General features: G+C 54.5%; 11 protein-coding genes across 23 annotated transcripts; 4 read left to right on the top strand and 7 right to left on the bottom strand.

Annotated features, from left to right (window-relative positions):
• Positions 1–9,492: 9,492 nt before the first annotated feature.
• Positions 9,493–10,136, bottom strand: HBQ1 (hemoglobin subunit theta 1). 2 transcript variants are annotated; one of them, XM_059896787.1, is made up of 3 exons: positions 10,035–10,136; positions 9,740–9,944; positions 9,493–9,639 (listed from the first exon to the last, which is right to left on the bottom strand). In XM_059896787.1, the coding sequence occupies exons 1-3, from the start codon at positions 10,127–10,129 to the stop codon at positions 9,511–9,513; spliced, it is 429 nt and encodes a 142-aa protein (XP_059752770.1). In that variant the 5' UTR covers positions 10,130–10,136; the 3' UTR covers positions 9,493–9,510. The 2 variants fall into 2 exon arrangements, with proteins under 2 accessions (XP_059752770.1, XP_059752769.1); XM_059896786.1 differs by having other exon boundaries at positions 9,740–10,136.
• A 1,917-nt stretch (positions 10,137–12,053) lies between these two features.
• Positions 12,054–12,847, bottom strand: LOC132348687 (hemoglobin subunit alpha). Its single transcript, XM_059896470.1, has 3 exons — positions 12,715–12,847; positions 12,404–12,608; positions 12,054–12,278 (listed from the first exon to the last, which is right to left on the bottom strand). Exons 1-3 carry the CDS (start codon positions 12,807–12,809, stop codon positions 12,150–12,152), a joined length of 429 nt encoding a protein of 142 aa, XP_059752453.1. The 5' UTR covers positions 12,810–12,847; the 3' UTR covers positions 12,054–12,149.
• A 2,112-nt stretch (positions 12,848–14,959) lies between these two features.
• Positions 14,960–15,753, bottom strand: LOC132348575 (hemoglobin subunit alpha-like). Its single transcript, XM_059896203.1, has 3 exons — positions 15,621–15,753; positions 15,310–15,514; positions 14,960–15,184 (listed from the first exon to the last, which is right to left on the bottom strand). The coding sequence occupies exons 1-3, from the start codon at positions 15,713–15,715 to the stop codon at positions 15,056–15,058; spliced, it is 429 nt and encodes a 142-aa protein (XP_059752186.1). The 5' UTR covers positions 15,716–15,753; the 3' UTR covers positions 14,960–15,055.
• A 1,680-nt stretch (positions 15,754–17,433) lies between these two features.
• HBM (hemoglobin subunit mu) lies at positions 17,434–18,201 on the bottom strand. The gene is made up of 3 exons (XM_059896204.1): positions 18,096–18,201; positions 17,736–17,940; positions 17,434–17,625 (listed from the first exon to the last, which is right to left on the bottom strand). The coding sequence occupies exons 1-3, from the start codon at positions 18,185–18,187 to the stop codon at positions 17,497–17,499; spliced, it is 426 nt and encodes a 141-aa protein (XP_059752187.1). The 5' UTR covers positions 18,188–18,201; the 3' UTR covers positions 17,434–17,496.
• Positions 18,202–18,879: 678 nt separating this feature from the next.
• HBZ (hemoglobin subunit zeta) lies at positions 18,880–20,228 on the bottom strand. The gene is made up of 3 exons (XM_059896987.1): positions 20,134–20,228; positions 19,151–19,355; positions 18,880–19,050 (listed from the first exon to the last, which is right to left on the bottom strand). Exons 1-3 carry the CDS (start codon positions 20,226–20,228, stop codon positions 18,922–18,924), a joined length of 429 nt encoding a protein of 142 aa, XP_059752970.1. The 3' UTR covers positions 18,880–18,921.
• A 10,932-nt stretch (positions 20,229–31,160) lies between these two features.
• NPRL3 (NPR3 like, GATOR1 complex subunit) lies at positions 31,161–65,811 on the top strand. 6 transcript variants are annotated; one of them, XM_059897251.1, is made up of 13 exons: positions 31,162–31,538; positions 35,546–35,615; positions 42,356–42,485; positions 43,375–43,449; positions 48,060–48,213; positions 49,390–49,471; positions 56,599–56,736; positions 57,659–57,815; positions 60,748–60,854; positions 61,291–61,420; positions 63,337–63,526; positions 64,219–64,411; positions 64,961–65,811. In XM_059897251.1, exons 1-13 carry the CDS (start codon positions 31,421–31,423, stop codon positions 65,124–65,126), a joined length of 1,710 nt encoding a protein of 569 aa, XP_059753234.1. In that variant the 5' UTR covers positions 31,162–31,420; the 3' UTR covers positions 65,127–65,811. The 6 variants fall into 6 exon arrangements, with proteins under 6 accessions (XP_059753236.1, XP_059753240.1, XP_059753234.1 ...); XM_059897253.1 differs by lacking the exon at positions 61,291–61,420 and having other exon boundaries at positions 31,161–31,538; positions 60,748–60,808; positions 63,320–63,526; XM_059897257.1 differs by lacking the exon at positions 64,961–65,811 and having other exon boundaries at positions 31,161–31,538; positions 63,337–63,474; positions 64,219–64,319.
• On the bottom strand, positions 65,754–78,768 carry MPG (N-methylpurine DNA glycosylase). 3 transcript variants are annotated; one of them, XM_059897259.1, is made up of 4 exons: positions 78,635–78,768; positions 71,461–71,694; positions 68,598–68,802; positions 65,754–66,198 (listed from the first exon to the last, which is right to left on the bottom strand). In XM_059897259.1, exons 2-4 carry the CDS (start codon positions 71,680–71,682, stop codon positions 65,792–65,794), a joined length of 834 nt encoding a protein of 277 aa, XP_059753242.1. In that variant the 5' UTR covers positions 71,683–71,694; positions 78,635–78,768; the 3' UTR covers positions 65,754–65,791. The 3 variants fall into 3 exon arrangements, with proteins under 3 accessions (XP_059753242.1, XP_059753241.1, XP_059753243.1); XM_059897258.1 differs by lacking the exon at positions 78,635–78,768 and adding an exon at positions 73,707–73,868; XM_059897260.1 differs by lacking the exon at positions 78,635–78,768 and adding an exon at positions 72,942–73,037.
• Positions 78,769–78,838: 70 nt separating this feature from the next.
• Positions 78,839–95,018, top strand: RHBDF1 (rhomboid 5 homolog 1). Of its 5 annotated transcripts, none has more exons than XM_059897248.1 (19): positions 78,839–78,973; positions 87,540–87,680; positions 87,750–87,880; positions 88,149–88,253; positions 88,830–89,043; positions 89,484–89,693; positions 89,767–89,889; positions 89,962–90,119; positions 90,630–90,887; positions 90,988–91,099; positions 91,220–91,294; positions 91,375–91,536; positions 92,621–92,721; positions 92,882–92,945; positions 93,332–93,426; positions 93,642–93,717; positions 93,790–93,890; positions 93,998–94,151; positions 94,356–95,018. In XM_059897248.1, the coding sequence occupies exons 2-19, from the start codon at positions 87,564–87,566 to the stop codon at positions 94,773–94,775; spliced, it is 2,676 nt and encodes an 891-aa protein (XP_059753231.1). In that variant the 5' UTR covers positions 78,839–78,973; positions 87,540–87,563; the 3' UTR covers positions 94,776–95,018. The 5 variants fall into 5 exon arrangements, with proteins under 5 accessions (XP_059753231.1, XP_059753230.1, XP_059753229.1 ...); XM_059897247.1 differs by adding an exon at positions 85,825–85,896 and having other exon boundaries at positions 87,540–87,880; XM_059897246.1 differs by having other exon boundaries at positions 87,540–87,880.
• Positions 95,019–95,630: 612 nt separating this feature from the next.
• On the bottom strand, positions 95,631–98,470 carry SNRNP25 (small nuclear ribonucleoprotein U11/U12 subunit 25). The gene is made up of 5 exons (XM_059896285.1): positions 98,227–98,470; positions 97,356–97,446; positions 97,025–97,130; positions 96,335–96,409; positions 95,631–95,902 (listed from the first exon to the last, which is right to left on the bottom strand). Exons 1-5 carry the CDS (start codon positions 98,266–98,268, stop codon positions 95,845–95,847), a joined length of 372 nt encoding a protein of 123 aa, XP_059752268.1. The 5' UTR covers positions 98,269–98,470; the 3' UTR covers positions 95,631–95,844.
• Positions 98,471–98,644: 174 nt separating this feature from the next.
• POLR3K (RNA polymerase III subunit K) lies at positions 98,645–102,111 on the top strand. The gene is made up of 3 exons (XM_059896856.1): positions 98,645–98,802; positions 99,868–99,955; positions 101,155–102,111. Exons 1-3 carry the CDS (start codon positions 98,692–98,694, stop codon positions 101,280–101,282), a joined length of 327 nt encoding a protein of 108 aa, XP_059752839.1. The 5' UTR covers positions 98,645–98,691; the 3' UTR covers positions 101,283–102,111.
• Positions 102,112–108,894: 6,783 nt separating this feature from the next.
• Positions 108,895–118,224, top strand: LOC132349417 (interleukin-9 receptor-like). The gene is given in 11 exon segments (XM_059897783.1): positions 108,895–108,937; positions 111,039–111,180; positions 111,182–111,257; positions 111,259–111,390; positions 111,392–111,579; positions 111,660–111,838; positions 112,130–112,455; positions 112,786–112,987; positions 113,280–113,574; positions 114,934–115,018; positions 117,724–118,224. Coding segments are annotated over 11 exon segments (2,169 nt in total).
• The last annotated feature ends 16,136 nt before the right edge of the window (positions 118,225–134,360 follow it).

Genomic DNA, 134,360 nt, shown 5'->3' with positions numbered 1-134,360 from the left:
GCATTCACCTTCACAAGTAACGAGCTGAATGAGGGCTGCGGGGTGGGGGGTGCAGGCTTCCGCCTCTTGCTCACGAAACTCAGGAGGGCAGTTTTGGAAATTTTATCAAAAAGCCATAGCAATGGGCATACCAGAAATTTCACTTCTATAAAAATCCCCCAAGGAAATAATTATGTTTGTGCATAGAATTTTTGCTACAAATGCTCAGGGCAAGGTTTTCTGCAAATTAATTGTGAAAGGGTGAAACACATATACATAAATGAATAATCACTCATACCCCCACCACTTTCCTTTTCTGAGATTAGATCAGGTATACTGACTTCTCTGCCTCCCTAGTCCCACGCCCATAAACTGCTGCCATCACTTAGTGTGTGTTGTTTTCAGTTTTGTTGTGATTATGTCAATATGAACCTGGATTTATTCTCTGCAGTGACCTGCTGCGTATTTTTTTTTTTTTTTTTCTGCTGCGTATTTTGTTCCATGAACGTCTTGGCATTGTTCACTGTCTGTGCCCAGAGGCTGACCTCCCTGTGTGCCTCTACCATAATTTTTTTAAAAATTTACTTGATTGAAGTATAGTTGACTTACGTGTTAATTTCTACTGTACGACAAAGTGACTTAGTTATGTGTACGTATACATTTTTTTCATATTCTTTTCCATTATGGTTTAACAGGATATTGAATGTAATTCCTTGTGCTATGCAGTAGGTCCTTATTGTTTATCCATTCTATATATAATAGTTTGCATTTACTAACCCCAAACTCCCAATCCATCCCTCCCCCATCCCTGCTTTCCCCTTTGGTAACTATAAGTTTGTTTTCTATGTCTGTGAGTCTGTTTTTCTTTCACATATAAGTTATTTGTGTCATATTTTTGAATCCACATAGAAGTGATATTATATGGTATTTGTCTTTCTCTTTCTGATTTACTTAGTATAATAATCTCTAGGTCCATCCAGGTTGCTGCAAATGGCATTATTTCATTCTTTTTTATAGTTGAGTAATATTCCATTGTATATATGTACCACATCTTCTTTATCCATTCCTCTGTTGATGGACATTTAGGTTGTTTCCGTGTCTCGCCTGTTGTAAATAGTGCTGCTATGAACATTGGGGTGCATTTATCTTTTTGAATTATAGTATTGTCCACATATATGCCCAGGAGCGGGATTGCTGGTTCATATGGAAACTCTATTTTTAGTTTTTTTAGGAACCTCTAGACTGTTTTCCACAGTGGCTGCACCAATTTACATTCCCACCAACAGTGTGAGAGGGTTTCCTTTTCTCCACATCCTCTCCAGCATTTGTTATTTATAGGCTTTTTTTTTTTTTCTCCTCACCGCGTGGCTCTTGGGATGATCCCCGACCAGGGATTGAACCCGGGCCACAGCAGTGAAAGCACCGAGTACTAACCACCTCACCGCCAGGGAATTCCCATGTTATTTGTAGACTTTTTTATGGTGGCCATTCTAACTGGTGTGAGGTGATACCTCATTGTAGTTTTGATTTGCATTTCTCTAATTAGAGATTTTGAGTATCTTTTCATGTGCCTGTTGGCCATCTGTATGTCTTCTTTGGAGAAATGTCTTTTTAGGTCTTTTGCCTATTTTTTGATTGGGTTGTTAGTTTTTTAGTTATTGAGTTGTATGAGCTGTTTGTACATTTTGGAAATTAAGCTGTTGTTAGTCACATCATTTGCAAATATTTTCTTCTGGTCCCTAGGTTGTCTTTTCGTTTTGTTTATGGTTTCCTTTGCGGTACAAAAGCTTGTAAGTTTGATTAGGTCCCATTTGTTTATTTTTCCCTTTATTTCTATTGCCTTGGGAGACTGACCTAAGAAAACATTGGCATGATTTATGTCAGAGAATGTTTTGCCTTTGTTCTTTTCTAGGAGTTTTATGGTGTCATCTACTTCTAGGAGTTTTATGGTGTCATCTACCCTAATTTTTAAACTTTTCTCCTATTGATGAATGTGTTGGTTGTATTTTTTTCTTATTTTCTTTTTATTTCTCTGCTCTGATAAACAGATCTGCAAAGAACGTCACTGTGCATACATCTTCGTGTGTGTGCCTGTTTTCTGCAGGATAAATCCCAGAATCAGGACTGTAGGCCTAGAGAATTTGCACTTTTTGGATTTAAAGGATACAACCATCATTTGCAGATATTTTCTCTCATTCCGTGGGTTGTCTTTTCGTTTTGTTTATGGTTTTCTTTGCTTTGTGAAAGCTTTTGAGTTTAATTAGGTCCCATTTGTTTATTTTTGTTTTTATTTCCATTACTCTGGGAGATGGATTGAAAAAGATATTGCTGCAATTTATGTCAGTGTTCTGCCTATGTTTTTCTCTAATAGTTTTATAGTATCTAGCCTTACGTTTAGGTCTTTAATCCATTTTGAGTTCATTTTTGCATATAGTGTTAGAGAGTGTTCTAACTTCATTCTTTGACATGTAGCTGTCCAGTTTTCCCAGCACCACTTACTGAAGAGACTGTCTTTTCTCCATTTTATATTCTTGCCTCCTTTGTCATAGATTAGGTGCCCCTAGGTGGGTGGGTTTCTCTTGGGCTTTCTGTCCTGTTCCATTGATCTATATTTCTTTTTGTGCTGGTACCATACTGTTTTGATGACTGTAGCTTTGTAGGATAGTCTGAAGTCAGGGAACCTGATTCCTCCAGCTCTGTTTTTCTTTCTCAAGATTGCTTTGGCTATTTGGGGTCTTTAGTGTCTCCATACAAATTTTAAGATTTCTTTCTTCTAGTTCTGTAAAAAATGCCATTGGTAATTTGATAGTAGATTGCCTTGGGTAGTATATTTATTTTGACAATATTGATTCTTCCAGTCCAGGAACATGGTATATCTTTCCATCTGTTTGCGTCATCTTCGATTTCTTTCATCAGTGTCTTATAGTTTCCAGAGTACAGGTCTTGTCTCCTTAGGTATGGTTTATTCCTGGGTATTTTATTCTTTTTGATGTGATGGTAAATGGATTGTTTCTTTAACTCTCTTTCTGATCTTTTGTTGTTAGTGTATAGGAATGCAACAGATTTCTGTGTATTGATTTTGTATGCTGCCACTTTACCGAATTCATCGATGAGCTCTAGTAGTTTTCTGGTGGCATCTTTAGAATTTTCTGTGTATAGTATCATGTCTCCTGCAAACAATAACAATTTTACTTCTTCTCTTCCAGTTGGGATTCCTTTTATTTCTTTTTCTTCTCTGGTTGCTGTGGCTAGGACTTGCAAAACTATGTTGAATAAAAGTGGTGAGAGTGGACATCCTGCTTGTCTTGTTCCTGATCTTAGAGGAAATGCTTTCAGTTTTTCACTGTTGAGTATGATGTTAGCTGTGGGTTTGTCATAAATGGCCTTTATTATGTTGAGGTGTGTTCCTTCTTTGCCCACTTTCTGGAGAGTTTTTATCATAAATGGGTGTTGAATTTTATCAAAAGCTTCTTCTGCATCTAGTGAGATGATCATATGATTTTTATTCTTCAGTTTGTTGATGTGGTGTATTATACTGATTGATTTGTGGATACTGAAAAATCCTTGTATCCCTGGGATAAACCCCACTTGATCATGGTGTATGATCCTTTCAATGTATTGTTGGATTTGGGTTGCGAATATTTTGTTGAGGATTTTTGCGTCTATGTTCATCAGTGATATTGGCCTGTAATTTTCTTTTTTCGTGGTATCTTTGTCTGATTTTCGTATTAGGATGATGGTGGCCTCATAGAATGAGTTTGGGAGTAATTAGACCGACAAAGGATTAGTCTTCTAATTTACAAACAGCTCATGTGGTTCAATACCATAAAAACAAACAACCCAATCAAAAAATGGACAGAAGACTTAAATAGACATTGCTCTTGGCCATACAGATGGCCAAGAGGCACATGAAAAGGTGTTCAAAATCGCTAATTATTGTAGAAATGCAAATGAAAACTACAATGAGATATCCCTTCACACCAGTCAGAATGGCCATCACCAAAAAATCTACAAACAATAAATCCCAGAGAGGGTGTGGAGAGAAGGGAACTTTACACTGTTGGTGGGAATGTAAGATGGTGCAGCCGCTATGGAGATTCCTTAAAAAACTAAAAATAGAGCTACCATATGATCCAGCAGTCCCACTCCTGGCCATATATCTGGAGAAAAACTTGGTTCGAAAGTGTACATGCACCCTAGTGTTCATAGCAGCACAATTCACAATAGCCAAGACATGGAAGCAACCTAAATGTCCATCAACAGATGAATGGTTAAAGAAGATGTGGTACCTGTATACAATGGAATATTACTCAGCCATTAAAAAGAATGAAATAATGCCATTAGCAACAACATGGATGGACCTGGAGATTATCGTACTAAGTGAAGTAAATCAGAGAAAGACAAATGTCATACGATATTGCTTATGTGTGGAATCTTAAAAAAAAAAATGATACAAATAAACTTACAAAACAGAAGCAGACTCACAGACTTAGAGAACATGGTTACCAGTGGTAAGGTTGGTGGTGGGGGGGATAGATTGGGAGTTTTGGATTGACATGTACACAGTGCTATATTTAAAATAGATAACCGGGACTTCCCTGGTGGCGCAGTGGTTAAGCATCTGCCTGCCGGGACTTCCCTGGTGGTGCAGTGGTTAAGACTTTGCCTTCCAATGCAGAGGACACGGGTTCAATCCTTGGTCTGGGAAGATCCCACATGCCATGGAGCAACTAATCCCGTGTGCCACAACTACTGAGCCTGCACTCCAGAGCCTGAGTGCCACAACTACTGAAGCCTGCACACCTAGAGCCCGTGCTCCACAACAGGAGAAGCCACCACAATGAGAAGCCTGCGCACCGCAGCGAAGAGTAGCCCCTGCTCGCCACAACTAGAGAAATCCTGTGCACAGCAGCAAAAACCCAACACAGCCAAAAATAAATAAATAAATATAGATAGATAACCAAGAAGGGCCTACCAAAAAAAAAATATATATGTAGTTGTGAGGCAAATTTGGTTATATTAATGAGTTCTGTAGATGAACAAGGTGAACATGAGGTTGATTTGGTCATTGGAACATCCTGATGATGGGTGAATTTTGAGATTGTTTTTCCCTCTTATTCCAGAATAACTTTTTGTGATAATGATAAATTATATACTGATTTTTTTTTTTTTCTGTCAGGTCTTAGTTGCGGCACACGGGATCTTCATTGAGGCATGCGGGATCTTTCGTTGTAGCATGTGGGATCTTTCGTTGTAGCGTGCAGGCTTCTCTCTAGTGGTGTGAGGGTTTTCTCTTCTCTAATTGAGGCACGTGTGAGCTCGGTAGTTGCAGCGTGTGGGCTTAGTTGCCCCATGGCATGTGGGATCTTAGTTCCCCGCCCAGGGATCAAACCCGCGTCCCCTGCATTGGAAGGTGGATTCTTTACCACTGAACCACCAGGGAAGTCCCTATATACTGATATTTGATGTAGAATTATTCCTGGGTAAAGAAATAAAAGAAATTTAATATATATATATATTTTTTATAAATTTATTTATTTATTTATGGCTGTGTTCGGTCTTTGTTGTTGTGCGTGGGCTTTCTCTAGTTGTGGTGAGTCGGGGCTACTCTCTGTTGCAGTGTGCGGGCTTCTCATTGCGGTGGCTTCTCTTTTTGTGGGGCATGAACTCTAGGCGCATGGCCTTCAGTAGTTGCGGCACATGGGCTCACAGTTATGGCTCACAGGCTCTAGAGCGCAGGCTCAGTAGTTGTGGCGCACGGGCTTAGTTGCTCTGCGGCATGTGCGATCTTCCCGGACCAGGGCTTGAACCCGTGTCCCCTGCATTGGCAGGTGGATTCTTAACCACTGCGCCACCAGGGAAGTCCAAAAGAAATTTACTATTTTTTAAAAAATAAAGGATACAGCCAGCGGTGTGCTGGAGCCTGCACAGGTTAAGTTGGCTCAGGTTAAGCTGTAGGAATTTTGAGAGCTTGTTGTTAAACACAACCACTATTAAAAATTAAGTTATAGTAATTTACAACTAAATAGGTCATGTGAAAAACAGGTAATAAATACTGAAAGCCAATTACTTCCTAATTATGTTACTACAGTTTACTGTCATCTATGCTTACGTCTCTTGTATCTGGACAGTGGAAATACTACACAATGGCAGCTACTATACGTCTCTTCCTTTTTTTTTTTTTTTTTTTTAAAAAAGGTGAAACCGAATCACTATCACTCTTTTTTTTTTTTTTTGCCGAGCCATGCAGCATGCGGGATCTTAGTTCCCCGACCAGGGATTGAACCGGCACCCCGCTGCAGTGGAAGCACAGAGTCTTAACCACTGGTCCGCCAGGGAAGTCCCTATATATCTCTTCCTAATTTTCCATTCAGTGATAACCTGTTTGATAGCCTGAATCAACCATGATGGCATGATGGCAGTAGTTATACCACGGAAATTGGCTACAAATCAGTTCCCATTCCGTTCTTCCTGAGTGCCAGTTATTTAAATGTTTACCAGCCCACAACTGTATACATCTGAATTACCTCCCAAAAGGTTATACTAAAACTTCCACCAGGAGTGTATCGGATCTTGCCTTTTTAAATATTTCCATGACAGGTGTCTTGTTAATGAGCATTTTAATTTGCATGTCTTTATGCATCTTTGCAAATGTCTCTTGGTCGTTGGTACACTATGAGTTGCCTGTTTGTCCTTTGGCTTATTTTTCTATTGGGTTGACTGGTGTTTTAAAAAAAAAAAAAAAAAATGTAGAGGGGGTGGGAAAGAAGAATTTGGATCTTGTAAAGAAAAAGATAATAACCCTTTGCTATTTGTGGCAAATATTTTTCTCCCAGTTCCTCTTTTAACTTTGTTTATGGTGTCTTTTCCTCCCATACCAAGTTTTTGCTCTTTATATCATCCAGTGTGTCCATTTTTTCCAGTGACACTTTGAGGATACCATTTCTTAAGAAAATCTCTCCAAGGAACTTCCCTGGTGGTCCAGTGGTTAAGACTCTGTTCTTCCACGGCAGGAAGCATGAGTTCGATCCCTGGTTGGGGAACTAAGATCCCACCTGCTGCACTGCATGGCCAAAAGAAAAAAAAGAAAATCTCTGCACATGTGCCTAGAAGGACCTGGAAGGCTTACATTACATGCTACCTTGTCACATGTCTCTGTGGGGCTGTTCTGCCTGTGGGTGTTTGCACCTGTGTGTGTGTGTGTGTGTGTGTGTGTGTGTGGTATGTCTATTCCCTTTTTATTTTTTTTAAATTAATTAATTTTTTGCTGTGTTGGGTCTTCGTTGCTGCACACGGGCTTTCTCTAGTTGCAGTGAGCAGGGGCTACTCTTTGTTGCAGTGCGAGGGCTTCTCATTATGGCGGCTTCTCGTTGCGGAGCACGGGCTCTAGGTGTGCGGACTTCAGTAGTTGTGGCACGTGGGCTCAGTAGTTGTGGTTTGCGGGCTCTAGAGCGCAGGCTCAGTAGTTGTGGTGCACGGGCTTAGTTGCTCCGAGGCATGTGGGATCTTCCCAGACCAGGGCTCGAACCCGTGTCCCCTGCATTGGCAGGCGGATTCTTAACCACTGTGCTGCCAGGGAAGCCCTCTATTCCCTTCTTATCCACTGTTTCACTTTCCATGCTTTCAGTTATCCACAGTCCACCCAAGTCCAGAAATGTTAAATGGAAAATTCCAGAAATAATTCGTAAGTTTTAAAATGTGCATTCTAGTATTGTGATGAAATCTCCAGTGTCGCACTGCATCTCGCCTGGGATGTGAACCATCCCTTTGTCCGGTGTGTACCACCCATTTGTCACTGAATAGCCCTCTCTGTTATCAGATAGACTGTCCCAGCATCTCAGTGCTTGTGTTCAAAGTGATCCTTATTTTACTTAATAATGGCCTCAAAGCACAAGAGGAGTGATGTGCCAAAGAGAAGACCTCACGTGCTTCCTTTAAATGAAAAGCTAGGGCTTCCCTGGTGGTGCAGTGGTTAAGAATCTGCCTGCCAATGCAGGGGACACGGGTTCTAGCTCTGGGCGGGGAAGATCCCACATGCTGCAGAGCAACTAAGCCTGTGCATGCTACAGCTACTGAGCCTGCGCTCTAGAGCCGGTGAGCCACAACTACTGAAGCCCGCATGCCTAGAGCCTGTGCTCCGCAACAAGAGAAGCCACCGCAATGAGAAGCTTGCGCAACGCAACGAAGAGTAGCCCCCGCTCTCTGCAACTAGAGAAAGCCCTCACACAGGAACGAAGAGCCAACACAGCCAAAAATAAATTAATAAAGCTAAAAGTTCCAGACTTAATAAGGAAAGAAAAAAATCGTATGCTGAGGTTGCTAAGATCTATGGTAAGAACGAATCTTCTATCTGTGAAATTGTGAAGAAGGAAAAAAATTCATGCTGTTTTGCTGTCTCACTTCAAACTGCAAAAGTTACAGCCACAGTGCGTGGTAACTGCTCTGGTATTGAGATGGAAAAGGTATCAAATTTGCACAGCAAGATATTTTGAAAGAGAGAGACCACATTCACATAGCTTTTATTACAGTACATTGTTATCGTCTTATTAGTTATTGCTGTTACTCTCTTACTGTACCTAATTATAAATTAAATTTATTATAGGTGTGTACATATGGGAAAAAACATAGCACGCTTCAGGTTCGGTACTGAGGTTTCAGGCATCCACTGGGGGTCTTGGAATATATCCCTCAGGATAAGAGGGGACTCCTGTCTGTGCATGTCACACGTATTCTTGGATGGGACTCCCATGCCCTCCATTTGTTCACACAGTTTCCCCATGTGTCAAGTGGGGAGTGAAGGAATAATGGATGTGCTGGGCCCACTGGGATACACAGGCAGGTGCAGCAAGTGGAGTAGTTCTCCGAATTTTTTAAAGGAAGGCGCTCTGAGGTCTGCCTCCTGAGAAGTGTGGCATGTGGGCAGGGCTCTCTGACGGCTCCCTGGTCCGCCCTGTCCGCTGCAGGAGCCACCTCCTTCCACCAGGTCCAGAGTCTGGCAAAGGCGCCTTTGACCCCAAGCCTACCGGTTACCCAAAGTCCCCAGCACGTTCCGGAGGCGGAGTTCCGGTGCGCGCCGGCAGGGGCGCCGGTCCCTAATTTTCTTGCAGGCTGTGCCGCGCGGTTCTAGGTGGATCTGAGGTGTCCGAAGTGGGCAGCCCGGAGGAGGGTCTGGCCTCGCCAGCTTGTGCCTATGACCGCCACCTGCCACCCCTTCCCGAGCGGCCGAAGCCCCGGGTCTGCACCGCTAAGTGGCCGCGCCCAAGGGCATGGCGAGTCGGGGTTTACCACTTGGGATTTGGGACCCGCTGTCCAGACTTGCCTCAGGCTGCCGGGGTTCGGGGGGCGTCCGCGCTGGGATCTGACAATTGGGAGTGAGACTCGGCCTTCCTCAGACCCCTACTTCCTTTGGGAGGGGCGCCCCCGCCCCTTGTCAGGCCCAGGGCGCGCTCCCCTAGAGAGAACACGCGCGCACGTGAGGCTTTGTCCGCGGACTTTACTCAAATACGAGCCCCACGCGACCACCCTCCCACTTTAGTGACAGTTGGGGACCAGCGCCGAGATCACGTGGCTCAGAAACTTGTCCAGCGAGGCCTGCAGGAAGGGGCTGAAGTCTCCGGGGTAGTGCCGGGCGAGGGTCACCAGCAGGCAGTGGACCAGCAGCTGCGGAAAGAGGGAGTCGTTCCCACGCGGGTGCACACCCCTTCCCTGACGGGAGCCCCCTCCCCCGGCGACAGGGGTCAGGCCCCGCCGGCGAGCTCACCTTGAACTTGACGGGGTCCACGCGCAGCTTGTTCGCGTGCAGCTCGCGCAGAGCCGACAGGGCGCCGGGCAGGTCGTCCAGGTGGTCCACGGCGAGAGTCAGCGCGTCGGCCACTTTCTGGCCGTGCGCTCTGACCTGGGCGGAGCCGGGGCTCAGGTCCAGGTGGAGGAAGTAGGTCTTGGTGGAAGGGAAGGCCAGGAAGGTCCTGCGGGAGGAACGGCGAGTCAGGCTGGGGAGGAAGGAGGACGCTTTCCCGAGCGGGCTGAAGGCAGGGGAGGTCGGGGCCTGTGCGCACCTCTCCAGGGCCTCGGTCGTGTAGACGCCGACGTTGCTACCCAGCTTCAGCCACAGCGCGCGCACCGCAGCCTGGTCCGCCGCCTCCAGCACCATCGTGGAGCCCGGCCGGCCGCGCGCTCGGCGCCTTGATGAAGCCCGGGTTGCGCCTGCGCGTATCTGCCCGCGGTCCCCTTGGCCTCCGGGGTTCGCCGTGCCTCTGGTCGCAGAATCTGGCCCCAGGGGCCCGGACCGCTCCACGGAGCGTCTGCTCCGACCTGGGGCCTTCCTAATCGCCCTGGACTCTGAGGCCCCTATTTTTGAAGGTTTACTCTATGGAAACTAATATTTAGTATGTATCATTAATATTAGGTAGCCCTGAATTTTAGCATGGATTTTGGCATTGAACGTCAGCTTATTCTACCTCCCTCCCGAGTCTATTATGACACCTTTCTGAGTCTATTTTCTCATTTATGGTATATAAGGAAGGTAATAACAATTTCTTCTTTCCAAGGCTGTGCCTGGTTCATAACAGACGCCCCTTTCTGACAATGAGCATTTATATTGGGTGCCTGGGATATATCCCCAAATAATAGCTAATACCTATGCAGCACTCATGCTGTGCCAGGCATCACTATACATCCTTTTTTTTTTTTAATTGCGTTGAAATTCATATAACATAAATTTTACTGTCTTAGCTATTTTAAGGTGTACAATTCAGTGTCTTTAATTACATTCACAGTGTGTGCAACTATCACCACTGTCCAGTTCCAGAACGTTTTCGTGGTCCCAAATAGAAACTCTGTCCCCATTAGCAGTCAGTCCATAACCCCTGCCCTCCAGCCCCTGGCCATTACCAGTCTTTCTGTCTCTGTGCATTTGCCTATTCTGGACATTTCATGTGAATAGAATCATGCAATATATGGTCTTTTGTGTCTGGCTTCTTTCACTTAGCATGTTTCCGAGGTTTATCCATGTTGTAGCGTGTATTGACACTTCGTTGCTTTTTATGGATGGATAACATTCCATTTTATGGAAAGATAGATCACATTTTGTTTGTCCACTCATCTGCTGATGGACATCTGGGTTGTTTCCACTTTTAGCCCAGGCCCTCATTTTTCCTAATAATAAAATAAGGAAGACTGCCTCTTACAGAGCTCATACTGTGCCACCAGCTGTGCTAAAAGCATGACACACTGAGTCAGGGAACCCGCCATCGCATTTTCTGAGGATGACACTTGGGCCCAGGGAAGAAAGGACACTGCTCTCAGTCGGGGGCTCAGGGCTGGACGACTACCAGGACTGGACACTAGGGGCACTAGGGGCATTCTCCATGGGAAGGAAGCACATCGGAGTGCAGGCGCCCCACCCCCACCCCCACCCCGGGCTCTCTTCTCCACTGCTGCACTGGGGGGAGTCAGTGGGCCTCAGGGTGATGCAGTGGATCCTGAGCTGGGCCCCCCAAATCAGGCCTTTAGACCCTGTGAGTGTCCTGGGGGGTGTACCAGGTGAAAGGGGCATATCCAGGAAATTGCCTGGCTCTGCAATGGCACTGCTCACCCCAATTTCCTCTAGACTGTGCATGTACTTGGGAGGCACTTGATGGGGAGGGGGCACTCAGTGAGCCTCTGAAGAAGTGTGATCTCTGTGTTCTCCCCACCACCCAACTCTGGGAAGAGCCCTGGGAAAGCTCCAAGGTCCTAGGCTGGAGGTCCACCAACTCTCAGCACAAGTGTGTGTGCCATAAAATGTAAAGACAGGAAACAAACCCATTATTTGAGCAAACCCGCGATGAATATGCAAGTCTCTAGAATTAATTCGGTAAAGGGCGGATGTACTCAGCAAGTCACTCCAGGGTGAGGGTGAGGGCTGCCCAGGGAATCCCGGGCAGTGGCAGTGGGACTGGCTCCAACCCACTCTTCTGTACTGTTTTCCCCTTCCCTCTCTTCACCTGCCTCGGAGAGTTGCTTGGTCCAAGGCAAAGAGAACCACTCCGACCCCGGTACGGTTCGTGGACACAGAGAACCAAGGCTACAGAGGCTGCAGCCCACTCAGACTTTATTCAAAGATTGGGAAGTGAGGGTGCCCAGAGCTCCAGAGGGCCCCAGGCCAGGGTAGGGATCGCAGAGGCTCCAGCTTAACGGTATTTGGAGGTCAGCACGGTGCTCACACTGGCCAAGAACTTGTCCAGGGAGGCATGGACCGAGGGGGTGAACTCGGCGGGGAGGTGGAGAGCCAGGGTCACCAGCAGGCAGTGGCTCAGGAGCTGCGGAGAGAGGGGGTGTCAGGGGGCGTGGGGTTGGGGGGCACCGCCGTGCTCCACCTCTGGAGCCCCACCGCACTCTCTGCCTTCCTAGCTCAGATCTCTCCCGGCCCGGCCCGCGAGCTCACCTTGAAGTTGACCGGGTCCACACGCAGCTTGTGGGCGTGCAGGTCACTCAGATCAGACAAGGCATCGAGCAGGTTGTCCATGTGGCCAACGGCTTTGGTCAGCGCGTCGGCCACCTTCTTGCCGTGGCCCTTGACCTGGGCGGAGTCGTGTCCCAGGTCGAAGTGGGGGAAGTAGGTCTTGGTGCTGGGGAAGTTCATGAACATCCTGAGTGGAGAAGAGGCGGGAGAGCCGGGCTTAGGCCGGTCGGCCCAGGACCAGGACGCGATGGGGCGACCGGCCCCGGTCCCAGCCAGGCAGGTGGGCTGCTCACCTCTCCAAGGCCTCTGCGCCATACTCTGCACCGTGGTTGCCAATCTTAGCCCAGGTGGCCTTGACGTTGCTCTTGTCGGTGGGAGACAGCACCATGGTGGGTTCTCTCTGAGTCTGGGTCAGGACCAGAAGCGTGCAGGGCTCGGAGTGCGCGAGCCTTTATGCCTGGGGCGCGAGGGGCACGCCCGATCGCGCCGCGCTCATTGGCTGGCGCGGGGCCGGGATGCGCCTTTGGACCTGGACAGCAGGGGGCGCGCGGCGCAAGGTCTGCGCCTGGCTGAGCGGTGGGTGCTTCGCTCCCAGTTTGTGGAGGGACCTGGAGACTCTGGCCAGGGTGTTCTCCCTCCCACCGGCTGCTTCCCGCCCGCTGCGTCCACCTTCCCCGGAAGTGATATCCTGGTCCCAGCTGGCGGGGGCCGGTTTGTGGAGCGGGGTGGATGCCCGCTCTTCCACCCTTTAGAACCCCCGAGGGATGGAAGGGAGTAGGTCATCCCGTCCCACCCACCCTGGACCTAGGCTTGGCACACGCTAGGCATTTTAAATTTGGGCAGAATCAGTGAATGAATGGGCGATTCAGTGCGTCTAGTTCAGGCCAGAGACGGATGCACACAAGACGTGTGCGCATCGCTCACATGTCCTCAACAAATCTCTCCTGGAATCCCTCCGGCTGGGGGACTCCGGGTTCAAGTTTCTTCTTCCAGGGTGGTAGTTGCTGCACCCCAGCCTTTTCTTTTTTTGGGGGGGGGACGAGCCGCGGGGCATGCGGGATCTTAGTCCCTCGACCAGGGATCGAATCCGTGCACCCTGCAGTGGAAGTGCAGCGTCTTAACCACTGAACTGCCAGGGAGGTCCCCACCCCGGCCCTTTTAAGGCAAGATTTGAGGAACATTTCTCAGCTGATGTCTTACATTCATAATATGGGAAGACCTCCCACAAAGATATAAGGAAAAGACAAAAGACTTATGAGAACAGTTGACAGAGGATTTTAACAGGAAATTAATGGAAATATCAAAATGACCAACAAATATATGAAGTGAGACAGAGCTGAATGAATTGGCCAGAAGACAGGTAGAGGAGACACAGTTCAGTGAGAAGAGCAGGTTGAAGAAGAAAATGCCTAAGGTAGAATGGTATTTTTGACCAAAAAAAAGTACAGTTGTAGACGTAGCTGTGTCCCCTCAGCACAGGATAGGAGCCAGTGGGCTCAGTCCCAAACTGTGAGCCTTGGCTCTTTCTGCGGGGGTTAGGTGGACAGGACAGAGGGACTCTCTCCCTCCTTTGAATCACACAAAGAGGGTGTGCGCGTGTGTGTGAAAAAAACCATGGGTGGATTTTAATTTAATTCTTCAGTGTTTTTCTATATTTAAATGAAAGTGAATTGGACTGTGGGGCAGAGGAAGAGTGCGTGGTGGAGAGGGGGAAGCCACTCCCCAGCTGTTCAAAGAGGTCCTTGTCCAGAAAGAAAGTGGTGAGCAGGGGCCCCACCACCCTCCCCAAACTTTTATCCAGCGCTGGGTGTTGACCTGAAGATGAGGGCTGGGCTGGAGGTGCTGATAGGGTCCCTAAGAGCTACAGGGTGGGTAGGGTGTGCAAGGTTTCAGCGTGGAGTCCGGGGCACTGGCGCGTGGGATGGGGGCCTTTGTGAAGGTTGCTCACAGCACCAAGGCAGAACTGCCGGGAGACCCCAGGAGCCTGGGGCTAGAGGTTGGGGGTGGGGTGCATGACGAGCTGGGATCACAGGGCTGGGTGCACAGTCAGCTATTCAGGTGTATCTGGGACTACAGGGACAAGGGAGAGAGGAACTCTGCTCAAGGCTGCAGACAGCTCGAGGCCCCTCTTCTTCCCTGACTTCCCGCCTCCCTCCACACCACCGCAGGGAGTTACTGTGACCCCAGGAAGGGTGCCTGGGCCTTCGACCCCTATTCCAACTCACCTTCCCTCTGGTAGGAAGGAAGTGGAAATTCAGGGAGGTTGTCCAGCTCCTACATTTGCACCAGGAAAAGCCTATTTGTGTGGTTTGTTTGCTTGGATCTAACTATCTTTAAGGGGGATCAGAGAAACTGCAAAACAGGGTGGCCATTTTAGGAGAGCCCTTGCAAGTCAGAGCTTGGTTCACTTGGTTCAGCAGATTCTGGGAGGCCTCAGCCTTAGCTCCCGTCCCTCGTCCGCACTCCCACTCCTCGCTGCTGGGAACCACCCCGACCCCGGTACGGTTCGTGGACACAGAGAACCAAGGCTACAGAGGCTGCAGCCCACTCAGACTTTATTCAAAGATTGGGAAGTGAGGGTGCCCAGAGCTCCAGAGGGCCCCAGGCCAGGGTAGGGATCGCAGAGGCTCCAGCTTAACGGTATTTGGAGGTCAGCACGGTGCTCACACTGGCCAAGAACTTGTCCAGGGAGGCATGGACCGAGGGGGTGAACTCGGCGGGGAGGTGGAGAGCCAGGGTCACCAGCAGGCAGTGGCTCAGGAGCTGCGGAGAGAGGGGGTGTCAGGGGGCGTGGGGTTGGGGGGCACCGCCGTGCTCCACCTCTGGAGCCCCACCGCACTCTCTGCCTTCCTAGCTCAGATCTCTCCCGGCCCGGCCCGCGAGCTCACCTTGAAGTTGACCGGGTCCACACGCAGCTTGTGGGCGTGCAGGTCACTCAGATCAGACAAGGCATCGAGCAGGTTGTCCATGTGGCCAGCGGCTTTGGTCAGCGCGTCGGCCACCTTCTTGCCGTGGCCCTTGACCTGGGCGGAGTCGTGTCCCAGGTCGAAGTGGGGGAAGTAGGTCTTGGTGCTGGGGAAGTTCATGAACATCCTGAGTGGAGAAGAGGCGGGAGAGCCGGGCTTAGGCCGGTCGGCCCAGGACCAGGACGCGATGGGGCGACCGGCCCCGGTCCCAGCCAGGCAGGTGGGCTGCTCACCTCTCCAAGGCCTCTGCGCCATACTCTGCACCGTGGTTGCCAATCTTAGCCCAGGTGGCCTTGACGTTGCTCTTGTCGGTGGGAGACAGCACCATGGTGGGTTCTCTCTGAGTCTGGGTCAGGACCAGAAGCGTGCAGGGCTCGGAGTGCGCGAGCCTTTATGCCTGGGGTGCGAGGGACACACCCGATCGTGCTGTGCTCATTGGCTGGCACGGAGCCAGGAGGTGCCAGCCTGGAAAGCTTGGTCTCCAGAGAGTGCAGGAGTGCTGGAGTCCCAAGCGGGCCCCACCCAGTCCTGCCTAGAGCTGCCTAGATCCAGCTCTCTAGGGCCCTCTCTTTTCCCGCTCCTGTGGATCTGGGAGCTCACACATGTTTCCGAGCCACCCAAACCCACTGGCACCCGAGTTTGTCCCCAGCTGGGGTAGCCTCGAGGTGTCTATTTGCCAGTCTTGGAGAGGAGCACAATCTTTTCCGAAGTGAAACAAGCTGTTTTCATACTAAACTTTTCTCCAGGATGAAGAGCTGTAAACTGCCCATGTAAATAATGTGGGTGCAGGATGTAACAGGGGGGAAGTCCTTTAAGCAACGTACCCACAATGGTGGGCAGGCCCTGGGGCAGCGCGGGTTAGCAGGTGTTGTCATGGACGGCGGGGGCATTCCACCCAGCCAGGGTCAGGGCTTAGCATCCAGCAGCCCCTCCCCACCCCCTGCTTTGGACTTGGTCCCCCACTTCCCGGCCCTGCACAGATGTGAGATTGTCAGCCAGGGAACCATTCTCATTCAGAGTTTGGAGAGCTCCTAGGGTCAGGCTCCTGCATTCGCAGAGGCTCTATCTAAATGGAGCACTAAGATCCCTGCACCAGTGCTGCAGAGGGAAGACAGATTGACAGGGCACGTGTGTGTGTGTGTGTGTGTGTGTGTGTGTGTGTGTAAGGTGGGGCACCATGGCCCAGGGACCCCAGAGACTGAGCGGGGCGGCTGGAGCTGGGGTGGGGTTTGGGTGGCCATGGGCCTGCCAGGCACCCACCCTACATTAGGATCTTCTAAATTATTTCAAGACCCAGCGAGGTTGGGGATTTTCCATCGGATGCATTAGGCTCAGCTCGCTTAGGGACAAGCCTAGTATCGCACCTCATGTTGACGTGACACGGGTTGTGGCCGTAGAGGTCTTCCTTCCTACCCCCACTCCCTGCCCCAGGAGATTCAGAGGAAGGGACTAACTCGGACCAGGGCAAGGCAACTACAGAGTGAGCGCTGGAGGTAGGGGAGAAGATGGGAAAGGACAGAGATGAGGGTCCGTGGAGCCCTGGGCCACAAAGTCTGTTTGACCTCAGGCCAGAAACTTGCCCCCTAGGCCTCAGTGCCCTGCCTGTCTGTTAAAGAGGCGAAGATTGAGGCTTGCAGTTCCCGGAGCGAGGTAGGGACAGAGATGAATGAGTGTGTGACTGAGGACGTGCTTTGCGAATGGTACGGCACCGCACGGGTGTCAGATGCGAGATGAAGCTGAAGACCCTTCCCCCATCCGAGCACGCGCTCGGCCCCACCACATTCCCCTGCCCCGGGAGGGCAACTGTTCTGTGCAAGCCTCTGGGTGTACACACCCAGCCCAGACCCCCAGACTGTCAGACCGGGAACTGTCCTTGTTCAGGGTTTGTTGAGTGCCCAAGGTCCCGTTCCTGTGCCCCTGGTTCCATTGTCAGCAAAGGTTGGGGATCCTGCCCTAAGATTCCGCGAGGCTCCCCTCAGGACCCGGAGCTTCTCTGCCCGGCAACTGTGACGTCAGTCCGCCCGCTCCCCAAAGACCACACCTGCGCGGGGTCCAGCCTTTTGAGGCTTGTTTATTGACATGCGCAGACCTAGACCTGGGGCACAGAACTCAGCGGTACTTCTCTGTCAGCACTACCGCCAGGCCCGTCAGGAACTTATCCCACACCGCCTGCATCTCCACCGTGAACTCGCCCTGCAGGTGGGAGGCCAGCACCACCTGGAAACACTGGGTCAGCAGCTGCGGGAGAAAAGGCTGGTGAGAAGAGCTCTGTCCTCGCCAATTCCTTGCCGAATGCCTCCCCACCTCGGCTGCGCGCGCGAACCCTGCTGCGTCCCGGGGTGGCTCACTGGGAAGTTGGTGGGGTCCACGCGCAGCACATGTGCGTGCAGCTCGGCAAGCGGACTCAGGGCCGCGCGCAGGTTGTCCATGTGCCGGACGGCCACTCCCACCGCCTCGAGCACGCGTTGTCCGTGGCTCAGCAGCTGCACCTCGTCAGGGCGGTCGCCCAGATGCTTAAAGTAGGCTTTGGTGCTGGGGTACACCGTGAAGAGTCTGCGAGAGCAAGGGTGAGGAGGGAGGGCGGTCCCTCCAGCGTCTGCGCCGCCCAGACCCCGCGAAACCCCGGTCAGGCCCGCCCCACTCCCGACTCAGGCTCAACACCCCAGTCTCCGCCTCGCTGCGGTTCTGGAGACCCAGCCCCAACCCACCTGAGCAGAAGCTCCGCCCCGAAGGGCGCCTCATGGCCGGCGATCAGGTCCCAGACCTGTGCTACGTGGGCGCGCTCTTGGGCGCTGAGCATGGCGTTGGCGTGGCGTGCTCTGGGGGCCGCGCCCGCAGTCCCGGCCTCCTTATAGCGGCCCTGCCCCCGGCGCCCTGCCCGCCCTTATCTTCAGGAGCGCGGCGCGATCCTGGGGACCCTGGTTGCCAACCCAGGTCCCTGTCACCGCGGAGGAACTGAATCACGCCGTGTGTGTGTGCCTTGGCAGCAGACTTTAGGGGGATCTACAATTATTCCACAGGGAGCCGATGGAGGGATTGGGAGAAAGAGCTCGGAGGGCCAGGAGGTATCAAGGGTCCTCTCAGTGCGTGAGCTGTGACAACAAGCTTTGAGGAAAGGCCCCTGAGTCCCTACACATACCCTACATATACACACAATACGCTGACTGAAGCGACAGACTAGGTGATTTGGGAGGCGGGAAAGAGGCACAAACTCAGGTCTGACCCGAGAAAACGGCGTGGGCGGTCCTGGGCTGTTCTGCTCCCTCCGGTCGCGACTCTGGGGTCCTCAGGACCAAGGACCGCCCCCAAAGCACCCTTGGAGTGACCTCCAGGCCGGGGGTGACACTAGGGTCGGCCGTGTTCCTGCGAAGCCGCCATTCCCTCCCTTCATTCTCCTCCGCTTCCCCCAATACTGAGACGCACGACCAGGCTCCCTCCATCCTCATCCATTTATTGGGGGTCCCGGGTGGAATCGTAAGAGGGTGCAGGGGAAGGGGAGGGCTCGAAGCCTGCCCTGGGGGTCGGGAGGCATCCTCAGCGGTACTTCTCGGTCAGGACGCGGGACACAATGGACAGGAACTTGTCCCAGGCGGCGTGCGCGTCGGCCGTGAAGTCGGCAGGGAAGTGCGAGGCCACCGTGACCAGCAGGCAGTGGGACAGCAGCTGGGGCGACAGGGCGGCTCAGGGCGGGCGCGGTGCGAGCGGCGGGCACCCAGCCCCGCCCCCGGACCCCGCCCCGCCCCGGGCCCCGCCCCGCGCCCACCTTGAAGTTGACCGGGTCCACGCGCAGCACGTAGGCGTGCAGCTCGCTCAGCTTGGAGAGGGCGCCCGCCACGTTGTCGATGCTCTTGACCGCGTCGCCCACGGCGGCCACCACCTTGGAGCCGTGCGCGCGCAGCTGCGCGGAGCCCGCATGCAGGTCGAAGTGCGGGAAGTAGGTCTTGGTCTGGGGGTAGCTGGAGAAGAGCCTGCGGGCGGGGCGGGCCGGAACATGTCACGTATGCACGCGGGAGTTAAAACGTAAATATTAGGGCAAAAAATGCAACTTGACCCCAATATGAACATTTTAAAGACAGACAGGATCGGTATTGCGGACTTCAGCTGTTGCCCCGGCTCCAGTATGGCCCGGCCCACCTCACCCTCACCGCCCCTCCTCCAGTCATTCGTCCCTTCCTTCACTCACTCATTCAATCAGCAATGATTGTGGAGACCTGGGTGCTGGGCGCGGAGGGAGAGACACAATCGACCCTCATCACCCTCCCCATTCCCCTCCTCTTCCTGCCCGCTGACCACCGTGCACCCGCCTCACCGCTGCTCATGCTTACTGAACCTGCATATGTCCCCTCCTCACTGTCCCCTCCTCAGTGTCACCTCCTCACTGTCCCTCCTCACTGTCCCCTCCTCAGTGACCATCCTCAGTGTCACCTCCTCACGGTCCCCTCCTCACTGACCCCTCCTCACTGACCATCCTCAGTGTCACCTCCTCACGGTCCCCTCCTCACTGACCATCCTCAGTTTCCCCTCGTCACTGTCCCCTCCTCACTGACCCCTCCTCACTGACCATCCTCAGTGTCCCCTCCTCACTGACCCCTCCTCACCGACCCTTCCTCACTGACCCTCCTCACTGTCCCCTCCTCACTGACCCTCCTCGCTGACCCATCCTCCCTGACCCCTCCCTACTGACCCCTGTCCTCACTGACCCACACTGTCCCCTACCAGGCTCCATCCCTCCCACCTGGCGCTCACCTCTCCAGGGCCTCGGTGCCGATGATGTCTGCCTGTGTGGAGATCTTGCCCCACATGGACACGACGATGGTCCTCTCAGCCCTGGTCAGAGACATGGTGGCGGCTGAGTGGGAGCTGGGCGTGCTGAGAACTGGCGTCCGTGGTGCTCAGCCCCCAGGGTCCCCTTATATACGTGGAGCCAGGGTGGGGGCCAGGCCGTGGTCATCGCTGGGAGAGGGGAGGGGGCCATGGGGGTGGGTCTCTTATCAGATCCAGTGACAGTGGGCAGTCAGGGCCCGGTGGGCCTGGTGGGGTGAGGGGCTATCACTCCGGCTGCCCTTGCTGGGCCTTAGAGGGGGCGTTGGCTGCAACCTGACCAGACTCCAGGGGAGATAGGGGCCCAGGCAGCCCAGTGCCGCACTGCCCTTGTCCGTTTCAGAATCACAAAATGGGAGAAGCCAGAGGAGCAGTGCCCACACACCCTCTTCGGCTGGCCTGTGCCCATGCTGCCTGCGTTGCTCCTCGGTGGGTCCTGTGGCTGGACCCACGTGCCAGCACCGCCCCCCGCACCCCCCTCCCCCCCAGACACTGGCTCTAGGATCCCTGGGTTTCCTCCAAGAAAGCAATGGTTTTGCCAAGTGGGCCCTGAGGAGAGAGGTACTGACTGGTCCTGTTCCTGAAAAGCTGGAAGAGGTGGCCAGTCAGTAAGAGAATCCTAATGTCATGTGCTTTTGGGGACTGCTCTGTTGCTCACCATGTTATAATTTCAACATAATGAGGCAAATATGCCTTTTAATTTTATTTCAACATACAATACAGCTGATTTTTTTAATGTACTGCTCCGTGAATTTTGACACGTGTGTAGATTTGTGTAACCCCACCACAGTCAGGACACACAACAGCTCTATCAGCCCCAAAACTCCCACTGCCCCTTTGCAGTCTCACCCTCCTCTGTCCTCTAAACCCTGACAACCACTATAATTCTGTCTTTTTCAAGAATATCCTATAAATGGAACCATGCGGCATGTCATCTTGTAGGACTGGCTTCTTTTACTTAGAGTAATACCCTTGAGATCCGTGCATGTTATTGCCTGTATCAGTAGTTGGCTTCCTTTTATTGCAGAGTAGTACTCCACAGTACTAATATTCATTCATTCTCCCACTCAAACATGTGGGCATTTTCCAGTTTGGGGCTATTACAAATAAAGCTGCTATGAACATTCTTGTGTAGGTCTTTATGTGAACATAAGTTTTTATTTCTCTGGGATGATACCATATCTAGGAGTAGGATTGTTGGTTCATGCGCTAAGTGTATGTTTAACTTTGTAAGAAACCACTAAACTGTTTTCCAGAGTGGCTTTACCATTTTGCATTCCACTCAGCAATGAAGGGAAGTCCTAGTTTCCGTGCATCTTTGTCAGCATCTTTACATGTTAGTAGTTCTGACGGTTGTGAGACAATATATCATTGTGGCTTCAATTTGCGTTTCCCTGATGGCCAGTGATGTGGAGCGTCTTTTCACGTGCTTATTTGCCATCCATGTAGTCTCTTTTTAATTAATTAATTAATTAATTAATTAATTAATTTATTTTTGGCTGTGCTGGGTCTTCGCTGCTGTGTGCAGGCTTTCTCTTGTTGTGGTGAGCGGGGGCTACTCTTCATTGCAGTGCACGGGCTTCTCATTGTGGTGGCTTCTCTTGTTGTGGAGCACGGGCTCTAGGCACGCAGGCTTCAGTAGTTGTGGCTCGCAGGCTCTAGAGTGCAGGCTCAGTAGTTGTGGCACATGGGCTTAGTTGCTCCGCTGCATGTGGGATCTTCCCGGACCAGGGCTCGAACCTGTGTCCCCTGCATTGGCAGGCGGATTCTTAACCACTGCACCACCAGGGAAGTCCCATATATTCTCTTTGGTGAAATATCTCTTCTGGTCTTTTGACCATTTTTAAATTGGGTTGTTTGTTTTCTTATTGTTGAATTTTGAGAGTTCTGTATATGTTCTGGATGCAATCCTTTGTCAGATATGCAATTTGCAAATATTTTCTCCTAGTTTGTAGCTTGTCACTTCATCCTCTTAATAGTGTCATTTGCGGAGCCAAAGTTTTATTTTTGATGAAGTATAATTTATCAAGTTTTTCTCTTAAGATTCATATTTTTAGAGTCATGCCTGAGAATTCTTTGCCTAATCCCAGGTCACAAAGACTTTTATCTATGGTTTCTTCTAAATGTTTCATAGTTTATATTTTACACTTAGATCCATGATCCATTTTGAGATAATTTTTGTATGAAGTGTGAGGTTTATGTCTGGGTTTGTTTTTCTTTGCCTATGAGTGTTCAATTTTTCCAACACCTTTTGTTGAAAACACTATACTTTCTCTATTGAATTGCCTTCTCTAATTCATTTGTAAAAGATTAATTCGACATATTTCTGCAGGTCTATTTCTGTACTCTCTAATTTGTTCCATTGATCTATGTATCTATCCTTCACCAAAATCACACTGTGTTTATTACTGTAAACTTTATGTTCGGTCTTAAAATTAGATCCTGTCCCAAGAATGGGAGAAAACATTTGCAAATCATACATCTGTTAAGGGACTGATCCACAATGAAAAAAAATCTTACAACTCAAAAATAGAGACAAAAAACTAATTGAAAACTGGGCAAAGAACTTTAATAGACATTACTCTAAAGAAGACATACAGATGTCCAATAAGCCAATAAGCAATAAGAGATGCTCAGCATCGTTACTCATTAGGGAAATGCAAATCAAAACCAAAAAGAGCGCACTCACTAAGATGGCTATAATCAAAACCCCTAACCCTGAACTCTAGCCCTAACCTTACCTACACCTATTAGAATGGCTATATTTAAAAGACAAATGACAAGTGTTGGTGAGGAGGTGGTGAAATTGGAATCTTTAGACACTGCTGGTGGGAATGTAAAATGGTGCAGCTACTGTGGAAGACAGCCTGGCAGTTCCTCAAAAGGTTAAACATAGAGTCACCACATGACCCAGCAATTCCATTCCTTGGTATATACCCAATAAAATGAAAACATACATCCACTCAAAAACTTGTACTGTGTTCGTAGCACCACTATTTATAATAGTCAAAAAGTGCAAAAAACCCAAATGTCCTTCAACTGATGAATGGGTGAATCAAACATGGTATAATCTATGCAATGGAATAGTATTCTGTCATAAAAAGGAACAAAGTACTGATACATAAATGAACCTTGAAAAAATACATATTGTGGGACTTCCCTAGTGGCACAGTGGTTAAGAATCCACCTGCCAATGCAGGGGACACAGGTTTGATCCCTGGTCTGGGAAGAGCCCACATGCCGTGGAGCTAAGCCCATGTGCCACAACTCCTGAGCCTGTGCTCTAGAGCCCACGAGCCACAACTACTGAAGCCCACACACCCTAAAGCCCACATGCCGCAACTGCTGAGCCCACATGCCACAACTACTGAAGCCCACGTTCTCTAGGGCCCGTGTACTGCAACTACTGAGCCTGAGTGCTGCAACTACTGAAGCCCGCAGACCTAGAGCCTGTGCTCCACAACAAGAGAAGCCACCGCAATGAGAAGCCCGTGCACCACAACGAAGAGTAGCCTCCACTTGCTGCAACTAGAGAAAGCCCGAATGCAGCAATGAAGACCCACCACGGACAAAAAAAATTAAAAATACATATTGTTTGATTCCATTTATATAAATGTCAAGGACAGGCAAATCCTTAGAGACAGAAAGTAGATTAGGTTGTTGTCTGGGGCCGGGGTAGTTGGGGGGTGTGACTGCTAATGCGGATGGGGTTCCTTTTGGGGTGATGAAAACGTTCTAAAATTGTGCTGATGGCTGCATAACTCTCTGAATATACTAAAACCCATTGAATTGCACACTTTAAATGGGTGGAATATATGGTATGTGAATTTTATCTAAATAAAGGTGTTAAAAGACTGGGTGATGTCATTCCTCCCTCATTATTCTTTTCCAAAATGGTTTTAGTGATTCTGGTTCCTTTGCCTTTCCATATGAATTTTGGAGTTAGTCAAAGAGTTATCTGCACAAAAGCCTATTAGACTTTTTACAGAATGGGTAAACGTTTCCCGCGTGGCAAGTTCTGATCACAGATATGTTGCTGAACTATTCTTAGAGAAAATTGTGAGGCTCAGACAAGCCCTCTGATTGGAAAACGTGTACAAGAATAAGCAAGGATCGAGCACCTTCTGTATGCCAGACACTGTGCTTGGCACGTTATTGTGCCATGATGTTGGTCTCTTCTACGCCCAAGCCGGGCTTGATGGGAGTGTGGAGGTTTGAGTGCAGGAGCTGAGTCCAATGGATGCCTCCCCACTGCTGAGCAGACAGGGCGGGGATCTCACCCGGGCTGTTGGTGCCTGTCTGTGGCCTGGAGGTCGAGTCTGCTTTCATGGAAGCCCCTTCCAGGTCTCTCCCTACTTACATTTCACAGCTGTCCCCCTCTTCTACTGTGACAGGGTCGCCCTCTCCCAGGGAGGCGCTCACCCTCCACTGGCCTTAGGCTTGTTGCTACCTCTCCTGGCAGTGCTGACTCCAGGGCCCCAGGTGTTCACCGGGAGTGCGGTTTTGCCTCTCTGGGTTCGTTCCAGAATGGGATGAGCCCGGCCCTCCCCAGTCACCTCTGGCTGTTGCTTGGTTCAGAAGGAAACTCCAGGGCCACCGCCAGCATATGGGCCTTCCATAAGGGTATGTAAGGCTGATCCTGAGGCTTCAGCTCCTAGAAAGGAGAGGTGTCAGCAGGGAGACAGACAGAGACAGATGGACAGACTGGCAGAGAAAACAGACTGAGCGAGGGAGACAGAGGAGGCTGAGCGCCAGGTGGAAGGTCATGCAGAGGGAGGGAGTCTGGAGGTCCTGGGTGAGGCTGGAGCGGGCCTGCCAGGCGAAGGTATTAGGTCTGCCAGAGGGGGAGGCACAGTGGGGTCTCAGTGAAGGATGTGTCTGGGAGACGCCCCCCAGCTGCAGCGTCTGGGGTCTGTGGCCAGGAGCCAGTGCGGGAGGTAATGAGTATGGACTCTAGGCCTCCCACTATGGGGCCGGTCCTCCCCTCCTCTCCGGCCTCAGGGCCTCCTGTTACTCTCCTGGCAGCACTTCCCCCCATCCTTGGCCTCCATAGGAGAGGGAGCCACAGGAAGCCACTTTGTTTCTGAAACGACCAAGCCCTGCAAAGCATTGGTGTGGGCAGGGGTCCTTTTCTTTTTTTACTTTTTTCATTGTAAAATATAGCACAAGATTACATCATAGCCTAATGAATTATGTCATAGCCTAATTAATTATTATAAGGCACATCTCAGCACCCCAATCCTCCCCAAAGGTGACCCCTACCCTGACTTACCTTCTTGCTTTTCAATAACTTTTTAAAAATTTTATTTATTTATTTAGTTAGTTTTGGCTGTGTTGGGTCTTCGTTGCAGTGTGTGGGCTTCTCACTGTGGTGGCTTCTCTTGGTGAGGAGTACAGACTCTAGGCTCGCGAGCTTCAGTAGTTGTGACTCGCGGGCTCTAGAGCACAGGCTCAGTAGTTGTGGCTCTGCGGCACGTGAGATCTTCCCGGACCAGGGCTCGAACCTGTGTCCCCTGCATTGGCAGGTGGATTCTTAACCACTGCGCCACCAGGGAAGTCCTTCAATAACTTTTTACTACCCAGACGTGTGTCCTTAAGCACTTTAGTTGGTTTTGCCTGATTTTGGCCTTCAGGTACATGAAACAGTACAGTGTGTTCTGTCACCCGTGTTTGTGACGTGCCAGAGATGCTGTGGGTGTTCATTGTCATCTCTGTGTTGTATTTCCTTGTAGGAATATATCACAAAGTTACGCAGGGTACTGGGGAATGGACATTTGGGTTGTTTAGTTCTTGGTTGTTGTGAATGATGCTGCAGTGAACATTCTGTCAGATATATTCCTAGGAGTGGGGCTGCTGCGTCTAGGGCATGGGAATTCTCAGCTTCAATAATTAATGCCATACCGCTTTCTGGAGCAGCTGTACCACCTTGCATTCCCCTAGTGATGGTTGAGTTCCTCTTTCTCCACATCCTTACAAACGTTTGCTGTGGTAGGTCTCCTGGTCTCAAATTTTAGCTATTCTGGTGGGTGGGTATTAGTTTCTCATGTGGTCTTAATTTGCACTTACCTAACACTGATGAGCTTGGGCCCCTGTTCACATATTTGCTGTCCTTTGGATTTCCTCTTTCTTGAAGTTTCCAAGTCATGGCCATTTTTCTCTTGTGTTGCCAGTCTTATTGATTTACAGGAATTTAAAAAATATTCTGGATATAAGTTCTTTGTCAGTTTCATGTGTCTTATATCCCCCAGGTCTGTACCTTGCCTGCAGTCTCTTAGCACTGTTTTTGAACGGAAGTTTATAATTTTAATGCAATAAAATGTAGTGATTTTTAAAATTGGGTTTAAAAATGTTGTGCCTTTCTTTCTTTTTTTTTTTTTTTTAATAGCTACTTTATTTATTTATTTATTTATTTTTGGCTGTGTTGGGTCTTCGGTTCGTGCGAGGGCTTTCTCCAGTTGTGGCAAGCGGGGGCCACTCTTCATCGCGGTGCAGGGACTGCTCTTCATCGCGGTGCGCGGGCCTTTCACTATCGCGGCCCCTCCCGTTGCGGGGCACAGGCTCCAGATGCGCAGGCTCAGTAGTTGTGGCTCACGGGCCCAGCCACTCCGTGGCATGTGGGATCTTCCCAGACCAGGGCTCGAACCCGTGTCCCCTGCATTAGCAGGCAGATTCTCAACCACTGCGCCACCAGGGAAGCCCTGTTGTGCCTTTCTATACCCAACAGCCAAAAGGTGGAAACAACCCAAATGTCCATCAGTGGAGGAATGGATCAACAAATCATGATACTTCCATACAATGAGATATTATTCAGCCATAAAAATGAAGTACCAACACACCCTGACATGGATGAACCTTGAGAACATTATACTAAGTGAAAGAGGCCAGATGTGAAAGGCCACACATATTGTGTGATTCTACTTATATGAAGCATCCAGAACAGGCAAATCCAAAGAGACAGAAAGTGGATGAGTGGATGCCAGGGTCTGGGGGGAGGGCAATGGGGAGGATGGAGAATGATGAAAATATTCTGGAACTAGTTAGTGATGATGGTTGCATCCGTTACGAATATACGAAATGCCACTGAATTAACTGTTCACTTTCAAATGGTTAATTTTGCGTTGTGCAAATTTTACCTCAATTTTTTAAAAAAGTGGAATAAGCGTTGGACTGAAGGCTTCAGTGAAGTGAACCTTCTGTATTACTTTTCTAAGAACTTTACTGTTTGGTCCTTTGAGCCGGGCAACAGTCCACCTTGGACTGATTTTGTGTGGTGTGAGGTGAGGTCTGTTGTGTGGCCCTAGCTAACATTTACCAAGTGCTTTCTAAGTCCTGGGCATAGACCGATACTCTTCATGTTGGGTATTTGACCCTCACAGCTCTGTGAGAGAAGTTTTATCTTACTATCATGACATGTTTTAAGATAAGGAAACAGAGGCTCGGGAAGGTTACGAAACACGTTCAGTTTCAGTGGAGGGGGACCAGCCCCAGTGGGCAGAGGAGACCAAGGTTTGTTGTGGGCAAGGTCTTCTGTCTCTAGGCCTTGCATTCCCCGCCGAAAACAAGAGGGGCCCGAGCCTGTGCAGGACTTCAGGGTGCTGAAACCTTCTGGCCTCTGGGCCGAATTCCAAGCCCCAGGCTTGTTCTGAGCTTGTGTGGCTGGGGCTGAGTTCAGAGGGCCCTGGTCTCAGCAGAAGACCGAAGAGGGATCTGCATACCCTCACCAGAAAGCAGCCCCTGGGTGACCCTGGGCAGGGTCAGGTAACTTGTGAGCCCCAGTTTCCCTGGTTTAACCTCTGGTGGGGGTTAGAATAGCCTCCACCTCACTCTTAGGAGGGATGAGCTGTCACCATGTGACCTTGAGACAAGGCAGCATGAATTCAAGATTATCGTGGTTCCTATTGTAGGTGAATGATTCTTTCTGGGCAGAGATGGTGGAGATGTCAAGGTGGGTCTGAGATAGGGTCTGTGAGCCCCGCCTGGCCCTCTGGCAGTGGTGGCTCTATCAGGCCCAGACCAAGTGGCAGGACTGATAAGGCCTGGCCGTCCAAGGAGCCTCCTGGCCCTGCCCCGGGGAGTAGGGGGAGAACCCAGGCTGGGAGGAAAGGTCAAGAGTTTCAGTTTCCAAGAATCCACTTACCTTCCAAAAAGCAGGTTACTAAAGAGAGTTATCTAAATTTAAAATGAGGACTTAGAGGTGTGGGGTGCTGGCAGGGAAGAGTCTGAGGACATACCCTGCAGTGAGCAGAGGCTGGACCTGGGCATGTCATTGTTCAGGAGACCATTTGTTCCCACTGCTGTTACTGGTGGGGAACCTGAGGCCCAAAGTAGGGCCAGCCTACCCTCGGTCCCTCTGGCTGCCGGCACCAGGCTGGATTGGCCAGGGAGTGACCGTGAGCCCTGGCTTCCCTAAGAGCCCAGTGAGGCAGACAGACAGACAGACATGGACTGAGATGCTGCCAGTGAGGGTGATGTGGGATTCGGACCCTGCTTTCTCCAGTCCAGCCCTCGACAGCCCTGCACCTGGGCCTTGGGAAGGGTTGTATCCTGTATCCGGGACCTCCGGGAGCAGGGATCCTGGTGAGCTCCCATCACCATTCATTGATTCCAGTGCTTGTTACAATAAAAAGACATTAGCCACACAGCCAGAAAAATAAACAATGGATGCTTTTGTGAAGGTTGCTAGCAGGGAGCGGGCCCTAAGGGGGTAATTGAGGAATAGTGGTTTCTCCATGTCTGGGCCTTCCCCCAGCCTAAGGACAGCCAGGTTCTGGGGCCATAGGACCATCCAATGGGCAGCAGCATGTCCAGGGAAGTCGGAGGAAGGAGGCCTGAGTCGGAGTCCTGGTTCTTATGTCTGGGCACCCGCAGAGTCCCAGCACCCCTGTGGGGAGGCCCCCATTACCACAGCTAGCCCATCTACCCAGCTCTCCCAGCCTCACATCCTGCTCCTGTGCCCTTGTTTCCATTCTGGGGACATTCATGGGAACTGGGGGGAGAACTCAGAAAACTTTTGATGATACATAAAATCAATATATTCTAGAGTGGGAAAAAGGCTTGCAGAATCTGTAACAGAGGGTAACTAACCCTCATGAAATAAAAATACATCAAAGAAGGACAAACAACCCAAAAGGAAACATGAAGGCAATTCTTAGGCTCTGGCAAATAATCAAGTGATACAGTTAGTTCTGCTCCTCAGTAATAAAAAAAATGCAACGTAAGACACTATTTCCTTTTTTTTGAAATTTTGGGAAGAAATAAAGTCCATGCTATGTAGCCCTGGGCAGGGCAATATGTTGGTGGGCAACGTCTGAGACACTTCAAATGCATGTACCCGTTATCCTGGCAGATTCAACCCATGAATCTGCCCTGCAAAATACACGTTTGTGTCATCTCAGTGCAAGAGGTTACTTTGGCAATGAAAATCTCATTCCTTAGCCCATTAGTTACTTTCTCATGCATCTGATGTGCTTGAAAAGATTCGGAAACAGTTGCAGTAGACTCTTCACTACAGTAATCTCTGGGAGAAGACTGGGATGGGGTGGGTGGGGTGATTTTTTTTTTTACTTTTTAAAAACAGCTGTATTCTGAGATAGAATTCACATATCATACATTCCACCCATTTAAAGTGTGAAATTCAGCGGGTTTTAGTATATTCAGAGTTATGTGACCATCACCACAATTTTAGAACATTTTCATCACCCAAAAGAAACCCCATCCCCATTAGCAGCCACACCCCCCAACTACCCCGGCCCCAGACAACCTAATCTACTTTCTGTCTCTAAGGATTTGCCTATTCTGGACATTTATATAAATGGAATCATACAGTATCTATTTTTTCAAGGTTCACTCATGTATCGGTATTTTGTTCCTTTTTATGACTGAATACTATTCCATTGCATGGATTATACCTTATTGGATTCACCCATTCATCAGTTGGAGGACAGTTGGGTTATTTGCACTTTTGGGCTATTATGAATAGTGGTGCTATGAACACAGTACAAGTTTTTGAGTGGATGTATGTTTTAATTTTATTGGGTATATACTAAGGAATGGAATTGCTGGGTCATATCGGAACTCTATGTTTAAACTTTTGAGGAACTGCTAGGCTGTCTTCCACAGTAGCTGCACCATTTTACATTCCCACCAGCAGTGTCTCAAGATACCAATTTCACCAACACTTGTCATTTTTCTTTTGGATTATAGCCATCCTAGTGGGTGTGATGTGTTCTCTTTCTGGTTCTGATTTGCGTTTCTCTAACGAGGAATGACGTTTGAGCATCTTTTCACGTACTTCCAGGCTACTTGTCTATATTCCTTGGGGAAATATCTATTCACATCTTTTGCCCACTTCTCAGTTGGCTACTTGTCTTTTTCTTGTAGAGTTGTAAGAGTTTAATATATATATATTCTGGATACAATTCCCTCATCAGATATATGACTTGCAAACATTTTCTCACGGTTCGTGAGCGCTCTTTTAACTTTGTTGGTCTTGTCCTTTGAAGCACAAAATTTCGCAACTCTATTCAGGCCAATTAACTTCTTCTTTGGTCGCTCGTGCACTTGGTGTCGTATTTAAGAAACCTCTGCCTAGCCCCAGGTCACGAGGACTTACCCCCGTGTTTTCTCCTAAGAGTTTTACAGGTTCAGCTCTTACATTTAGGTCCGTGATCCACTGAAGTAATTTTTTTTTTTTACTTTTTTATTTTTAGTACTTTATGTTTCTAAAAAAGAACTTTCTGCCCAAAGCAAGTATTCCTTTTATAACGAAGAAAGCAACATTTAGAGAAAGATTCCTTGAACCGGACGGCTAAGCCGGCCGCACCCTCCCGCTAGCGTTCCCGCTGGTTCTTCTCCCCACTCCAGAAAAATGCCGCCCCCCGCATGCGCGCGAGCACAGCGCCCAGAGACTGCCTCGCGCCTGCGCACACGGCAGCCTACGCCTGCGCAAACTCCTTCGGTCTGCGCGCAGGCATTTTCTGCGCGTTTGCCCCGTGCTGTCGCGCGAGTCTCGTGAGCGTCGCCGGCCGCGTTAGGGGGCGCCTGGGTTGCGTCACTGTCGCGCGGGCGGCGTCGGCCTGGCTCCCCTCGCCCTCCGCCCCCAACCAGTCCTCAGAGCCCTCTGTCCCGCGTCCCCGGCCCGTCCTCCTCGGGGTCCCCACCTCCCCGTCCCGGCCTTGGCCCCGGCCCGACCCCTCCCCAGGCCCCCGGCGGGATGGGGGACAACACCAGCCCCATCAGCGTGATTCTGGTGAGCTCGGGGAGCCGGGGCAATAAGCTGCTGTTCAGGTACCCCTTCCAGAGGAGCCAGGAGCACCCGGCGTCCCAGACAAGTAAGTGGGCGCCGGGCGGAGGGCCTGGCGCCGCCTCCCTCGCCGTTAGCGGAGATGTCGTTTCCTTTTTCCTTCTCCTTATCGTACAGGCGGTGCCTTCTCATCACAAGAGTGTTGGGGAAGGATAGAAAAGTAAAAAGAAGCAGGGAAAAAAAAAAAAATCACTCATAGTTTTAGCATGCCAAAGCCACTCCTGCTAACGTTTCATCGGTGTCTCTGGCCTTTTAAAAGAGCTAAAGCACCGTATGAATGTATTCAGCTTGGATAAAGTAGGAAATACAGGTACATCGGAAGTTTTCTTTGACCGCTTCCCCCCAGTTCTGCTGCTCCTCCCCCGCTTGCAGGGATAACCACTTACCATGTTCATAATTGTTCCTCCTGTACATAGACACCAAATATACCTCCATAGAAAAATAGTTTATTGCTTTGGGTTTTTCTCCCTGTCACATAGATGTACTGTTCTCAGTCGCTCTTTTTTCCATTGGACCATCTGCCTTGGAGCATTTTCCAACCTAGTAAACAGATAACCTCCGTTTTTGGTTGTACACAGCTGCCTGGTAAGAACATGCCCTTTCCCTATGGATGGAAGTGTAGCTTACTTGCAGTTTTTCACTATCGTAAATGTTCAATTTGTAATTTATGTGATTTTAAAAATTACTTTTTAAAAAAAATAAATTTATTTATTTCATTTATTTTATTTTTGGCTGTGTTGGGTCTTCGTTGCTGCACGCTGGCTTTCTCTAGTCATGGCGAGCGGGGGCTGCTCTTCGTTGCGGCGCGCGGGCTTCTCATTGTGGTGGCTTCTCTTGTTGTGGAGCACGGTCTCTAGGCACGTGGACTTAAGTAGTTGTGGCACACGGGCCCAGTAGTTGTTGCTCGTGGGCTCTAGAGCGCAGGCTCAGTAGTTGCAGCGTGAGGGCTTAGTTGCTCCGTGGCATGTGGGATCTTCCTGGACCAGGGCTCGAACCCGTGTCCCTTGCAGTGGCAGGCAGATTCTTAACCACTGCACCACCAGGGAAGCCCTAAAAATTGCTTTTAAGTTTGTTACTATGGTACAAAGTTTTAAAGGTACAAACGGATTTAGATTATGAAATGAAAGTTCTTTCATCGATCCCAGCCACCCACATCCCCTTGTAGGGTCACGTGCTGTTACCATTTTCTTGTGCATCTTTCCGAAACCTTCTGTGTAAATACAAGTATATACATGCATTGTTTTATTTTCTAAACACAAGTGAGCACACGATTCACACTGTTCTGCCCTGTTTTCATTTTCACTTTACATTTTGGATTATAGATTCAGAATTATCAGAATCATGGGAGGAACTTGCTGTGATTTAGTCATCCAGTCTTCTGTTGATGGGCATTTAAGTTGTTTCCAATCTTTTGCTAATACAGTGTGAATGTCCTTTATGGATATATATTTTCATTCTGCAGAATATATGATCGATTCACAGAAATGGGGTGTTTGTATCCAAGGGATAATCCGCTATGTATTTCTTTTTAATTTATTTTATTTTTGGCTGCGTTGGGTCTTTTGTTGCTGCACGCGGGCTTTTCTCTAGCTGTGGCGAGCAGGGGCTACTCTTCGCTGCGGTGCATGGGCCTCTCATTGTGGTGGCTTCTCTTGTTGCGGAGCATGGGCTCTAGGCATGCAGGCTTCAGTAGTTGTGGCTCGTGGGCTCCAGAGCGCAGGCTCAGTAATTGTGGCGCACGGGCTTAGTTGCTCCGCGGCATGTGGGATCCTCCTGGGCCAGGGCTCGAACCCGTGTCCCCTGCACTGGCAGGCGGATTCCCACCCACTGTGCCACCAGGGAAGCCCCTCCGCTATGTATTTTTTTTTTTAATTTTTTTTAATTTTTATTTTTTTAATTTATTTATGGCTGTGTTGGGTCTTTGTTTCTGTGAGAGGGCTTTCTCTAGTTGTGGCAAGCGGGGACCACTCTTCATCGTGGTGCGCAGGCCTCTAACTATCGCGGCCTCTCTTGTTGCGGAGCACAGGCTCCAGATGCGCAGGCTCAGTAATTGTGGCTCACGGGCCCAGTTGCTCCGTGGCATGTGGGATCTTCCCAGACCACGGCTCGAACCTGTGTCCCCTGCATTGGCAGGCAGATTCTCAACCACTGCGCCACCAGGGAAGCCCTGTATTTTTAATAGATCGGATTTTTCTATGTTTGTTAATGAGACAGGTGAAAAAGTGTATCTGAAAGTAGTTTTTATGGGCATTTGCCTTCCAGCTGAGAGTGATCATGTTTTCTTGTTTTCAAAGCCATTTGGATTTCCTTTTTAGTGAACCACCTATTCATAACCTTTGCCTAATTTCCTCTTGGATTGCTTGATTGTTTTTCTTTACAGATTTGAAGGAGTTTTTTATATATTTAGGATAAAGATACACCTTTTTGACAAAGCTGTACATATTTAGCCAGTTAGCCTCTGAGTTTTGATTTTTATGGAGTCAAGTTTTCAGTCTGTTCTTTCGTGGTTTCTGAGTTTTGTTACACATAGAAAGGCCTTCTGCTCTCCAAGATTATTAACAAAAGGAGTCTCTCTTGTTTTCCCATGGAATGTTTATCTTCTTGTTTTTAAAATGTGTTTCTTTTGGTGTAAGGTGAAGGCTCCTCCCTGGAGCTGGTATTTTCTGGGCACTTGCTGAGAGTTGTGTGTGTGCCCCCATTTGCCTCCTGGAGCCCCGTGGAGCGGGGGCTGTGATGGATGAGGAAGGATGTGGGAACATGCGGCCCACACATGGCTGGAGAGGGGTTGGCTCAGAGTCAGTATAATTTTCTCTTCCATGTGTCTGCCTAGTCCCAGCATCATTTTATGGACTGATTCACGTTGCCCTCCTGATTAGTTTTGCTGCCTTCATGGCATACTAAAGTCCCATGTTTATTTGAGTTTGTTTTCTGACTTTTCTTACCTCTCCCAGTAATCTATCTATCTATGTGTGGGTTCCACACAGATGAATTATTGTAACTTTATATTGTGTTATACCATCAGGTAGGATTAGTCATTTACCATCACTTTTCTTCTTCAGCATCATCCTGGCGTTTCTGCTTGCTTTCCTGGTAAACATTAGTAGTGACTGTGTTAGGCCCCACTCCCAAGCCATTGCTGTTGTTTTGGGGATCACATTAAACATGGTGATTAAATGGGGAGAATGGGATCTTTATGTTGAATCTTCTCATTCAGGAACATAGTCTGTCCTCTTTTCATTCTCGTCACCCTTGTTAGCATATATGTTTTTTTCTTGGGCCTCTTGTACATGAAAAACTTGCCTGTGATAAATGTCCTTAAGTCTTTAAACTTTATTATTTGGGTAGGATATTGTTGTTTTTGTATATGAAGGATATTGCTGTATGGACATTTAAAAATTCTTTCTTTTGCCTTTGCTTTTTCCAACCTAGTTGCCAGCATACACTGAGAGTGTGTGTGTGCGCATGCACGCATATATATATAATCCCTTTTTTTTTTTTTTAACTTAACGTAGTAGCAAGAGCATTTCCCATGTTATCACAACTTATTGGAAACTATAATTTAAAACTTTTTTTTTGTGGCCGCGCCACGTGACATGCGGGATCTGAGTTCCCCGACCAGGGATTGAACCCACGCCCCCTGCAGTGGAAGCACAGAGTCTTAACCACTGGACCGCCAGGGAAGTCCCAGTACCACACTGTTTTGATTACTGTAGCTTTGTAGTATTGTCTGAAGTCTGGGAGTGTTATGCCTCCAGCTCCGTTCTTTTTTCTCAAGATTGCTTTGGCAATTCTGGGTCTTTTATGGTTCCATATAAATTTTAGGATTATATGTTCTAGTTCTGTGAAAAATATCATGGGTAATTTGATAGAGATTGCATTAAATCTGTAGATTGCTTTGAGTAGTATGGCCATTTTAACAATATTAATTTTTCCAATCCAAGAGCAGAATCCATCACTTTTAATGGTTCAACAACCTTACTGTATGTGGATGGATCCTGTTTTCTTAGCTATTCTCCCCTTTTTACCTTCACTCAGGTAAGCCTCGTAGCAGATACGCTGTCAACAGCACCAGAGAGCATGCCGAGGACCAGGACGGCGACTCCAGGTATGGGCTCTGCAGTCACTCCGTGGCAGGACTGGTCCTCCCGTTGACCCAGATGTTTTCTCCCCTGAGAAACCCCGTGTTCTCTTTTCCACTTGGTGGGTGTTTCAGGCAGACACAGGTGGGGATTGTGTTGCCAGTCCCTGGCTTTCTGCATAATTCAGTTTCATGGTCCTGCTGTGGGCTGTGTGGTTGGTAGGGCAGGTTGGAGAACAGATGAGGCCGTGTCGCTGCAGGACGTTTATCTCCCATGAGAGGAACGTGCAGGACGGCAGATCCCGGTGCTGTCCTCAGACCCTAGTCGTCAAGCACGTGTCCAGAGGTCAAATGTAGGTGCTTAGGTGCAGCACAGCCTGTCCAGGTGGTGAGGTGGCCTGAGAGCCAGGGCTGTTGTGACCCTTGCTTTTTAGGGCCCGGATGAAAGGCAGGTCCTGTTCTTTCCTGTGCATGCTACCCCTCTTCTCTCTGGGAAGTGCTTTCTGGGTGGCAACCTTGAGAAATGACCACTTCTGCCTTCTTATGTTCATTTTAAAGCTTAATGAATGGTAACTCAGGCCCAGATGAAGAAGAAAAGATTGTAAATTGCCAGTCCTGCGTGAGGTAATGTCTGTGGGAAAGTTGCTGAGGTCCCCACGCTGGGCCCTCGCCATGCAGTGTGTTAGTACGATTTCCCTCAGTTCTCTGACACGGCACCATGCCTGCCATAGTGCTGTGTACTTCCAAGAGTGGTTTGTATCCCTTTGTGTAAGGATGTCAGGGGTCTCTGGCATGACCAGTGACTATCTCTGAGGGGAGTGGGTTCTGGAAGAGGGACCAGTGGTGGGGGCTGCTGCTGGATATCCCGTGGGTCATCCTGCTTGACTTAGAGGCCTGTGGATGTCATGTCCTTTAAAGATGGCAACAGGGAACAAACTCTTGTTTGTGAGGCACATAGAAAGCTTTTGCCCCTGCACACCCCCTGAGTGCATTTTGTCCCCGACCTGTGTCATGGAGAGTTCAGAGCAGGGCTGGCCACCTGCCTGCTCCGTGACGTGAGGCTCGGGCTCCTGAAGGCTCAGAAAGAGTTCTTGGAACAGTCTGTAAGGAGGACCGGCAACACCTAATTGCTGCAGTTACTTTTCAGAGGCTTGTAATAAAATGACCATGAGGATGTTTTCTGGGGAATTCATTCTGTATTTAGCATAATGAAGAGAGGAAACCAGGGGAAGGGAATAAGACACTGTGGGTCTTTCGGGACCCCAGACATCCTTGTTCCCTAAGGAGAACAAGTTGGTCTCTTTAGACGTTCATTAAACTGAAGAATGCCTCTATTTGGTCATTTCAACACATTGTAGCACCTGGTGATCCCACTCCCCACCCCACACCTGCAGAGGTGCAGGTCAGTACCCCCAGGGGCCCGGCTGCATTTTGTCCTACAGACCTGCCAAGCTCCTCCTCTTGCCCTGGCACCGGGGGGGGGGGGGGCCCTGTCCCAGCCCAGACATCTTCCCGGAGCCACGCAGTGACGGTGCCTCACATCCATTCTCCATTTTCCTTAGTTGTCATTTTCAGAGGTGCTTTTTCTTCTGTAACCGGTGGAACGTTCCTGCTTGTCAGTTTGCCAGGTCAGAGGCACATTAATAGGACTGATGGGTCGCCTCTGCATGTGGTGATGGCCGGCCTCAGGGGAGGGAGGACGCAGAGCTGTGCTGCCCAGGGCTGTCCTCCCTGGCCCGGGTGGCCGTTTAAAATGAGGTGGACTGAAATTAAATAAAATTAGAAACTGGGACTTCCCTGGCAGTCCAGTGGTTAGGACTCTGCGCTCTCACTGCCGAGGGCGTGGGTTCGATCCCTGGTTGGGGAACTAAGATCCCGCAAGCCGTGCAGTGAGGCCAGAAAAGAAAGAAAGAAAGAAATTGAGTTCCTCAGTTGCACTGACCACATTTCAGGTGCTCAGTGGCCACACGTGACCAGCTGCCACTGTGTTGGAAGGCGCAGGTTTAGTGTCTTTCCATCGTGTAGAAAGCTCTGTTGGCTGCACTGCCTTAGAGCACGGGCTAATTTTATAAGATGAATTATCATCATGATGTGTTTCAGGGTACACGAATTGACCGTCACAATTTTTTTAACCCTTTTCTAGAATTCACTAGGGAGAGAAGAAAATGGTTATTGTCTGTTTTTTCTACAGCCTGAAGGTCAAGCTTAGAAAAGGTGTGGTCTTCCTGTCAGGGAGGTCAGCTCTGCAGGTGGCCACAGGACCTCGGGAATTGGGGCTGAGATGCTCATCAGCGCTCTGCGGTTTTCGTGAGGCTTCCACCTGTGGGACCTCATTTGATCTTGTTGAAACGGTTTGGTCAGAAGATTGAACACTTGTGCCCAGGCGTCTAGCTAGTGCGTGTGGTGCTGGGCTCTGACCGGGGTCCTCTGGCCTTGCTCTTGCTTCTGGGAACTGACTCATTCTTGCCTGGCCTGGGTTCACACGTGAGGATTGCAGCGTTGGTGGAAAGACTGTGCAGTACGTCTTCCACGTGGGGAGTGTCTGTTCTTGCTTGTGTGGCAAAGTGGCTTAACCTTGACCTCAGTAGTTAATGTAAGTGGTGGTACTTCTGCCATACCTTAGCACTGTGTTGATCACGACCTCGTAACTCTTAATGATTTTTAGAGTCAGTGTGTTCTTGTTTGGTGTCGATGGTCCTGTTCCCATCTCAGCAAGCCGTGTCCTTCAGGTGATGGGCGGTTGGCTGCAGGGTAAGGCCAAGGGTTCTCCACCGTCCTTCTGTCTCAGTTCCTGCCGCCTTCTTCTGTGGTTGTGCTGGACTCCTGATTTCCCTCAGTGTTGGAGAAGGACTGACGGGCACACAGGCTCACTGCCCTGTGCCCCATGAGTGCCCAGGCTTTCCACAGCCCCTGCCCTTTCTCCCCCTGGACTTAGTTAGCTGGTTCTCTGTACCTGAGTGCCAAGACAGGGTTGGCTGGCACCAGGGACTTCTGGGACTAGGCATGCACACAAATGCCCCCTCCTCCAGGCAGACACCGTGCCCTGGGAGGGTGGTTGGCAAGCAGGAGCAGGTTTGCTTGTCTCACCCGCCTGCTGCCCCCCAGAGAGACCCTTGATCATTGCTCCTTGCCTTCATTTATCAGAGGGGCTTAGTGGGGGTCTCTATCAAGGGCTGAGTGTTCCATGTGATGCTTGGGCTTGGATGCTGTTGTGTGTGCCCATTAGAGGCAAAAATGTTCCCATGGGGTTTATATGACACTTTACTGGAAGGCAAGGATACAGTGGGGCCCTCCCATCCCCGACAGGGTGTACCCCCTGGGTGTTGGAGGTGCACAGAGCATCTGGGAGCCCCCAGAATGGGAGGGGGCAGAGTCGAGCTCTCTTCCGTGCTGTCCCTTCTTTTTTTGGCCAGGTCAGAGAACAAGCCCTGTTCCCAAGTGTCTTAGCAGGAATGGAAGGTCTTGGCTTGTCTTCCAGCTGGGCTGATTCATCTTTCTCAATGTGTTTTCTTTCTTAATCTCTAAATTATTACAGGAATGTTAGTTTTTGTAGCAGCGATTTTATTGTGTTACAGTATATTTACCAGGCCTTTCACCATCAAAACAGGGAAAAGTATTTTTCTAAATTTTGGAAACAACAAACAAATATTGAGGGAATTCCCTGGCAGTCCAGTGGTTAGGACTTGGTGCTTTCACTACCAGGGCCCAGGCTCAATTCCCTGGTCAGGGAACTAAGATCCCGCAAGGCATGTGGCACGGCCAAAACAAACAAACACACAAACATTGACACTTGTTTTTGTTTCAGTTTGCTATTTATGGCAGTTATGTCATGAGGGACATAACTCTGTCTTTGTGCATGTTATGTCAGCAGATGCTGTATAAAGTATAAAGCCACTCAAGTGTTTTTTCTGTCATCAGTTGTAATATTAAGCTCTGGTGAGTGGATTTCTCTGTGAACCAGACTTGCTCAGACAAGCAGAGTGGCCAAACAGCAGAGGGACCTCCCTGAGTGGCCACGTAGGGCAGTGTGGCTTTTAACTTGAGCAGCACCTGGCTTTCTGGTTGGCTGCCTTCGCAGACCCCAGCCTCTCTGGGCCCAAGTGGGGAAAGCGCTTTCTGTTTGGCCTTTGGATTTGGACATTTATAGTTGTGAACTTGGCCACCACTTCTTGCCTCTGAATCTCAGGCCCCATCCCACAGCCCGGCTAACTTAGGTTCCTGGAATGGTGGCTGAGGGTCAGGGCTCAGGCCTATCTGAGGCTCTTCGTGGCAGAGCAGAGGTTTTCGGTAGAGATTTTTGGATATCACAGAAAAAGTGAAGTCTCTGGGGTGGCGGGAGGTTGTTTTTCTATCTGTTAATTGGTGTGTCCTGAGTCAGTGGGTGGCAGAGTAGAGGGAGGTGTTTGTTCAGATAGGGCAGGTAGTGTTGGCACTGGGTCAGGCGCTAGGGCAGCAGTGTTTGTTAGGTTCCACCACCCTGGGCCCTCCGTCACCCTAACCGGGCCCCCAGACGCAGCTTCCAGGGCAGAGTGAGCCATTGGGGGCTTTTGAAGAAAGCATGTAACGATTCCATTCTAAGACACTGGAATATTCCATCTCTGGTTTAATCACTCCAGAGAGCAGTATTCCAGGGCGAGACACCCACAGGGGAGGCCAAGAGCTCCGGCTGTGGGGGCCGCGTGTCCCAGAATGTCTTTGATGGTATTGGTGTCGGAAGGTCTGACCGCAGCCCAGACTGTGCAAGTGGAACGGCAGCCCATTCTGACAGACCCTCTGCATCTGGTTTGTTTTGGGGCCACATGGCGACTTAGGACGCCTAGAAGACCACGTCAGTCCTGGAGGAAGGCTGGACACCAGCGTGACCCCACCCCACGCTCCCCACCCGCTGGCGGGGAGAGGCTTGGGAAGTCCCGTGCTTTGTCTTGCTCGGTGCTGGTTGAGCGTAGCCAGGCCCTTGCTGCAGGTGGCTCCGAGTCACTCCTGCTTCGGTTGGTGAGCCCTGCAGTGTGCGAGGAGCTGGGAGCGAGTGGCCCCTCTCCTAGATCCGTTTATCCCGGAGGTGTTTGCTGTTTTGGAGTTGCAGCAGTGTGCAGCACCCTTCCCTTCTCTGAAGGCGAGGGTTGTGGTGTGAAGTGCTTCCCTTCCCCCAGAGCAAGGGCCTCCTGGAGAGAAGTATCTGGTGTGGTGCCCGTTCACCACAGTTCCTCTGGAAGGCCCAGGACTCAACGCTGAGTGTTTGTCCTTGATGGGCTCTTTAGGACAGAATGCGGCCCCAGGGAGGCTGGAGCCCCTCCCAGCACAACCTGTCCTCCGACCTGACCTGCGTGATGGAGATGCTTTCCCCAGGTGGAGAAATGAGCACAGGACTTGTCTGCCTTCTGGCTCCAGGTTAGACACGGTTTCCAGAGTGGAAGCCCCGAGCCTGCGCTCTGAGATAAGAGTCTGCACTGTCCTCTCCTCCCTGCAGTGACTCTCCCTTATCTGATCCGCCCCCCCCCCCCGCCCCCACCGGCCCGGGCAGGAAGGAGACCTAAAGGTGCAGAAGAGCCTGGAAAAGGGGCAGTTTTACAGGGATCATATCCAAATCTGCTCTTACCTGCACCCAGTCATTCCTCCTCCGTGGTGTCCAGCCCTGTCCATCCCTCCGTCCATGTCAGTCAGTGGGTGTGCACATCTAGTGCATCTGGAACCTTTCTTCCCTAATAAAAACTGGAAGGTTTAAGTGTTGAGGGTAAGGGAAGGGACGGGCAGCCGAGCTGTGAGGAGAGTGATCCATACGCTGCAATTCGTGCTTCCTCTCGGCCTTCGCACAGCACTGAGGGGTGGGGGTCCCGGGGGCTGAGGGGAGCAGCCCAGCACACCTGGGCCGGTGGGGGAGGCCCCCAGCCTGACAAGCCGCGCAGGCTCCCGCAGCTTCCTCCTCTCCGGGCAGGTGCCTTGTTCCTCCTGCCCTCCCAGGCGGGCAGGGCCCAGGGTGGCAGCACGCACCTTCCGCCTTGTAGTTCTGGTGACTTTGCGACCCTAGTCTTGGGGATTGCTTCAGAAGGGAGACTGTCGGGGGACTTCCCTGGTGGCGCAGTTGTTGACAATTCGCCTGCCAATGCGGGGGACATGTGTTCGGTCCCTGGTCCGGGAAGATCCCTTATGCCGCGGAGCAACTAAGCCCGTGAGCCACAACTATTGAGCTTGCGCTCTAGGGCCCGCATGCCACAACTGCTGAGCCCGCGTGCTGCAACTACTGAAGGCTGCGCACCTAGGGCGGTGCTCCGCAACAGGAGAGGCCACCGCAATGAGAAGCCCACGCACTGTAACGAGGAGTGGCCCCCACTCACCGCAACTAGAGAAAGCCTACGCCCAGCAACGAAGACCCAATGCAGCCAAAAATAAATTTAAAAATAGGGACTTCCTGGCGGTCCAGTGGTTAAGACTTCACCTTCCAATGCAGGGGGTGCGGGTTCGATCCCTTGTCGGGGAGCTAAGATCCCACATGCCTTGGGGCCAAAAAACCAAAAACATAAAACAGAAGTAATATTGTAACAAATTCAATAAAGACTTTAAAAATGGTCTACATCAAAAAATAAATAAATAAAAAATAAAGGAAAAATCTCCAACGTCCAAAAAAAAGAAGGGAGACTGTCAGAAGCTTCCAGGTCAGTGGTGGGGGCAGAGCCACCCTGCGCGCAGCTGCCCCCCACCCCTGGGGCAGCAGGCTTGGTGCTGTGGCACTTGGTTAACTCTTTCCCACTCTACCTTTTTTTAATTTTAAGGTTTTCAGATGTCATTCTGGCAACAATTTTGGCAACCAAGTCTGAAATGTGTGGGCAGAAGTTTGAACTGAAGATCGATAACGTGCGTTTTGTTGGGCACCCGACGCTGCTGCAGCACGCGCTGGGCCAGGTACACCCTCCCTGGACTGATGCAGGCCTGTAGAAGGCAGCCCCGTGCAGCAGACCCCATCAGGTGCTTGCCTAGCTGCACCTCCTCCTGGGCCCTGAGGGTCTGGCCGAGAAGGACACAGGCATCCTTGCCCTGGTGTCTCAGCCCCTGCCCTTAGCTTTTGCTGTTTGCATCCAGCCTTTCTCCTGACTGTGGCCTTCTACTTTGTAGATACGATGCCGATTTCTGGGGGGAGGCCAAGAGAATGAGATCAGCGGCGTTTGTCAGATTCTTGAACTTTATATAAAGTAGTACAAGCATTTCTTCTTACTTATTAAGTGATATCATAGCCAGTATTGTTATTAATTTAGCTCTTACTGTTGTGCCATACCCTCTCTGACAGGCCTGATTGAGACGGCCCAGGGACTCCTCTGCCCTCTGGTGGCAACACTTGTAGGCAGCTTGGTGTTTGGGCCCTGGGCTGGCTGGGTGGCAGCCCTGTCTCTCCTGGGTGGGAGCATTGTCCTGAGTACTTGTCCTGCCTGGGAGGACTCAAGTGGGCACGGGGGTTGGCGTGGGGAAAGGAGGGTCTGGGCAGGGAGCACTCCATCCACTTGAGCACCTCTCCACCTTTTCTCCTCTGGGCACCTCAGCTCAGTCGAGGTGACTGGGACAGTCTCGTCACTTTGGGTCTCAGCACCTTCCTGCTCCTTTCTCCACTGCGACTGTCTGTCCACGCAGCCAGCACTTGCCTGTGCAAGGGCGCTGGTCACTTATCAGACACCTAGGTCTCTGTTTTTCTCTGGTTCTGCTGTATTCTGGAACACTTTCCCTGCCTGAAGTAATAGCTCTAAGTGCTCTTCTTGGGAAGTGGTGGCTCTCATTCACTAGAACTGTGCCTCTTTCACAGGTCTCCAAAACAGATCCATCCCCGAAGAGGGAGGCTCCCACCATGATTCTTTTTAACGTGGTATTTGCACTGAGGGTGAGTGTATAAATGGCTGAAGAGCAGATCAGGGAGGTGGGGTGGGGAGGACGGTGGGGAGGGGGTGGGAGGGCAGAGCTCATTTCCGGTGACCGTGTTGTTGATTTAGAGCTCAGACCGCTGTGGGCACGGCACTGGCCCTCGTGGGGTGCTGGAAGAGTCTAACTTCATTGTTTCCCTCTTTTTTTTTTTTAAGTAAAATATACATAACATCAAATTTACCATTTTAACCATTTTAAAGAGACATTTTGGTGGCATCTGGTAGCAGTGTTGTGTAACCATCACCACTATCCAGTTTTCGTTGCCCCAAAAGGATGCCAGTTATTCCTCATTCTCTCCCCTCCCCCAGCCCCCAGAAACAACCAATGTGTTTTCTCTTTCTGTGGATTTACCTGTTCTGCATGTTTCATATAAAAGGGATCCTACAATATGCAACCTTTGGTGTCTGACTTCTTTCACTTAACATAATGATTTTGAGATTCATCCATTTTTTTATAATTTTTTTTTAATTGAAGTGTGGTTGATTTACAATATTTCAGGTGTACAGCAAAGTGATTCAGTTAGGTATACGAACTATCTTCAGTATCTTGTAATAATCTATAATGGAAAAGAATCTGAAAAAGAATATACATGTATATCTATATATACACACATATCTCTACTGCTATACAGTAGGGATATATAGCAGGTCCTTGTGGGTTTTTAAAAATTATTTTTAGTATTTTTTTAAAATAATCTTTTAATTGAATCATCCATGTTATAATGTATATCAGTACTTTATTCCTTTTTATGGCCCAATCATATTCCATTGTATGATAGACTGTACTTTATCTGTTTATCTACTGGTGGACTTTTGGATTGTTTCCACCTTTTGGCTATAAGAACAATGCTCTTAAGGACATTTGTGTACAAGTTTTGTGTGGACAGATTTTCCTTTCCCTTGGGGTCGATAACTAGGAGTGGAGTTGCTGGGTCACGTGGTGACTCTATATTTAACCTTTTGAGGAGCTGCCAGGCTGTTTCCCACAGCAGCTGCACCATTTTACATCCCCACCAGCCATGTACGAGGGTTCCAATTTCTCTACATCCTTGTCAACACTTGTTATTTTCTGTTGTTTTATAATTAAGCGTAATTATTTCTTATGGCAGTTCCCAGCACTGTCTGAAGTTGTGTTTTCACTAGTTACAGGGAATTTCTTTTCAATCAAGCTGTCAAAATACAAGGGATCTAAATAAATATAAAAAGCACCCCTGGGTAAGGACTGGCTGGTATTACGAAGGGACTTTGAAATTTAGGAAATGTGTATATTCTGTACTGTTAAATAATGGCATTCCTCAGAAATATCCCACTATCAGTTTTCACCAAAGAATTCAGTAGTTCTTTCTGGCTGGGCACATGTGAGCTGCACGATGGCTTTTGTACAGAAGTGTCAGTGAGAAAGTGGCTAGATCTTGGTGACAAGGAGCAATGTGCTCTGTACCCTTTGGTGTGGTGGGGGGGAGCCTGAGCAGGAGGGAACCTGTCCTATCAGGTGCCGTCTTAGTCTCAGAGTGTTTTTCCCACTGAGGCTTTTCTGTTGTGGAGACCACAGGTCTCACTGAAGAGTTCAGAATCAAAATAATGCTAGGGAAAAGCTCCTAAATGGAACTTTCTCCTTTCTGAAGGGAGCTTAATTCTTAAAACTGGCCCACCTTGTTGATAAATAAAGAGCTGCAAGTTAAAACAAAGTCAACTGTTCCTGGTGGCTGTCCCTGGGGCTCAAGGTTCCGAGAGGAGACTCTTACTTTCTGCTTCGTGCACTTCCATAGTGTTTGCATTTTCACAGTGTCCCTTTATTACTTATATCGTTACGTAATACAAACATCCACAAAGAGAACTGAAGTTAAAGACAGGCAAACCAAATCCATGACCAGTGCTGTCCCCCTGTCAGCACTGATAGCCCTGTGGGGTGGGCCATGAGAAGCAGCCTCAGCCCCACCCTGGACGTTGCTGGCAAGCCCTCATCTCTGGGGAGCAGGGTGTGATAGCGGAGTGTATGACACCCATGGACATGGCAGTCAAGAAAACAGGCAGATTTTAAAGTTGTATGAAGATTTTTATAATAAGTAGGCTGGAAATAATCCTGGTATCCAGTAGTTGGGGAATGATTAGACAGGGTGGTGGTTTCATACACTGGAACGTCCTGTGGCCACTGAAGATGAGAAATGGGGGCGAGGCCAGACCCTGGAGCGGGTGGGTGGCTCACTGCCAGGTTAAAGCAGTGGGAACAGGGCAGTGTAGGATTTCAGAGCACAGAGGCCGTGAGGTGAACAGTGGGAGGAATTTAAAATAGCGTAAAGGGTGGACCAGTTTTTTTCTTCTTTTCTGTAGTCATTTAAAAATGTGCACGCTAAAAAAAAAATGTGCACCCTTTTTACTTTGAAAAGTTTTAAACAAACCCTGAGCTAGTGACAATAGATTGATGGTCCTTGCACACCTGTGTCTGAGATGCCACAGCTGCTGCCTTGCACCCTGGCTCCATCTGCCCCCAACCCCATCGCTCAAGCATTTCAAGACAAGTCTCAGACCTCATGTCTGCTCACCCCCACATACTTCAGAAGGCATCTCTGGAAGAGGGGGGACAGCTATTTTATACCATTACCTGACAGAACTCACCGTAAGTTGGTATCAACTACTACCTGGTCCATGGAAACGCGCCCTAGTTACCACAGCGTTTTTCCCTGTTGACCTGTCTGAACTGGGGTGAAAACCAGAAGCCAGCCCACACAAGCTTGGGGGTTGTGTCTCCAGGTCTCTGACTCTCCCCTCCTTTGTCCCGTGAAGGGTCCACGGTCGGACCCATCTCAGCGCGCAGTCAGGCTTGCTCCATGTCCGTGTGTTTTCCGCAAGCTGAACGTTAGCTCTGAAGGCCTGACTGGATTTGGGTACAAGTTTCAGGGTGAGAAAGTCTCGCAGGCAAGTCCCTACACTTCATTGTTGCTTCATGTCGCCTGCGGGGAGAGTGGGTGTTTCTCAGAGCTCCATTCAGGGCTGGCACGGCCTGGGTGGTCGCTTTCTCACTGTGGCCCCACGTAGCCCAGGCTCTGTGGGCACCCTGAGCCGAGCCTGGCCTGTGCAGCCGGTGGGGACACCCAGGCACGCTCCATCCTCGCTCATCCCGGAGTGTGAGCGTGCGGCCCCGGACGCCTGACTTGTGACACCGTTGTGCCCCAGCCAGTAGGAGCGTGATGGAGGGTCAGGCCCTCAGGTGTGACCGGGCTACTTCAAGGGAGTAACCATGTGCCCAGGTCATTCTCCTCTCTCTGCTTTGCTGCGGGGAGGAATTTTACACAGATTTCTCTAAAATCTAAAGCAGAACATTTTGTTCTGAGGCAGTTGTGTACACCCTATACCCCAGACCCTCCGTTCTATGACCTTGCGGGGACACTTGAGGGGCTGTCCTGGGCATGGGGCAGGGCTGCTGCCTGTAGGTGGGGCCGGCGTGGAGTCAGCCCTCAGCCCTGTCCCCGCACAGGTGTGCTGCCTGGGGTGTGCTCTGTTTGCGAACATGGGTCTGCTAGGAGCTCAGAAAGTGTCTCCAGCTCCAGGTGGTGAAGGGGTTTACTGAGTCAGGTCAGGATCTGGCCCAGGAGCCTGGCTGTGGACACTCACTGCAGGGCCCTGCCTGTAGATAACCGGGAGCGGGGGCGACCAGAGGTTCTAATCGTGGGCACCACTCCTCCCCCTCCTCCCACCTCCACCCGCGGGATGACTCAGCTGTTCTGGCGGCCTCCTGGAGCGCTGAGTCACGGTGGGCTGGTTATCTGCTCCGTGGACCATCTTCACAGACCCCACAGCTGCCTGCCCCACCCTTGGCCTGGGTGGATGCGCCCGCCTGGCCTGGCTGTGGCCCTGATAGGTCCCAGAGTGAGCACGGGTGTGGAGGGAAGGGGGTGGCCTGGCGCCTCCTGGCTTCTCTGTTAGCCAGGGTCTCAGGAAGAGCTGCTTACCCTGAGGACAGGTCTTCACTGAACAGTGGGCCTGGTGCTTCTGTTTCTCACACTGTGTCCTTATTGTAACATGGGCCGTGTGACCAAATTCTCACACAGTCGGTCCTGTCCACTAGCACTCAGCGGCACATTGGTGACCGCAGACACTGCCAGGGGTTCTGCTCTGTTCTGAGCACCTGACGTGTTGACTGATTGCTCAGAGAGGGGCCACTGTTCTTCTTTCTCAGATGGGAGCCTGTGACCCAGAGTTGCACAGCAGGTGGCTGATGGGATCTGTGCCTTCCATTGCGCCACTGGGCTGCCCCTGTCATGCCCAGAGTGGATGCCTGAACGTCCTCTGCCTTCCTGGATGGCCCTGGCCTGGGGCCCTGGGCATGGGCACCTCTCTCTGCTTGTTAGAGATGCCTGTGTTCCCCCTCCCTCCACACCGGGGACCCCCACGCAGCCATCTGTGCTGCCGTCCAGGCGGCCGTTCCATGCCCACGTTGCTGGGACAGGCCCTAGAGGGCACCCGGGACTGGGGACAGTGGTGGCGCCCAGAGAGGGGCTCTGAGTGTTGCTGCGTGTCCTCCCCGAGTGCGTGTGCTACGATCGAGTTGGCTGTGGCCTCTCTCCTGCAGGCCAACGCTGACCCATCGGTGATAAACTGTCTGCACAACCTCTCCCGCCGCATTGCCACCGTGCTGCAGCACGAGGAGCGCCGCTGCCAGTACCTCACGCGGGAGGCCAAGCTGATCCTGGCGCTGCAGGACGAGGTGTCTGCCATGGCCGACGGTGAGGGCTGCGGGCGGCCTCTCTGGGCAGGGACCCCATTGGGTGGGCCGATCTGCAAACTAATGGTCTGTATGGTGGGCTGAGCATGCCCTGGGTGCACAGGAAGACCCCCAAGGGACACAGCTAGACCCAGATTCCTGAACTGATGTTCCGGGAGTGACTTCCCAGCCCCAAACGTTCCCCTCCCCCCAGACCCCTGCATGGTGGCTCTTCCTGCAGGTCAGGCACCGCCTGTCCCGCCCTGGTCCCGCTGGACACTCCCCTGAAGCAGGGGGCATGCAGAGGGGCAGCAGGAAGATTGAGCTGGCTGAGGGGGGGCCAGTTCTTTGCTTTCACCTAAATTGAAGGGGGACCCTACTGAGTTGTCAGTTGACCAGTTATTAAAAGTAATGTCTGCTAATAGATCCCCATGAGGCTTTGGTGTACTGTCAACATTTTAGAGCAGAGAGATGCCCACCTGTCACACACTGTTCACCTCCGTCTTCTCGGGTCAGCACCTCTATAACAGAAGAGAAAACTAGGAACAGATTTGCCAGTGAACCTGGGCTAATTTTAGCAATAAGTAGAAATGTACATGAACTGTGTCACTCGGGTGCATTTTTTCAGTAAAAATTAGCTTTTGACGTTTGACAGTTAGTTGTCAAAACGTGTAATATATTTGTTTTGCCCAGTTATGTACTAGCTAATAACAATCCAGAAGTTTTGTTTTTTAAACATTCTCTTTAGAATCTGTGACTTTTTCACAGGAAATTTTTAAAAGTTCAATTTAAGTACATATATTTTTTTGTTAGACATTTATGAGAAAAGATTAACAAGAGACTTTGGATCCTGAAAATAAATTGCACTAGTGTAAGTGTGTGGAGGAAGGAGTGGGGTGAGGCAGGGAGTGCTTGGTCTGAGGTCGGGGTGGCTCTGGCGGCCTGCGGGGAGCCTGCAGGGTAGCTGCAGAAGGGTTTCTTCCTGTAGGGCTGTGGCTACGGGGTCAGGTTGGGCCACTGGTGAAGGGTAAATCCAGACATCCCGTGTAAAGACGGTTGAGCACACCAGTGGGGAATTTCCTGATGTTTGGTTTACAGCCACTTAAAATTCTTTTTAGGTTAAGCTTGTCTTCTGGCCTGTGCAAGCTCCTCGCTGTGCAGACTCTGAGTCGAGTCCTCTGTGTTACAATTCTTGCAGCAAATGATGGGCCTCAGTCCCCGTTCCATCACATCCTGCCCAAGTGCAAGCTGGCCAGGGACCTCAAGGACGCTTACGACAGGTGAGACAGTGGCCTGCTTCCCATGGGCCTCCCCAGGCTGGTGCCGGTTCCCTGCTGTGCCTGAGATGGAGGGAGGCTGGGGAGGAGCCCCACTGGGACGGTCACCTCCACACTTGTCTTTAGCCAGAAAATGAACCTGAAGAAAGCTGAGCATGGGACCTGAAATGCACGGTGACGCTGACTGAGTGCAACACCGTGCCAAGTTCCAGGCCCACCTTCGTTAGGCGTGGTCACTGTCACCACCTCACCCACGAGGAGACTGAGGCTCAGAGGCTGGGGCTGGGGTTGGCTCTGCTCCCCCCACGCCAGGGTCGTGGGGGTTTGGGACCCTGAGTGTGTGAGGGCAGCAGGCGTTGGAGACACTGCTCATATTAGTGGCTCAGCACCAACTCTCTTAAATGTGGACCAGCAAGGCACTTCTCTTCTTTTTAAAGAGCATCCGTGTGGCTCTGACCACTGCTCCCTGGCCCTGGGTCTGCAGTGGGGATGGGATGGGGAATGGGGGTGGGGGGCCGTCTGCCCAAGTGCACCTGGCCAGTTGGCTCACCAGGGGCCTCTCAGGGCTGAGGGGACCTCGCAGCACTAGGCATGTTGCTGGACAGATAGTGTGCAGGTGCAGGCCTCCCTCCTCTCCACCACCCCCAACTTCCCCACATTCTCCTCTGCTCCCCCACCTCCCCCGCCCCGGCTTTCTCGGGGCTTCGCTCCGTCCAGTGGACCCACATTCCCTGCTGGAGGTGGACCTGATCTGAGAGCTGGGGCCACAGCACCATCGGGGATCTTCGTTGCAGTGTGCGGGATCTTTAGTTGCGGTGTGCGGGATCTTTAGTTGTGGCGTGCGGGATCTAGTTCCCTGATCAGGGATTGAACCTGGGCCCCCTGCAGTGGGAGCGTGGAGTCTTAGCCACTGGACCACGAGGGAAGTCCCTTTCTTTTTTTTTAATGTTAATATTTTTTCTGATTTCACCAATGATATGTGTTTATTATAGACATTTAGGAAATATAAAAAAATATAAAGGAAATAAAAATCATCTATAATCCCATACCCAGTGATAATCACTATGACCTTTTGGTAATTTTCCTTTTTTTTAACTTAAGCCTTTGAAAAGGTCACCTGTCCTTTGAGTCTGAAAGTCAGAGCACAGAGTTTCTTTCCTGTTGCACCCTCGCCAGGTTTCCTTCCTGGTGGCAGGGTGCATTGCATCAGGCAGCCGAGTGTTGTACGCCCTGTCGCAAGGTGCTAAAGCACATACGGCGAACCCTTTCACCGCCAGAGCGCGCTGAGTGCACGGTTTGCCCTTTACCTCCTCACTTTAACGTGTAGCTTACCGACAGGCTTCTGTCTGTTGGTAAATAGGGACTGACTTCTTGCTGTACAGCTGCCTGCCCCCTCCCTGGGGCATCATTGGCTGCAGCTTTTGCTGCTGAAAGACGTGCTGCTCAACTATATGCGTGTTATTTTGTGCGAGTGCCTGTGCATCCATGAGATAAATTCCTAAAAGTAGAATTGCCGGGCTGAATAGGCCAGGTGTGCATGTCATTTGGAGGCACTTCCTTCTGTGGCTCAGTCCGCATTCCCATCAGCAGCACCTGAGCTTTGCCAGCACAGGGTCTTGTGAGCTTTTGGGTTCTGCCCACTGTGATGGGTGGAGGATGGGGTCTCAGGGCAGCTTTATCTGAACGCAGGTGTGCACGACTTCACGTGTGGAACATCCCTGTTTCCTTTTCTGTGAGCGCTCTGCTCCGACCCCTCACCTGTTTTGTTTTTTGTTTTTTTTTTTCTTTTTTGGCCCAGCTGCACAGCTTGGGGGATCTTAGTTCCCCGACTAGGGGTTGAACCTGCGCCCTCTGCGGTGAAAGCGTAGAGTCCTAACCACTGGACCGCCAGGGAAGTTTTCCCCCCTCACCCATGATCTGTTGGGGGCACAGGTCCCTTTTTGTGGGAGAGAGAGCTGTCCTTTGGGGTGTGCGTCTGGGCTGGAGTTCCATTTCTTTGTTTCGGTGACCTCTGGGCATTGGGGGAAATCAGAGCAGCATGAAACACCCCTTGCTAGTTGATTGCCTTGGTTTCTGGTCCCTCCTGCTCTGGAGACCTCTTGGCGAAGCCTTGGTCTTGACCCAGAACAGATTTCTGGTCTTGTAGTCTGACCCTGTCTCTTTTTATCCACATGATCACATGGAATTTTTTCCTGCAGTAAGAGAATTGCTGCCCTCTGGTCTGGGTGGGCTGGTATGAGAAACCCCTTCCTTGGAAACTGTTGCCATTTTCTGAGTGGGAGTTTGCATGCCTCAAGTAGGATTAGACTACAAGCTAAATTCACGCTAATGTGGAATTACAATAAAAAGCAAACCAGAACCACACTTTATGTTTCTAAGTGAATAATGAGCTGTGATTTCTTAGGTTTGAATTGTGTTGGAAAGTTGGAGGGAATGAGGCCCTGGAGAGTTGGCTGCTTCCTTGGTGACCTGCTGGGCCGGCCGAGCTGGGGCTTGGGGCAGCCCAGCACCCTCTAGTGGCACTAGTTCCAAGGACAGGAGTCAGCGTTTGCTGCGAAAACAGCTGCCAGGGTCCACCATTCAGCACTTAGCTTCCTTCCAGAACCCAGGTGTGTCAGTTTCCTCCAGGTGAAACCCCACCCCATCCTTCCTGTTTCCAGACCCCACTCTGACCAAGTGGGGTCTGGAAACAGGCTCCTGGGTCTGGCCCCAGGGAAACCGGCGGTGCTTCTCCCACAGGAGTCCCAGGGGCATCGGTGTCCTCCCCGTCCCCTGTCCCCGCCTGGCAACAGCAGCAGCTCTGAGACTTCCCAGGAGCCCCCTGGTCTGTGGCCTTCCCTCTGACCCACCAGGTCTGCGTTGGCCTCGAGGGTCTGGCCTGGCCCACTCCGCTCCTGCAGGGTGGACTGCACCTTGGAGCTAAGAAGGGGAGGCTGCGCAGGTGGCGGGGAACACGCAGCTCTTTCTTGGTGGAGACTTGCTGGCTGACCCCTGGGAAGGGCATTCTCAGAGCAGAAGTGAGAGGCTGGAAGCTGTGAGAACTGGTTGAGGTTAGGGGTTGGGGTGGGACTTTGCAAAGGAATGGCTCTGGATTGGCTGCTTTAATTAAAATCCGGGTTTGTGGTGTGGCCTGGTGGTCCTGTGCCCCGGGACCTACGCGTCTGTGGCCGCCTCAACTTGCCCAGCACCTGTGTCTCCCCGTGCAGCTTGGTGACTTGAGTGACAGCACCCCGCGAGGTCAGGTATGTCCCCTCGCTTTCTGTGATACAGCCCTCGTGCTCGGCATGTGGTTGAAGGGATGAGTAAACAGGAGTCCCCTTGATGTGGATTCCGTGGGGCTCGAAGAAGTGTTTGTTGAAGAGTTCTCAGAGCTGACAGGGCCTGTGGTGGGCCCGGGAGGCTGGGAGCCTGGGGAAGCCACCCAGGCCCGGGCCTGCGGGTGGTGCTGTGTGCGCTGGGAATGCTGCCTCACTGCTGCCCACCCAGAGCAGGGGTGGGCCCACAGACGCGTCCGCAAGTGTCCTGGGAACTTCAGTCCCTGTTGCCATGAAACGCACTTAACTTAAACTTTAACATTTCAAGGTTGGCCTTTTGGAGCCCACCCAGACCTCGTGGGTCATGTGCAGTTTCGTCCCACTGCATGTTGTGTTTGGGACCAGAGGGTGCAGGGCTGGCTTCGAAGGCCTCTGGCCTGGGGCAGGAAGAAGGGTGACCGGTCCGAGGCTAGAGGAGGACGTTAGGTTAGGAATTGAAATTCTCTCTTGGATGCTGAGGTGTGAGCTGATGAAATGAGCTGGTGCACAGTCGTCTGGGGTGTGAAAGATAAGAGCTTGTTGGAAGGCCGGTGTGGCCGCCTCAGGACTCGGGCTCTGGAGGAGCATCTATCTCAAGTCGCAGGCGGGGCGGCGTCTCGGAGCTGTGTGAGGGGCCGGATAAGCCTCACACAGGGACAGTGTTTTTCCTCAGTGTTCCCAGACCGAACCGTTAACTGCCGGCAAATAGAAGTGAGAGCTTCCCAGGACCCTTTTCGGGCCCAACTTCTACTCTGCTAGTCTTGTCTTAAAACTGCATACACTTGAGAAACAAGGGCAAACGTTTCTCTTTCCTCCTGACAGACCTCAGCACAGCTCCGGGCTCACCTCTTGATGACGGTGGGGTTTATAGAGCATTCCCAGCGTGGCGCCCTCCCTCCTGGCTTGTTCCAGGGTGTCCTGGGGTTCGCCTGGGCCTGCTGCTGGCCCTCGGGTGTTGCTGGAGGTGGCGCTTAGGGTCTGCACGCTACAGAGCTCCGTTTGTTTGTAAAGAGGCACCAGCCTCAGTGCCAAGTGCCCCACGGGAGGAGGTCGCCAGTGTTGGGAACATGGAGTAAAGTCCACGTGGAAACTAGGGACCCAGGGAGGGCGTGTCTCCCCCCAGAGAAGAGGACCCCATGCCAGCGTGTGCCCAGACTGTGTGGCCAGGGATCTGGGGACAGTGACATGGTGGAGAGGCTGCACAGGCCTTGACTCTTCGTTTCCCTGGTACCCAGATTCGGCACTTGCAGCTGAGTCTCCATGAGGCCTGTCCTGAGCCCCCTCCCAGCCCATACACACCCCTGCACCCTCCCCCCATCCTTTTCTTACCGCTCTCTCCAGCTTCTCGTGTTCACACAGTTTGCTTACGATTCCCCATGTCTTTCTCGGCACCGCTGAGTGGGAGCCCCCAAGTGCAGGGCTGTAAATTGTGCCCCAGGAGCCCGAACCAGTGCTTGGGGCCTCTGCACGTGCCACGGCGACCTGCACGCGGCATCCCTGGGCTCCTGGAGGAGCCCACACGGCTACCTCTGAAATGAGAGGCCTCTCAGTGTTTACTTCTGACTCTGTGGCATTCATTCCAGCAGGCACTTTGAGCCGTGTCCTAGAGGGGAGCTCAGAGACAGGAAGGCCTTGATTTTGAATCCACCAGCCTTTCCGAGCAGGGGTGAAGTGAATGGAGGAGGAGCTGGCGCCCGGTTTCCCCTGCCTGTTTCCCTCATACACAGATGCTGAGAGCATAAATGTTGCCCAGTCAAGTGGAGCCACTACCCTGGGTCCCCTGGGCGAGTCTCTTCATGTGACTTTTGATCCCGGAAGATGCTGTTTCTCAGGGTTTGACGTGAGCCGTCCAGCCCACAAAGGCCCTTGGCCAAGGAGTGGGGAGGCTCCAGGAGCCTCCGTCTGCTCAGGTGTACTTGCTTCCTTCTGGAAGAAGCCAAGAGCGGTGTTCTCCACTGGGACCTGGGGAAGGACCCGGGGTCTCTTCCCCAAATCGTGACAGTCACCAAACTCGTGCCTGGGTTTCACCCTGAGGGGCTGTGGCATCAGCAGTGGCCAAACCTTTGCCCTCCAGACTCAGCCACAGCCTGCAGCCCCACCCCTGCAGCTTAGAGCCTAAGACCATCCCTTGAAGGGGGCTCCTGGGGGCCTGGTTCTCCTGACGCCCTGGTGGCAGGACAGGCAGAGGGAGCAGACGTTGGTGTTGGCAGGAGTCCTGGGGCAGTTGAGGTCACAGACGTGCTCTTTGTTCTTCCCACGGTCCTCTGCCCGTTGCCCATTCCCTGCTGGAGACAATGAAGGCTTATTTTTACATTTGAAACTGCTGACCATGGATTCTGCCGTCCGTCTGGGCGGAGCTGTGGGGAGAGACTGTAAGAACGGCCTGTGGGCGCAGGGCGGGGGCCACGGGGCGCCTCCCAGCACCCTGCATCTGTGTGCCTGAGAGCCCTGAGACCTGGGCGCCAGAAGGGCCAGCAGAGTGGGGCTGGAGTGTGACGGGGAGGGCACCCCGGGCAGGGCAGGCGGACCTCGGCTGGGCACAGACCCCCTTGCCCTCTGCTCCAGCAGTCGCTCCCCCCGCGTCCACACCAGGTGCCATGCCACGGAGCCGTGGCCCCAGCTTTGTGTGTGGTCCCCCTGCACGGCGCCGCTAAGAGACTGTTCTCCTGGCAGGGGCTTCCTGAGAGATGGTCCCCCCAGAGCGGACACATGTTCCTTGGGCCTTTTCCTTCCTCCATTCAGGAAATGCCCTCAGTGCCCCCGCGTACCCCACCATTACCGGCTGTGCGGTGAGCAGTGCACCCTGTGACTGAATTCTGGTCGGGAAGCAGCACTGACCAGCAGACGGCAGGTCGTGCTGCTGTCCGGTGCACAGGACACGGGAACTGTGAGCGGCCTGTGGGGCCTGGCTCATGGTTGACCCACTGAGAAGGTGGCGCTTGAGCTGAGATCTGAAAAGGGGGGAAGGAACCCCGGGGCACCTGGGGGAGAGTGTGTGGCCCAGGGCAATTACACGGGCCTGGAGAGCCGCAGGGCAGCCTGTTCTGCTGGACCCATGGGAGGCGGGGAGGAGACAGGGTCGGAGAAGAATGGGCAGGTCCCACAGGGCTCTGGCACTCTGGGGTCTTGGTTGGGACTGCTTACGTGGGAGCCCTGGGGGTCTGAGTGGGGAGGGCGGACAGAGGGGGCCGGAGCGGAGAAGGTCTGGACTTTGTCCCTGCCATGAAGCAGATAGGATTGACAGATGGTTTGAGGTGGGACGTGAGAAATGAGGGTCAGACACAAGAGTTGCCATGTCTGGCCTGAGCAAGGCCAGGGCTTGAAAGAACCAAAGTTCCATCACGGAGACGAGGGAAGCCTAAGGTTTGAGCTGAGGCTGGCGTGGGCGGTGGCCGTGGAGCCCCTGGGGCTGCTGGTGTCTGCAGGGGGATGGGCCCCTCCCTGGCAGGACCGTCCTCTCCTGCTCACTTCTCCCTTTTGGGGACAGGCCCTGCCCTGCTTGGCAGCCCACTGTGATGGAGCCTTCCTCAGGTGTGCAGAGGCAGCCTCAGGATACTCCTAGTGCATTGAACCTGTGGGACAGAGACGGGAGCCCTGGCTCTCTGGTTGGACTACAGATTCCAGGGCTGGCCAGGAATACAGTTTTTGTGGGTGTTCCTAATACTTTTTCTTCTCTTACACATACTGAGGTCTGGGACAAGATGCTTTCTTGCTCTGGAAGTCTCCCCCTGCAGTTTACTCCGTGTGCCGGGAGGAGACGCCCTCAGGGGGGTCTGTGTGGCTTGTGTGCACGGCTGGGAGCTGCTGTGTGGGTGGCTAATGGCCCGCTCTCTGCAGCCTGTGCACATCTGGCGTGGTGCGGCTCCACGTCAACAGCTGGCTGGAGGTGAGCTTCTGCTTGCCCCATAAGATCCACTACGCAGCCACGAGCCTCATCCCCCCCGAGGCCATCGAGCGGAGCCTGAAGGCCATCCGGTGAGTGCCAGCCCCACGCACACCCTGCCGGGGCCCTGCTCTCCTGTGTCCTGAGGTTTACCAAGTACTTGGTTCCAAGAATCGTCTTTTCCCTTTCCTGCCACAGAAATTGGCAGGTAGGGCGCTGCTGTTTACAGAGTAAAAACACACGCTTTTGTGTCCAGTTTTGTCTAGGGATGACCACCCCAGGTTCCCCACGGGCCCTCTCAGGGCTCTCACGGGCCCCCACTGCCTGGCCAAGCGGGGCGCTGTGCTGCGGTCCCAGACGAGGGCCTGGGCAGGGCTGGGGGGCTGAGCATCATGGCGGGGCCTGGGAGCCGACCACCGGAGGCGTTGTGTCTTCATGGTGGTACTCACTGGACCTCCTGCTCAGATCAGAACTTGTGAGATCTGTTTCTTCATGTCACTGATTTCCTTCAAGGAAAGCGCTGAGCCCAATCTTCTGCCTCCCCCTCCTCCACCAAGTCCTTTGTTTCCTTAAATGTTTTTTAACCAGAAAAAGAAATCTGGGTACATAACAGAAAATGTTGAGATGACAGAAAGCAAAGCACTGCCTGTTCCTCCTCCCTCCCCAGGCCTGTGCGCCGCCCCAGGCTTCCTTGCTAAGCGTATTTCTAGGTAGTTCTGTTCATAGTCTGCAGTGGGGATTTTGCTTTTCCTGTATTTGGGACTTTTTCCTTAGGAAAGATTCACTGGTTTTTGAACGAACGTTTGCTGGGCAATCCCAGAGGTGGTGGGATGGGGCCGGGTCACCCGTTAGGCCTTCCTTAGTTTTTGCTGTGGGTGATCCTTGCAGGTTTTTAAAGGCCTCAGGGCAGAGCGCTGTCTTCCGCTTCCTCCCCGGCCTCTTCTCTGCAGGTGCACACCCAGGGCAGGGGCCTGGGGCTCGCTGGTTGTGCTGACCCGTGTCTCTGCCCCACAGCCCGTACCACGCCCTGCTGCTGCTCAGCGACGAGAAGTCCCTGCTGGGCGAGCTCCCGATCGACTGCTCCCCAGCCCTGGTGCGTGTGATCAAGACCACGTCTGCTGTGAAGAACCTGCAGCAGCTGGCCCAGGACGCAGACCTGGCCTTGCTGCAGGTACCCTGGGGGCTTGGGGAGACACCCTGGGTGGGCAGGATGGGCAGCAGGGAGGGGCTGGACGCATCACAGCTGGCACCTCAAGCCGCCTCCCGAGGGCCTCTGTCCAGCTGAGGGCTGCTGCATGGCCTGCTGTGGTGATGGGTGGATCTGGAGTCCGACCTGGGATCAGGGCCTCGGGATTGACTTCCTCCTCTGTGGAGGGAGGGAGCAGTGAAACTGCGGCAGAGGAGTGAGGCCGTCGTAGTGCCAGGTGATGGGGCCGCACAGGACCAGAGCCAGGGCTAGGGACTTGCAGGGTTGAAGCAGGGGCACGCAGGGTGCCTTAGCCCATGTGGGAGCCATGCAGAGCCAGCACCAAACCCAGTGGCCTTGATTCCCCCCGCCACGCCCCGCGGGCACACAGGCCTGTGTTCTGTGCAAGGTGCCACCTCCTTGCTGAGCCACGTGCTCATGAGCTGCCCTTTCTGATCAGATGAGGGCCCCTCCGCCCTGCCCGTGGATCTGGTTTGAACCTGGGCAGGGGCTGGGGCCAAGGAAGAGCACAGGGAGAAGTTGGAGGCCAGGGGCAGGGGGCCTTCCAAGCGACAGCCTGAGGGTGGACTCAGGGTCTGGAACGGGGCACTGTGTGACCGCCAGGGGGCAGCAGGGCCTGGCCCAGGGACCAGCGGCTCCTACAAAGGCCAAGGGTGGAGCACCATGAGGCAGGCCCACCTAGGCCTCTGCGAGGCACCTCCAGGGAGCCCTTGGCCTTTGCTGCTTAGCACGTTAGGGGAGCTTGTCTACCAGGCCTGACTCTCAGGCCATTTTTCCCCAAAGCAGCCTTTCTGGATTCTGTCATCCAGAATAAGCCCTTCCCCTGTCTCTACCCCATGACTTTGTCCACCCCGTCTGAAAGTGTTTATCGGACTCTGCCTTGGTGTTTCACATGGGCTCCTGGACTGCCTTCCTAGCACCCACGAGACACAGAACATTTAACGCGCTAGCTGTTGTGTGTGTACCGCGGAGTTTGTGTTCTGACCAGTACTGGCTGATCGGCAGATGCCTGTGAGTGTGCAGCTCTGAGGGGGTGACCCTCACTGTCCCCTGAGGCTGCCCATCATGGAGCCTGTTTGGATGCTGTGCCTCACAGTTCCCCAAGACACAGACAAAGCTCTGATGATGTCCCCTTCGCCTCTCCCCGGCCTTGCCATGGGGTCCCCTTGCTGTTTCCTTCCATGCCCCTCCCCACTGAACCCGGTGCAAATCAGGGTTTGCCGCTGGTGTGGTCGTGCAGACGCCCCCTGGGGCCCAGCCCTGGTGGTGGACCTTACCAGCCTCTGGGACTGCTGCTTCCTGCAGCAAACCACCTAGCGGAGGCCCCGTGGGGAGGCAGGCCAGCGAGCCCAGCTGGAACCTCCAGCGCAGGTGTGAATGTCACCAGATGATTTAAAATCACTCATGTTCCATTCTAGGCAAAAAAGCTCTACAAGTATTTTGAGGGTTTTTTGTCATGATGAAATTAATATATTCTTATAAAAATTCAAATATCATACAAATTATAAACAGAAAAAGAGAAAGTCCCCATAATCCCATATCCTAGTGGTAACCTAGATTCCTCCAAGCTTTTTTTTTTTTTTTTTTTAAAGATTTATTTATTGATTGATTGATTGCTATGTTGGGTCTTCGTTTCTGTGCTAGGGCTCCCTCTAGCTGCGGCAAGCGGGGGCCACTCCTCATCGCGGTGCATGGGCCTCTCACCATCGCGGCCTCTCTTGTTGCGGAGCACAGGCTCCAGACGCGCAGGCTCAGCAGTTGTGGCTCACGGGCCCAGCCGCTCCGCGGCATGTGTGATCTTCCCAGACCAGGGCGCGAACCTGTGTCCCCTGCATTAGCAGGCAGACTCTCAACCACTGCGCCACCAGGGAAGCCCCAAGCTTTTTATATACATATTAACACATAATCTTTGAATAACAAAATTAGGATCACACCTTACTTGTGATTGGGTGAGCAGTGGCCCCGTGGACCTAATCCCTGGGACCTGTGAGTGTGACCTTCCTTATGTGGGACTTTGCAGATGGGAATAACGCCCTTGAGACAGGGTGATGATCCTGGATGACCTGGGTGGGCCCTTGTTAGAGGGAGGCTCGGATGTGACCATGAGGCAGAGATGAGACGTGTGGTCACAGCAGCTTGGAAGCAAAGAACAGAGTCTCCCGGCCGACAGCTTGACTCCAGCCGGGTGATCCTGATTTCAGACTTGTGGCCTGCAGAGGGCGCTCTGGCTGCAGGGAGAGGTGGGAGGTGGAGCCCATTGGGCGAGGGTGGTGGCAGAGATGGAGGGAAGGGGGCCTGTGTCCTTTAGAGCCATCAGCACTGGGACTTGGGCTGAGAAAGAAGAGGGTCAGCGATGGAACTGAAATTTCCTCTGTGTTCGAGTTGGGTGTGGCACTGGAGGCCCTGTTTGCCGAGACGAGGTAGAGGTGTCCCCGGCACTGTCACAGGTATGCATGCACCCTCAGAGGCACTTGGCCGTGGTGCTGCAGGGTGAGCGGTGCCTGTTGCCGTGGTCTCACCCTGGCTCCCTGTCCTGGCATCATGGTCTGTGTGTGGCCCATCCTGATGTCTTGAGAGTCCAGGGCAGCAGGACAGTGGGATGTTCTCCAGGGATGAGTGTGTGGAGTGGGGGCAGGTGCAGTGACCCACATCCACTGTCACATGGAGCCCCGTCCCCGTGCTGGGCGCCTGTTGGGCTGTGGGCTGGCCTCTGCCAGGATGTGCAGCCAAGCCCCTTGATCAGCTGGACTGGCCTCATCTCGGGTGCCCCAGCGTCCCTGTGCTGGTGCCAGCCAGGACGGCTCAGGGACCAGTGATGGAGAGGCTTGAGGCCATGAGCCAGGGGGCTGCGTGGGTTGGCCTCCCCAGCACTGCTCTCCTGGCCCTCTGCCCACAGGTTTTCCAGCTTGCGGCGCACCTGGTGTACTGGGGCAAGGCCATCATCGTCTACCCACTGTGTGAGAACAACGTCTACATGCTTTCTCCCAACGCCAGTGTGTGTCTGTGAGTCCCCCCTGGCTGCCAGAGCCCAGGGCCCCCGAGTGGGCAGGGGTGTGGCTGGCAGGGCCGGCCAGGTGGTGCTCCCCAGGTCAGCTGGGCCCACGTTCCAGTTCTGGCCTGGTCCAGCCCTGCATGGCACCCCTGGCCTGTGCTCTTCCAGCACCTACGGCCTCCAGGAAGGGTCTGCGCCTGCCCGTACCTGCCGGCCAGTGGGTGCTGCATGGGGCACCTGGTGGGAGGTCGGGAGCCTTGGCCTTGACCTGGGGGCTCATAGGGGCTGTGGTGTGGGGAAAGCATCTGGGTTCTGTCATTGCACCCATCCTGGCCCACCCACCAGGCTGCGCCCCCTCCTGCCCACCACAGGCTCATGGTAAGGGTGCAGACGCCTGAATGGTGGGGAAGTCTGCTGAGCTCACGGACCCTCATCCCCTGTCCCCAGGTACTCTCCGCTGGCTGAGCAGTTCTCACGCCAGTTTCCATCTCACGACCTGCCATCTGTCCTCGCTAAGTTCTCCTTGCCAGTCTCCTTGTCAGAATTTAGGAACCCCTTGGCCCCCGCTGTGCAGGAGGTGAGTCTCAGGAGCTCAGGGAGCCCAGGAACCACCCACCTGGCGTCAGTCCCTGATCCCAGGCTCTCAGTGCTGCCGTGCTTTTAGCCTTGGTTTGTGGGGAGGTGCTTGCTGTGTAGGTGGTACCTGCCCTGCCAGGGTGACCAGAAGCCGGGTCCCTGGCTAGGCCGCCTGCAGACACTTGGGCATTGCAAGTCCCTCCCCCCATGGAGCCCCCCTGCCCTTGGTGGGCACTTCTTAGGGTTAGAACACAGTTAAGAGGCCCAATTGGCAGGAGATCAGTGACCTCTCCTGGGAGGACAGAGCCACTTGGTGCCCGCTTCTGGGCCTGGGGATCCCATAGTTGGGGGACGCAGAGGGGATTTTGCTTTCACTGAGCCTGGTCCCTACACTCCTACTCCCTCCCCTGCCTGCCATGGTCCAGGTAGCCACAGGGTCTGTGGGTATAAGTCCTGGGCTCACTGGTCCCCAGAATCTCCTCATCCAAGGGGTCCTGGGTCTTGGTCAGGGCGAGAGGCAGCCAGGGGTGCTGGGTGTGGTGGGCTGGCCACCAGGGAGGGGTGAGACGTGTGGAGCGAACTGGTGAGTTCTGCGTTTGTGGCAGGGTTGAGTGTAGCCTGGATCCGAGAGGCTTTGCCTCCTCCCCTCCACTGCAAACCTGGGGCTCTGGGGCTCTGGGGCTCTGGGCAGGGCCAGGTGGGACAGGTGTTGGAGATGGGTCTGGGTGTTCTCAAGGCTTTGTCTTCAAAAGTAAAGTATTTGTTTTAATAAGTGCCAGGTCTGTTAGGCAAAAACAGTCCTTAAAAGCTTAAGCAAACTCAAGTTGTGAATGAGGAGGAGACCCTGTTGGTTCGCTCATTTAGATGCCAAGCGTGACTGTTCTGAATGCCGTCTTTCATGGCACCTTTGGTTTCCAGGAACTGTGCCAGGTCGTGCCAGCTGAATAAAAGACACACTTTGCATGTTCACCCTTTCCCCTCCCCAGCGGAAACTTCCCGATGGTCCGGATGGCGGGTGGCTTTTCTAGGCCGAGCCCGAGGGGCCTGGATAGACCCAGTTCTGGTTCTGCTCAGTCCCAGGGTGAGGCCACCTGCCTTCCATACCTACTATTTCAGGCCCAGAGTGTGCTCAAGTGCTGATGAAGTCTCTTAATTTAATATAATTTTTGTTTATTTATTTATTTAAATTTATTTATTTATTTATTTTGGGTGCGCTGGGTCTTTGTTGTGGCACGCAGGCTTAGTTGTGGCATGTAGGATCTTAGTTCCCTGACCAGGGATCGAACCCGGGCCCCCTGCATTGGGAGCAAGGAGTCAACCAGTGGACCACCAGGGAAGTCCCTCATAATTTAATTATTTTACAATCCTTTTCAATTTTCTTTGGTGTGACTGGGTCACATATGCCCCTATTTCCATGCCCGGTCAGCCAGCCCCTCCCAGCAAGGGACCCCCAGGGATGAGCAGGCGGGTGTGTGGGTCTGAGGACGTGGGCACCATGTGCACACACGCCCCCACTCACGGCTGCTGGAGCACCACCTGCACAGGCTTCCCTGTCCCCGGGCAGGCTTTCAGGTTGACCCAAGGGGAGGACTTTTCTGCTCTCAGAGCAGCTGCCAGCAGCCTCTTTCTGAACAGTGTCCAGGGTCCTCACAGAGGCCAGTGGGCTGGGGAAGAGGAGGCAGAGCAGGTCCTCCGTGTCACAGGTCCTGCTCCTCAGCTCTGGGCAAGAAAGGACAGCTGTGGGCAGCCCGGGCATGTGATGGAGCAAGGGCAGGTGTGGCCCCGCTGCCTCCCCTGGACGGGAGTTGGGGTTGCAGAGCGGGTGGCAGCTGGGCGCTCCCTCTCTTGAGGTGTGGGGCCTCACCCTGACCTCCGGGGTGACCTGGGGGTCATGTCTCAGGCCTGCCCGTCCTGCAGACGCAGCTCATCCAGATGGTGGTGTGGATGCTGCAGCACAGGCTCCTGGTCCAGCTGCACACCTACGTTTGCCTGATGGCCTCGCCCAGTGAGGACGAGCCCCGCCCCCGGGAGGATGACGTGCCCCTCACCACCAGGGTTGGTGGCCGCAGCCTCAGCACGCCCAACGCCCTCAGCTTTGGCTCCCCAAGTAGGACCCCCTGCCCAGGGCATCTGATCTGGTGGGGGGTGAGCACGTTGGGCGCCCTTGGAAGAGGCAGGCGGCCAGGAGGCCCAATTTGGGCGCCGCAGGGAATGACCACAGCACCTTCACAGGGCTGCACTCGAAAACGTGCACACACAGTGCCCATGGGCAACTGTGTCCCCGAGGATGTCACTTCGCCCAGCTGGGCAGCTCTCCCTGGCCCCCTCGCCCGCCTCCCTGAGGACGAGGCTCTACCTTGCTGAGTCAGGAGCATCCTGGCCCAGCCTGGGGTCAGAGCAGACCGCACCCCATCCCTCGGAAGACCGCTGAAACCTCCGTGCTCAGGGCCTATGAGGAGACAGTGACTGTCATAGTCCCTTTTTGAAGGAGCTGTTTTGGCCACGGTGTGCCCCCTAAGGCGGCAGCCCCGAGCCCCAGGTCCCTGGCTTGGGGAAGACGAGGGGCTGGAAGGCTTAGGGGGAGGCAACTCCCCAGGCTAAGGCGGGGCCTTGGACGTCAGGCTCAGTGCGGGACCTGCCTGCCCAGGGCTCCTGTCCTCTGAGTGGGTGGGAGGGGTTGGATGACCAGGCTGGCCTTGGGGTGAGGGGCTGCTCCCCAAGGGCACAGCAGTTAATTCCCAGGTGGGCGCAGGTGACTCGGGCTGGGGGTAGCCGCTCCCTGACTGTGCCCGTCCTCAGCCAGCAGTGATGACATGACCCTCACCAGCCCCAGCATGGACAACTCCAGTGCAGAGCTGCTCCCCAGTGGGGACTCGCCACTCAACAGGAGGATGACGGAGAACCTGCTGGCCAGCCTGTCCGAGCATGAACGGGCAGCCATCCTCAGCGTGCCCGCGGCACAGAACCCCGAGGACCTCCGCATGTTTGCCAGGTGGAGCAGGGGCCACATCTAGGGTCAGGACAGAAAGTGGATCTCAGCTTAAATCCCGATGGCAAACAGCCCTCACTGGTTGAGGTGGCATCTGCAGTACACAGCCGTCCCCACCTGGCACCTGCATGTAGGGGTCTCTCCTGTACTTCCTGGGTGTTTCTTGTCACGTCTTGGGAAGCAGCAGCAAGTTCTTGTCCTCATGGGGATCGGGTGGGGCCCTTGGTCTCCACACCATAGGTGACACAGACTTGTCACACCCAACCCTGAGTTGGGTGCGCTGGGTGTATGGTGTTCTGGGAGCGTCAGGTTGTCAGGGACTGAGCCCCCAGCCGAGGTGCCCCAAGAGCCACAGCAGCATGAAGCAGAGAAGCTGCCAGCTGACCCTGCACTGCCCTCACCTCCATCAGGGCACTGAAGCAGCGTGATATTTCAGGGGCCACGGTGGGCAGCGGGTCCAGGGCACTGCTCGGGGCAGGGGCCTGAGGACCCCCCCCCCCCCCCCGGCCACCAGCTCCGTAGTTGTGCTCATACCCTCCCCCCACCCCCCAGGCTCCTGCACTACTTCCGCGGCCGCCACCACCTGGAGGAGATCATGTACAACGAGAACACGCGGCGCTCCCAGCTGCTCGCCCTCGTGGACAAGTTCCGCAGTGTCCTGGTGGTGACCACCCACGAGGATCCGGTCATCACTGTCTTCCAGGCCCTGCTCACCTGAGCTGGGGCACCGGAAGGAGCCTCCCCCACCCCAGGCTCCTTCCCTCCCCACGGGGCCCCTGCTCTCCACATCCTCACCCGCCTCCGGTCCTGGAAACAGCCTCAGGGGCTCTGAGCTGAGAAGGTGAGGCTCGAGCTGGGAGAGCGTCCAGGACTCTTGCCTCTGAGTGAGGCTTGCAGGCTGCCCACACCAACTCAGCCCGTGTTTCTCTCAGAGCCCCTCCCCGCCTCCCGTGTTCCCCAGGCCTGGGCCGTCCAGAGCTTCAGGTCCGAGGGCCTGGCCTGGACTGTATGGCCAGCACCGGCCACCTGCAGGCACCCTTCCCCCCAGCTTGCCGGTGCCTGGCCCAGCCCCTCCCCCCACCACAGTCCTGTGTTAGCCACCAGGAGGCCATGGCCAAGTGGTCACCCCCGTGCCATCTGAGGCACGAGGACCTGGGCTAATGGTGTCCTGTAGCTGTCTTAGCTTTCCCTTGGAGGCGGGGGGGGGGGGGTGTCTGGTGCACCGGTGCTCCCCACACACGGTTGCCTCAGGCCTGAGGAGGAAGTCTGCCTGCTGGCCCCGGGTCCTCCCACAGAGACGAGCTGGCCACCGATGGGGACTCTGGGCAAGACACAAGTGACACTGTTTTCTATAAACACAGCATTTATTTCATTTTTAAACAATTAAAAATCCTCATCCCGGCTGGCCTTTGCTCTGGCCTGTGCGTCCCGCTCGGCCGCTCTGTCTACCACACTGACCCAGGGGCTGCCCTGCACATAGAAGCGCAGGGGCTTCAGGGCCCACTCTCCTGCGTGGCCTATGCCCACTCGGGCTGCTGCCACCACAGCTGGCTCACTGGGCCCCAGGGGGCCCCGCTCCAGCCACACAGCCTCGTCTGTGGCCAGGTCCCGCTGGTCGAAGCTCTTGTCGATGGCCAGGGCCTGGCATAGCTTGGAGGGACCATTGCAGAGCTCAAGGTCTTTGAGGGCTCGTCCGGCAGCGCCTTTGCGGAGGGTGTGGCGAAGCTGCCGCATGGCCTCCAGGCCCCCCAGGGGCTCCACCGCTCGGAGCAGGACACACGCCCCATCCCCTGTGGAAGAGATGGAGCCTCCCAAGCTGTTGCCCCGCTACCCAAGACCCGACCAAAGCTGCTTGGGTGACACCTGTGCTCACTCACCATCCAGATCCTCTGCCTGCCTCCCCCTCCTGCACACCTGCACCCACAAGGCACCTGTGCCTCCTATGGGCACCAGCTGGGGATGCATGGAGCTCCCTGGCTCCCTCTGTGAGGTCAGCAAAGAAAACCCCAGGGTCCCCCAACCATCTCCCCCACTGGCTGTTGGGGAAGCTGGAAGCCTGGCTTGGAGCAGCCACCAGTGTGCACAGGACGCAGGTGAGCCCCACCCCAGGACCCAGTGCGGAAACTGACAGAGCAGGAGGTACCGGATATAGCCCCCCACCTCTGTGGGGTCCCCTCCCCAACCAGGCCACTTGTGGGACGGCAAATAGACACCCAGGCCCAGAGATTCCCTCGAGAAGACACATCTGTCCAGACCCCCTTGGATTCCTGGCTGGGGACAGTGATTACTTGCTGCGCCCTGGACAGAGGCACCCTGACCCTCCAGCAAGGCCACTGTCCTGGGACACCTGCTCCCCTCTCAGCCCACCCACTAGCTGGGAGTCTGAGGGGCTCAGCCTGAGGTGTGGCCAGGCCAGTCTCTCTCTCAGGCCTCAGCCACACAGGCCTTCCCATCAGCACTCAGGAGCTGGCCTCTTCCACAGCCAGCAAGTGGGGGGGGGGGTGTGCGACCAGATGCCCCTTAACCAGCCAGCTTTCAAAGCACTTCAGGATGTGCCCAAGGGCACCTAAAGCCTTGAGTTTTAGTCCCTCTGTGATTCCTGGGCCACTCCCCTCACTGGCCTCAAAGCTCCCTCTGGTTCCATCCTGAGCGTAGTTGGGTACCACCTGCAGACAGGTCTGGAGGAGTAGCTGACCCATCTCCTGGGACGCACCTGAGTCCAGACTCCTGACAAGCAGGACATCCCCACCTCGTCGCACCAGGCCTCCCCATCACCCCCCGCCAACCCCGTCTGCCTGCACCAACCGCGCAGCCCCAAGTCTGGTCTCTGCACGGCCTCCACCCCACAGGCAAGGACGGTCTCGGCTGCCCCTCTCCCTCACTCCACCTGGATGACCCTTGGCCCTGTCTGTACCCATGTGGTTTTCTGCTCCCCTAACCTCGACGTTCCCGGGGCATCCTGGTCATGTAACCAGAAAGTAACACACCACCTCCCACATCTGCTCTGTCCACTGTACCTGCAGAAACTTGGGCTCCTTCCTTTCCTCACTGACTGCAGCCCCTTGTCCAAGTGCAGTCTCCTCTCACGTGAGGGGTTGGTTCTAACGCCAAAGAAAAGCTCAGCGACCGGAATAAGCTCTGCGCCTGGTAACAGGGCCCTCAGGGGCAGTCCCTGTCACTCAAGTTTCACACAGCACCTGCCTTCTGCTGGGCACAAGGCCAGTCGTGGATTCCCTGTGTCCTCTGGCCCTGTGGCTCTGGCATCAGGCATCCCCAGCTGTCCATTCTGGGCAATCACAACTCACACGTCAGTGGAATCCTTCCACGTGTGTGACCGGCAGCCCCTTACTGTCCTCGAGCCTTCATTCATCTTGCGACGGCGGCGGGAGGCTCGGCAGATGGACGCTAGCACTGGCTAGCCAGAGTGGGTTGGGCAGACCACCACCCACCCCTCACCCCCGCCGCTGCTGCTCAGCGGCGGCTCTGGCAAGACGGTGCTGGGCGCTTCCTTCCCAGCAGAGACCACTCAAAAAACACAGCTGCCTACCCACGGAAGACCCAGTGGGTCCCCCAAGGTGCGTGGACCCTCCCGGGAGCTTTAGACCAGCATCTCTCCCATCGGCACCACTGACCTTTGGGGCCATGATTCTGTGGAGTTGGCCATCCTGTGCATTGTGAACTGTTGAGCATCCTCCCTGGCCTCCACCCACTAGAGGCCAGGAGATCCCCACAGATGTGATGACCAAAAACGTCTCCAGACATTGCCTAATGTTCCCCAGGGTGGCAGTATCATCCCCAGTTGAGAACTGACCCAGACCCCATAACTGGCTGCCTGGCGAGGCTCCTGCCTGAGCCCAGCTCACCCCAAATCAATCTCACTCTTGTTTCCCCACATCAGCCCCTCCCAAGTCCTCTCTGGGCTGGCAGTGACACCAGCACTGAGCTCTGGGCCCAGCGGTGGGCTCGTGAACCCACGTGCTCTGTGTTCAAGTCAACCCGTGACCTCTATTCTGTGGGGCCCCTGGCACCTCTAACCACCATCCGTGCAGCCAAAGCTCCTGAAACCCCCGCCTAGCCTAGCAAGGGAACCCCTTGCTCAATCACCTAGCCAACCTGGTCCTCCCAGGGTCTGCCAGCTGAGGGGGCTCTGCCCAGGCCTCCTGCTTCCCCAAGCCCCAGCACCACTCACCTTGGCTGGAGACATTCATGCAGAAGTACATGCCATAGATGAGGTACACATACAGCGTCCCTGGCTTCATGAACATGCTGCGGTTGCGGGGGGTCTGTCGGCCGCCCCTCGAATGGGCAGCTTCATCCTCTGGCCCCAAGTATGCTTCAGTCTCCACGACGCGGCCACGGAGCTCTGTGCCATCATCCAGCCGTCGGACCAAGACCTGCTCAGCGTAGGAAGGAGCTGGGTTCACTCCACCCTGACAGTCCACAGCCTGGACTCATCTCCCAGCTCAGGGTGTATAGGTATAGGACACCCAGGTACAGCCGGCTCTTCCCCACCATCCCCTCCATCCTGCTGGACCACTGGACCACAGGCCCTGCTCACCAAGTGCCCTGTCCACAGCGTGCAGCCATCTCAGGCCGGGCAGGGCTGGGCTGGGCACCAGCACTAGTGAATTCTTGCACTTCCTCTCAGCAGGGTTCCCTTGGACTTAAAGCTTAGCCTGGGGCCGAGCAGTGTGAAGGGCACAGGGCCCCGCCTGGGATTCCAGGGCCTGTGGAGCCCCCTCCCCCTGGACTAACTGCAAAGGACCATCACACTCAGCCCCCACCCAGCCAACTCTGAAAGCAGCAGGACCAGCTGCCCCGCAGTGCCCCAGGCCTGGCCTGGGGGTAACGAGCTCCACAAGGAGTGGGTCAGCGCAGGCAGCAGGCCAGGAAGGCGAGCCTGGCGACGGTTGCCTCGGACAGCACCCTGGGCAGGGTGGGTCCAGGAGGGGACAGAGGGGCCAGCCGAGGACAGGGCAGGGGGCAGTTGTCAGGGGCTGTCCCCAGACGGGTGGGTGCTCTCAGGCCAGCAGAGCACCTAGGAGAACAGAGTAGGCCACAGGAGAGCCAGGCAGGGCCTGCGGAGCGCTGAGTACCCCAGGAGCTGAGTCCTCCCCCGCCTGGAGCCCCTCTGCCCTTCGCCACGCGTCACCATGGTACGGCCCCAGGAATGGCCAGCAGTCATGCCCGTGTCCGGAGCCCCAGGTCTGACTCAACCAGGGTTCACTGTGGAGTTTCCAGGGCCAGCCACCTCACCAGGGCTGTCCCTAGCACCTGCCTTGTCCTTAGGCCAGAGCCTTAGGCCAGTTGGATGGCCAGGCCACCATGCCTTAGCCCACGGAGCTCAATGTGTCTGCGGCCAGGGTCAGTGTCGTGGGGGCAGGGAGGGGTGTGCTGGAGGCTGGACTCGGGGGTAAGGGTTAGAGGAGGCCTTCCTGGAGACAAAGCCCATAAATCCCCGTATGTGTGCACAGGTGGGCTTGGCCAGAGCACCTCAGGTGAGGCCTCCCTCCCATCTTCCCAGGGGATGAGAGGGAGCATTCCCTGTCAGCCTGACACCTCCATGGGGCCTGGGGAGGAGCCTCCCACAGCCCTTTCCTCACTGTCTTCTTTCCTGTCCTGAATTTCACTGATATCATTTCCAGATAGCAGATGGTGGCTGCCCCTCACCCCCATCATAAGCATCTCCTCCTTGCTGGTGGAGGGTCCCGAGAGAGGCAAGACCCTTCTCAGCCGAGAGGGTGACACAAGAGTGGTCTGGGTTGTCATGGCAACTCATTGCTCCTTGCAGTGACCTGCTTAAGGATGAGTGCATGACCCAAGTCTGGTCAAGAGGTCTGTGAGGACATCCACTGGGAGGTAATGAAAAAGGCTCTCCTCCCTAACCAAAGGCACATACAGGGTGAGACCCTCCCTTCTCTGCTGGTCATCGCCCTGTCTACCCTCGGGCTCAAACAGGAGTGATGCGAGCCTAGGGGAGCCTAGGGGGAGACGGTGACACACTGAGGCCCTTAGGCCCTCGACCTGATGCTGGGCCCACCTGCCCCATGTGCCCTTTTACGTGAGATCATAACCTCTCCTGACTTAAGGTGCTTTTACAAGGACCTTCTGGCCCTTGCAGCTGAAAGCATCCTCATGGGAACAGACTCTGGTCCCTTCTCGATGAGGTCACACTTTAGGTCACACTCCACTAGCTCACATTTTAGGATCTGTTCCTGGCACCAATTTTGTATTAGCCACAGAAACTGACTCTCCTTGGCCACTTTAACCTAAAAGTAGGCTCACTAAAGGACCCAGGGTAGCCATGGAACCTCCAGGAAGACCAGAAAGCCAGGCCTAGCCAGATGGTACTCCAGACGGATGTGGCCAAAACTCTGCTGCTGCAGCACACGCCATGTACACACCGCATGGTGACGGGCTCCACCCCCGAGGGCCCTGGGCGGTCCTGTTTCCCACCCCAGGACTTGGAGCTGCAGGGGCTGCTGGGAAGCCAGCTCTGGCGCTGTGAGCCACTGTGGGGAGAAGGAGGCTGTCCTTCACCTAGACAATCCTGATGCTGGGCAGCCCGTAGTACCCATGGCCTCAGCTGCCATGTGTCTAAAGCTGCTACACACATAGACAAGCTCCAGCAGGGGCACTGACTGTGTCAGGGGACGGGGCAGGCAAAAGCAGCCCCTCACAGACAGAGGGGCCAGCACTGACCGTGGTCCTTGTAAGAAACCTGCCCTGAGGGCAATCCCAGGTGGACCAGGGGTAATGCTCCCACAGCCCCAGGGGGAAGGCTAATGTTGTAGCTGCCCCGTCCTCACTGCCCAGAGCAGGCAGGCACCCCTAACAACCTCGGCATTCTTCCCAGCTGACCCCGGACCCAGACGCTGCCCCAGATGACTGAGGTAAAGCTACCCAGGAGCAAATGTGGGCAAAGCGGCTGCCTGCATGAGGCCACGCAGGGCCAAGTCAGGGACGTGAGCCCAGCGGGGAGAGGGCTGGGCCCACAGACACTGCACGGTGATGACCCTTCAGCAGAGACCACGCCGCTACATTTCCATTACCTGTCCCAGAAATGCCCGTGCCAGGGGGACTGCGGGCTGGTCGAAAAACTCTGATCCCAGGCGAGCAGGGCGGCCCTTTAGGCTTGAGAAATAGATGCTGCGCTGGGGGCCGAGGGTCATGGGTGGCCCCAAGCGGGGCTCCTTGGGGGAAGCTGTCCGGGTCGCACCTGGCGGGCTCTGATGCCGCTTGGCCTCCAACAGTCGCTGCTTTTTTTGCCCCATTCTTCACGAAAGCTGAAATGGGAAAGGACAAGATAAAGGGTCTGAAAAGGAGAGGATAGATGGTTGTGCAGTGAAGTCAGGAGCTCAAGGACTCATTCAACTGCCTGCCTGTCTCCTCATGTGCAAAAAAGGGGCAACCAGCCTGTGCAAACAGCGTGCCATACCTGAGCCATACCTGGCATGCTCAGCCCTGCGCTGGGACCCAGGAGGACTTGGGAAATGACGGCACGTGAAGGCAGGCTGGTGGCGGCAGTGACAAGGTAGCCACTCTGCTGCACGTGCCATCCACAAGCAGGAGTGGCAAAGGGCTGCAGGGCCTGGGGAGGGGACAGTGGCACCCAAGCCTGGGACAGGAGGGCTACTACCCTCTGATTGCCACTCATCACGTGGTCTCCAAAGGAACTTCTGAGCTTCTTTCTGGAACCCTGCCCTTTGCACCTACCCCTAACCAGGAATTTTAAAACACCTGTGACCTCAGTGGGGCCTGGTCGAGGAACGGATTGTGGGTCACTGTGTCATCCACACCCCTCCCCAATGCTGGCAGGGCTCCCACTGTGCCAGACCCCTCCTAGAATGGCCCAGAAGGCCTGACACATGCACATGGGTGAGCACCAGGCAGATCGTCTACTTGGCCCCATCCCAAGCGCTCAGGGTGTGACCCCCAGTGAGTCCCCAGCTATCCTCTGTCTCATGACCCAGGATGTCAGAATAAGGAAAAGTGAGGCAAAAGTGAGGTGCGAGGAATGAGGATGATCTGCCGAGACCGGCGCACTGTCTGCCTCCCACCTGCTGCCACAGGGCCTGGGAAACCTGACCACGTGCGCTTGGCCGTTCTGGGACCAGCTGCTCTCCAAGGAAAGGAGCAGCAGGGGAGCACTGAGGCCTGGAAACACCCTCCTCAGGGGCTGATTCCCGTACCTCCCTGGCATGTGACAGACCCATTGTTTTTAACGTAAGTGCTGACATTCTATGCTGTGCTGTCCGGAGCCGGAGCCGCCACCCTGCTGAGAATGGATGTTGATATGACCCTGTCTGCAGCCAGGCGCATCTGCCAACACCCACCACAGGCTGACTCCAGGACGCTGCGGCCCCTGTTCTCCGCCCAAATTTGGCCCCCGGCCTGCCCCGAGGCTCTGGGGTGGCACTGGGTCTCTGCCCTGACCCACCCTGCGCGGTAGGGGGGACTCATGCAGATGCCCTGGGACTGAGGCTCAGAGAGGCCTTGGCTCCCCCTCTGCAGACCTAGGATTTGAACCTGCCTCAGGCTGAAGAGTGGGGTGACCCTGCCGTTGCACCCAAGAGTGACCGCTGCCCCAGAAAGTGACCTAAGGTGTCTGTGCCTCTGTTTCATCTGCAGAAAGGGAACCAACATTGTCACACAAGATGGTTCTGAGAATAAAATGAGAAGCCGGGTAAGCACTTGTCTGGGTACAGCGAGCGCTCCCCAATGTTAGGGAAGAAACGCAAAACCTGGGGACAAGGGTCTCTTCCCAGGCTGGGCCCAGCCAGTGGAGGGCAGAAAACAGCAGCCTAGATGGGGGCACCCAAGGGACCCGCCAGCCCTCCATCAAAACCTGGGCAAACAATGAGTTAGTAAATAAAGGGAGAGCATTTATCCGTCTGGGACAGACACTGAAGGGAGGAGTGTGGGGAAGTGGCCCCTCGAGCCAACCCTATGGTCATTTCTGCGGCAGGCGGGCTCGGGGCAGGGGGCGTCTGAGCCAGGCCGAGCGCCCAGCACGTAACCAGGAAACCGGTGGCGGCCGCTCCTCCCAGACCTCACTGGCGACCTCGGGCCGGGCCTCGGCTTTGTTTTTGGCAAGTGGAGCAGCCAAGCCGGCCCAACCCCGCCGTCAGGCGCTCGTCTGGGAACTGCAGACGCCGAGGGGCGGCCCGTGCGCACATTACTGGCTCCCACTCAGGGCTCACTGCGGTGGCGGTGCGACTCCGGGGGGGTCCGCCCCCGAGCCAGTCCTAAGGCCGTGCGCCCGGCGAGGAGCACGTTCACCTGGGCGCGCACTCACCTGGGCCCCGCGGCGCGCGGGCAGCCGGCGGTTCCGTCAGGGCTCTCGAAGCTGGTACCTGCCTGCTCGGAGCCCAGCCCAGCGCGGAGCACACCCCCTCACCCACCCGGAAGCGCCGCCCGGCCCGGGGCTGGAGCCGGCGCCTGCGCTGAGAAGGACGGAAGCCCGGCGGGGGGAGGGGGCGGGCGCAGGCGCGGATCCGCCCCGGGGGAGGGGCCGGGCTAGCGACCGGAGTTCCCCGCCATCGCCTCTGCCCGGCGCCCTACTTCCCATCCGGGACAAAGGCCCGGGGCTGCTGGGGCAGTTGTGGTGTGAGGAGGGGGAGCAGGCAACTGGGGTGGAGGGGAGCCCTCCGCCCCGCGCCCCTCCCAGTGACATGCCCCCCGCCCCACTTGCATCCTGGTCCCGCCGCAGCCGCAGCGCTCACTCCACCTGGTGACCTCCAGCTGGTGGTCAGACCACCAAGAAAGAGGCTTGGTCCCTGTGAACCTTGACTGAGCCCTAGAGGGGCTCTGGTTGGGGGTGTAGTGGTTTGGGGGTGCACCAGACGGTTCGGTGGGGTGCGCGTGGAGTGTGCGTGAGGGAGGTGGTGTCGGAGCCCCTGGTCCCTGGGACTGCGGAGGGGCATTACTTGCTCCATACCTGCCGAGCATTTGGGTGGAGGGGACAGATAGGGCGGGGGAGTGGGCCAGGAAGACTTTGTCCTGGAATTGGACCCAGGCCTTTCTGGAAGCACCACCACTGCCATCACAATATGGATGGGTCCTGGGATTCTGTGTCTGCAGTGGGGCCCCCACCCTTCCCACCACCGAAGGATGCTGAGAGGAGCCCGCCCAAGTCCGGGGGTGGGCCTGCTGGAGCATGGCTAGCCTCCTGAAGAGGCTGAGGCCAGCAGGAGGGCTGTGGGGACCCGCGAACACCCCTCCTGCAGGGCAGTGGCTGGGGGCAGTGTGAGGTATGCCACTGCCCTTTGGGGCAGCAGGGGGAACGCCCCTGCCCTGGACCATGTCCTGAGCTGTCTGACTTGTGTCACCCTGGCCCTGTGAGGGGTACCCGTGGGGCCTTGGAGAACAGTTGGGCAAAGGATGGTGTGTGTGTGCGGGGGGAGGTGCTGGACGGGCCACGTGACTGGGACCCTGGGATGAGCGAGTGTGGCACCTGGTCTCAGGGCAAGTCCAGCTGGGAGAATCCTGGTCTCCAACTCCTCCTCCTCCTCCGTGGACCAGCCCAGGAGCTCAACTCCAGCCCAGGCCCAGGCCCAGCTGTACTCCCCGCTCCCCCCAGGGCCCCAACCAGGACTTCCTGCGGAGGGAGGAGCAGCAGCCTTTCAGCCGCCTGCTGGAAGCCACCCAGCTGTCTGTGGCACTTTGTGCCGCTTCCTTCCGGGGGTGGGCAGTGTGTCGTCAATGAGTGCTTGTGAGGCGGGCCTGGATGTGACTCTCACCCCTTTCTTTCCTCCTTACCCACTGCAGCCATTCTGCCTGAACAATGACTCCCCCTCCTGCCTTCCTGTGTGCCCAGCCTCCCTTCCCTCCTCCCTTCCCCCTCTCCCTGCTCTGGGAGGGAAACTGAGGCTACAGTTGGGCCAGTCCCCCTGGTGGGGGCAGGGGCAGGGTGGGTGCGGTTTTGTATTCATTTTCATTTTGATTTCACAAATAGTGCATGGTCCTTGTAGAAATCATGGGGAGTCCACGCATTCCCAGAGGGGCATCTTTTTCCCAACTTGAAGATGAGGAAAGAGAGGCTTGGAGGACAGCCCAGGAGGAGGAGGCAGGGCTGGAGCCAGCAACCCCTTCTCCAGATGTTCCAGCCTGAGTGCAGGGCCTTGCACAACCTCTGCCCCCCTTCCCCCCACCCCCCCACTTCCTGGTTTGTGGTCTGAGGCTCCACCACAGGCTGGAAGTGGTGGGCTGAGCATTCCCACTGTGGCCTACAGGGCAGGCAGGCTGGGGGTAAGAAGGTGGTCTCGGTGGGAGGAGGGGCCTGGGGCCTTCTCTTCTCATCCCCAGAGTGCCCTGCTTCTGGGCTGGGAGAGGCTCTTTGGAGGATGTCAGTGGAGGATGAAGGTGAGGACACCCTCAATGCTTTGAAAGGGGCCAGTACTGGGGTGAGTTGCTCTGTGCCCTGCCAGGCCAGCCATGGCCCCCGGAGGAGCCGTCAGACCCTGGAGCCTTGAGAGAAAGGACGGCGGCGCCAGCAGCCACAGAGGCCAGCACTGTTCCTACCCAGCACACTGTTCACTGTTCTTCTCTCTATGTAGGGGCAGCTAACACCGTGAAAGGGGCAGCACCTTCTGGGGGGTGCCATCTCAGCAGGGCGGCCTCTGGGGCCCTGCGCAGCTGATGGGTCCTGGGGGCTCGGAGGCTCCTTGGGCAGAGCGAGCAGCTGTGGGCTGCATCTTCCCTTCCCGGGGCTGTGCTGCCAGTGCTGCCGGGCCCTGAGGCCAGGTACTTAAGGGCCCCCTTGCCAGGCCCCAAGACGTGGGGAGGGGCAGCTGCCTCAAATAGACAGTGACTTCAGGCCCTGGCTGGTCTGGCCCACTTCTGCTTCTTCCCCAAATAGCCAGGGGCTGGTCCCGGGCCCATTCAGGCCCCCCAAAGCTCAGGCTGGCTTGCTGAGCTGATTCCAGAGTGGCTGGTGGGGATTCCTCTCAGTGGTCAGGACTGCCACCCCCTCAGGTCCTAGAGTGAAGTGTAGTCAGGGGGTGCTCCAGACACTTGCCCATCCCCAGTCACCTGTGCACATACTGGGCAATTGCAGCTGATTTCTATTTCCAGGGCCTGGGAAAAGGAAAAAGAGGGACAGGGAGCTGGGTTTCCATGTCAGGGCCTCCTCCACCAGAACACAGGGCAGTGGGCCAGGTGTGAGGCACAGCACATGTGTGTGCACACACGTGTCCCTGTGGACTGGGTCCAGGCCTCTGCTCATACTGTCCTTCTGATACCCGGGTCCTCGCTCAGGAGGCTCGGTGGGCTGAGAACCTGGGGATTCCTGGGTTTGCCTGCCAGGGTGTACTTGGGAGCCACACCTGTGAGGGGCAAGGGTTTGCAACAGAGGCTGCTGGGGGTCCCACTGGAGCTGAGAGGGTCTTTTGGAGGTAACCCGAACGAATGAACCAGGGGGAAGCCACATAGCTGTGACTGGACACATAGACCACCCTCTCTGGGGAGGGGGTGTTACTTGGGGCAATGCAGCTCTCATTCACTGAAGGTGACTCCTGGTGGGGCGGGGGTTGAGGTGGGGGGACCGGGGGATGGGCACCTTTCTCAGCTGTGAGCCAGCTATGGCTGTGCTCCTGGCAGCTGGGAATGAGTGTCTGGGTCAATGAGGGGGCCTGGGTACCCCGCAGCACCCACTGCACGAGACCTGGCAGCACTGGATGCCTGGCCATGGCAAGCTTTGGAGGTGAGCCCAGGCCCTGGACTCCAGAGATGACACCACTGCCGCTGGCCCTGCCGGCCCAGGCTGAGCGTCCAGGTGGACGGGGCATGCTTATTCCTGGGGGGGGGTCGAGGATGCCAGGCATGGAGAGACTGTCCTTTCTGTGGGTGAGAGCCTGGCATGGGAGGGGTGGCAGTGCAGGCAGCCGGAGCCCTGAGCATCGGCACTGGGCAGCCTTCAGCCTTCTTCTTGCCTCGTGTCCCCAAGGCCCTTGTAGTCACCACCCCAGCCCCCAGTGAAGGAGTCCTCTTGTAGCCCCTCCAAAGCTTCCATTGTCTCCCTCTACCTAGGAATTGTGTTGATACACCTGAGTTCGTAAATGACCCAGAGTGTGCAGGCACCACTCTGTCCTGTGGTGTGGACGAGGAGACAGTCGGAGGATTCTGTCCCTTTCCCAGGCTCCAAGGCCAACTGTGAGTTGGCTGCCACCTCAAGTTGTCTACTTTCTGTGTAGCCAAGGACCAGGGCTTTGTCTGCGGTCGTACCCTGGGCATAGCTTGCTGACCTGACCGTGGCAGCACCTCTGTTCAGAGAGGACCACTCCCTCCTGGTCCCAGACCAGCAAAGGGCCTGTGAAGACACACTTGTGGGCCCTCCAAAGCTGGAGGGGCTGGGCCTCATGTGCCTCAGTATTCTGGCTCCCAGCGGAAGTGTCCTTAAGACACCCATGGTCCCAGTTCTGCTCCCTGCGGGGGAAGTCTGTGCCCCTCCACCACTCACAGCTCCTGGTCAGCCCTGCCCTGCTATTGGCACCCCCTCCCCCATTCCCGGGTCTTTCTCTGGTGATTGTGCCCCACTGACTCCTGCAATGTCAGGAGAGAGGGAGAGGAATGCTGGAAAACTCCCGCCAGCAGCCTCAGCCTAGAGCAGATGGGCCATTTTGTGTTCGACTCAGGCAGTGCAGGGATGGACCCACAGGGCTGGTGGGTGAGCCCTGAAAGAGGGAGGAGCACAGAGTGGTCGCCGGAAATGGTGCTGCCGCCTCTGCGCCTCTGCTCCAGGGGTTCCAGCCTGGCCTGGGAGTGCCTGTTGGGGGAGCAGGGCTTCAGCGGGTGGGGAGCACAGGGGCCCCGGGAGGAGGTCACTGCTCTGATCCTGCTTTTGGTGCGAGTGCGACTGAGTGTGCATCAGTGGTTGTGTGCACGTGTGTAAATGGGTGAGAGTGAGCATGGAAGTGTTACAGTGTGTGTATGCGGAGGTGTGTGTATTTGAGTCTGTGTAAACAGGTGTGGGTAAAGGAACACGTGGGCGAGCATGAGTGTGAGTGGGTACAGAGCGTGTGTGTAAGTGCATGAACGCAGGGGCATGTGTGTGCGAGTGAGGCTGCCGTGCGGCTTAGGGTGAGAGACTGGGCAGCGCGGCCTTCGGAGGAGGCTGGCGGTTCGGTTTACGGTAGATCCAGGGCCGCCTCACCCCTCCCCCTCCGCCACAGCGCCCCCCGCCCACTTTTCAAGCACAAGTCAAGGCAGAAAAAGGTCAGGACTCACTCGGAGTTCGGGAGTGGCTGAGGCTGACCATCAGGTTCGGTCCAGCTGGGCCACCAGGTCCTCCCTCCCCGACCAAGGCGCTTTCGACCCCCAGCCGCAGGTGTCCCCGCCGCCCTCCCGGAGGAGGTGACTTGGGCCGGGCGGGCCGCGCGCATTCCTGAGCCTTGAGTCAGCGCGGCCGCCCCCTCCGGCCGGGCCCGCCCCCGGCGCGCACGCCCCTCGCTCCATGGCATTCCCGGGCGGGCGGGCGGGGACTCGGCGCGGGTGCCCTCGGGCCGGCGGCGGCAGCCCCTCCCCGAAGCCCTCAGGACCCCCGAGGCCCCGGTGCCGGCGGCGGCGGTGAGTGAGCGCGCGGGGTGGGGGGCGCGGGGCGCGGGCCGGGTGGGTTCCGGGGCTGCGTCCGCCGCGCGCGGGGCTCGTCCCCACCCCTCCACGGCCGAAGCCGCTCGGAGCGGCCGGAGTCTGGCTGCGTCCCGGCTTCGGGCGACTCTCCGCCCGAGGCGGCCGGACTTTCCTTCCCGGAGTTTCCCGAGCCGCCCGAGGAGGCGGCCCAGCCCCGGATTCCTAACCCGGCGCGCCGCAAAAATAGCCCGTGGCCGGATTAGCGCGCCCCGGCGGCCTGACCCGGCCGGACGTCTCGGCTCCATCCCCCGCCCGACAGCTGAGGGTCCCGGGAGCGGGAGGGCTCGGAGTCCGGGGTGTCCCCAGGCGCCTCTGAGCTGTACCCTCCCCCCCTTACGCTTTCCTTCCCGGCCACCACCAGTGGGTGGTGTCTCCAAGTCGAAACTCCAGCTCAGAGGGTGGGACTTCTCCGGATCATCCCTGTCCCAGCCGTGTTCCCTGGGGATGGGAATAATTTCAGCAATAATAGCAGTAGCTGTGGAGCTGGGGGGCGGGCGGTGCGAGGAGGGAGTGACCCCACCTTCCGCTTCACAACCCAATCTCCCCGGCTTTAAACACTGGAAGCTGCCGGGCACTTTCCCTACCCTGTGCTCAGTGGCCAAGAGGAGCAGGCCGGGGCTTAGCCTGTGGCCACTACACGGTGCCTCAAAGCAGGCCTGCTGGGGAGATTGCTGGACCCCAGGTGCTCAGGGCACTGGAGGAGGGCCTGGCTGTCTGCCCTGCCAGGGGCATGTCTGTGGGGCTGGGTGGGGAATGGGCAGGGGAGCCAGATGGTCCTGAGCAGAGTTCCTTCTTCTGTGTGTGCAGTTTGGGGTGGCGTGTGCAGTGTGTCTGTGTGGGTGGGTGAGGTCTGGGTCTGGAGGCCCTAGCCCTGTGCTGGGAAAGGCCCCCCCACCCCCACCTGGGGACTTCCTGGCAGAGAAGATTCAAGGATGAAACTGGCTTTTCAGGTTTGGCCCAGCCAGATGCTGGGTTCTCCCCACCCCTGTGGAGCCAGCCCCAGCCCCCTTAGCCCCCACCCAGAGGTTGGGAGGAAGCTGGGCCATCCAGCAGATGGCGGGGGCCCAAGGAGTCCCTGAGGCTGAGTTCCCTGCAACCAGGGGTTATTCTGGGCAAGCTGGGTCCTTTTCCTTGAGAAAAGCAGGGGCTACTAGCAGGGGCTACTAGTGGGGCATAAGAGTTGAGTGGCCCTGGATGGAATGTGCTAGGCCCCAGGCTGCTTCCCAAACCCTCCAAGCAACCTCCGCCCATTGCACAGAGAGCTGACTGAGAGCACCAGAGCTGGAGGACTGCAGTGACAGCATCCCCGTCCAGCGTCAGTGGGCCGGCCGGCAAACCACTGCCCTTGGGAGCTTGAATTCTAGGGGAGCCCTTGGTTCAGAGGGAGTCACGCAGGCCTTGCCTGCCTTCCTGGGCCCACCCTCAGGGCCTCCAGACTCAAGCTGCTGCTCAGGGCACCTCCTGTAGCTCCTCTCCCCAGATGTGAGGGGCTCCCCCCGCCCGCACCTCCCCAGCTCCAGTCCCTCCATGTCATCGGTGTCTGTGACAGGATCGACTTTCAGCCCAAGGATCAGATTCCTTAGCTTCTGCCTGTTTTCTGGGTTAGGTGCGTTTGAGGGTGACTCCTTCCTCCCTGAGCTGAGATGCTCTGGGTGGAGGTGGGGTGGAGTGGTGGCCCAGAGGGGCCTGTTAGCCCTCCCCAGCCTGAGGAGCCCAGATGGTCTACCCCTCCCCTGGGGGGCTGTGGCTACCTCCCCGGCTCCTGGGCAGACATGGCCCCAGGCTTTGAACCCCCCTGGAGGCTTGGTGACCACAGGTGGTGACTGGCCTCTCTGAGCCTCAGTTTCCTGATCTGTAAGATGGACACAGAGGACCCCTGCAGGGGTTGTGACAGGTGAGTGGGGCTAGCCAGAGTCAGGTTTGAGGCAGGTGTGCCAGGCTTCTGCTGACTGAAGCCATTTCTGCTCCGATAATCGACTTCAGGGGCTTGGTGTCCCCTCCCGCGGCCTTGCAGATACTATCCAGCAGCTGATGTGTCCTGAGAAGGGTTGCTAAGCCAGAGGGTATGTGGGCACCGGGAGCTCGTGTGGGGGTGGGGGGTTGGTCAGGGGCACTTGTGGGGCCTCTAACTGGTGATTAGGCTGCTCATCTGCCTTCTATCCAGGCCTGTTGATGGGATGTGGGTCTTTCCACTGTGCAGCTTGAGACAGGCTTGCACCTACCTCCCAAGGTCCAGCTAGATTCCAGATTGTCCCACCCAGAAGCTGCTATAGCTGAGCCCCTGCCCTACCCCACTGCTGGCTGTGTGGCACGGATGGGTCCTCTGACCTTTCTGAGCCTGGGGCTCCCTGACCCCAGGGTGCATCCACCCTGCCAGACCCAGCCGGGTCATAGGCTTTAATTCTGGTGGCCAGTGACCCTCTGGGTCATAGTCTGCCGAGCCTTTGGGCAGCTCCCAGTCCACAGGGCCAGTGCCCCCTTTCCTGCACCACCCTCCCAGGGCAGTTACCTTCAGGGCCTCCTGTGCAGAGAGCCTCCTGTGGTTCTGTTGTTGGATCCCTGCATCCCTATCATCTGGGGTGACAGCTGGTGATGGGCGCCTTGGGGGGGTAGGGATCTGATGTGTCCTCTTGGGGACAGCACGGGGCACCCAGCAAGCCACTGGCCAGGTGTCAGGTCTGCCCTGCTCCCTTCTGAACCTCATATCTTCTACAGAAAAGTGGAGGGGTCTCTGGGCAGGGTGAGGGCCTGGCCAGGATCATTCCCGACAAGGTGCCGGTTACTGATGATGAGGTCAAGAGGCACAGGGCAGCCAGCTCACTTTCGCTTTGCCACATAGTAGCACGTAGTGGAGGACTGAATTCTAGGCTGCCAGACAGCTGGCGATCCCCCCTCCCAAGGGAGACCTGGGGCCGGGCATCAGACTAGGGGTCAGACAGGACACTGAGGGTCAGAGGTCAGGGCTCACGTGGGGAGGTCAGAGGAGCTGGCGCCTCCCGGGACCATGCTCAGGTGAGCTGGGCACACGTCTGGGCAGGTGTCCTGGGGTGGGCCCAATTGCTCCAGCTGACATGGGTGGCCGGCGGTCCCCTGGGCAGGTTAGGCCCCAGGCTTGGTGGGTCTGGTCCTGGGGCCGGGCCGCTTGCTTGACCTCCAGCTGCCCCTGGTCCGTGTTGTCCCTCAAGTGTGCAGGGCAGGCCTAAGTGCAGAAATAGAGGGTCCAGCTTAATCCCGGCCACAGCCTGTCCAGGCCTGGGTGGGCCAGAACTTCTCCCCGGTCTCCTCCTGCCTCTTGGCCACACCTTCCCAAACTGGGCCTCCCCAAAGGGTGTCGCCTGGGTCCTCCCACGCCTTGTGCTCTGGTTGAACGCGCTCCCGGGCCCTCCTTGGGGAGCTCCCCACAGCTGGTAGGCAGCACCAGCCTGCTCGTTTGTTTGTTTCTTTCTTTTTAGTTGAAGTATAGGTGACTTACAATATTATATTCGTTTTAGGTCCAGCCTGTTTTTTTTTTTGATTCAGCTGCCGCTTCTCGAGCACCTACTGTGTGCCCAGCACTGCTGTGGCCCCTGATTTTCAGAGGGGAAAATTCAGGCTCTCTCAGGGTTGCAGGTGGTAGAGGGGAGCTGGGTCAGTGCACAGTGTCTCAGGCCAGGCTCCCCGACACTGGCCTGCCTGCACTGGCTCCTGCTTCTGGACCCTCCTGGACCCCTGCCCAGGGTCCCCCGTCATCCCCAGAGCAGGCGTGGCTGCTTCTCAGGGCTGCCCCACAGCCCTCCACCCTGCTGGCTGCAGCGGCTCCCACTCCCCTCGCTCCCGCTTGAAGCAGCCCTGGTGGTCCCGGTACCCTGCGGGCCCTCCCTCTGCAGCCCCTCCAGCCTCACCCCACACTCCTGAGCTGCTCAGAGCTCCGTCCTCACAGTTAGCTTTTGCTTCATCAGCCTCCCCGCTGTGCTTCTAGTTGCCTGTTTGGGTGTCTCCTGGTGGGTCTGGGCCCCGGGTGGGCAGCCACGAATGTCACCAGAGTGACTCAGACGGCAGGCAGGCCCTCCCTGGGCTGTGGTCTCTCCCTGCACTGAGGGGCAGCAGAGCAGAGATGCTGTTGGGATTCCCCCTCAGGGACCGTCTAGGAACAAGAGCCCACTGTGCGCCTGGGGGAGACCCAGACACTGAGCCACTGTCTCCTCTGGGCGGGCGCTGTGCCCCTTCCCGGCCCAGACTCTTTGTCCGGTCTGGGCCCGACCCTCCCCCACACCCTCAGGGTCCACTGTGGAGCCACCCCCGACCCTGCTTGTGAATCCCACCCACTTGATGCCCAGATTGCCGCGGGGGCGCTGGGGGATTGGGCACACAGGGGCGGGTCAGGCCGGGAACCCATAGCACTGAGGGCAGGGAGCTGTGTGGGTTATGGGGCACCCTCCAGCTTCTGCCCCAAACACAGGAGGCATCTGGTGGGGTGAGGGCCACTGGGAGGTCTGTGTGTCCAGGCAGGGAGCTGGTGCCTCCCTCGTGAGGGGAGCGGCTACTGTGTCTGGTGGGCCCAGGCCAGCGGGGGTCGGGGGGGCGTCTGGCTCCTGTGTGTGCTCACCACCCCCTTCCCACCTCCTTGCTTGTGCTCTTTCTGTTCCCACCCGGTCATGTGGTAGCTCCTCCTCCCAGACCCAAGTGAAGGGGCATCTTTGGGAACTTGCCATCACCCCACTTCATGGGGACGGGCCCCTGCTAGCTCGTGCTCTGAAATGCCCAGTGATCATTCAGCAGTGGCTCTGGAGCAGGCCTGTCCTAGGCACTGTGGACCTGGCATGACAGGACCGGACAGCACACACGTGGGTGTGCTCCCGGCCGTGCCAGGGGAATCCAGGGCCTGTCAGGGAGGGGCTGCCTGACTGAGGCGGGGGGTCCTTGAACACATGGGCAGAATGCGTGTACTGGGAGAGCCAGGTGTGAGGAGAGGCTGTGGGAGCATAGTGGGAGCCAGGGAGGGTCGCAGGTGTGTGTGTGGTGCTGAGCCAGTCAGCTGGCAAAGGTTCCTGGCACTCTTTTTTTTTTTTTTAATATTTATTTATTTATTTAGGCTGTGCAGGATCTTTAGTTGTGACATGCAGACTTCTTAGTTGCAGCATGCGGATCTTAGTTGCGGCATGTGGAATCTAGTTCCCTGACCAGGGAACGCACCCGAGCCCCCTGCATTGGGAGCATGGAGCCCTACCCACTGGACCACCAGGGAAGTCCCTTCCTGGCACTCTTGAGTGGAGAACCAGCTTCTGTCACCTAGAGGTGCTGGGCGTGCGTGGGGAGGCTCCTGTAGGGGCTCGTCCCTGGCACCCAGCCTGCCTGGTACCAGCAGTGATCCCGGGTCCACACTTGGCCTCTCTGGACCTCACAATAGCTTCACCAGGAGCGTATGAAACTCTGTGAGGCATGGGGTGGTCGGGTGGCAGGGACAGACTTAAGGTACCATAGCCTCTCCCATCTGAAATGCTAAGGGGGTCCCCATCCTGTCTCGCCCCTTCCTGACAAGGCCCCATGGGCACAGCACCATCTGAGGGGTCCGATCGCCCGGATGTCCACCTGGCAGGCCCGGCCCGCCGTGGCTCAGAGGGTGCACCCAGGGTGCTGTCCCAGCCCTGCAGGTTCTGGGCGCGCCTCTCAGCACCTTCTGCCTTCTCGATACGCCTAACACTGTCTGAGGTTCCACCATTAGTGCTTGAGACCCGGAGCTGTCCTGCCCAGTCATTTCCTTACCAGCAGGGAGAGCTTACAATCACCTTGGTCTGTGAAGGGAGGGCTGGTGGATGACAAGGAAGACGCTGCCCTCCCAGGATGCTGACCTGTGGCCTGGTCAGCCACAGCCGTGCAGGGCTGGGCTGGGTTGTGGTGTGAGTTGGATGCTGAGTGCTGGTCTCCTGGTTCAGGTCCCAGAGGGACCCAGTTCTCAGTCAGGATGCCCTCATGTCAGACGCTGCCTCCATCCCCTCCAGGGACTCTCCATCTGACCACAGCTTGTGGGGCTCAGTGTAGGCGGGGCCAGGAAGGGATTCCCAGGGATGTGGGAACAAATGCTGCCCTCAGCCCTTTTCCTGAGACCAGAGCAGGTGAGGGCAGGGGAGAGAGGCTTGGCCCTGGGAGCTGTGTTGATGGAAAGACTCCTGGGTGCATAGTCAGCTCAGGGAAAAGGTCGGAATGTGAGGGATGGGCCAAGAGTCAGAAGGCATCCTCGAAGGACTGCCTCCTTCTGGGCCTGTTCCTGGTTGGGGTAGGGCCAGTGGGAACCGTGATTAGTGTTCAGGCTCAGCCCCATTTGGTACAGGACCAGTAGGAGCTGCCAGCTGCATCCTGGCCTGGTCTCCGGTCAATATAGGGCCAGTAGGACCTGTGTGCTGGGTCCTGGGCCGGTCCCCGATTGTCATAGGGCCAATAGAAGCTGTGAGTGTTGTCCTGGGCCTATCCCTGGGTGGCAGAGGGCCGCTAGGAGCTGGGAGCAGCATCCTGGGCTCTCTGTGTTTTGTGAGCAGCACAGCAGTGTTCTGTGCCATCCCGCGTCTGTGTCGGGGGGCCAGGGGTGGGGGGGGGGGATGAGCGACATCCCTGGCCGTTCCCAGGTCCATAGGGAGCTGTGGGGTGGCACTGAGCAGGGTTCTGGACCCCTGGACCTTCCCTGATCTGTAAAGGACCAGTAGCAACTGTGTCCTTAGTTATGCCGCCTGAATATGTGGCCTTGGGCAAGACAAGCCTCTCTTTCTAGGCCTCAGTTTCCCTATTTGTAAAATATTTTCTCTGTATCTCTCCAGGCAGTTGAGAGGGAGGCTCCAAAGTAGAAGCTGTTTCTAGCGACCTCAGTGGATGGGTCACAGACCCCGCAGGTCAGAATCTTTAGAGTCTGAAGCTCTTTGAGAGGCTGAGAAATTTTGGAGTCTCCACCATGCTCCTGCTATCCTTGTCCCCGTTGTGCTAGGAACCCTTCTAGTCTTGGATATCCTGTTTCCAGGCCTTGTGATCCTTCTCTGGGGCGGGGAAGCAGATATGCCCTGAAACTGCCATTTTGTAAAGGGGGAATTAAGTGCCAAGGAGCCATGCTTATGTGGCCACTGCCTCACGGTCACATGGCCAGGCTGGGGTGGCCCAAATCAAGCCCTGGCCTCTCTGCTCTGGGTCTCAGATGCTTAAGGTGGCACGGAGCAAGGCGTCTCCAAGCACTGTGGGGCTTTGCTGCTGTTTCTGGGCCTGTGGCGCCCCCTTGTGGTCACAGCGGCCTTTTCACCAGGTGGTTTCCAGGAGGTCCCTTGGCTATAGGAGCCCTTGGCCCCTGGGAAGCCAGGTGGTCCCTCCTCTGAGAGATGGAGGGACCACGCACCCTGTCGTGGGCATAGTGAGCCCTCTGTCTCTGGAGCAGCTGTCATGGTGGTTAAGAAACTGAGGTCTGTGTCCAATAGGCTTGAGATTTGCCCCATGTACAGACCGGGTCAGCCCCTCAGCTTGCCTCTGCCCTCGTGCTTATTCATACCTCTGCACTGGCCATTCCCTGTGTGGGGAACACCCTGCCACCTAACCTTGCTCACTAGATCAAATCGAAAGCCTTTGCTCAGATGTCACTGCACAGAGAGGCATCGCTCCTCTGGCAACTGTAATGAGCTGTTTTCTGGGTTTTTTCAAATTAACTTTTTAAAAAAAATTTATTTTTGGTTGCGTTGGGTCTTCGTTGCTGTGCGCGGGCTTTCTCTGGTTGCAGCGAGTGGGGGCTACTCTTCGTTGTGCGCGGGCCTCTCATTGTGGTGGCTTCTCTCATTGCGGAGCATGGGCTCTAGGTGTGCGGGCTTCAGTAGTTGTGGCACGCAGGCTCAGTAGTTGTGGCACACGGGCTTAGTTGCTCCGTGGCCTGTGGGATCTTCCCGGACCAGGGATCGAACCCATGTCCCCTGCATTGGCAGGCGGATTCTTAACCACTGTGCCACCAGGGAAGTCCTAATGGGCTGTTTTATCCCTGTCACACGTTGCAGCCTTTAGCACAGTGTATCTGCGTGTAAGCTTATTGTTTGTCTGGACTCTAAGCTTGAGGAGTGCAGGGATTTTTGTGTTTCTGTTTCCCTGCTTCTCCACCAAGATGTCCCAAGCACCTAGAAGTGGCTCATAGTAGGTCCTAAACTATTCATCACATGAATGCATGTCGTCTGAGGACCTAGTGCGTGCCCAGCCGTGTCTTTCGGGACAACAGAGGCAGGAACCAAGCGCGTGGGTGCTGAGCCCGTGCTGGGACTCTGGCAGTGGAGCCGTGCCCATGCCTGTTAGGCTATCCCTGCTTCTTCCTCCTCCTGGGTCTGGGCCGCGTGAACCCTCAGAGATCTGCCAGTGCTGTTTTTTGGCTGCGCCGTGCGGCTTGCAGCATCTTAGTTCCCTGACCAGGGATTGAACCCGGGCCCCTGGCAGTGAAAGTGTGGAGTCCTAACCACTGGGCCGCCAGGGAAGTGCCTGTCAGCGCTGTTATTGAATAACACACCACGCCCCCTAGGCCCCCCTAGCTCTGCCTGGAACCATGGGTGAGGCCCGCAGGGACAGCACCAGCAGCCTGCAGCGCAAGAAGCCGCCGTGGCTGAAGCTGGATATCCCGGCCGTGGTGCCCCCGGCAGCAGAGGAGTCCAGCTTCCTGCAGGTAGGCCCTGGCCAGCGGGGGCTGCAGGTGCAGCCCATCCAGCCGCCTCACTGGGTCCCCGTTGCCCAGCCCCTGAGACGCCAGGCGTTCCTGCGGAGCGTGAGCATGCCGGCCGAGCCCGCCCGCGTTCCCTCACCCCACCAGGAGCCCCGGCGGCTGGGGCTGCAGCGCCAGATGTCCATCACACAGACCATCCGCAGGTACTTCGCTGTCCTGGCTGCTCTGCGGCGGGCTGGGGGCTGGGCCGGTGGGACAGAGGCAGGCATACAGGGTCCCCTTCGGGCACTGGGGCTGGGAGTGGGGCAAGGGCTTTCTCCTCCATCCCGTCCCCACATCACCCTGTCCTCCTCCTGCTGTGGGGACTGACTGCTGTCACCTACTGCCTTTCTCTGCCCCCCTGCCCAGCGCTTGCTCTCTCCTCTCTCTCTCCCCACCCCCCCACCCAATGCTCTGGTCCCCCCCGAACAGCCGACAGGTGCGCTTTGGGCGTGTCCACACTCTGCCCCTGTTGGGCCCCCCTGCTGCCCGCAGGGCCCTCACACAGCGCTCGTCTCTCTCTCGGTCCCTGCTCAGGTACCTTGGGCAGGGCATGAGTGTGTTGGCGTCAGCTGGTGTGTGCATGGCTTGTGACCTCCCGGGAGCTGCCAGCGTGGTTGGTGTCCCCCGGGGCTCCTGACGGCAGGTGCTGGCAGTGTTTTTGCGTGCGCGTCCAAGGACTGTGGGCAGCCTGCCTGGGTGTGTGGCGCCCACTGCCTGAGTTCTGTGGTGTCCAAGGTCAAGCTGCTGCCCAGGGCCACGCTTTCTCTGGCTGAGCTAAGGGCTGAACTCTGACCTCTGTCTCCAGACTCAGTGTCTCCCGACAAATACCCGTCTCAGGGATGGCGTGAGGGCCTGTGTGAAATACTCACCTATTTCACCAAGGCCTGCCATCTCTGGTGCTGGTGGCAGTTTGGAGCTGGCTAATTGTTTAGAGGGTGGCCAGGGCCGAAACCCACTTATCCTCTTAATCAGACCCAGCCCACCTGGACCCCAGACCCTGGAGTGTCCGGAGGCCTGGGGCGGGCATGCTGCCCAGGTGGAGTGCCTCTGAGGCCCCTGCTGGGGAGAGGGGACAGCTGGCCTCCCCTTGCTGAGTCCCTCCCCTGGCAGGGGCACTGCTGACTGGTTTGGAGTGAGCAAGGATAGTGACAGCACCCAGAAGTGGCAGCGCAAGAGCATCCGTCACTGCAGCCAGCGCTACGGGAAGCTGAAGCCCCAGGTCATCCGGGAGCTAGACCTGCCCAGCCAGGACAATGTGTCGCTGACCAGCACTGAGACGCCCCCTCCTCTGTACGTGGGGCCATGCCAGCTGGGCATGCAGAAGGTATGCTCTCCCGCTGCTGCCTCCCACAGTTCCCTCGCTCTGCTGCCCTGAGCTGGGGCTGGGGACACAGCCAGTCTAAGCACAGGAGGTTGCTTGGAGCTCACGGTCTGGGAGGGTGGTCGATGGTCCCGTAAAGGCACCTAAGATACTCTCTGGGAAGGGGGGCTTGGGGGAGAGGACAGGGTCCTGGGATTGTACCACATGCCAGCCTATGCGTGGGAGAGCATCCCAGGATGAACAGCAGCGTAAAGGAAATACAGGCGGAGAACGGGACCCCTCTGGTGCAGTGGGGTGGGGTGGTACCCACTCAGCTGTCCAGGGACCCACTGGGGAGTGGGACGAGCAGCAGCTGTGTTCTCCACGGTGGGGTCTGGGGTGGGGAAGAAGCCCCCTTGGCGATGACCCAGCCCCCGACTCCTGCATCTCCTCCCCTCCTCCAGATCATAGATCCCCTGGCCCGGGGCCGGGCCTTCCGCTTGGCGGATGATGCCGCCGACGGCCTGAGTGCCCCGCACACGCCAGTCACGCCGGGTGCCGCCTCCCTCTGCTCCTTCTCCAGCTCCCGTTCGGGTTTCAACCGGCTCCCGCGGCGGCGCAAGCGCGAGTCGGTGGCCAAGATGAGCTTCCGGGCAGCCGCTGCGCTGGTGAAGGTGGGTGCAGGGGCCGGGGTGGGGGCAGGGGCTGAGCCAGCACCACGCTGCGTCCTCACCCCCTCGCTGGCAGGGCCGCTCGGTTAGGGATGGCACACTGCGCCGGCTCCAGCGCCGAAGCTTCACTCCTGCCAGCTTCCTGGAGGAGGACACGGCTGACTTCCCCGACGAGCTGGACACATCCTTCTTTGCCCGGGTAAGAGCCTGGCACCATCACCCATGACCCCGGTGCCTATGCTTCCCACGCTGACCGTGCGTGTTTGCTCAGGAAGGTGTCCTCCACGAGGAGCTGTCCACGTACCCAGATGAGGTGTTCGAGTCCCCATCGGAGGCAGCGCTCAAGGACTGGGAGAGGGCCCCGGAGCAGGCGGACCTCACGGGTGGGGCCCTGGCCCGCAGCGAGCTGGAGCGCAGCCACCTGATGTTGTGAGTGCCTCCCGGCGCGCTCCGAGGGGGCCGGGGGGCAGGTCCTGCGGCTCTCAGGAGCAGCTGGCCCCAAAGGCACGACCCTAGAGGGCCCCGGGAGGGGGTCATCTTGTGGACTGGGAACCCAGCTTGGCAACTGTGTTTGGGGAACCCAGGGGTGGGCACCATTCGAGTCTGGGCTGCCCACGCCTGGAACAGGATCACAGTCCCAGAGCCCACAGGCTGGAGAGAATCTTGGGGGAAGGAGGAGGTGACGTAGTTAACACTCGCAGATTAGCAGGGACCCTCCTGTAGGTCCGAACCCACCTCCCTGCCATGCCAGGAGTGGCTGGGGATCACGCTTTTACTGGTAAGGAGGGGGCTGACATTAGCCTGCCACACAGTGTCTTCACCGCTAGTTGGGAGCAGGACAGACAAGGAGGGTCGCCCGTGTTCGCCCGTGTCCCGCCGGGGATGGACTGCGGCAGGTGGGAGGTCTGGGGCTGGGAGTGATGGCACCCCTTCCCTCAGGCCCCTGGAACGTGGCTGGCGCAAGCAGAAGGAGGGCGGTGCAGCGGCCCCGCAGCCCAAGGTGCGGCTGCGGCAGGAGGTGGTGAGCGCCGCGGGTCAGCGGCGGGGCCAGCGCATCGCGATGCCGGTGCGCAAGTTCTTCGCCAGGGAGAAGCGGCCATATGGGCTGGGCATGGTGGGCCGGCTAACCAACCGCACTTACCGCAAGCGAATCGACAGCTATGTCAAACGCCAGATTGAGGACATGGACGACCACAGGTAGGCGTGGAGGGGATGCGGCTTCGGGAAGGCAAGGCTCCAGGTGGGCGTGGGGGCTCCGGGTTGGGGATGCCGCCTCTGCTGACGCTTTGCCCCGCAGGCCCTTCTTCACCTACTGGCTCACCTTTGTGCACTCGCTCGTCACCATTCTAGCCGTGTGCATCTATGGCGTGGCGCCCGTAGGCTTCTCACAGCACGAGACCGTAGACTCGGTGAGCCTCGGCGCCCTCCCTGGCGAACCCTGGGCTCTGGGCTCCCTCCCACCCATTCTCCTCCCACCCGAGGAGAGGGCTCAGCTGAGATCCGTCTGATCTTTCTCCCCAACCTCCCAGGTGCTGCGCAACCGAGGGGTCTATGAGAATGTCAAGTATGTTCAGCAGGAGAACTTCTGGATCGGGCCCAGCTCGGTGAGGGCGGGGCCTGGTGGGGGCGGGGCCCCTGGGCTGGCGGAGGGCCCGGCCGCAGCTGCACATCCTCTTCCCCACAGGAGGCTCTCATTCACCTGGGTGCCAAGTTCTCGCCCTGCATGCGCCAGGATCCGCAGGTGCATAGTTTCATCCACGCTGCGCGCGAGCGTGAGAAGCACTCGGCCTGCTGTGTGCGTAACGACCGGTCTGGCTGCGTGCAGACCTCGGAAGAGGAGTGCTCGGTGAGTGCCCGCCCGCAGCTCAGCTCGCACCCTTGTCTGCACCTTGTGTTTGTGGTTGTCTTGGGACTTCAGATAGAGCCGGTTGGTTATCCTAAACCCCTAGTTCTCAGCACATTATGCCGTCCGTCTGTGCCAGGCCCCTTGCATCACATTCTTTCCTTTTTATCCCACACCTCCTCCATCTCCTGCTGCTCACCCTGTAGACCCTGTGTCCTTAATTTTTTTTTTTTTTTTTTTTATGGCCGCGCTGCAAGGCTTGTGGGATCCTAGTTCCCCGACCAGGGATCGAACCCAGGCCTGGCATTGAAAGCGCCAAGTCCTAACCACTGGACCGCCAGGGAATTACACATGTGTCCTTAATTTGGGTGTGCTCTTCCCACACGTGTCCATCTTGTTTTTGTGCACGTGTCTTAAGTTTCTATAAATGGCATTGCCTTTTCCCACTAAATTAAAAAAAAATCTTTTTTTGAATATTTATTTATTTGGCTGCATCGGGTCTTATTTGCGGCAGGCGGGATCTTTGTTGCGGCGAGTGGGCTTCTCTCTAGTTGTGGAATGTGGGTTTTTTCTCTTCTCCAGTTGTGGTGCGCGGGCTCCAGAGTGCATGGGCTCTGGAGTTTATGGCACGTGGGCTCTCTCATTGAGGAGCACGAGCTCAGTAGTTATGGCGCGAGGGCTCAGTTGCCCTGCGGCATGTGGGATCCCAGTTCCCCGACCAGAGATCGAACCCGTGTCCCCTGCATTGGAAGGCGGATTCATTACCACTGGACCACCAGGGAAGTCCCTGAATTTTAAAAACGTTATCCAAGTTTTTATCATCTTATGTGGAGGTGCCATAGTTTGTACCAGTTCTCTGATTTTGGACACTGGTGGTTTCTATTTTTAAGCTAATAGGAACTATGCTGTTGAATTCCTTATAACCATCTCCCAACATGCGAGCAATTTCCAGAGTGTAAGTTCAGAGCGGTGGGGGTGTAGAACCAGAGGGAGGAGCTCAGAATCAGTGCTTCTGATTCCCGCCATCTGGAAACTGCACCGGGACAGGGTGGGCTCTGACCAGGGCTGAGCCCGTGTCCTCCCACAGTCCACGCTGGCAGTGTGGGTGAAGTGGCCCTTCCATCCCAGCGCCCCAGACCTTGCTGGCCACAAGAGGCAGTTTGGCTCTGTCTGCCACCAGGACCCCAGGTGAGTCCTGCTGGCCCCTCCCTTACCTTCCTTTGTCCACGTCTCCCTTGGGAGTGCGGGTGGAGAGAGGTATAATAGCTCTCCTTGTTGTCCAGTCGGGCAGGAGGGGGCTAAGCCAAGGGCACAAAGCAAGGACTGACCACATCCTGGGCTCGTGCAGGGTGTGTGATGAGCCTTCCTCCGAGGACCCTCATGAGTGGCCAGATGACATCACCAAGTGGCCGGTGAGCCGGGGTGGAGGGGTTGTTTGGGAGTCGCCCTTATCGTGTGGGGGAGGCATCTACACCTCATCCATCAGTGATGCCAGAGGTCCCCATTGTGGGACCACCCTGTGCTTCCAGATGCTCGGCCCTGGCTGTTAGCCAGCCTGTCCGTCCACCACAGCCGACCTCTCTGAGCAGAACCCCCACGTGGAGCCTTGGGAGGTCAAATGACATTATTCCAATTTGATAGATGGTCAAACTGAGGCTTAGGGTGTAGAACCTGCTTGAAGTCAAGGGAAGCCTATTTCCCACCCTAGGAGCCTGTCCATCTTTGCCCCAACCAAGCATAGCGTGGGGCCCAAGGTTAGGGGAGACCCTGACCCAACTCACCCCCGTTTGTGACACAGATCTGCACCAAAAACAGCGCTGGGAACCACACCAACCACCCGCACATGGACTGTGTCATCACGGGCCGGCCCTGCTGCATTGGCACCAAGGGCAGGTAGGGCTGCCTGTGTGGGCATGTGCAGCTGGTCCTGGGCACAAAGTGTTGCCCTGGGGTTGTGCCCTCCTCCCCTCCCCAGTCCCAAAATAACCCAAGATACCAAGGGGCGTGGGGTGAGGAAGGGGCTGGACCTATCCAGGGCCAACAAAGGTGGGCAAGTGGGGCCGAAACCTGGGCCTGGAAGCCCTCCCAACCCTGGCCTGACCTTCCAGGTGTGAGATCACCTCCCGGGAGTACTGTGACTTCATGAGGGGCTACTTCCACGAGGAGGCCACACTCTGCTCTCAGGTAGGCCTCCGGGGTGAGGGTCCCTCCCCGTCCCCGCAGCCACGGCGGGTGCTGACAGGCCACTCTGCACAGGTGCACTGCATGGACGACGTGTGTGGGCTCTTGCCCTTCCTCAACCCCGAGGTGCCCGACCAGTTCTACCGCCTGTGGCTGTCCCTATTCTTGCACGCTGGGCAAGTGACACCATGTGGGCTGAGCGGGGTTGGGTGGAGTGGGTGGTCCCAGGGACCCCAGGAGTGGCTGGTGAGCCTTCCCTGCTGAATGGCCCCCCTCCCCACAGGATCCTGCACTGCCTGGTGTCCGTCTGCTTCCAGATGACTGTCCTGCGGGACCTGGAGAAGCTGGCAGGCTGGCACCGCATAGCCATCATCTACCTGCTGAGTGGCGTCACTGGTAACCTGGCCAGTGCCATTTTCCTGCCATACCGGGCAGAGGTAAGGCTGCCCCCCAGGGTGGGGCCCTCCTACATGCACCTGCTGCCCAGCACGAACTGGTTCCAGCACAGAGTCGAGTTGCTACAGTGCCCCGCCCGGGAGCAGCTCCACTTGGCTCCTGTCCCGATTCGCTCTGGGCAGAGGGAGGTGGGACGGGGCGACCTGCTCAGGCCCACCAGCTCACGGGCACCCACACGCCCCCAGGTGGGCCCCGCCGGCTCGCAGTTTGGCATCCTGGCCTGCCTCTTCGTGGAGCTCTTCCAGAGCTGGCAGATCCTGGCACGGCCCTGGCGTGCCTTCTTCAAACTGCTGGCTGTGGTGCTCTTCCTCTTCACCTTCGGGCTGCTGCCCTGGATCGACAACTTCGCCCACATCTCGGGCTTCGTCAGCGGCCTCTTCCTCTCCTTTGCCTTCTTGCCCTACATCAGCTTTGGCAAGTTTGACCTGTACCGCAAGCGCTGCCAGATCATCATCTTTCAGGTGGTCTTCCTGGGCCTCCTGGCTGGCCTGGTGGTCCTCTTCTACTTCTACCCTGTGCGCTGTGAGTGGTGCGAGTTCCTCACCTGCATCCCCTTCACTGACAAGTTCTGTGAGAAGTACGAGCTGGACGCTCAGCTCCACTGAGCTGGCGGGGTGCTGGCGCCGTGTGCCCTGTGGGCTGGGGCCAGGCCTGAGGCTCGGGACTCCGCCTGCGAGCCCTGCTCCCCTTGCACAGACCCCTTGTGCCGTGTTCACTGCTGTTGAACCCCTCGTACTTCCGGGCATTTATCACAGTAGTTCCCGAGATTACCCTCTAACTAGCCTCTCGACGACCACCTCATGTGGCCAATAAATGGACCGGGAGCGTTTTAGCTGCCACTAACTTGACCAGAGCTGCCTCCTCCTTTCTGGGTTCTGGCTGGAGGCTGTGGAGGGAGGTCCTTCAGTGCCCAGGCCTCCCACTCACAAGTCCCCAAAACAGGGAACTCAGTGTCAGATGTACCTCCCAGGGAAGTCCTCAGCCAAGTGCACACACCCTGTCCCCGTTCTATAGGAGTGGTAGGCGACAAAGGGACAAGGACCTATGAATGCACAGTCACACTTCCCCACCCACACTGAGAGGCGCCCCACCCCAGCCCTCCCTGCCCAGCTGGCAGCTCCAATTCCAGCCCCGGGCCACCACCCTTTCCAGGAGCTGGTGAAGGCACTGCTGTAGGTGAGCCCTTAGGCTGAAGCGGGAGGCCCTGTCCATGGCTGGGCTCAGACACAGGCCTTTGTTTCCCCACAAGCAGAAACAGAGAGCCAGCCGCTCAGCTTTCACCTCCTCGCTGCAGAGATTACAGGGACAGGTGTGTATGGCTTGGGGAATGGGGTGGCCAAGGGCTCAGGTGCAGCGTTCAGACCATGTGACATGCCTGCACGTTCCCTGCCCTCGCCTCCTCACTGTGAGGGGCAGCGCCAGTCCCGCCTGCCCCCGTACAGTGGCTTGACTTTCCAAACTCAGAAGCAAATAGGTTTATTCTGTATACAGGGCCAGGCCCACAGCCCTGTGGGATCCACCATGGGATCGGGGTTCACGTTGAGAGTCCAGGCGGGTCCAGCTGGGGTTAGGCTATCTCAACACTCTTCTGGGAAAAGGGCCCAGTGGCCAAGGCTTCCTCCTCTCGGGGAAGAGCTCGGCCACCAGCACAGAGGGTTTTCCATGTCTGGAGATTCACTTTTGTCTCAGCTTTTTGAGGAAGGACACCTCATCCCGATTCCGGATACCATAACTGAGAAAGAAATAAAGGCACAGAGTGTCCGATCTACAGAAGGGCACATCTGTGACTCCTCACCTGAGGCTTGTGAGGGATAACAGAGACCAGGTGGGAAGAGCATGGTGTCTGGGAAGGTGAGGAGGTGGCAAGGGCCATGCACACTCTTAGTTCTCTCCTCTTGGCTCTATGCAGCCCTGAACCGCTGCTGGTGAGGAGCGGCAGGGCCCCTTCCACTGCTCCTCTGTCTTCCGTCCTCCTGGCAGGGAGGCCTCCAGGGGGCTCCTTGCAGGAGGGCCTCAGTCCAAACAGGGACTCTCCTGGTCTCACACATTCCCTCCTTCCCTTACGAGCCTCTGGAGAGGACCCCAGCCCTATGGCAGGGCATGGGGAATCAGAGGGCCACAGACCAGATACTTCCCTGCAGCTCAAGGCATAGCCTGAACTTACTCTCGGAGCTTCTTCTGGTCTTCTGCGAGCTTCTCTCCTGCAGAAGTCAGGTGGTACGTCCTCCACACATAGGACCTGCAAGATGGGAATTCAGTCAACCACGAGCAGGGTGAGCAGGGCAGCTGGGATGCAGCTGTGCATAAGGAGGGCTCAAGGCGCTCAGCTCTGCGGGGCCTGAGGCCGCCAGCCTCCTCCCTGGGCTCTTTCCCTGTACCTTGTGTGTACCAGGCCTGAGGCAGGTTCAAGGACGCACTGCTCTCAAAGGGATGCATGGGGTGGCTGGGGGCCAAACCCACGTTGCTAATGAAACGGGTGGCTGTACCAAGACACAGTTAATGGGACACTTGATCCCGAAGGAGACTGAGAGCTGAGAGCACCCAGGCGAGGAGCTGGCAGCTGCACCATCTGTAACCAGGGAAACCACCTCTGGACACACCGGAAGTGCCCTAAGGTATCCTCACGTGAAGATACCCAGCTGCCTGGGTGGGGTGATGTCAGTGAAGAGCAGCTGAGGCAGGGCTCGCGGCACAGAAGCACCTGCCCTGGCTGAGGCTCGGGACAGGGAGCTCGCTGCTCCAGGCCGCACTCTGGAGCAGAGTCCAAGTGATGAAACGGCTCACGTCCAGCAAGTGCTCCTGTGAAGTCCAGCTCCTAGGAAGGGCTGCAAGGAGGAGCTGTGGCTGCACTCACCAGCTGATGTGCTGAATGCCCCCTTCGCGCTCCTGCCTGAGCTGCACGTATCTCTGGATGGCCTTCTTCAGGTCCAGGACCGTGGCGTTCTGGACTACAACCACAGCTGCACAAATGGGAGAAGATCCGTGGTGGGAGTCCACAGCCACAGCCTCAGATGGCAGGAGAGGAACCCAGAAGCTTCTTCCTGAGGCTCAAGGCTGGGCAGGGGGAGCTTGTGGCTGCCCCAACACCCCTGGGCATGGCCCTGAGTTTCCACTGACCAGCCCTGCTAACATCTTCTCCCGTGAAGGTTCAGACCGCACGGCCTGACGGGGAGGGCAGCACTTACGCATAACTTCTCCATCCATCTTGCACACTCGGACTGTCATTGCTTGGCCGTATTCTAGTGCTATTTGGGAATTGACCTCTTCCAAAGTAACCTAGAAAAGACCAAGGCTGGAGATGGGAGCTCTTTTCACCACCCCAAACAACAAAGAAAAACAGCTGATAGTCTTCAAAAAGTGGTGCCACATTTTTGGGAGATTCTTGCATATATGTTAGGATTTCCCGGTTTTTCAGCACTTTAATCTCATGTCTCATCCACATTTTCTATGAAGTGTATAGACGCTCAGGAGAAACAGGCAAGGAGAATGAATCGCCTTGAGGAACAACCCCTGGCTCCTCTGGGCCAGGTGCTGGGTGGGAGGAGGAACACTGGGCCCCACTGTCCAGCCTGAGAGCCCCTGATCATCAGGATCCAGGGCCTCAGGCAAGGCTGGGGCACCAAAAAACGGTAAAGATAAACATGTCAATACAACCGTTAACACAACAGAAGTTAATTTAAAAATTCCACGATGGGCAAAATAACAAAGATTTTAAAACAAGACAGTGCCAAAACTTACTGAAGATTGAAGAGAAAGGAAAAACCGGTAACAGTGATCTTTTATTGGAACATGATATTATTTTGTTTGCCGTAGGCTTTTGTAAACCAACTTTGAGTTTTAAAAACACTGGTGAAAAGTCATGTGTGCTAACTAGTGGGGGTTTTTGGCGCCCCTTTAAATTCCGCGCCAGAGGCCACAGCCTCGCTCGCCCCCAGGCCGGGCCGGAGCCTAGACCCTCGTTTACGCCCGGAGACGCCTTCCCAAGGCCTCTGGCCGCAGCCCCCATCGACACTCCGGGGTCCGTCCGCGCCCCGACGGCCCCCGGCCCGCGCGCACCTGGATCGGAAGGTCGCAGAGCAGCGGGTCCTGTACCACCATGGCCAGACCCTCCTGGAACACGTCCACCGCCTCGGAGTGCGGCAGCGCCTCCTCCTCGTCCTCCTCGTCCTCCTGCGGCTCCCGCCGCGCCGCGGCCCCCGCCTCCTCCAGGCTGCCTAGCCTCCCGAGGGCTCCGCCCGCACGGTCGCTCCGCGCGACCGTGGTGCGGCGCGCACGCGCGGGGACCGCAACCACAGCCTCTCCTTCGGGGCGTCGAGGGGCGGGGCTACCTCGAGGACCAATGAGAAGTGAGTTACTGGGAGCCGGCCTGCCGCAGTGCTCCCTGGGAGCGCGAAGTCGGCGTGACTATTGGTGGCCTGGTTGGGGCGGGGAGGCGGCCGGGACCAATGGGAGTTCGGAGCGTCGGAGCGCCGGCGCCGAACGGCCGCGAGAGCTGCCGGGAGACCCGGGCTAGTCGCCGCGATGCTGCTTTTCTGCCCGGGCTGCGGGAACGGGCTGATCGTGGAGGAGGGGCAGCGCTGCCACCGCTTCGCCTGCAACACCTGCCCCTACGTGCACAACGTCACCCGCAAGGTGGGCCCCGGCCGGCCGCGCGGCGCGCACAGCGCGGAGGCCGACCCTAACCTTCCCCGCGCATCCTCTTCTCGGATTTCGGGTCCAGTGGGCCTTCTGCCCGCGACGCCAGCCTCTCGGAGGCGCTCCCGCCCGGCACGGGCACTACTCCCGTAGCCTGTGCACGACTTTTCCGCCCGGGTCGCTCTTGTCCCTAGGTACTCATGTCAGTCGTTGCTCGTGTCTTTGCTTAAAGGATTATTTAAAATTGCAGCCTCTTTCTAAATTTTATGTTCCTTCCCATAATTTTATTTTTTCCGTAAGACTCATTTGCCTTCCAATACGCCTTGCAATTTACTAATGCGATTTGTTTATTAATACTAGGGCATAAGCTGTAGGAGGGCAGGGATTTTTCAGTTTTGTTCCCTCTTATGTTCTAGTCTGAACAACTGGAATGTATTGGATATTCATTACGTGAGTGATGCACACTTTATTATAACTTGTTACTCTCCCTCGGTAATGCATCTTTCCTTTTTAGAACACCTTTAATTTTTAGAAGTAGAGCACGTTGGTACTACCTCATTCTTAATGTTTGTATAGTATTCCACCGTATAGCTGTGTTGTGGGAGTTTAGAGTCTGAAACTATGCAAAGGGTGACGTTTCAAGGACGTCTGGTAAAACTTGGAAAACAGAAAACTCTCTGCCTGAGGAGAGTGGCTGGACTCCTTTTTGGCTTCAGTTGTATTTGGTTCTCTTATCTTGGATTACCAAGTACCTTAGAGGTGTGGGAAAAGAAGAGGGTCACACCTAAGCTATTTTTTTCCTCCTGCTCTGTTGCTTCATCCAATCCTTGCAGAGGTCTTCTCACTTCTTTTGGGGACATCCCAATCGCGGATCCTCTAAATTCTGACGGAGCATCCTGCTCTGTGACAGCAGGAACTCTGCTTTCATTTAGTATTCCTCCAGTCTGTGTTGAAGGAAGGAAGCGAAGGCTGGGGAGACACTTGAGGGCGGTATGGTTTGGTGACCCAGGTTTGTACCGTTCACTTACTTGTAGAGTCTGAAGACCTGCTGTTGCTTATTAGGTAACAAATCGGAAGTATCCAAAGCTGAAAGAAGTGGATGATGTGCTCGGTGGAGCAGCTGCGTGGGAGAATGTTGACTCTACTGCAGGTGAGAGGGAAAACCTTTTCTGTTCCAGAGCTGTGGGTAAGGATGAGGCTGCTGGCTGTGCCACTCTGCGGCAGAGTCTGTGATGTACTTGTGTGAAATGGGCTTCTAAAACTAGAAAGTGTTTTCTTCTCTTATAATGTATTTGTTACGCAAACAATATTGGCACAAGCTTTGGAGTCCTTCAGACCTGAGTTAGAGTCTCAGGGGGTCCTTGATTTGTCTGGGCTAATCCATAGTCGTAGATTGTGAGAGCACAAATGAGTGTTTGGCATATAGCAGGCACTTAGCAGGTGTGATTGGAGTAATAAAAAACCAGTTTAAGGATTTTGTTCTCATACAGATTTCTAAAAGTTAATGATACAGAGTATTAAACTGCACTAAACATTCAGTAAAATAAATATTTATTCCAAGTCTTCATTCATTTCTGGTAGAGATAGATGTGACCAAAGAAGGAAGGAGAGCCCTAGACATTACCTGTATTGAGAGGAGGAAGGGCTAGCGCATGATCACTGCTGTCTTTTTCCCCCCGGAGAACATCCAGATCTGCTATGTTAAAAATCCAGCACTGGCAGAATTTGTCGTTAGGAGATGAATTACGTACCAAAATGGTGTTTGAGAGTGTTTGAAGGCATTTCCATCAAAAGCAAGGTTCTCAAATTGAAATCTCAGTGAAAGTAAATACGTGCCTTGGGACACTTTGAAAAGGCGTGGGATGTATGTTGAGATCTTGATAAGAACAGCCTGGACAACTTCTGCCAAGACGGATCTCTAAATTCACGGGGAAGTGGATTGGTCGTGCGTTGGGATTTCCTTTGGGAAGATGAGAGGACCTGTCCATTACCAGGTGGTGGAGATGCACTTTTTAGGGGAATCTGCAGGGCATGGACCCTGTAATGCACACGGCAGCCGTGTCACCTTTCACGTGGTGTTTCTAGCCAGTCTTCAGCCAGACTTGAAGAAGAGGGACCCAGGGAGAGGAGGACTGTTTCCAAGATCACAGGTCTCATTCCCTCAGTGTGAGAGCGCAGTGGGAATGATAACGCTGTTGGTAACCTTAAATCGTGGTGCAGGACACCCTGGGCAAGGGATTCCAGATGAGCTGTCTTTCGCGTAACACCTACTTCTAACAAGTGTGTTGGTCACAAGCATCATTTTTTTAAGTAAACGTGGGTCACTTGTTTGTTTTTTCTCATTGCCAGAGCCGTGTCCCAAATGCGAACACCCTCGTGCCTATTTCATGCAGCTTCAGACCCGCTCTGCAGACGAGCCCATGACCACCTTCTACAAGTGCTGCAATGCTCAGTGTGGACATCGCTGGCGGGACTAGGGCCAGGCTGGCCCAGCTGTGTCAACGTCTGCTTACCGTATTCCCCAGGGTGAATTCCCAGCTGCGAGTGTGAACTCTGTGTCCTGAGGGTCTTGGCTGGTGTGGTGGAAAGCAAACCCATTTAGGGTGGCTGGCCAGGGGCTGAGGAGATGTAGCCCACCTCCCAGTCAGTGGATTAACTCATTAATGTCCAGGAGGCTGTGTGTGTGGATAGGAGTATCCATAACTAAGTGCATCCTGTTTAAGGTCCTGTTCTGCATCTTTTACATTTATTGGGCAGTTGACATTCTCTCACCATCAGCCGACACTCTTAAATATTTACATTGTTTGCACAACTAATAAAGTAAAACTTAGTAGTTTAGTACATTAGGTGTCCCTCAGTATTTAACTGTTAATTGCAAACTTATTTAATCAAAATTTATTCTGAATATTTAATTAAAGTTAAAAGTCTAATATCACCTTCTCGGTGTTTTAAATGCCTGAAGAAGTAGACATCAAACCCCAAAACAGGATTCCAAAACTGACTACTATACTTAGGGCCAAACTAGTTACAAAATTGTGAATAACATGGATTTCTATTTCTTTATGATTTGTATTCTTTTTTCCTAGGATTGCAATAAACTTAATAGGTAGTATGTTTTTTTTTTTTACACTTTATACTTTCTGTGTCCATCTGTCTACTCTAAAGAGAAAAAGGACACCCTGGGCTAGCAGGGGACAGGATCTTGGTTATTGATGGATTGGTTTCTTGCTCAGACTTAATTGCTTTTTCAGATCTCTCTCTTTTTTTAGTTTATTGAAATATAGTTGACTTACCACGCTGTGTTAATTTCTGGTGTACAGCAAAGTGATTCAGTTATACGTACATGTATTCTTTTTCACATTCTTTTCCATTATGGTTTATTACAGGATATTGAATATAGTTCCCTGTATCTCTTCTCTTCATAATGAAGTCTCACTTATGGAATGATGGGACTTAAATTTATGCCTTTGATACAGATTTTTACTTTTTTGAAACTTGGTATCTTTCCAAGAAACTATTAATCTGTATCGTTCATGTGATGGTTGACCAGGTCCTGAGCTCACTGTGTCCAATTTTTTCTGTTTCAGAGCAGTTTGTGCTGGATTTGCAAATGTGGTTTTATCCTGTGGCTGTTATCTTCAGTGTCTTCTTTCTGTGCCGTTAGTTAGTTACATTTCCTCAGATACCTATTCTCATTTTGGGTTGTTGTTGGAGGCAGGGTAGGGTGGATCAGTGGCGAAGGTCGCGCCCTCTGAAGTCAGCCTGCCTGCCTGTCAAGTCCGTTTCCTCCTGTGTAAAATGGAGATAATAATAGTCTATTTCAGGGGTTTACAACTTTTCCTGTAAAGTGCCAGATAGTAAGTATTTTGGGTTTTGTGGGTCAAGAGTCAAAATCTAGGAGAACACAAGAAAACAAAGTCTTATAAAGAAATTCAAAATATAATCCTACAATATTTTGTAATGCAAGTCCACTGATGAAAGGAATGGATACCATTTTGCATAATTGAGGTTCAGAGTTAGTGTTCCTTGTCATCAGCGTTGCAAACGTGCATCTCATACTGGTTCAGGCCATGAGAGCAGAGGAAGTTCACTGTTGACATTGCTGATGGATTCAGTAGATGCAGTGTGGTGAGGGATGCAGATGTTTTCCTCAGCATATTTGCAGGTAAATAATGCAGTGCAGACTCACAGGCCATGAGCACTTTCTCTCTTTTTTTTTTTTTTTAAATTAATTTATTTCTGGCTGTGTTGCGTTGCTGCGCACAGGCTTTCTCTAGTTGCAGCGAGCGGGGGCTACTCTTCGTTGCGGTGCTCGGGCTTCTCATTGCAGTGGCTTCTCTTGTTGCAGAGCACGGGCTCTAGTCGCGCGGGCTTCAGTAGTTGTGGCTCCCAGGCTCTAGAGTGCAGGCTCAGTAGCTGTGGCTCACAGGTTTAGTTGCTTCGCGGCATGTGGGATCTTCCCGGACCAGGGCTTAAACCCGTGTCCTCTGCATTGGCAGGCGGATTCTTAACCACTGCACCACCAGGGAAGTCCAGGAATTCTGTTTTGTGTTGAGACTCTTGCCAGTGACGAGTGCTCGGTCTGGCAACGTCAACCGTTGCAGTATCGTTGCGTGATAAACACTGCTCTGCGATCCAGTTTGCTGACAGGATAATCTGCACTGCCCTGTGCCTTAAAAACATGACGTTCAGTGCCCACTTTTCTTATTTTGACATGCTGGGTGTGCACTCATAGTAAGCAAAAAAAAAAAAGAAAATGGATACAACCGTATGGTGGCCCTTGAAACGCTGTTAAGGTCACTGCTGAGTTGTGAGCCGGCAGAGCAAGGGCTGGAAGCCCTGTCACCAGTACTTCGCTGTCAGTGCATGAGAGCAGCTGCAGACAACATGAGTGGGTGGTGTGGCTGTCTTCCAGTGAAGCTGGATGCTGACATCTGAATTTCATAGTAGTTCCACATGTCGTATAATTCTTTAAGCTTTTTCCCCCCAACCATTTAAAAATGTATAAACTCTTTTAATTAATTAATTAATTAATTTCTGAGGTGCGGCTTGCAGGGTCTCATTTCCCCGACCAGGGATTGGGACTTTATTTATTTTTCATTTTTTTAAGATTTTTTTGATGTGGACCATTTTTTTTTTTTTTAATAAATTTATTTTTTGGGTCTTCTTTGCTGCGCACGGGCTTTCTTTAGTTGCAGCAAGCAGGGGCTACTCTTCATTGCAGTGCGTGGGCTTCTCATTGCGGTGGCTTCTCTTGTTGTGGAGCGTGGGCTTCAGTAGTTGTGGCTCCCAGGCTCTAGAGTGCAGGCTCAGTAGTTGTGGCGCACGGGCTTAGTTACTCTGGGGCATGTGGGATCTTCCTGGACCAGGGCTCAAACCCGTGTCCCCTGCCTTGGCAGGCGGATTCTTAACCACTGTGCTACCAGGAAAGCCCAATGTGGACCATTTTTAAAGTCTTTATTGAATTTGTTACAATATTACTTCTGTTTTATGTTTTGGTTTTTTGGCCGCAAGGCATGTGGGATCTTAGCTCCCCGACCAGGGATCGAACCTGTACCTCCTGCATTGGAAGACGAAGTCTTAACCATTGGACTGCCAGGGAAGTCTCCCACAAGGGATTGAACCTGGGCCCACGGCAGTGAAAGCCTTAACCACTGGACTGCCCACAGATTCCTAACCACTGGACTGCCAGGGAATTCTCCGTATAAACTATTTTTAGCTCACAGGTTTTTTTGAAAGGGTGGGGTGGATTTGGCCTGTGGGCTGTAGTTTGCTAACCTCTGGTCTACCTCATAGGGTTGTGAGGATTTATGTAGCTTCACATATAACATCCTTAGGACATGTCTGACTAATGGTGTTTGTTATTGGCTGTTCCTTTCTTTCAAGGGGCTGGGTTTCAACAGGTGTTTGGTGACTCTGGTTGTATGGTCTTTTTCCCTCCATCTATGGATGTTGTTTTTCTGTTTATCTCCATTTGTTATGGGAGGGGGTGGAGTGTCAGGTTGTGCTATCAGAACACTTCCTGGACAAAGTGGCACTGGTCTTCTTCCCACATCTAAGTGTCAATGATAACCCACCTTTGTAGCCTTGGTGGTCTCTCCTTGTGGGGTTGTGGTGTGGGTGGTGTGTGGTCTGCTGGTCTCAAGGTAGTAAGTTCTAGCCTGACAGAGAGAAGGAAGCTCTTTTGATAAGGATACTAGGGAAGGGATGGCGCCAGTGAGTATAAAAGTACATGCTTATAATAGGTAAGATAGGGGCCAAGCTAATTGAAATTTAAATATTAGAAAGAAGTATGATTATGTCCCTGGTCATTCTTAAGGTGTTTCACGGGCTTGAGCCTTTTTTTTTTTTTTTTTTTTTTAAATTATTTATTTATTTATTTATTTAATTTTGTTTATGGCTGTGTTGGGTCTTCGTTTCTGCGCGAGGGCCTTCTCCAGTTGCGGCAAGTGGGGGGCCACTCTTCATCACAGCGCGCGGGCCTCTCACTACGGCAGCCTCTCTTGTTGCGGAGCACAGGCTCCAGACGCGCAGGCTCAGCAATTGTGGCTCACGGGCCCAGTTGCTCCGCGGCATGTGGGATCTTCCCGGACCGGGGCTCGAACCCGTGTGCCCTGCATTGGCAGGCAGACTCTCAACCACTGCGCCACCAGGGAAGACGGGCTTGAGCCTTTGATTCCATCTCTCCATGGGTCCTGGTTTCTCAGACTCCAGAGAAACTGGAAACCAGCTCTGGGGTCTCTAGACCTTGCCTCAGATGTTTTGATGCACAGAATACAGACATGCACACTCACACCTCAACGTAGGCACAGGGACGCACTGAAGTGTGACCTTATTTGGTACCCCAAAGAACACATAGCCAATAAGTATATGAAAAGATGCTTATCTTCACTGATAATCAAGGAAGTGCAAATTAAGACAACGTTGAAATGTCTTTGCCTATCAGATTGACAAAGATTTAAAAGACTGATAATGTATACAGTTGGTGAGGGCTACAGGCATTCTTACACATCTGGTGGGAGTAGAAGTTGGTGCATTTTGGGGGGGCCACTTGGCAATATCTATCAGTATTTTACAACAGTCAACCTTAGACACAACAGTTCCACACCTAACCTTTTTTTTAAAAATAAATTTATTTATTTATTTTTGGCTGCATTTGGTCTTCGTTGCAGCACGCCGGCTTTCTCTAGTTGCGGTGAGTGGGGGCTACTCCTCGTTACGGTGCACAGGCTTCTCATTGCAGTGGCTTCTCTTGTTGCGGAGCATGGGCTCTAGGCGCCCAGGCTCAGTAGTTGTGGCTCGTGGGCTCTAGAGCGCAGGCTCAGTAGTTGTGGCGCATGGGCTTAGTTGCTCTGTGGCATGTGGGATCCTCCCAGACCACAGCTCGAACCCGTGTCCCCTGCATTGGCAGGCGGATTCTTAACCAGTGCACCACCAGGGAAGCTCCTACCTTCATTTAAAATAGCATGTAGCATATATACACCTGAAACTAATATGATAACGTCAGTTATATATATGACAATTAAATTGAAATAGCGTATGTAGGCAACAATCCAAATGTCCATCAACAGGATTATTAAACCATGGCCTGTACCACCAGTAAAGGCGTGAGGTAGGTTTTTACGTACTTCCCTAGAAAGATTTTGAAAAGAGCCAGAGCAGCGAGGAGGCCGCAAAGCTCAGAGTGAGGAACGAGGCCATTAAATGTGCATTTGTTGGAGCTTCGACGTGGTCTGCAGGGACTTGTGCCTAACTTCTTACAGGGGCTTTCTCTCTGAGGTCAAAGGGGACTCCCATTTTTTTATTTCCTTCCTGAACTGAGACTGCAGTACTTCTATGTTTAACACCCCCGCCACCCACCCCAGCGCTCCCGGATCGCCTGAGCGGCGCCTCCCAGGAAGCCTAGGAAAGGAGACCTGCTCTGTGCCTGGTCAGGGTTCTCACCTCCCGGCGCTAATTTAATACATCTCACTGGTGTTTCCTGAGAGGAACGCGGCGGACACTCATCCGCCAATCAATGGACAGGTCACCGAAGTCCACGTTCAGCAACTTTTCTGTTCCTGAGGACTGAGAGGTAGGATTTATGACTGGGGTGATGGTCGCCTGTCACCCCCACTTGGGACAGCTGCTCGGCTCTGCGCTCGTGGTTTCAGATGTGGGCGGCCTATGTCAGCCTGCCGTGAGAGGCTCACGTCACCGGGCCGTGCAGTTATCTCCTGAATCAGGCTGAGGGACTTGCTGCAAACGCAGGGGTGGTAGGGCGACAAGTCACCTCCAGGGCTGCAGGGTTGGGGGCCAGTCAGACTTGCCATGGGACCTAGCAGATGCGTCTGGGAAGGTGAGTCTGTAATCTGGGCTTCTCAACCACTCAGGTCAGCGTGAACTTGGCGGGACAGAGAGACTGGTGGCCCGCCATCGCGGGCCCCAGGAAGAGCCTGGGGACCACACTTGGACGGGAAGGGCAGAGGGCGTTTGGGCGGCCACCCTCATTTTACCGCCTTTGGTGTCCTGGCCTCGGGCATCTCCCAGAGACAGCGGGATTGCAGTGCTGATGACAGGATGCTGGGCTGCGATTTCCAGGCCTGTAGGGGTCACGGGTGCCTCTGGGCAGAAAGAAGGGCGCTGAGCTTGTCAGGCAGTTTGTAGTTCCTGACCTTTGTGGGGACGAGTGAGCGGGCGTTCTGGGGCCAGGTGGTCTCAGCCGTGACGACCACAAGTGGAGCTGAGGTCCAGTCCTGAGGTTGGTAAGGCCCCTTCTCTCCCCGACACCTTTGGGGAGCTTTAGGGCAGAAGAGGAGCTGGGAGTCTGTGGACCCCCCTTGGAGCTGTGGACGGGGCAGTGGGTGAGGGTGGGATTCCAGGAGGGTTACTCAGCTAAGCAGAGGGAGGGGAATAGAGGGTTCTGCTCGAATAATGTTTCAGAGCCCCCCAAGGGACCCAAGGCATTAACACCGCCTACCCCAGGCAAGGGCAGGCCTGTGGGGAGGTTCAGGATGTGTTTCTTCAACAGTGAGGGGCTGGGTGCAGGGGACGCAGCATAGATCAGACAGGTTCTTGCCCTGGAGGAGCCAGATGCAGGGGCGGTGCCGGCTGAGCCTCGCTGCCAGGGCTGCAGAGGCAGCACGGGAAGAGCAGGGGCATTGCTTCCCCCCATTTAGCCCCAGGCCTGTGTCAGTGTCCTTCCAGCCCGTGCCCATAGCCACTGCCCGCCCCGCCCCCGCCCCTGTCCTAAGCAGGCTGGGCCTGGCTCAGGGGTGTCTGCTCTGGCTGGGGAGACAGCCTGGGGGGACTCGGGGGGCTTCATGAAGGTTCATCATGCAGAAGGCAGCCGGGCAGAGGGGACAGTGAGGGCTCGTCCTGAGGTCCCTCAGATCCTCTCTGCTCCTCCGACTTCCATCCTCGGACCTCCTCCTCCCTCTGCCCTGGGCCCCACCCTCTGTGCCCCTGTCCACCCGAGGCCGCCCCTGGCTCAAGCCTGGCCTTTCCACGTCTCCCGGACCTCCACCCCACTGAGGCGGGCGCCCGTCCAGCTCAGCCCTCTAGGAAGGCAGGCGGCAAGTGCGCTGTGGAACCTCCTCCCTCTTCTGCCCTCTGCGCCTTCTCCGCGCTCTCCCCAGCTGGCCTTGACCTCTTCTGCTCCCTGCCCTTCCCCAGCAGGGTCGGGACCAGCACCACCATGGGAAGCAGAGTCCTCCAGCACTTCCGCCCCACAGCGTCAGGTCCCACGGTGCTGGGGTCGCCCACCTGCGCATGTGGGGCCCAGAGCGGGAGCCGCCTGCTCCCATTTGCAGCCTCATTTCCTGGCTAGTCCCCGTCTCCCCCAGGTTCCAGCTGCTCCTGGGGAGCCAGGACCTGGATTTCCTCCTCCTGCCCCAGCAGAGAGGACAGTGGTGGATAAGTGTGCATTTAAGCAGCAGCCTCCATCCCACCCCCCTCTGTGTCTGCCAGCTTCTGGGGTGGGCAGGGAGAGTAACAGGGTACCCCTCGCTCCCCATTAAAAATACAGACTCTGTGTGAAAGGTGACAGAAAGTGGGTGCAGTAATTGCCATGAAGCCAGTCCGGAGGGCGTGCTGCGATGCACCAGCCCCATGACAGAGGCCTGCTCTGGCCCGGCAGTTCGCCTGGCAGCAGGTGAGCGCTCGGGAGCGGAGGGGCTGAGTCCTTCTGGAGACCTGGCCCTGGGCTGGCAGCGTCTGTGGGCCCCGAGGCAGGGGTCCAGTGCACGGCAGCCCATGACTTCATGTTGGGCCGGGAGACCAGGGCAGGCAAGCTGTGGGGACCAGTGGTCATTTGGGCCAGAACTTGACCCAGAGGCCAGGGAGGAGATGGGGTCCTGAGAAGGGGCCAGAGTGGTTGTGTGCTGAAGGTCCTGATGGAAAGGGACGGTGCTGGGTGGACATGTCAGCCAGGATCCCAGCAGGATGGGAGGTGTAGTGGGCAGCTCTGCCCGAGGGCCCAGACTCTGGGTCCCATCCTCCTGCCGTCACAGCCGTCCCGTGACCTGGTCTTGTCTGAGCTGTGATTAGGCCTCCCTGGGGCCATCCCAGTGCCTCTGCCAGGACCAGGGAGTAGTCAGGTGGGGTTTCTGCCCCACCTGGCCCAGCGTCTGTTGCCAAGGATGGGGGCAGCCCTGCCTCAGTGTTGAGGCTCCCTGAGGAGAGAGACTGATGCCCCGGGGAGGGGGAAGCTCACAGGCTTGTGTGGGAGCTGGTGGGGCAAGTGCCCAGGCCAGGTGACCAGTGCCCCCGATCCTGCAAGTCTGGTGTCTCTGGGCCTCAGCCTCCTCGTCCATAGGAGGGTGATGGCCCTGCCCGGCTCACTATGTTTGGACAGAATCGTGCAGATGAAAAGCAGGGACCCTCCCCCTAGATGGCCGAGTTGCCGTGTGCCCTGCCCACCTCTCCCCAGGGTGGGCCTGGCCTGCTACTTCGCACGAGTGTCCCGTGTGGGTACTGTCCTCCCCACTCCTGCCCCTGGGGCCAGCTGAGCTTGGAGCGCCCCAGTCCACGCTCCTGAGTCAGCCTGTGGCCTTGCCGGCCCAAGTCTCACAAATGCAGGTGTCCCTCCACCGCTGGGGCAGTGGCCATCCCCACTGTGGCCTGGGCCAGCTCTCAGCCGGGCAGCGGTGGCTGTGCCTGAGCCGCCCCCATCCTGGTGCTCCCTCTCATCCCGTCCTCACGCGCCCTGAGAGCCAGCTGCTGCCAGGCTGCCTGTCTCCATCCAGTGGCCGCTGCAGCCTCTCCTGCCGTGGCTGGTTGTAGCAGGTGATGCTTCAGTCTAGGGAAGGGTGGGGTCTTCCTGACTGTTGGCCTTGACAGGGGTCCATCCTGTGGGTCCACGGAGAGGCTGCGGGGGGTGGGGTGGGAGGATGTCTGCTACCGGGTGAGTGTGTGCGGGCTCCTGGAGTGCCTCCGTGCTGCGGTCTGTGCATGTCTGCTGTTTTTCTGCTTCCTTATCACTCATCAGGCTTGCATAACCAGGCTGGTCCTGCTTCCTGCAGAGGAGCTATCAGTGTACCATCTGGAGCTGCAAATGGGGTGACAGGGTGTTAGCAGCCTGTTCAGCCCCAGGCGCTTCCCAGCACCCAGCGCCTGTCTCCAGTGATCCTGGGGCTGACACCCCTGCATTGAGAGCCCTGCTCCCAGGGACGCTCTCCTCTGCAGGGCACCTGGGGACAGGCGTGTGACAGACAGCGTGTGGGAGGTGTTGGCTGTCGCGTGGACACCCTGCTGCCATCCTCCTCCACTTTCCTGGGGCAGAGCACCAGGATGGGAGCAGTTAGCTGTGTGACCCTGGGGTCAGCTCCCTTGTCAGTGATCAGGGACCGTCCCCCACCTCATGTGGCTCTGGTGGGAATTCGCATGGGTGATGCGCCTCACACAGTTGGCCCAGGTGTGAGACCAGGGGGCCCAGCAGAGCTTCTCTGTGGTCGTTGTCCGTGACCCCATTCCCCCAACCGTGCCTCCCCTGCAGGAGGGGACCTGGGCCCAGGGATGGGGGGCCGGGCCCAGAGAGGCGCCCGCTGGGCAGACCTGGACACGTGGCTGGGTCAGAGTCCAGTGACCCCGGGAGGCCTGAGCTGGAGGTTCTTGCCGGTGCTGCTTGGACAGCGGTGCTCAGCCTCCTTCGCGGGACAGGGTGAGGGTGTAGGTGGTGGCCCACTCGGAGTGCCCCTCACGGGAGCACCCACTGGGGCACTCCGCCCACAGCCCCTCAGCCCAGCCCCTTCCAGGTTGGACCTTGCAGAGCGAGGTCCTGATGCGAGAGGTGGGCACCTGGCTCCTGACCTGCGCCTGCATCTGCGCCTGGGTCGGCTTAGGCGTCTGTCTCCCAGGGGATGGAGGAGGTGAGGGCTGGCACTGTGTGTGTGGGGGGCTGTGGGGGCAGAGCTGGGGGCAGGGTTGCCCCCGTCAGGCTCCACGGGGAAGGGTTGGGTTTGGGCTGTGCGGGCACCCGTCTTCCTGAGATCAGCCAGGGCTTCAGCCCCACCCAGGTTGCACGCTCAGAGCCCATCCCCTCGGGGTCTCCCAGCCCTGCCCGCGGTAACTTCTCCTGGGCTCCTTCTCTGGGGCCTGCCCTGTCGGAGGGGTCAGCTGCCACGCCCTCCCCCTCCCCCAGCCCTGCCCTGAAGCAGCCACTGTGGGCTTGCAAGGGTCACTGTTCCCAGGGCCTGGGACTTTCACGTGCCACAATAACAACATCCTCAGGATTGACTGCCACTGGTCTGCCCCGGAGCTGGACCAGGGGGCTGGCCCCTGGCTGCTCTTCACCAGGTGAGGCCGGAGGGCAGGGGTGAGGGTAGGGAGCCGGGCTGGTGCAGTGGCCCTTTAGTGCCGACACGTGCCCTTTCCAGCAACCACGCTCCAGGCAGCAAGCACAGGTGTGTCTTCCTGGCCAGCATGTGCACCGTGGAGCTGCCACCTGAGGAGGTGCTCGTGCCTTCTGACAACTTCACCATCACCTTCCACCGTCACGTCTCTGGGAAGGAGCAGGTCAGCCTGGTGGATCCACAGTACCTGCCCCGGAGACATGGTGAGGCCTGGGTCGGTGCGTTGGCCGGGAGCATCCTGGCTACATCACCCCCACGGCCCAGTCAGTGTTCCTGGTCCCTGCTGACGGATCCAGGGCTAAGAGCAGGCGGGGTCCCCGGGGAGGGGTAGGGTTTTGGAGGAGAATGAAGGTGCAGGGCTTTGAGCTGGGGCAGGAGCCGCAGTTTGAGTCACTTGCGATCTACTTCAGTCACAGCAGGAAGGACTTCAGTAAGACACTAGGAAGAACTTCCAGCAGCAGGTTAGATTTGAAACTCACCTTGTCTGGCTTCAGAGGCTGGAGGAAGTCATTGCTGTCTTGTCCCACCTGGGGCTTCTCTGGACCAGTTTTCCAGTGAGGCCTCTGCTCTGAGGAGGCCTTGGCCATGTGCCCCATGCTTCCTGGGAATCTTTCCGATCCCCAGTCCTGGGCGTGCTGGCCCCCACACCGTTACGTGGCTTCATTCTGTTTCAGTGAAGCTGGACCCTCCCTCTGACTTGCTGAGCAACATCAGCTCTGAGCACTGTGTCCTGACCTGGAGCATCAGTCCTGCCTTGGAGCCGCTGGCCTCACTCCTCAGCTATGAGCTGGCCTTCAAGAGGCAGGAGGAGACCTGGGAGGTAAGGCTGGGTCTGCCTACCCTGGGGGCCTCTCTCTCCTGGGAGCAGCAGCCAGGGTCACTCCTCGTCCCATCTAGGGTGGTGTCACCTTGGAATTGTGGGGAGGGAAGTGACCAGAGACAAGGGTAAGTGAGTGCAGGTGTGGTGAGTGTGCCTGTGTGTACGTGTGAGCGTTCACAGGGTGTGCGTGTGTGGATGAGTGTGCATGCACGTGGATACATGTAAGTCTGTGGACACGTGTAAGTGTGCCCACGCTGTGTGTACGCGTCCTCGAGGACTGATGGGCCCAGTCTCACCCCCAGCACCTCCGAACTGTTCTCCACCCCACAGCGGGCTTGGCACAAGGATCACATCGTTGGGGTGACCTGGCTCAAACTTGAAGCCACTGAATTGGACCCTGGTTCCACCTATGAGGCCCGGCTGCGTGTCCAGATGGCCACACTGGAGGATGCGGTGGCGGAGGAGGAGCGCTACGAGGGCCCGTGGAGTGACTGGAGCCAGCCCGCCTGCTTCCACTCCCCCCAGAGACAGGGTGGGTGCTGCCGCCTTCAGGGGCCTGGGTGGGGCCTCCCCGCCCCCTCGCGTCCCACCCCTTCCCCCTCCTGGGACCCCCTCCCTCGTGGCCCAGTTGACTGCCTTCCCCTGGAGGTCTGCGATGTGTGAAGGGGAAACACCTGCCAAGTGCTGGGCCTCCCAGGGAGCTGCAGCTCCCAGTCTCCTTGGAGCGAGTGTGGCCCCAGCTGCACAGCAGGCTGTTGCTGCTGTCTCTGGAGCCCGGGCAGGGCCTCGTCTGCTTAGGGGGCTGGGCTGACCCTTGTGCACAGAGGTACTGGAAAGGATCTCGGACCCTGATGATCTTGTGGATGGGAAAGGCAAGGCCCAGGGGTGTGTGATTCACCCAGAGTGCTCTCGGAGGCGCAACATAAACCTTCCATTTTGGTCCGAGGCGCCCGTCCAGGTGCCTTTGCCAGGTGAGTTTGGAGGAACACAGCCCTGGGCCCTTCCCGCCATAGGTCGCCTGGTCCCAGCTTTGGGGCAGCCCGACAGCACCCTGGTCGCTGTGTCCATCTTTCTCCTGCTGACCAGCCTGACCTACCTGCTGTTCAAGCTGTCACCCAGGTCGGTAGCCAAGGAGTGTGTGTAGGAGTGTGTGCATGTACGTGAATGTGTTATTGTACGTGTGGGTGTGAGAATTTGTGTGTGCATGAGCGTGTGTGTGCGTTTGTGGGTGTGGGGTAGGCGGTGCATTGAGGGCCCAAACCCGCACCCCTCCCCCAATGCTCCTGGGTGGGGAGGGGTTTTCAGGCCTCTGCCCTGGACCAATGGGGATGTCCCCAGTTGGCCAGGTGCATGTGGGTGGCGGGCAGTGTGGCCCAAAAGAGCCCTGGAATGACCCAAAGTCCCTGGGGCCGAGTCACCTGAGGCCCTTGTCTCCTGCCTCTGGAGGTGCTTGGCGCTGGCTCATTTGCACAGTGGTTCTGTGCAGGCAGTGTTGGGCATCTGGTTTCCACGGGGCCCTGTTCCCCGCCCTGATGGGTGCCACGGACAACCAGATGAACAAAAAAGCCCTCCTGAAACAAGCGATCACACATGTCAACTTACGAGATGAGGTGCAGGGGCCTCGTCCCGCAGGAGGGGGTCCCGCAGGAGACCGGCCAGGCGTGGATGGGTAGCAGAGAGGATGAGAGGAGGTTGGACAGAGGCAGCCAGGGTGAGGGAGGGACGGGGTGCTGGGCAGGGCCCGATGGGTGGCCAAGAAAGCCAGGAAAGGCTCAGGCTTGCCCTCGGGTCCCAGGAAAGCACCTGAAGCCTGGTCGCGTGGGATGGGATCCGGTTTATGTTTTGAGAATGGAGTTTTGGGGTACAAGTGAGGAGGAGGACCTGCGGGGTGGCCAGAGATGGGGTCCAGAGGGAGGCAATTGTGTGTGAGCTGGCGGGAGAAGCACAGCTGGAGCAAAGTGCAGGGAGTGACAGGGTCTCAGGACGGGAAAGTGAGGGGACGTGGGGTGGATGCGATGTGACTGGTGGCCCCTGATGCCACCCTGGGGTGGGGAATCGGGACAGGCCCCCAGGGAGGCTGGCGAGGTTGATCTGGACTTGCTGGGTCGGAGTCTGGGGTGCCGTCCTCAGGGGAGGAGCAGTGGGTCTTGGGCAGGTAGATCCGGTGCTCGGGGAGAAGTCTGATGGGGTTCCCGGAAGGGCTGTCTCCCCCTCCGGCTGAAGACACAGCTGGTCACCCCCACCCCTGAACCCCCATCACCACTCACCTTAAAAGGACCCATGTCTTGGTATAAATCAGTCCTCTGGGGTCATTAGCGAGGGGGCCGCAGGTGCCAGGTGTCAGGCCTGGACCCAACGAGAGGAGAGGGCGACAGCAGCACCGACGGGGCAGGGCTGGTCCCTGCTGCTTGGAAGGAGCCGCGTTCCTGGCAGTGACCTCCTGGAGCTGGGCCTCTGACTGCTGTCTCCTGACCTCAGGATGAAGACAGCCTTGTACCAGGACGTGCCATCCCCAGGCCCGTTCTTCCAGTCACTGTACAGTGTGCACAACGGGGACTTCCAGGTTTGTGACCCGGTGGGCCCGGGCTGCCCAGATGTCTGGACTGCCCAGGGTGTGGGCTCTGGGTGAGGGTTGGGGGCCTCTGTCAGTGCTTTGAGCTTTTTTGGTATATATAGTGGTATATGTAGTATATATGTAGTATATGTACACACTGTGGCTCAAAGGGGCCGAAGACAAATTAGCTTTATTCTCTATTGCCGAGTTCTTTTTCTTCTCATGTCTCTGATTCCATTGCTGATGGGAAAAAAATGTAAAGTTTCTCATGACGTTATCTCTGCCTCTTCTGGTTTGCAGCAGCCCTTGGAGGTAAATGGTCAGTTCAAGGTGCCAGCTCAGGGGGCTGTCTGCACCTGAAGGCATCTGTGTCTTGTGCTGCCCCTGGGGCCCTCCCTGGTCCCTGGGCTACTCTGGTGGCCGTCCTGGAGTGCCTGGCCCCTCCCGGCCCCCTGGGTAGCGATGAGTTGACCCTACACCCCCCCACACATCGTGGTGGGCTCTCACAGGCCATGACGCTGAGAACAGCCTGGAGACCCCGTCGGACCCTCCCTGCTGGCCTGGTAGTTCCTGCTCCACAGGCAGGAGGTGGGGGGGAGGAGCTCCAATGGGTGGTCTCTGGTCCCCACCCTCTCGGGCCCCTCACTTTGGGCAGAGGATGGAGGTGGTGCTGCCCAGGTTCTCCCCCACCGGCTCTGCGTGGCTGCCTTCCGCCTGGCCCTTTTCTCTCTTAACAGGGAGTCTAGTTTTCAAGCTTGTCATCCAAAAATATAATTTGAAGCTTAAAGCCGAGCACTTTGTCAGGGCTGCATGGGGGGTAAATGTTCTGATGCCCTGCACTCATCTTCTGGGCTGCAGGCACCCAGCCCATTCTCTGTAGAACCACAGCACCTGTCAGAGGTTAGTTAGACCCCTTGGGAGGTGGTCTGGAGCCACGGGCTGGCTCTCCAGGGGGCAGGACAATGATGGAAGGTGTGGTGTGTGGTGCACTCGATGGAGACTCCTGGTGCCTCCTAGGAAACAGCCTCCCTTTTTTTTTTTTTTTTTAAATTCTTTTCCATTATGGTTTATCATAGGATATTGAATATAGTTCCCTGTGCTATACAGTAGGACCTTGTTGTTTATCCATCCTATACACACTAGTTTGCATCTACTAACCCCAAACTCCCAGTTCATCCCACCCCCACCCCCTTGGCAACCACAAGCCTGTTCTCTAAGTATGTGAGTCTGTTTCTGTTTTGTAGATAAGTTCACTTGTGTCATATTTTAGATTCCACGTGTAAGTGATATCATATGGTATTTGTCTTTGTCTTTCTGACTTACTTCACTTAGTATGATAATCTCTAGTTGCATCCATGTTGCTGCAAATGGCATTATTTCATTCTTTTTTATGGCTGAGTAGTATTCCATTGTATGTATGTACCACATCTTCTTTATCCATTCATCTGTTGATGGACATTTAGGTTGTTTCCATGTCTTGGCTATTGTGAATTGTGCTGCTATGAACATAGGGGTGAATGTATCTTTTTGCATTAGAATTTTGTCTGGATATATGCCCAGGAGTGGGATTGCTGGGTCATATGGTAGCTCTATTTTTACATTTTTTAAGAAACATCCATACTGTTTTCCATAGTGGCTGCACCAACTTACAGTCCCACCAACAGTGAAGGGTGGTTCCCTTTTCTCCACACCCTCTCCAGCATTTGTTATTTGTAGAGTTTTTAGTGATGGCCATTCTGACCAGTGTGAGATGGTAGCTCATTGTAGTTTTGATTTGCATTTCTCTAATAATTAGTGATGTTGATCTTTTCACGTGCTTCTTGGCCATTTGTATTTCTTCTTTGGAGAAATGCCTATTTAGGTCTTCTGCCCATTTTTTGATTGGGTTTCTTTTTGTTATTGAGTTGTATGAGCTGTTTGTATATTTTGGAAATTAAGCCCTCGTCAGTCACATCATTTGCAAATATTTTCTCCCATTCTATAGGTTGTCTTTTCGTTTTGTTTATGGTTTCCTTTGCTGTGCAAAAGCGTATAAGTTTGATTAGGTCCCATTTGTTTATTTTGTTTTTATTTCTGTTGCCTTGGGAGACCAACCTATGAAAACATTGGTATGATTTATGTCAGAGAATGTTTTGCCTGTGCTCTTTTCTAGGAGTTTTATGGTGTCCTGTCTTACGTTGAAGTCTTTAGGCCATTTTGAGTTTATTTTTGTGTATGGTGTGAGGGTGTGTTCTAACGTCATTGATTTACATGCAGGAACAGCTTCCTTTTGGAGGTAGGGGGCCTCCTGTGGCCCCACAGGGGGGTCCAGGTCTGCTGGCCTTGGCCCCAAGGTGCCAGGCCCAACAGCACCTCCTGTGCGTGCGCGTGTGCGAGCGTGTAGTGGGGTTGCGGTGAGGGTGCCCGGGCTCTGCAGCTGCTGGCAGTGTGTGAGGCAGCAGTGTCTTCAGCCCTGTCACCATCTGTACCCTGGTTCAGGCCTCTGTGAGCACAGGCCCTGTGCTGGGAGCCGGGGGAGGGGCCTGAAGGGAATGGGGGTTCTGTGTTGAGGCTGGGCTGGCCCATGGGGGGAAGATAGAATGTTCTGGGCACAGGTGCTCTTGGCCTCTGGGCGTGGATGTCTGGAGAGCTTCCTGGAGGAGGGGAGGCTGCTCCCACGGTGAGTCCTGAACACACTGCCTGAGGCCTTCCCTCCTCTCGGTGCTCTGTTCCAGACCTGGATAGGGGCCCACAGAGCTGGTCCACAGCCAAGCCCGGACTGCATGGGCCCCGCACGAGGAGCCTGGGAGACCCGTGTCCAGGAGGCCATCGCTTTGCTCACCTATGACCCGGTGGATGTGGGGCCATTAGCGGGCCTGGAGGAGGAGGGGAGCACTGGCACCGGCCTCCCAGCAGATGATGCGCTGCCCGCAGGATGTGTGGAGTGGGGGGGGCCGCCGCCTGCCTACCTGCCACAGGAGGCCTGGGCCCCCGCAGGCCTTGCCAGGCTGGCTCCCCCACAGTCCCAGGGCAGCAGCAGCGACTACTGTGCCCTGGGCTGCTCCAGGTGGGGCTGCCCCTCCACCTTCACAGGAAACGTGCAGAGCTCTGAGCCCGACCCTGCCTTGGCCTGTGGCCTTTTCTGTGACCAGCAGAGCCTGGATGCCCGGCCAGGAGGTAACTGTGCAGGTGTTGGTCACAGTCAGAGGCAGGACTCTGGTGGATGGGCCGCATGAGGCCCTCCTGCTCTCGGCAGACGGTGGGCTCCGTCCCCACGGTGCTGCAGCACGTCCATCCTGGGGAACATGGACCAAAGTCCCCGGAGCCAGCGCTTGACTGGCACTGGACCTGCGGAGGGCCACCCATGCAGCCGTCAGATGTCCGGTCCGGATGGAGGCAGGAGGCTCTCCCCTCCTCCCCTCCCTCTGCATCTGTTGGGAGGGGGCTCTGCCCTCAGCATCCTGCCATCCTGGCCTCCCGTCCACCACTTCCCTCCCCGCTTCCTGGCTTAACCCCAGGGCCCACAGCCAGTTCTGCCCTCTGTCCCTTCAAGGGCCAGCCCGGGCCCCGTGGACACTGGTGAGACACCGTGACCAGGCCTAGTGTCCTGTTTCTGTGCCTTCCTGAGGTCTCTCCCCTACTGAGATTAAAAGCGACACAGCAGCTGTTTCAAACTGCTGATGGCTGGGAGAGGGGCCCAGAGGACATAGGAAGGGTGGCGTCTGGCTACTCCTGGGCTTTCTGGGCTCCAGGAATAGCAGGGGGAGGCTCAGTGACCAGCTCCAGGGAGGCCGCCTCCCCGCCCCTCCTTGTCCTCGTCCTCCCATGGCCCCCTGGGGCTGAGAGCTGTGGCCAGAGCCCCCAAGGGTCAGGGCCAGAGTGACCACCCAGCAGTGGTCTTGGTCTCTGAAGGGCCCTGCCTCTACCCCCACCCCCGTGGTCTGGAGAGAGGAGGACAGAGCAGAGGGCGCCTATGTCCGTCCCTTAGGGCTGCCGTAACGAAGTCCCACAAACTAGGTGGCTTAGAACAACAGAGATTTATTGTCTCACAGTTCTGGAGGCTGGAAGTCTGACATCTAGGTGTTGGCAGGGCCGTGAGGGCACCAGGGAGGATCTGATTCAGGGTTCCCTGCACCTCTGGTAGTTTCTGGCTTGGGACAGCGCAGCTCCAGTCCTCACAAGGTGTTTTCCCTCTGTGTGTTCCTGTCCAAAGCCCCTCTTTTTATACCAACGTAATCATAGTGGATTAGGGCCAACCTGAATGACTGACTTTATTTTGGCTGGATTATCTGCAAAGACCCTATTTCCATATACGGTCATGTTCATATGTACTGGGGGTTAGGACTTAAACATATGAATTTCTGGGCAGTGCCCATGCCAGCCATGCCCACCTCCCTGCTGGCCTGAGCCACCGTGGTCCCTCCCGGGGCAGCCCTGTCACTCTTACTGGGGGCCTCGAACAGGAGACCCTATCCCGCCGCCGGGCTGCGGGACTTGGGTCTGGTGCTGGGATCCTCCGCCCAGTGAGGGCTGGGCCAAGACGGTCCTGGGGTTGGAGGTGCTGAAGTACTGAATGTGGGATAGATGGAGGTCTGTCCCCCTGGGTGCTGAGCCAGAGGGGGCACCTCTCAGGGGGCTCCAGGGTCCCCTGCAGCCTGAGCAGAGAGGAGCACATGCAGCCCCAGGCCCCAAAAGGCAAAGGTCCCTCTGGCTCAGACAGGCCTCCCCCTCCCCTCTGTGTGCCTGTGGAGCCCTGAGGTTTTGCGGGGGCCGCAGCGGAACCGGATCCTGGTCAGCAGGGACGAAGAGGACCCCGCATGTATCTTTAGTATCCAGAGAGCGGAGGGGTGTAGACGGAAATGAGGCGCAGGCACCATCCACTCTAACCAAGGGTAAAAATACCAGCGTGACTCCACTTCCTGGAGCCAACCCTGGGGATCCCCCAGCTGCTGTGTATATGACAGCAGCTGCATGGCTCCTGTGGCTTCACGTGGACTCGGGCCCCCATGGGATCCCACACCTGGGGACAGTGTTCGTTTGACTAACACACTCGGTCCTGGTGGCGCCTGAGTGAGGAGCCACTCAGAGGCCGGTGGTTGTAGGTGAGCCGCGCCCGCCCCTCGGGACACAGGCCTGGCAGTACCTGAGCCAGGTGCCTGCATGTCGTGGGGCTCAGAAAACGCTGATTTCCACTTATTCCGACGAGATGACCCTTGGAAACCGCACGCTGAGATCACAACGTTCGAAAGACCCCGTGAGCCCTGGTGAGGGGTCGCTGATCCCCAGGCGTCTAGGAAGGAGTCAGAGAAGGTGGCCTGGGACTCGATGAGGAAGCTGCTGGCGGAGGAGCTGAGTGCACGGTGTGGCTGGAGCACAAAGGTCCAAAATGTGGCTGGACCGGGGAAGACCTCGGAGGCCCGGCCAGGGCAGGGTGAGGGGAGCAAACTCACCCTGCTCAGGGGAGGCTGCAGGACGCTTTCTCTTTCTTTGGCTTTTGATGAGGTGAAGTTTACATAGTACGAAAGTAACCATTTTAAAGTGTACAATTCAGTGACATTTAGTACGTCTGTAATATTTGCAACTATCACCTCTATCTAGTTCCAAAACATTTTTACCCTCCAAAGGGAAATCCCCTGCCCCTTAAGCGGTCACTCTCCTCCCCACGCCCCCTCTGACCTCTCGCCACTACGAGTCCACTTTCTGTCTCTATGGATTTACCTACTGTGGATATTTCATATAAATGGAGTCATATAATGCATGGCCTTTCGTGTTCATTTTTTCTCCTAGCGTAGTGTTTTTTTTAAAAAAATATATTTATTTATTTATTATTTTTGGCTGTGTTGGATCTTCGTTGCTGCACGCGAGCTTTCTCTAGGTGCGGCGAGCGGGGGCTACTCTTTGTTGCTGTGCGCTATTGTAATTTTTTTTTTCATTTCGAATTCCAGTTTGTCCCCTACATCATTGCTGATTGCCTTAGTCCATCTGGGCTGCTATCACAAACTACCACAGACGGGGTGCCTTATGAGCAATAGCAATTTACGTCTCCCAGTTCTGGAGGCTGAAAGTCTGAGATCAGGGTGCCAGCCTGGTAGGGTGAGGGCTCGCTTTCTGGTGGCAGACTTCTCCTTGTATCTCACATGGAGGAAAGGGGCTAGGGTCTCGTTTACAAGGGCACTAATCCCATTCCTGAGTATTCCACCCTCATGACCTAATCACCTCCCAAAGGCTGCCCCTCCTACCACCATCACATGGGTGTTAGGATTCCCACGTGTGGATTTTGGAGGGACACAAACATTCTGACCATAGCACTGTGATATAGAAAATCACTTGACTTTGGTTGACCTTCTACTTTGCTTTTCCTTACCTGTATATTTTCTGATCAAGGCACAGGACTGGTGGGCTCTACTTCAGTTGGAATTTCTAAATTATGGCATTGAATAATCAGAACACTGAATTTCAGAGATTCACCAGGACTGTCGGAGGGGATGAACTGGCCACTGCTAAACTGTGAGTGGGGCGTGTTGGGCGCTGCATCCTGGAGGACACAGCTGGGATCATGTTGGCAGCTCTGAGTTCGCAGGGGGGAGGTGTGGCATCCTCCCAGAGATGTTAGTCTTCTACGCTTGTCTCCTGGACTCTGCCACATGATGTATCTCTATTTCTCCTGGAGTATTTCAGCAGGACTTATTTTATAAAAGCATCCCTGCATGAAGGCTTTGGGCGCTCTTACTCATGGCACCCTGTGGTTCTTAAAGATTCAGGGTGTTTACGAGGAGAAGTCCCTGCAGAGAAAGAGGAGAAACTCTTGGGCCGTGGGGATGGCAGTCCTGCGTCCACCTGAGGGCCAGATGCCCCTGTGTTCTTGCCCTCAAGAGTGTTGTAATGGTCCTTTTTTGTTACAGTGTTAACACAGTTGAAAAAATAAATTGACACACTGAAAAGTAGGTGTATTAAAACTCGCAGCATTATTTAAGTTTAAATTTAATATTTAGACCCAAACCAGAATTTATTAAAAATGTACTTTTCTGGGGACATCCCTGGTGGTCCAGCAGTTAAGACTCCACATTCCCAATGCAGAGGGCCCAGGTTCAATCCCTGGTCAGGGAACTAGATCCCACGTGCATGCCACAACTAAGAGTTCACATGCCACAACTAAGGAGCCCTGGAGCCACAACTAAGGAGCCTGCCTGCCACAACTAATACCCAGCGCAACCAAATAAATAAATAAATCTTAAAAAAAAAAAGAGCCTACCTGCTGCAACTAAATGATCCCACATGCTGCAACTAAGAGCCTGCATGCCACAACTAAATATCCTGCATGCCGCAACTAAAGGTCCTGTGTGCTGAAACTAAGACCCGGCACAGCCAAATAAGTAAATAAATATTTTTTTTAGTTTAAATTTACTTTTCTGGCTTTAATGGAAGTAATCTCATCAAGAAATTTTTTTCTGAGCAAGTCAAAATTTAATTGGCATCAAAGTTTTAATGGTACATAAAATAATGTCTGTTTTGTTAAACGTTGACATCCTATATTCGATGAAATATGTAAGTACATCAAGCTTTGATATTAAAATCAGAATGTGTTAAAGGTCAATTAACATTCAGTTGTTAACTGTAAACCAATATTTTCCAATGGGAGCTTTTATATTTTCCTTAGTTTACTGTCCATTTTGTCAATGTGTATTTTTACTAGGAAATCACCCATTTCCTCTGGGTTTAGAGTTTTGAAACCAAGCAGGACCCTGCAGGGCCTTCCCTGGGACAGAAACACCACCCCCCTTCTGTGTCCATGGCCTCTTGTTTGAAGGACTTCAAACAAGTTGGCTTTGCTGTGCACAGGTGAGTGGACCTGAGTTTGGTTTGGTAACATGCCCACCACCTCATCATGAACTTCTAGAAATAAATTGGCAACTCGCGTTGTGTATCTTCTGCTGCATCTAGAGAGGCGATTGTATCCATGATTTCTTGTTGAAGAAAAGCTTTAGCCTCCTAGGCCTTCCCCAAGTTCCAAAGAACAGATATAATCAGAGAAGGGAAAAAATTCAGAGACAAAGGAAAACAGTCAGACAAGACAAAATAATAATAGTTTAGCCATTAAACAAAGTCAAGGACCTTTAATTCCTCCTCAAGGGCTATAGATAATATTCTGAGCCATATACTTTGAGCTGTTTTGCAGATACTGAAACCCCCACCAGGTGAAGAAGTTAACTTCATGCTGACCACAAACACATAGAGCCCAGACCTGTTAGAACCAGAAGGTTGATGATGCTGACTCCCAATTACCTCACCACCAACCAGTCAGAAGAATGTCCATGAGCTGATCACGTACCCCGCAACCCTCTCCCTCAACCTGTCTTTTTAAAAAAATTTATTTATTTATTTATTTATGGCTGTGTTGGGTCTTCGTTTCTGTGCGAGGGCTTTCTCTAGTTGTGGCGAGCGGGGGCCACTCTTCATCGCGGTGCGCGGGCCTCTCACTGTCGCGGCCTCTCTTGTTGCGGAGCACAGACTCCAGACGCGCAGGCTCAGTAGTTGTGGCTCATGGGCCTAGTTGCTCCACGGCATGTGGGTTCTTCCCAGATCAGGGCTCGAACCCGTGTCCCCTGCATTGGCAGGCAGATTCTCAACCACTGCGCCACCAGGGAAGCCCCCCCTCAACCTGTCTTTAAAAACTTTTCCCTGAAAGCCTTCGGGGAGTTTGGGCCTTTTGAGCATGAGCTGCCCGTCCTCCTTGATGGCCCTGAAATAAATGCTGCACTTTCCTTCACCACCACCCGGTGTCAGTAGGTTGGCTTTGCTGTGCGCAGGTGAGTGGACCTGAGTTTGGTTTGGTAACATGCCCACCACCTCATCATGAACTTCTAGAAATAAATTGGCAACTCGCGTTGTGTATCTTCTGCTGCATCTAGAGAGGCGATTGTATCTATGATTTAGCATGTGAATAAATATGCACACCTAGGACATTATATCCAGTTTTCACCTGAAAATTGATATCTAGTGAATGCTAGCTTTTCAATAAATGGCTGCATTGCACATAAATCAATGAATCTGTATGATAAAGAATGTGACTGGTTTTGTATGTGTTTTTATCAAGGCACTCTTTTGCAATCCCTTTTAAAATAAATGTGTTAAATTCTATAATTAATCAACTTAGACCTTGTTAGCGGGCTGGCATTTTCAGTCAATAAAGGGCAGTGAGATGCGTCAGATCCCTTAATCGGCCTCCACGTAGGAGCAGCTCCACTAATTCAACGGTTCTTTATGGAGCACCCGCTGTGTAGCAGCGTCTATGTTTGGCTCTGGCCCTGGTTAGCTCCTGTTTAATAGATGCTTAGATCTGTGGGTGGAGGACAAAGGCCAAACGGTCTTGGGGACATTAAGCCCATGAGTTAGTTCTTTTGTCTCCTACACCATCTTCCTGTGTTCATTGCTCTCAGGAAGTACGTCTAGGTTTGGGGGAGATAGGTTTGGAAACCTGGCCTCTACTTGAGGTCACTGCTGCCTGACGTCAGAACCCCTGGTCCATCCCCAGACTTGGTCCACAGTTGTCATGTCACTTGTCTTGCGTGTGCAGAACCAGGCACCTATTCACATCTATGCTATAGTCTTTGTGTTCTTCTCATTTCAGTAAACACTGTTACGTGAACATCTTCTCTTGGTCTGCAAAGGTTCCAGAGCGTTCCTTTGTTTACTTAGTGCCATGTTGCTGGATATTCCACTTTTTAAGCTATAATAAATCATGTTAACCTTCCAAAAAATACACTTGAGTAGTATTCGGGATTAAGATATCATCGTAGTAGATATCAAATTGCTTCACTTAAATTTTGCTTCTCTTTTCCAAAGGAAGTGTCCGTCGTGTGGGCTGCTCTCCTTCTGGAAGTGCACATGCCCAATCCAGGGAGGGAGGTGAGACGTCTTGCCTGCCCTTGGGGAGCGTGCAGTGTTGGAGGCATCGGCTCCCTCTCTGACTCAGACACAAGGCCCCGATGGCATCTGTCCCTAATGGTTGTCAGCCTCAGGAGATTGAGTGTCACCTGGTGTACAGGTGTGCAGCCTGCCTGAGGTCAGACGTTTTGTCTAATGAGAGTTAGGAAGAGCGGGCACTCGCCTACGTGCATGTGACCAGGTGACACCCACGTGCGGCTGACCCCGACATCCAGGAAGCCCTAAGGAGCCACACCACATCCTGACAGTCACAGTGAGGGCACCGCTTTGCTCACAGTGCGCTCACCAGGCACTTGTTCTCTGTGCTCTGTTATAAAACGTGCAGGGCTTTCCTGGTGGTGCAGTGGCTAAGAATCTGCCTGCCAATGGAGGGGACACGGGTTTGAGCCCTGTTCCGGGAAGATCCCACATGCCACGGAGCAACTAAGCCCATGCGCCACAGCTACTGATCCTGCGAGCCACAATTACTGAGCCCACGTGCCACAACTACTGAAGCCCGCGTGCCTAGAGCCCGTGCTCTGCAGCAAGAGAAGCCCAAGCACTGCAAGGAAGAGCAGGCCCTGCTCGCCGCAGCTAGAGAAAGCCTGCGCGCAGCAACGAAGACCCAATGCAGCCAAAAATAAGTAAATAAAATAAATAAATTTTAAAAAAGAGATCAAATTCTAAAAATAAAAAAAAACAAGTGCAGCCGCAGGACAACTGGAGCACAGAGAATGGAAGGCAGGAGGCATTTGCTGTTGCAGGAGAGGCACGCTGGCAGCGGTGACCAGAGGAAGAGACTGGAAAACTGTGAGCAGCAGATCTGAGAGATCAAAAAGCCCAGCACACAGGGCAGGTGGTATCAGGGCTTCTTCCTTGGGTCCAAGAGCCGTTCTTTTGTTCAGTGAGGCGTGGCCTGATCTTGCAGACGTGCATGCCGTGGTCCCGGTGGGCAAGGGATTTCCCAGGCTCTGTAGCAGGTGCTTTGCAGTCATGACTCAAGCTGGTGTCTTTCTCACTGTCTGAGGAACAAGAGCATCAGTGGTCTCTGCAAGCTGCACCCCAGGCCTCCAGGTCTCAGGGGGCTGCAGTAAGGACGAGGCCTCCAATGCAGCGATGTCTGACCTCACGGGGCCCCCTCGTCGGCAACCTTTGTGCACTTTGGAAATGGGCCTGACATTAGCTAATTCAGCCTCATCAATGTCAATAAGATCAAATTAGGTTCTATCATATTACATTAGTTGACAGCAAATCAAATTAGGCATTTTTGAAAATCTGAGTTGACAGAGAAGGCTACCCCCACAAGTAAGTTTTCCAGAAAATAAGCCACGACTTACGGAGCAGCAACTCACAGCCCAGTGACCTGGCTTGTAGCTGAGGCCCTCCTATAAACTCCTCTCCGTGGCTCATGCCACATTTCCTGCTGCTGCCTGGTGGCGATCAACCCCAGGGCTGGCCTCCGTCCATGGCACGTACACGCCTCAGCACAACCAGATGGGACGCTGGCATGGAAGCTGGAATGGAGACTAACAATTCTCTGAGCCCAGATGTAACGTCCAAGGGGATCCAGCCAGCAGAGCAGAGCTACCTGGGCATATGGCTCTGACACAGACATCCATGGTGCTGAAATGATCCCCTGGCCTCTCCCTACCCCACCTCCTCCTGCCATAAACGGATGACTAGAAATTCCAGTTCTAGGTGAGTGAGGGGGTATTAGCCCTGGGAGGTGGAGAGCAGCAAACTGTCCCAGGTCCGATTTCTCCCCCTTCTGGCCCATCCCTGGCAGCATCAAGTCATCTTCGGCCCCAACCTCCTGCTTCAGGACCAGACGGAAGGACACCACTTGAAAAAGCCAACCTCACAGAATCAGCATTTCTTTCCAAGACTCCAAGTCACATCTGAGAAGGGAAAGATCAACTACAAGCAAAGAGCAGCTCTCAGCCCAGTGCTTCACACCAGCCCTGGCTGGTGCTCCAGGGTCCAGGGTTCTGGGGGGAGGATTCATGGGGTCGGGGAGGAGAGCTGCTTCCAAAGGTCTGGGTGTCTCTTCATCATTTCCACCACTGGGTGTGATTTTCTTGGCTTATCCCCCTGCAGCCTGCAGATGCTCACCTCTTCAGGGTGACAACCTGTCCACCAGAACATGTGTGCTTTAGGGGCACTTCGGGGCTGCAGAGGGGGCAGGAGCACCCACAGGCCTGCGTTCCTTAGAGGAGATGCCCCCATGGTTAGGATGTCCGCTTGTCCCAGTGTGGAGGCTGAGGAGATGGTTGCTGGGGAGTGGGGGGGTGGTCAGTGTGACCAGGGGAAGGGATGGGGTCCAGCAGCTGGCACCCCCTGAGACCTTGACACTTGGAGGGGCCTCGAGATGACATCCCTGGTAAGGCCTGCACCCCCTCCTTCCAGCCCACTTTACCCTGCTCGGACCCACCTCTCAGAGGTCTTCATGGAAGAGTCCCCTCGTAGGTGGCCTTTGATGTGTCAGGTGACTGGAGTGTCACCTAGAGACACATGCTGGGTGAGGGGTCCCCCACCCCGACCCCCATCCCAAACCAGGAGATGCATGTGGGTCTTGGGACTGCTCTCCTCCAGGAGGGCATGAGGTCCTCTGTGTTTCAAAACCGCCCACATGTGAGGGAGGTGCTTGGTGAGGGCTGCTGTCCACCAGTTCCCTGCTTTTCCATCCCTGCCTCTCCCAACAGGGGCCCTTATAGGAAAAGCTCCTCAGATTCTTCTTTTTCAATTTCACTCTTCTCTCCCTCATTTCGGAAGGTTCTGAAGCACATTCTCTCATTCCTTTGTCAAACTGCTGTGTCAGAGTTTGAGATACCATCAGGAGACCCCTGAACCTGGCACTGCTGTGGCTTCATCAAAGGGGCTTGGGTGGAGCACAGAACCACTGCAGCCCCGCTGATGTCCCCACTGGGAATGAATCCCATCAGGGCACCAGGGCTCACAGACTTCAGGGGACCCCTGCCTTTGGGACTGGTCTTCCTCCTTCCTCTCACCTGCTTGTCAGAAGCCCAGGCATCCCCACCTTGGCTCCAGCCCCCTGGGACAGCTTTGGGGTAATTCAAGACCCTCACACTCCTTTATCTGCCTGGGGATGTGAATGTCTTTTTTTTTTTTTTTTAAGATTTTAAAATTATTCATTTATTTTGGCTGCATTGGGTCCTCATTGCTGCACGCGGGCTTTCTCTAGTTGCGGCGAGCAGGGGTCTACTCCTCGTTGCGGTGCACGGGCTTCTCATTGCGGTGGCTTCTCTTGTTGCGGAGCGCGGGCTCTAGGTGCGCGGGCTTCAGTAGTTGTGGCTCGCGGGCTCTAGAGCGCAGGCTCAGCAGCTGTGGCGCACGGGCTTAGTTGCTCCATGGCACGTGGGATCCTCCCAGACCAGGGATCGAACTTGCGTCCCCTGCATTGGCAGGTGGACTCCCATCCACTGCTCCACCAAGGAAGTCCCAAGAATGTCTTAAAAACTGCAACTGGCTGATTATGGAGGGCTGAGTGTGTGCTGCAGGTGTGGGTGGAAAGATGGGGTGTGAGGTTCCTATGTCTGCAGGGTCTTCCAAGCGTGAAGATCTGTGTGTTTCCCCCAGCCAGTCGACTCCCCACACCGTCCTCCCAGGAAGCCCAGATCCAGGATTATGAGGGCAAAGGTTTTCCCCTCGCTTATCTGTAACTTCCACTCCCTCTTGGGTTCAAGTCCCAATCTGAGTTGCATGGTGTCATATGTAGATTCATCCATGTCTTTGCATGGGTTGATGGTTCATTTCTTTCTATCGGTAAATAGTATTCTATTGCATGTGTATGGGAGGAAAAATAATTTTCCCTCTACCCTTCTAGGTTCTTGCTTGAGATCCCCTGACCCCCCACCAATAAAAGACAGATTAATAGGCGAAAAAAAAATAGAAGTTTGATAACATGTATACGTATTGTATACATGGGAGATACCCAGGAAAACTAACTCCCTGAAATGACCCAAGTTATTTCCTTAAATGCCATCTTCAGCTAAAAACAAAAGAAAGATGATGGGGTTGGGGGGGAGCCAGTAAGGGAGCTTATCAGGCAAAGGACAGTGAACAAGGGTATGATTCTTATGCAGATTTAAGTTCAGGCCTTCTCCATTGACAACAGTTTCATGTGATTTAGTCATCCTTCAATTCCCTGTGCGGAGAGGGAGAACCCTCTCAAATGGAGATTTGCATAAATGTAAATCTCCCTCCCAAAAGGGCAAATTCTACTCATTTTTCAGAGATTCTCCTGTGTCTGCTGTTTTTAAAAATAAATGAGGGAGCGTACTGCAATGAAGAGTAGCCCCCGTTCGCCACAACTAGAGAAAGCCAGCGCATAACAACGAAGACCCAACGCAGTCAAAAATAAATAAATAAAATAAATAAATAAATGAGGGACTTCCCTGGGTGGTCCAGTGGGTAAGAGTCCGAGCTCCCAATGCAGGGGGCTCAGGTTCGATCCCTGGTCGGGGAACTAGATCCCGCATGCCGCAACCAAGAGTCCACATGCAGCAACTAAGAAGCCCGCTGGCTGCAACTAAAGTCTGCATGCCACAACTTAAAAAAAAAAAAGATCCTGCATGCCTCAACAAAGATCCCGTGTGCCTCAACTAAGACTTGACACACCCAAATTAATTAATTAAATTAAAATTAATTAATTAAAAATAAATTAATTAATTAAAAATAAATGAGCTCAGGGACTTCCCTGGTGGTCCAGTGGTTCAGAATCCGCCTTCCAATGCAGGGGACGTGGGTTCGATCCCTGGTCAGGGAACTAAGATCCCACATGCCGCAGGGCAAGTAAGCCCACGTGCTCTGGAGCCTGGGCGCTGCAATGAAGATCCCGCGGGCCACAACTAAGACCTGAAGCAGGCAAATAAATAAATAAATATTAAAAAAAAATGAATGAGCTCAACAATAATCCTTATGCCAAAGAAACATATTTTGGGGTGGCACATTCTGCTCCCCTTGATATGTATGTGCCCCAATTTGCTTATGTATTCATCTACAGAAGGACATCCTGATATCTTTAAGTTTTTAGCCATTAGGAATGTGCTGTGCATAATTTTTAAAAATATTTATTTATTTATTTATTTATTTACCTGCGCCGGTTCTTAGTTGTGGCACGTGGGATCTTCATTGCCGCATGCGGGATCTTCGTTGCGGCGGCATGCGGGATCTAGTTCCCTGACCAGAGATAGAACCTGGGCCCCCTGCACTGGGAGCTCAGAGTCTTAACCGCTGGACCACCAGGGAAGTCCCAGGATCTCCTCCTTGAATGTCGTGCCCCTGTCCTGACTCTACTGAAGGATATATTTCAGAAGTCTGAGCTGTAAGAAAGAATGAATAACAAAAACAGAGGTAAATACAAACATTGATTGTATGTACAGTTATAATGTCTATGGAGTTAAGAAAGAAACAAACAAAAAAACAGCCAAAAATCCCTACACAGACCCAAAACAACCGTCCTGGGCTGTGCATAATTTTATGTTAGTTTTTGTTTGAACACAGTTTTTCAAAGCAGTTGTCTAAATACTGGAGGTGTGATTGTTGGATCCTAAAGTGAGATTTGTTTAGATTTGGAAGAAACTGCCAAATTGACCTCCAACGTGGCTGTACGTGCATCCCACCAGCAAGGAAGGAGCGCTCCTGTTGAGGCAGGAGATAGACGGGCCCCAGGCTGAGCAGTTGGAGTTTGTCCCATGTGGACAGATACTCCAAGATGAGGAGAAAGAGAAGAGCTGAGTCCTGCCCAGATAAGAGATAAAAGACCACATATTCCTCATTCTCGAGGCCAAGGAGATCTCTCCCACTACACATGCGCAGAAAGGCTCCTGGGGGTCAAATAGGGAGGGGCCGACACCCCACAGTAAGTGATACCAACCTACCCATAGGCCTCTTCTCTAGAATACATCTTGGCTAAGAGATGCACGCGCACACATGGGAGGACCCTGAGATAAACCAAATACGGACTCAGAACCAGGCAAAGCAAGATGATTGGCCAAAGGAAACCTGGAAGAAATGCCCCATAAAAGTGATTCAAACTACCACGAGGGCGCAAATCTCTCTCTGAGCCTGCCCGTGTGACTATCTACAGGTACCCTTTTTCCTCCTAATAAACACTTTACTTGCTTCACTACTTTCCGTCTCTATGTAGAAGTTCATTTCTACACAGCTGACGGGCCGGGGCCTTGTCACTGGCCACTGGTCCCTGGTGGTCTAGTGGCTGGGATTCAGCGCTCTCACTGCCACGGCCTGACTTCAATCTCTTGCAGGGAACCGAAACCCTGCTTCAAGCCGCTGCAGGCCGAGGCCACCCGCCATCACTGTCTAGTCCACTAGCTCGTATTTTTTAATTAAAATTTTATTATTATTATTATTTTTTTGGCTGTGCCGCAGGGCATGTAGGATCTTCGTTCCCCGACCAGGGATGAATCTCCGCCCCCTGCATTGGAAGTGCGGAGTCCTAACCATTGGGCCTCCAGTGAAGTCCCTCCTCTAGAATTGTTAGTTTTGCGATTTAAATTTGTGGACAATTTTGAGTGCCTTTCGGTGTCAGTTGTAAAAGCTTCTGTCTGCATTCATTTCATTCCATATGGTTTCCAATTAGTTGCTCCTTTAACTATGTTTTGAGAAGACACGGCAGGATATTCAGCTCGATTTCAATTTGAATTTCCAAAATTTAGTGGGAGCAGCCCAAGGGCCCGCAGGGAGTGCGGCCTGGCTGAAAGCGGAGCGCTGCGGGGCCTGCACTTCCTGGGCGTCCCGCAGGGGGCGCGCAACACCCCCGGCTGACCCTACCGTGCGTGCGAGTTCCGCCCCCGGACTTCGGTTTGCGGCCGGCTGGCGGGAGCTCGGTTTCCTCGGCACCCGCCAGGGCTTCGGGACAACGCGGGGCCGTGTCCTCGCTGACAGGAGTCCAGTCTCCTCAGGACCTGCCCGGAGGTGCCGACGCGGGAGGAAACAGTGAGGAGAAAGTGGGGAGACTTCCTGAGCTTGCGCACACGCGTTCCCCGCGGGCTCGACTCTGCGCGCAGCTGAGAGCAGTTGGGTCTCCTCAGGCACTGCCGGGGCTTTGGCTGGGACGCCCGGGTCAGCGTCTCTGCTGACGGAGCTCAGTCTCCTTAGGACTCGCCGGGGTTTCAGCTTTAGGACAACACGGGGCTGCGTCCACGCTGACGGGAGCTGGGTTTCCTGACGACCCAGGCGACGCCGGGAGGAAAAGGTGAGGAGAAGTGGGGAGAAGTGGGGAGAAGCTTCCTGTGGGTGACTGACGGCTGTTTTCAGACGACCCAGAAGCGCTTGCTGTGGAAAACTGTGTTTTTAGTCAGTTTGGTGTGTGGTGTAGATGGTGTCCAGTTTTCCCAGCACCGTTTATGGTGGGGACTGTGCTTCCTCTTGGTGTGTCCTTGGCCCTCTGTCATAAATTAATGGACCCCCTCCATATGGGTTGAATTTTGGGCTCTCTGTCCTGTTCCTCTGGTCCGTGCGCCTGTTTTTGTGCCAATTCCGCACTGTGTTGGTGACTGTAGCTTCATACCGGTAGTGTGAAGTCGGGGAGGGAGGTGCCTCCAGCCTGTTCTCCTTTCTCAGTGTCGCCTTGGCTATTTGGCGTCCTTTGTGGTTCCACACAGATATTAGGAGGCTTTGCTCTATTTCTGTGAAAAAATACCATTGGAATTTTAGGAGGGCTTGCATTCACTGTGTACATTGCGTTGGGGGGAATAGACATTTTATTTTAATAAATTTATTTATTTATTTATTTATGGCTGCGTTGGGTCTTCGTTGCTGCGCACGGGCTTTCTCTAGTTGCGGCGAGCGAGGGCTACTCTTAGATGCGGTGCGCTGGCTTCTCATGGCGGAGCGCGGACTCCGCAACAGTAGTTGCGGGCTTCAGTAGTTGTGGCTCGCGGGCTCTAGAGCGCAGGCTCAGTAGTTGTGGCACACGGGCTTAGTTGCTCCGCGGCATGTGGGATCTTCCCCGACCAGGGCTCGGGCCCGTGACCCCTGCATTGGCAGGCGGATTCTTAGCCACTGCGCCACCAGCGAAGGCCAGAATGGACATTTTAACAATAGTAATTCTTGCATTCCATGCGCACGCGGTATCTTTCTATTGATTTGTGTCTTCTTCAGTTTCTTCATCAACGTCTTAAAGTTTTCAGTGTGCAGGTCTTTCACATCCTTGCTTAAATTTATTCCTTGGTATTTTGTTCTTTTTGATGCAATTGTAAATAGGTTTTTTTTCCCCCTCTTTCTGATGGTTCATTATTAGTGTTTAGAAATGCAGTTGATTTGTGTGAATTGATCTTTACTGAATTCATTTATTATTTCTAATAGTTTTTTGGTGGAATGTTGTGGAAAATTGGAATTCCAAAATCCCACTGTTTTTACCACATCCAGGTCATCCACAACAGGGAAGAAAGGGAAGTCCTTTATATTGGGAAGTCCTAATATAGTCTTCCCACAATGCCTCTAAATGACATGTGGACTTTGGGGGAACTGGGTCTGGGTAAGGCTTGGCCTCTGTATGGAAGTTTGATGTTTTCTCTGCTTTTCTGGCATGGTTTTGACATGGTGGTTTGAAAAGTAATTTACTTCCCAGTAATTTCAAATGTACAGACAACTTTACATACATAAAAGCAAGTCTTGTATATTGATTAAATATATTCTTAAATATTAATGTTGACATTATTTAAAATTAAATTGTTTTCATAAGTTCTTTTTCAGATTATTTATTGCTAGTGTATACATATAAGATAGATTTTTGTGAATTGATATTTTGTCCTATAACTTTGCTGAATTAGTTGACTAGCTCAAATAATTTTTTGTTGTTACAGGATGTTTTATATATAAGATGATGTGATCTGTGTTCTGTGAGTAGACACAGTTTTAATTTTTCCATTCACATATGGATGCCTTTTATTTCTTTCCTCAAAACTCTGGGTAGAACTTCTAATACACTATTAAGTAACAGTGGTGAAGGCCAGTTTCCTGGCCTTGTTCCTGATTTCAGGAGGAAAGCTTTCAGTTTTTAACATTGAGCATGATGTTAGCTGTGGCTTTGTGTATTACTCTTTTTCATATTGAACAAATTTCCTTTTATTCCTACTTTCTTGAGTGTTTGTATCATGAAATAGCACCGGATTTTGATTATAGCTTCTTCTGCAATAATTGATACGATCGTGTGTTTTTACTTCACACCGTTACAGAGGTTCAATACATTGCTTAGTTTTAATATGTTGAACAACCTGACATTTCTGGTGTAGAGAGAGTTGCTTATGGCATCGTCCATTTCATGTTCCGTTGGTTTCATGTTGCTCTAATTTTGCTTGCGTTCATATTTACAAGGTATACTGATGTAATTTTCTTTTGTATGATGTATTTGTGTGGTTTGAATAGATCGGGCTGGGTGTTGGTGGTTTGGAGGGTCAGCATT

Source organism: Balaenoptera ricei, chromosome 15 (assembly GCF_028023285.1).
Source record: "Balaenoptera ricei isolate mBalRic1 chromosome 15, mBalRic1.hap2, whole genome shotgun sequence".
Taxonomy (NCBI): Eukaryota; Metazoa; Chordata; class Mammalia; order Artiodactyla; family Balaenopteridae; genus Balaenoptera; species Balaenoptera ricei.
The sequence above is the reverse complement of the archived record's forward strand: the minus strand, read 5'-3'. Positions and strand labels throughout refer to the sequence as shown.

Bases quoted from the DNA above. Each gene is read 5' to 3' on its own strand.
- HBQ1 (XM_059896786.1), bottom strand. From the start codon at position 10,129: ATGGTGCTGGAGGCGGCGGACCAGGCTGCGGTGCGCGCGCTGTGGCTG. The intron at 9,640-9,739 runs GTGAGCTCGCCG...CTCTTTCCGCAG, and splicing joins TGGACCCCGTCAAGTTCAAG to CTGCTGGTCCACTGCCTGCT.
- LOC132348687 (XM_059896470.1), bottom strand. From the start codon at position 12,809: ATGGTGCTGTCTCCCACCGACAAGAGCAACGTCAAGGCCACCTGGGCT. The intron at 12,609-12,714 runs GTGAGCAGCCCA...TTCTCCACTCAG, and splicing joins GGCGCAGAGGCCTTGGAGAG to GATGTTCATGAACTTCCCCA. The intron at 12,279-12,403 runs GTGAGCTCGCGG...CTCTCTCCGCAG, and splicing joins TGGACCCGGTCAACTTCAAG to CTCCTGAGCCACTGCCTGCT.
- LOC132348575 (XM_059896203.1), bottom strand. From the start codon at position 15,715: ATGGTGCTGTCTCCCACCGACAAGAGCAACGTCAAGGCCACCTGGGCT. The intron at 15,515-15,620 runs GTGAGCAGCCCA...TTCTCCACTCAG, and splicing joins GGCGCAGAGGCCTTGGAGAG to GATGTTCATGAACTTCCCCA. The intron at 15,185-15,309 runs GTGAGCTCGCGG...CTCTCTCCGCAG, and splicing joins TGGACCCGGTCAACTTCAAG to CTCCTGAGCCACTGCCTGCT.
- HBM (XM_059896204.1), bottom strand. From the start codon at position 18,187: ATGCTCAGCGCCCAAGAGCGCGCCCACGTAGCACAGGTCTGGGACCTG. The intron at 17,941-18,095 runs GTGGGTTGGGGC...TTGCTCTCGCAG, and splicing joins GGGGCGGAGCTTCTGCTCAG to ACTCTTCACGGTGTACCCCA. The intron at 17,626-17,735 runs GTGAGCCACCCC...TTTCTCCCGCAG, and splicing joins TGGACCCCACCAACTTCCCA to CTGCTGACCCAGTGTTTCCA.
- HBZ (XM_059896987.1), bottom strand. From the start codon at position 20,228: ATGTCTCTGACCAGGGCTGAGAGGACCATCGTCGTGTCCATGTGGGGC. The intron at 19,356-20,133 runs GTGAGCGCCAGG...CCCCGCCCGCAG, and splicing joins GGCACCGAGGCCCTGGAGAG to GCTCTTCTCCAGCTACCCCC. The intron at 19,051-19,150 runs GTGGGCGCGGGG...CTGTCGCCCCAG, and splicing joins TGGACCCGGTCAACTTCAAG to CTGCTGTCCCACTGCCTGCT.
- NPRL3 (XM_059897251.1), top strand. From the start codon at position 31,421: ATGGGGGACAACACCAGCCCCATCAGCGTGATTCTGGTGAGCTCGGGG. The intron at 43,450-48,059 runs GTGAGTGTATAA...TCTCTCCTGCAG, and splicing joins ACGTGGTATTTGCACTGAGG to GCCAACGCTGACCCATCGGT. The intron at 49,472-56,598 runs GTGAGACAGTGG...CGCTCTCTGCAG, and splicing joins CTCAAGGACGCTTACGACAG to CCTGTGCACATCTGGCGTGG.
- MPG (XM_059897259.1), bottom strand. From the start codon at position 71,682: ATGGGGCAAAAAAAGCAGCGACTGTTGGAGGCCAAGCGGCATCAGAGC. The intron at 68,803-71,460 runs GTAATGGAAATG...TACGCTGAGCAG, and splicing joins CACGGGCATTTCTGGGACAG to GTCTTGGTCCGACGGCTGGA. The intron at 66,199-68,597 runs GTGAGTGGTGCT...TCTCTTCCACAG, and splicing joins CATGAATGTCTCCAGCCAAG to GGGATGGGGCGTGTGTCCTG.
- RHBDF1 (XM_059897246.1), top strand. From the start codon at position 87,564: ATGGGTGAGGCCCGCAGGGACAGCACCAGCAGCCTGCAGCGCAAGAAG. The intron at 89,890-89,961 runs GTAAGAGCCTGG...GTGTTTGCTCAG, and splicing joins ACACATCCTTCTTTGCCCGG to GAAGGTGTCCTCCACGAGGA. The intron at 90,888-90,987 runs GTAGGCGTGGAG...TTTGCCCCGCAG, and splicing joins GAGGACATGGACGACCACAG to GCCCTTCTTCACCTACTGGC.
- SNRNP25 (XM_059896285.1), bottom strand. From the start codon at position 98,268: ATGGTGGTACAGGACCCGCTGCTCTGCGACCTTCCGATCCAG. The intron at 97,447-98,226 runs GTGCGCGCGGGC...GGTCTTTTCTAG, and splicing joins TCTGCGACCTTCCGATCCAG to GTTACTTTGGAAGAGGTCAA. The intron at 97,131-97,355 runs GTAAGTGCTGCC...CCATTTGTGCAG, and splicing joins GATGGATGGAGAAGTTATGC to CTGTGGTTGTAGTCCAGAAC.
- POLR3K (XM_059896856.1), top strand. From the start codon at position 98,692: ATGCTGCTTTTCTGCCCGGGCTGCGGGAACGGGCTGATCGTGGAGGAG. The intron at 98,803-99,867 runs GTGGGCCCCGGC...GTTGCTTATTAG, and splicing joins TGCACAACGTCACCCGCAAG to GTAACAAATCGGAAGTATCC. The intron at 99,956-101,154 runs GTGAGAGGGAAA...TCTCATTGCCAG, and splicing joins GAATGTTGACTCTACTGCAG to AGCCGTGTCCCAAATGCGAA.